General features: G+C 35.7%; 2 protein-coding genes across 2 annotated transcripts; both read right to left on the bottom strand.

Moving 5' to 3' along the window:
- Window positions 1-32,361: 32,361 nt before the first annotated feature.
- On the bottom strand, window positions 32,362-82,587 carry LOC145690980 (uncharacterized). The gene is made up of 2 exons (XM_081766456.1): window positions 81,574-82,587; window positions 32,362-34,588 (listed from the first exon to the last, which is right to left on the bottom strand). The coding sequence occupies exons 1-2, from the start codon at window positions 81,936-81,938 to the stop codon at window positions 33,076-33,078; spliced, it is 1,878 nt and encodes a 625-aa protein (XP_081622582.1). The 5' UTR covers window positions 81,939-82,587; the 3' UTR covers window positions 32,362-33,075.
- A 16,185-nt stretch (window positions 82,588-98,772) lies between these two features.
- LOC145689765 (uncharacterized) lies at window positions 98,773-100,332 on the bottom strand. Its single transcript, XM_081763969.1, has one exon. It carries the CDS (start codon window positions 100,330-100,332, stop codon window positions 98,773-98,775), a length of 1,560 nt encoding a protein of 519 aa, XP_081620095.1.
- Between the last annotated feature and the right edge of the window lie 43,847 nt (window positions 100,333-144,179).

Genomic DNA, 144,179 nt, shown 5'->3' with positions numbered 1-144,179 from the left:
TTGATAATTTTGTTTCCCGAACACACACACACACACACACACACACACGCGCGGATATGTTAAATATATAAAGGAGTTAGGGTAAACCAAAATAAATATAGAAAACTTAATACTAAATATTTTTAAGATCACGTATGTCTTTTCATTCTGAATACAGTAAGACGGTGCTACATAGACCAAGTCGCTAGCGCTTATGTTTCTACACTGTTCCTGTTTCGATTCTCGTGATAGTACTTGACTTAGATAGAATCTTGAGTAATGATTCGGATCCCTCGTTAGGTAGATCTTATCTGATGTAATCTCAGTATTGAAAAGGATCACGCTAAACTGTAATGAAACATAATAACAGCAATATGATGTTCTACGGCAGGTTCAAATAAAGCACCCGCGATGCATATATTAATGCAAGAAAAGGAAAATATGTTGATATTTCCAGTTTTCACCGAATTTTTAGTACATTCTTCTTGATTTATATATTAAGTATTCAGTATGTGGAGGAAATTCGCTTCTTGTGGTGGTTATGTATTTAAGGTCCCTAAATAGCCCTTGTGGAACCGCGTAAAACCAGAAAATAGAACTCGAGATCATTTACCGCAGAATTCAAACCAGAAACATCTTAATTGCAAATCTTTAACGCCTATAGTGCATCGAAGTTAGTTTGTTTTATGTGGTATTTAATATTTTAATATATAATAGCTCGATCTCACACAAACTAACGTATCACTAGCGGTAAATGAGTTTTGTGTGGAGACACACGAAGTAAAAGTATGAGTTATTAGACCTAAACATTAGAACGATACACTGCTGGTAAATGGACGTTGACATTGAAGTTTCTGAGTTGTGGAATACGGATATACTGGTGCGCAAAATCAATTGAAGTGCTTTGTTTTTTATATACTGAAACTTCTAATAAATTACATTATTACATAGGAGAAGCCGGAACTTTTTATTTGGGTGTCCGCAGAGTTAATTAAAGCAGAATTTTTATACGGGTCTACCAAAGGTAATTAAACCAGGATCTTTCTTATGAGTGTATCAAAGACAAAACATAACTTTTCATATGGGTATGCGCGTAAGAAATTAAAATAACTTTTTCAATGGATTTGTACAAAGGTAACTAAACCCGACCGTATCTTACCATAACATTTTCACGTGCTATTTCTATTGAATTTTAAATGTATTAGAAATAATAAAATAAAAAATAACGAATTGACGAATTACAAAAGCGTTTTAGTTTACATGACCTTTGAAGATAATAGGTTCAAACCATTTTATTTGTGTGTGTGTAAAGGCACATTCAGCACACCCCACAGCTACGCCTACGTTATTAGTTACACATATTAGCATACATTCTAGACGATATTTTACAATAATATTTTCCTACATTCCAACTGTTTTTAAAATAATAAGACTAGCGAGTAGGCGAAGGTAAATAGCCAGGGATGAAAACAAAACAAGACAAGTCAAAACAACAGCGGTTTTAGTCTCGTCTCGAGTCGAAAAGCGTCTCGTTCAGAATATTATTCTTGATCTTCTTTCGGTATCGTTTCGGTAATTTCGAAACAAATTCTAAGGGGAAAAAGCGTGGGAATAGTTACACACTGTCGTTTCGGCTTTTTATTTTTCACTTATTATTGTAGATTCTATTGTAGAAAATTAAATTCCTACTTTTCTGAACCATGATTACTGTATGCCCTGTAGAAGTTAAAAGAGATCGATAATCCATGATAGTGAATGGTTTTCAATGACATCGTGAAATAAGAATATAAAAGGAAATAGGAAAACTCAGAAAAAATACAAAAACGTAATGTTGATCATCGCAAATTCACATGGCGTGAAATCGAACCAGGGGCACTTACCCTTCCTGCGTACGTGCGTGCCTCACATGATTTCTGTTGAAGAAAAATTCAAACAATTTCAGTTTCCACAGAATCACCAAATTTACAATTAAACATTGAATGCAGGTTTCTTTAACAAAGTAGTTTCACAATAAAGTTTTTGTTTCTGAAAATGTTGCTTAGCTTCTTTGAAACGCAGGTGTATATTTTGTTTGCTCTGATTTCATGTTCATCATTGATAGATTTCATTCGAATAGCATAAAGAGATCTCCCTCTTTGCACTGCGTATTCAATGAATTTATCCTTAGAAATGTTTCTCCCATGAACACTTTCAGCTCGACGATCTGGTACATGTTACGGTACATCATTTCGGCTGCTATGAAATCCACTTCTTGAATCTGAAACACTAATGATTCGTCTTCCTATCGAATAGGTGTTTCTTTAATGACACATTCAACTATTCTAGTAACACATGTCAACAGAGTTTCCCATGAAACATCCTTTCTCTTTTTTCGTCATTACCATTTTAGCTCTAGTTCTGGCCAAATACGCACTGCTCCTCGTTAAACACGATCTCTGCTACATATTGCCGTATAGCAGTACTCTATAAATATGGTGAATTACGCACTAAGAGTGTACAACTTTTCGCTACACAGGATTCAGCAGACTGACTTAGCAATCGTGGTAATTTTGTGAAATTTTGGTAGTCCCAGGGATAGACCATGTTTGTTTGTGTCGTGTTCTGTAGGAATTTGGATGCAATTTGATGTTGAGCGATGCAGCTTTGCAGTGTCAGTCTCTTGCCGCAGTACTTTGACCTGAAAGTTCATACGGAAGGTTTTTTAATGAAATTTATCGTCCTCGTGTCAGTTTCGTTTTATGCGTAGTATATTACACAGGATTTTCAATTTTTCATTACAGTAATCATTTTTCTTGTTGAAATTGTCGTCTGTCTGACTGGCTTCTTTTTGTTTGTCATTCTTTTCCAGTATAACTGAGAACACGTGATTTCAGGGCGAATGTGCTACTATTATCAACTTACAGACAGACAAGAACACAAAGAATATAACAAATTATTTAATATTACGGCAGTTAAAAAACTACATATTGCATACTATATTAAGTGCGATTATATATGTGCACATGCAATAAGGATACATGCTCTAAGCAATACGTTCGAGAGCTGTTTAATAACTTCACATACCAGCAGGCATGTTTAGAAGTGTATTCATTGTAGAATAGCAGAACAACAAGTATTTTCAAAGGAACATAATGTAATCGAACAACAGTAAAATTATTGCTTTGAAATTGTTTTCTATTATACCACGGACCAACAAACCATAAAACCTTCCTGGGGGATTTCTCGGTACTGGGATATGTCGTAATATAACTAATGAGAAAATCGAATAAAATAATTTGTATCACTTGTTTTCTATAGAAAAATAAAACGGAACATTGACACAAAGTCATACTCATACCTAAATGGAAATCAATTATTACGAAAATTGTGAAGACTTTAAATTCATATTTCCTCTGCTGCTGTTTGATGAATCAAGACAAAAGTTTCAGTTTCAGTTGAACATAAAATAGAACACATAATTACATTTTATTATTCACGCAGTTTGCAGTGTTGTCACGTAATAACTGTACATTGACACAAAGTCATACTCATACTTCCATGAAAATCCATTATTATGAACCTTGTGAAGAATATAAAATACATATCTCCTCTGCTGCTATTTGATGGATCAAGACGAAATTTTCAGTTTAAGTTGAACATAAAACACAATACCTAAATACATTTTTTATTCCCCAATTTGCAATGTTGCCACGTAATAACTAAAAGAATCGCGAGAAGGGACTTTTTAAGGGAAATTTGCTTAAATATCCCTCCATTATTTTATCTTTGTAAGCAGAAATGTGTCGTTGATTACGTACACTGAGGGCCTACACTCTTCCAAATCGATCGAGGTATAACTTGTTCCAGTGTTGCACCGACGGTCAGAATATTGACACAAAGTAGTACTCGTACTTCCATGAATATTTATTATTATGAACTTTGTGAAAACAAAAAAAGAACAAACTTTTCTCTGCTGTTGTTTGTTGGATCAAAATGAAATTTTCAGTGTAAGTTAAGCATGAAATGGGATCCATAAATGCATTTTATTGTTCACGTAGTTTGCAGTGTTGCCACGTAGTAACTAAAAGAATGGCAAGAAGGGGCGTTTTTAGGGGAAATTTTGTTAAATATCCCTCCATTAGTTTTCCTTTGTACACAGAAATGTCAATTTTATTACGTAAACTGAAAGCCTACAGTCGTATAAATCGATTGAGGTATAACGGGTTCCAGTGTTGCCCTAACGGTCTGATCTACGGTTATTTAGAGAGGTCCCATCGATGTCTGTATAGATACACGGGTGCTAAAGGGTTAAGGACCTCAGGACCCAGGTGTTACAATTATATGTTGACTAACAACAATTTTTGTTTCTAGGGACACTAAGGAACATTCCTAATATAGTGGCAAAAGTTCCCTAGGGGGGAGAGTTATCACCCCCTTGGCCGTTTGTCTATATGTTTTGAACGCTAAATCGATCCTTGACAGCTTTTGCCGTTTTGCTGTTGACATACAGATGGACGTACTCCCATGCGAAATAAAAATTGCGCGTATACTGCAACTCACGTTTTTCGCATATATTCCATTTTATGGGTAAAATTCACTAATTACTATGTGGAGATAATAGAAACCAATCCATCTAAGGAGATATTTTCAAAAAGTATAATAAAATAATAAATATATAAGCAAAAAACAAAATTATGCTCGGTTTTGTGTATACTGGCAGCGATGCTTTCTAGGGATTTTTTCAGTAGCACAGCACATTTGCGGAGGGAATTCAGTAGGGAAGTCAAGGAGTTGGATCAAGGAACTGGATAGTGGAGTAAAATGTTGCATTTATTGGTTAAAACCTAGTGTGTAGATTGCCTACCAAATATAAATTAGATTCTGTAACTAGCATGTCGTACGAAAATATAGAATTAAACAGAAAAACTCTTATCTTACGGTTCGAAGCGATACGCACCATGGTTATGAAGATTATTTCTTAAGAAAAAAGAGCAAACACAGCGTTGCCTCCGTGGTTAGGTGGATAGAGTGGCGGACTCGTAGTTATTTTACCAACGAATCCCATCCTATCCCATTCCTTTTTTTCTTTTTTTTACAAAACATTATAATTTTCATGTTAATAAGAACCGAAGCAATATAATAAGGTCAACTTATTGATATTTTGCTGTAATGACGTATTTATCAAGGATTAGAGTACTATTGGTAATAGCTATTGTTTTCAGTTCATGCTGTTGATAGCTTCGCTCATCCTGTTTTCTTGGGAAGAGAACAATTTTGTCTCCAACAAAGTGTGAAGGATATATACAGACAGAAGAAGACATCTTAGTACCAATCCTGATTTATCGTGATGAAATGGACTAGTTTGCCATTATTAAAAAAAAAGAAAACTAAATTATTGAAGTTGGCTTCTCTTTAGCTTTTAGGTAAAAAAAAAAGTGTTTTTCTTTATAACACTATACTTTATGAGGCAAGGTGTGCGATCGTACCCACAAATTTAGCTAAAGAGTGAAAGATAATTGTTTATACAAACATTTTACAAGTTTAGGTGCGTTAAACACCAATACACCATGGTCTCGCTTATCCGACCATCCTTTGTTCCACATACTGTATGATCCAATATATCATTGCAGATAGCACCAATCGGCAAGAAGAACTGCTAGTTGTGGTCTTAATATAATTTTCATGCTCTGGAGTCTATCGCCAATCGCGTCAGTCTACACGTTGACTCATATGTCTATCATGCTGTGCAGACACGTATCCAGGTTTTCTATTCGGAGGGGGCCTAACACGAATCCTCGTAAGCACGTAATTCTAATGTTTTAAAAATATCAATAATAATAATAATAATAATAATAATAATAATAATAATAATAATAATAATAATAATAATAATAATAATAATAATAATAATAATAATATTGCATCAGTTCTGTACTTCTCTTAAACTTTTTCCTACTTTTCATTTATAAACCGGTTTACTTTGGAAACTGCATTAAGCACAAACAAAATGAAATATATTTTCGAGAGAAATGTAACTAAAGAAAACTGTCTATTACGTATATCATATAACAAAAATAGCAAGAAGACATTGAGTGTATCGTTCTAATATACTAAAGTTAAAAATAGAACGGAAACGAAATGTTAATCCTATTTGAAACTATTCTTTAACCCTAAAGTACTATTGACGAAAATAATCACGTAATCTGTCAGACCGCATTGTTGTTTTACATTTTCTGAATAGTAGTTTTATTGCATATTTTCTTATAATGCTATCCTACATATCTTAGTTGCTTATAGAAAAATAAAACATAGTAATTTCACGATGTAGAAAAAGTTTTATATTTTTAAAGTAATGAGAAAAAGAATATAGTTAAAATTTGCAACAATGTTTTCATTGTTATTCTAAAATTGTAATTGTTGAAATATTCAATTTTTCTTCCTTTCTATGTAGTAAAAATAACACTAATTTAAAATACGCTCTTCTTATAGATGCACTGAGAATAAAAAATACAGTAAAAACGGAGGAAAAACATGGAATATTAGCTTTTCAAAACTTACAAGAAAGCACTGTTACAGTTGTACTGTTATATTTTTTGTAGTGAAACGGTAATAAATTACACCTATCTTTAGTTTTTATATGATCGCGAGAGTAAAGAAAATTCGTTTTGCCGGTAAAGAAAGTACCGCACTAACTGTTCTGATTGCATGCACTTTCTTCAAGTAGGCACTTACATCTTTTTATTCTTCACTGCATGGAAATCGGTACCCTACACCGCTGACACGAATATCATTGCTTTGCGCTTACAACTTAGTGGAGAGCGGACTATGTTCTCCTCTTCAACTCCTTGTGCGCGATGGTGCGAAACTCACTTTCAAGTTATAGTATGCTCTTGATTGAAAAACTCAGCTCTCATGGCAGATGTCCAATGAATATTCTACGTTCTATGTGAGGCCTAACAAGTCCTTTTGCCAACCTTTTCATGAAATCAAGTCTTGTCATCACTGCGGACTTAGTGTAGACTTGAGGCAAGGCATACACATTGACCCCACACTCAACATCCACCAGAAAAAAGAAAATTGTCAATGGCTATCGTCTTGTTTGACGACTTGATGTGTAATCTGTATATTTTTTGTCTAGAGTATCCACTCCGCCTTTACTCATGTTATAAAATATGATTATTTCAGGTTTTCTAGTCTCTGGGTCATTATTTGATGTGTGGAGTAAGACGTGCCACACGGTAAGACTCAATACTGATAATAATCAGTAGATAACAAAAGACAACTGAACAGCAAAATACTCACGTAACTACTATAGTACGTCTGTGAGACCGTTCGACCCCTCCAGCGCCGCGCACAGGGGATCAATTATAACACGAACTTCACACTACGTAACCATATGCTAGACAGGAATGTAGACGAAAAGATCCACTTCTAGTAGTGAGACTGTAGAAAATGTAATGATACGAAAAGCAGCAGCGGTCTAAGAGACGGTCCATAGTACTTACGGGTTAATTCCACCTGGTATAATGGCATTATGATATGTTCTTAGAATTATAACAAGACAACAGCACATTGCCCAAAGTTTGAACACTGACTACTAGTAAACTGATATAAAAGAACCTCAAAAGGGTAAAAACAAGTTTATAAAAAAGTGCTTGAATTTCGGAGGAGGCAGCCCTCAGGCCCTCACGCTGGATACATCCCTGATTCAGTGCACTGCAGTTTTTTGTTATGAAACATTATTATTAGAGGCGTAATATGTAAAATTATATCATAAGTTTTATTTTTAATAGGTGTTTTCTTAACACATCCATATTATACAGCGTTCTGCCTGCCTGTTTATGTCGGATAAGCGATAGCCTACTGTATTTCTAAAGCTAGCATATAAATGAACTAGAATTGTATCGTCCTAGAACAGACAATAGTGGGAAATGCTTATATTAAAAGGCTGGAATAAAAAAGCATAAGTACTGCTTTGGTAGCGTGAGAACAAATTCAAAACAATTCAATATATTTCCTAGTCTCAGATTATCATCTTATTGTGTCGGTGTGTATTATTTTTTAAACATAGTTTTAAAAGTCATACCATTCGTAATATTCCTAAGGAAATCGAAAGAAAAAAATCCTATGTGCATCTTGTGGCAAAGCGGCATAAGTGCATGGTCCGAAACCGATTCCCACGTTAAGATATAGATAGAGTTCTCGTACTTCAGAAATGCAAATCCGGGACGATACTAAATTACGAGAATCTTTGAAATGCTTAAAATTGGAAGAAGTGTTGAATACTAATTTACTTTCCACCATTAGATAGAGTTATTCAAGTATTACGTTATAACATTTTTATTTATTTCACTAGACCTTTTTCCGAGAACTCCGTTTTCTCTGTAAATTTGGTGAGGGGCATTCAAATACAGAATATATATATGAGGATTTTAAGATAAATTGCACTCAAATTATGCCAAATATTGTATATTCATAAATACAAAGGGGGCCTACATGAGTTTTGGTGCGCCCGGCCCCCAGGATCGGCGCCCTTGCCTTCTTCCTAGTTAAGTAAAGCAAACGTAAGCAAATGATTTACTCCCTTCCCCTGATAAGCAAAATTGTTTTTTCCTCAAGATCTATTGTGTTTCGTGAAATAACAGCAGGAATTTCCTGATTACTTAACCATTTAAATGAATATTTTCACTTAGAGCCATCCCATTGATTCGCGTTGCGTAGGACTAAAATAGATTAAGGGTCAATAATGAAGATGAGACTTCCATATCAAACATGAAGAGATATGTGGATCGGAGATCTTTCTTTCTTCGAACTTTGGTTTTTCAAATCCATGATGGGAAATTATATTATGAGTACAATTTTCGAAATTAATAGTATACAATCGTATACATATCTTACAAAACGATGTTTTATGCAAAATACTTTGACTCCAAGAATAAATTACAATTTATAAACCTCCCTGGTTCGTTTCTAATCTTGGGGATGTTTTGAGTGAGCACAGAGAAGTTACCTTCCACTCACTATCTGAAATGAGTGGGAATATGATGTAGAACTAAGCGAGAGATAATATTTCGGTTCATGTTATTATGGGAATTTATGTAATTAAATAACAACTCCAGATTTCGATAATTGAATTACTGTTGTATTTTCATTACTTTATGTAAGTACGTGTAAGGTGTGGTGTATGCATTCGGGTAATTAGAAATTGCCATTTCTAACACTGCATACCAAACATTGAGCCTTCGACTAATGTTTAGAAAGTAACACATACCTCTTGGTGTTCTGTTCTTATGCTCCTGCAAATGCTGGTCCACCGAAAGCTCCTTCCGATCGTTAAACCACAGCCTGGATGGTATCTCGCTGGCGGTCACTCCAAAGGATGGAACGGAGGTTCGAACTAAGAACGGACTGCGATATGATTTGATTACGCCGAAGTTTTGCGAACGGTCAGCATAATAATATCTCCTCCGTAACGTATGATATACTTTCATAGTTCGTCTTAGCGAAACGTTAACTCGCTTAACTTAAATAAAGCTGTTTCTAGACATTCTACTAGTTATAACTTTTAACGTCGATCTCCGACTTGTAGTCGTTGTTCCGTTTCTCCAAATCTCCGTCTCCGACTGATCTCGACTGATCACTCCTGACTGATCTGATCTCGACTGTCCAACTGCTCCAGTGACCTCTGGTCCTCTCGTTTTTGTAGAACTTCCTGTGACCTGGAATCTGCCGCTTCTGCATGATGTCAGAGGCGTGTGCTCTTTCTTGTCTAGGAAACGCAATGGTTTCCTCATTGTGGTCGACTACTGGCAATGCTTGGAATGCTTCGACTCACAATTCCTGGCAATTCTAACATATCCGAGAAGAGTGTCTTGTGTTCACAAACATCTTACAAATTTACTTACAACGAATTCTGCCAATTCTTTTCAATCGGACATTAATTGAATTCTGATTTTAATTTCCTGTAATGAAACAATTTGCTAGAGAAAGCGTACATCATACCATCGTTGCATAAGTATTTCTACATTAAAAAGCAATGACTACAATGTTTATGTAATTTGTTTTTCGTGGATTATTATTTCCTGACCCTTTGCTGTTTTTATGAATCTAATACTCAAAATCAAAATCTTGAGTATTAGTTATAAAGTAATAAGCTTGTTACTTACCCTGAAGAGTCTAAGTCTTCAATAAGACGGAGGCTCAAGAGCGTAGTGCTTGGAACGATTGCCTCACTTGTTCTACCTTCCCGTGGCGCAGCCTTCATTCGAGTTGATCCTAAACGAATCATTCGGAAGTCGAAGTCGGAAGATGTTTCCCATTTTTCCAAAACAGTTTTGGTCGATTGCAATCTGTCTCACTTGTGAGGGGACAACCCCATGCCGTAAGCGTCGGTGGACCACCGATAAGCAACTAGCGACACGTCCGCAATAATTGGCGGTCCCGCAGCCAAAATTTGGTCCCACTTCCGTTTTGAAAATTATACCACTACCGGCAGAGAAGCGACGTAACGCCAACGAACCACAAAATTATTCCCCTAAAATACGTTAAATCGCCTATATGCGTAATTTCTTTGCATCAAGGTGAGTCTAAACACACTTTCAAAAAAGTAAAAGAAGTGCCCTGAGCTCGGCATGAAACACCAGCCTTAGGGTTACTAGTTGCGTGTTTTTCCGAATTCGCCACGGAGGCGATTACGAAGACAGCTTGTAGAGTGATAAATCGTTGAAGTCGTTTTAATATTTCTAATCAGAGTGCTTCTTTAACCGTGTGTATTTGACAATAACTGTTTGGAATCAGATGAAATGCACTCGTCATGTAATTTTATAACAAAATGACAAGCGTCTATTTACTTTTTTCATAGTTCTCCCATACGGTTCACTTGCTAGGGATCGGTGACAGTTGCCAACCAAATTCATACAATTATACGCACCCATCTCAAGATTTTTCACTTCATGATGCAAAAGCACGAGTTACTCTTGACCCCCGGAGCTCAAGTGTTGTCCTTATAATAACAATTCGTCAGGGAAAATATTGTATAATAATAACCGCATGCACGTGACTGGCGATAGTTCGTGTTTGTCCCTTTGACATTCTCCGTGATAAATCAAAGGAGCGCGGATCAAAATGAAGTTCTCGCTGTTATGTGGTGGTAACTTCAATACCCCCGATATTTCCTTCGACTCGACGAATCCCTGCCACTCTTGGCACACTAGCGGCAATCCTTCGACGCGTCGCTATATCGACGATCGCCGTTTACCGTCAAGTGAGTCACTAGGTATTGGCGACCTTTACGGCATGGGGAAGCTAATAAACAAACAAACCAATAAACAAAATCTAAAGCCTTATAAAAAGTTTTCCCAAAATTTACATCTAGCAAAATCATTTGTTGGTATTCCAAAACTAAATTCAACTTTATTCATAGTTTACTTCTATCGTACTTTTGATATGAGAATGATATGTCTGAAACTGTAACGAAGGTCATTAAGACTTTTTCTTTGGCTTTAGTCAGATTTAGCAGTTTTACTTAGCAGTCAGTCAATGTGGATCTGTGATTTCAGAGTTTTAGAGATTTAGAGTTTTAGAGAATATCCAACAACTCTGTGCATTTTCCCTTAAGTCTGCAAACTTTCTTCTAGGTTAAAACTGAGTACTTCCTATTTTCATCTTTTCTTGCTAAACGAAAGTGTTCTTTAGACAACCTGAAATGATGGCTCTATACTACATTATGTTGCATAGGGCATTTTATGTAGCATCTCATTTGACTGTTGGACAATTTCTTCGTATATTGAAAGCAACAGTGATCAAGTCCTTGTACATTTACATGAGAAGGAAACAAATTCTTTTTAATTGTTGGAATTGTGCCAATGCACTAGGTCCAGAGAATTTTCAATTTATTATTATTATTATTATTATTATTATTATTATTATTATTATTATTATTATTATTATTGACTTAGGTTTTCTTGAATATTAAGCAATATTTCACAAAAAGCTGGTATTTTAAAACAAATGTGTTCGATATCAAGTTTTGATGAAGTAGTCATCTCTCCTATAAATAATTTCAGAGGAGCCGCGGTGGCTCAGTGATAAAGCGTTCATCTTTGGTGCATTTGATCCTTGGTTCGACCCCAGCTCGCACCAAGTGAATTTTGTGGTGGAGAAACACCATGAACAAGGATTTTCTCGGGGTTCTCCCGTTTTCTCCCACTTTCTTCATTCCACCATTTCATTCATTTCTCATCATCACCGTGTCCTTTATCCTAGCCGGTATAACCGTAGATCGTAAAATTTAAAGATTTGATTTCAAATAATTCCAACCCAAACAGTTGCAGGAAGTATGTCATTTCGAATAAAACAAACTACTGTATAGAATTCTGAGTATTATTACTTTTATATATACAATTCTAGTGGACCTTACTTTCAAATCGAAGGATAGGAAGACTAAATTCACTCTCTTATTATTATAGATTCATTTCCATTGAAGCAGTTAAAATAGCTGGGAAAAATATAAAGCCATACCCTATATTCCAGTGTGCCACAACCGGATAACAAGGCACACTGGCGTGCCCAGCAAAATGAACAGTGTAACGCAAACTTTTACTTGTTATTTACAAGAATATTTGTCGAGTTTATTTTATTTATTATTATCAACGATTCTTCCACGGATTAGTTATCTGTATACAGTTATCACATTGAGGGAATGAGTGTAATTATTTACTTTAAAAGTATAAGAAAGGTATATTTTCTTGTATATTCTACCGTGAATAACTCATCCGGTCCAAAAAATTTGACTAACAACAAGATTAGCCGATGTAACAAACACACACCACCCTATAGTCGTGAGTGCCACAAGTCCTTTCCTACGTCTTGGTACCCTAAGGGTTGTTGCCTTCAAAGAGAGAGAGAGAGAGAGAGAGAGAGAGAGAGAAACTTAAGTACATTGCACTTACATACTTAAATAAATAAATTATGTAAATAACTGTTTCGTTTTCTGTTTATTAATATTATTATTATTATAAATTTCTTAGAAAGTCGACTGCCAAAAATATGCACACTGCTCTCCCGTGCAGCGCCTCGTGTATGATTTTCTGTACACAAACTATATATTCCAAGTTTATTGTGTTCATTCTATACGTGTGTTTGTAATTAGATGCATATGAAGTAGAAGTCAAAATCTAATGCCCACGCTACGTATATGCAAAATCATAGACAAAGAAATTTATGAACAAAAACATTTATGGCGCTAAAACAAAGGGCAAAACTGAAGAAGTACTAGCGGATTGTTGCCCGTAGTGCACAAGTGATAACGGTTAACAGTGTTAAATTTAAACAAATAGTTTTTAATTAAGCACGAATTTAAGTTATAGTTTACAGTGGGGAAGGCTCAGGAGTTCGCTAGGATCCTTACAATATCGAACTCCGTGAAATGCACTGCAAACCTGTCCACAAGCCTCCGTAATATTCAACAGATATTGTGTATTAATACTCATTTCAATGCAAACCTATATAGACCTACACACTTCAATACTCAACGAAGGTGCAGACTATTCATGAGTTAAACTCTCTCACCCAATGTATTCTCCTAACATGTCTCCCAGCAATTACAACATTTTTTGGTATCTCAATCACTTCCTAGTAGGATACCTTTAACTAGAGACCACTGATTAACCTGATATTGGATGTTTCACTTTCTCACCTTTGGAGTTGACTGTCATCAGTGGGACATTTCACACGCAAATATCTAATGTTAACAACGTTTCTTCTATAATTTCGTAATATTGTATTATTTCTTTGTATTATTCATTAGCTTGATTAGGCTTGTTTAAACACTTTTCTCTTTGCACCTATATCTTAACGTTCGATAAAAATACACTAGTTCTCACCGGGAATCAAATCCAGAACCAATGCAATTGAACCATTTGGCCACAACAAAGCACATTTAAAAAGAACCTTCGATTTTGTTAGGAAAATTGTGATTAGGTGTAACATTTAAAAATATATTTAAGAATGGGTACGGATGAAACGCACTGAATTTTCTCGAATTTCTTCGAATTTCTTAAACTGACTCGTGTTAGGCTGCAGCTATTACTGAAACATTTATTTGGGAAATGCGAAAAAAATAATGTGTCTTGGAAAACTTTGTTGGAAGCAACTTAGTCCAAAATTAAAGTACCGAGTGGTCATATTTCTCTTAGAAATAACTTATGCCATATATTAGAATTCTTAAGGAAATAATTGTATGTGAACTATGAGCAAAAGCGTCTGAGTACTTTCTGAGAAAATCGTCAAAAAAGTCGTTTCCAAGAATAAAATATCCCCTGTGTATCTTTTCTGGACAAACGAGTTGTATCATATTATTACGTTATTAATGATACATTTATTTATGAAATGTGATTGAGAAGATTGTTCGAAAAAACGCATCCCATACAGTAAATTAGACCTTACGTATTTTTTTCAGAGCAATGATTCATACTATATTTCTAGAAAATAAACAAAATCTTCACAACTGTTTTTGAGACAATTTAATTATTTTAAATTTTCATCCTTCAGTAAACTGCCCTTATTTTTAGGTAGATATAGAATTCGAAACGATAAAGTGTTATTGAAACTTCATGTCTATAACTCGCTCAAGATACGTCGAACAGTATGGCCTCTATTTGATTGCATGTAAAAACGTGACGAACAGATGGACATACATCAAAATCACTTTTTCGATATGTGGGGGCGTGAAACGTGAATTCATTGAAATCTCGAATTCGATTTTTATCACTATTACTACAATTTCTTTCGTCGCTCGAACGTGAAAACTAATAGGAATACAATGACACGTAAAGTGATAACTTGCAATTCCTAAAATTTAATGAGTTACGTTTAATGTGTTGCCATGCTAGAAAAAAAACTTATACCTGTTTGTTATTTAATTTTAATATCAGTTTTTCCCGCTACTATATAATGTTGAAATATGGTATGATTATCGTTCATTATCATTCTATCTTTTGGAAGTATTCGTGTTCAGCATACATAGATCTTTATAATTTAGTTTCGTTCAACAAAAACATTCCTTACACAGACTTTGATTGCATTTCTTGCACTTTTGGATATTAAAAAGGAAAGATAGAGAGAAAGTCAATACTCTAAAAAGAAAAAACACAAGCACACACACAAACGATAATTTGACATCAGCTTTTTTTCCTTTCAATCTTTTTTCATGACAACAAGCGTCATTCGATATAACGTCATGTCGATATAACAATGGGTAACACTGGAAAGACTGTCAAGGTCGCGTATGCTCTTTTTCCTGTTCCTGACACACAAATCCGAAGTGAGTTGTCTGCTGTTTAAGAACGGGTAGGGGAGGTGTAACATACAAGAACATAAAGTGAAAACAATAACTGTTTCCAATAGTACACGTATTCTAATACTGAATAAATACATCGATTAAAGGATATATCAATTATACACTTCCTATAATGTTTTGTAAAAAAATATATGGGATGGGATGGGATTCGTTGTGATGTCAAAATAATAAAATAACAACGAGTCCGCCACTCTATCCACCTAACTACGGAGGCAACGCTGTGTTTGCTCTTTTTTTCTTAAGAAATAATCTTAATAACCATGGTTCGTATCGCTTCGAACCTTAAGATAAGAGTTTTTCTGTTTAATTCTATATTTTCGAAAGACATCTTAGTTACAGAAGCTAATTTATATTTGGCAGCCAACCTACACACTAGGTTTTAACCAATGAATGCAACATTTTGCTACATTGTCCAGTTCCTTGATCCAACTCCTTGACTCCCCTACTGAATCCCCTCCGCAATCGTGCTCTTCTACTGAAAAATCCATAGAAATCATCGTAGCAAGTAAAGACAGAACCGAGCATAATTTTGCTTTTGCTCATATTTTTATTATTTTATTATATTTTTTTGAAAATATCTCCTTAGATAGATTGCTTTCTATTATTACCACATACTAATAACTAAATATTACCCATAAACGTACGGAAAATAAAATAAACGCGGAAAATTGTGAGTGGCAGTATACGCGCAATTTTTTGCACATGTGGATACATATCCGTTCTACAAATAAGATTTCAATTTGGCATTCATATAATTTGAAACCAAGCTAAAGCGATCTGCCATACCTTGATATTATAAATTGACAAACAAGTCTTATTTCATTAAAATTATTGGTTTGCCGATTTTTCTTTCTATACCCCCTTCTTTTTACTTCATGAACTAGAGTTGCTGAAGTTGTACTAGAGAAATACATGAGCCGAACTTTTCGCCCCAAGCCCAATCCATCGCTAACGTAGCTAACTCCAGTCCAACTCGGACCCGCAAAGATTAGGAGGTTTTTGGCTCGAAACCAACCTAGCCATTAAGTTTTAAAAGGTCTTGGCCCGAGCCTGGTCATACAGCTAAGGATCACTAACTGTACAAATTGCATTGTTTGCAATGTCTTTCAGTACACGTGCAGCCGTGCAAACAGACTTCAACGCTTAGCTATATTCCAGATATCATTTAATAAGAAACATTATTAAAGAACTGCAATTAATCGTCTGGAGCCCGTCCTGCCCTGAAGAGAGCAGTATCGAACCCGCCCGAGCCAGACCCGATCCAAAGAAGGAAATTAGCTGCTCCTCCCAAGTGCGACCTGTAGGCCGAAGCGGATTGCGGGTCTCAGACTGAGCCTGGTCCATGCAGATCACTAAGTGTAAATGACTTTCCTCCAAAGCTAAAGCGATTTCTAACTTGATGGAAATGGCAAATGTACAATATTTGATGAAAGTCTTTCGAATTGGTAGTTCGCATGTACCTATAATTCCCTAATACAATGGGAATGGTTTATTATCATCTTGTGAATGGATTTTCCTACATTGACATCTAGTGGCTGAATCGCTTTGTGACCAGCCACTCAGTAATTAACATCATTCAGTTCACAAGAACTATTTGTCTAAGAGTATAAAATGAAATATGTTTCGCTGTTTTCATTATTATGTTATATTGATTGATGGATGGAAATTTAACGCCCCTCTTTAACACCGATCCTATGTGGCACGATATCTACAATTGACTGATTAATTCATTAAGGTTTAATGTGATGTCAGCATCGAAGCTATTAATTCCCGTTACGATAAGGCCAATGCCCAAAACATGCATCTTGTTCAAAGCAAAGACTTCTAGAGAAAATTGATGTTTAGATATAAGCTCGACAAAATAATAGAGTAAAAATAGATATATATATATAGATTAAATTAGAAAATATAAAACGCTTAACAAAAAAGTAACTAAAAAATAAACTCCAACGAGGGAACCTATCTAAGTGTATCTCTGACTTCGAGTCGAGACTATGGCCGTTGGATACCTTCTTCCAAAAGAACATAACATGAAAAGGAATACATCCTCTATCGCAACCTTTGTGAAGATATAAGCGTGAAAATTTAGAAATTGAGCTCCATACTATACATAACAAAGTCGGATTCCGGGTCAGATTTTTCGGAAACGGTCTGCTAAGAACACTCCGCGAATACATATAAAATTAGTGTGGGGAGCCAAGCATATTTTGAATGAAAAATTTGTGTCCCCGGGGCCCTTGCAGGGTCCCAGGTGAAGTCCAACTCAAAATTTGAAAATAGATGCTGGGGTCAAGTAGCATACTGTATGAGAGCTAATTTTAATAAAATAAGATAGAACAAATCTCAACTCTCTAAGATAACCCTGTGTAAACGGGCAAGTGGTCAAAATGACAATACAACCTACATCAGAAAATCTATGGCCAAGCTTCTAAATCCGTTAAGTTGCGACAATAACAAAACAGAAAAACAAGTTTAAAAGTGCAAGGTATTGAAGTAAAGGAAATTTCTGCAGAGCCACTCTCTTAAAAGCATCCTCCGATATATTTTATTTCTCCACCATTATTCCAGTTTTCTCCAACCTTATAATAGAAATTCCACGGTGGAATCTGTGAATTTGGGGTCCCGATGTGCGACGCATATACCGTTGGCTTTTGACCTTCTCACCCTCCACGACGGTTGCGGTTAACAATGTAACCTTTCTCTTCTAGGACACGAAATCCAATGGCCATGGTCATTCTATGGTTCATTGGTCATTCGAAGTCACACTTATACCTGGATAAGGTCCGTTGTGCAACTCTGTGAGAGACTGCAGCAATTTGTTTGACTTCAATACCTTGCACTTTTAAACGTATTTTTCTGTTTTGTTATAGTCGCAACTTAACGGATTTAGAAGCTTGGCCACAGATTTTCTGATGTAGGTTGTATTGACATTTTGACCACTTGCCCGTTTGCACAGCGTTATCGTAGAGAGTTGAGATTTGTTCTATCTTATTTTATTTAACAATAGCTCTTATACAGTATGCTACTTGACCCCAGGTTCGATTTGCAAATTTTGAGTTGGACTTCGCCTGGGACCCTGCGAGTGCCCCGGGGACAGAAATTTTTCATTCAAAAGGTGCTGGGCTCCCCACACTAATTTGATATGTATAGGCTACGTTTCCTTACGGGACCGTTCCCGAAAAATTTGACCCGGAATCCGACTTTGTTATGTACAGTATGGAGCTCAATATCTAACTTTTCACGTTTTATCTCCGCAATGGTTGCGATCGAGGATATCCCTTTTCGTGTTATGTTATTTTGGGACAAGGTATCCAACGGCCATAGTCTCGACTCGAAGTCAGAGTTTCACTTGGATAGGTTCTCTCGTAAGAGGTAACACCGCAAAGAATTTTAACTAGTCTGATCTCGCGAATATAAACGAGAATTCGGACACTAAAGAGCACGTTATCCCTCACCAGGTAAGATTTTCAGTCACTTCGAAAAGCTAGTCGCTAATTATTATGAATCTACCATGGAGCTACGCGCTTTAGCCACCTGAAAATATTAAATTGGAGTTTTTCTATTAATAGAGTGAGATTAAATATGGCGATGAATCGCGAAATACAGAGAGTAGATAGTTAACTAAGCGTATCAAATATTGATTGATACTGTTTCTGTATATAACATAATCGAGTCGTTCATATTGAAGTATTATAATTACTAAGGGATGAAACTGAACAAGGACGGAAGTCCAACTATGTATATACAAACATCATGGATATCTAATATTCAGTCACGTGCGCAGGAACTTATTTCGGAAGGAATCCAAAGCTTTTGAGGGTCCAAACTAAACATACGAATAAGTTATTTTAACATTTGTAAAATCTATTCAAAAATTAGACTAAAGGCTAATTAAAACTTGGGATTTATTGAAGGATTAAGGTTCGTGATTTTGCTTTTTTGTTACATCACGCACTATACTTAGTGATACGCACGGAATTTTCGTTACAAGATTCGTGACGAGACAGATCTATTTCAATAGAATATACATACGGTTATCGAGACGAGAGAGAACTTTCGAAAAAAAAATTCGAGACGAGACACCCTCAAATCTTGTCTCGTGGGCATCACTAACTATATTTCAGCATTATTATAATATGTTGTGAGTGACTTAGTTTTTGCAGAGTTCTACTTGCGTTTTTCATTAATATTCAACGCTGTAAACATTAATATTGAACATTGTAACATGAATAGATAAACTATTCAAACCTCTTAATCACATTTGCTTCCAGATAGCCCGTAGTCATAGTACTTGTTCATATGTTTAGACACCGATACTATAATTGCGAGCCTGTTTTCTTTTCAGATGTTTAGATTGCTTTATACATTTTCTCTCAATGGGGCAGAAACACGGACTTAAGCAAAAGGGACGATAAAAGATTGCAGGCTTTTGAAATGTGGATGTGGAGAAGAATATGGATAATTAGAATGTACATTTGATTTCACATAATATGAAGTATGTGTACTTTCTTTAGGGTTTTTGATAACTCTCGGTGCTTTGGATGCAATTCGGGATAAGATATGGAGTAGAAAGAATTACGTTCATTTCCAACATGAATGTTACCGGTTCTCGAAGTGGCTCAGTAGTAGACCGATCAGTTCTGATATGTAGGATTCCTGTTTTGATCCTAGCTCTCGTTAAGTGGGCATTTAGGTAGATAAACATCCTATCCGCGTTACTTCTCAGGGTTGTCCCGAACCCGATTCATCTCACGTTCTTCAGTCTACTATGTCGTCCATCATCACCATCACCTACTCGCATAAACTCAGAGCAGAATTAGATACATCGAACTATAATGATAATAATAATCTCTATCAAACTAATAATGCTGTGCAGCGCAGAGTTGAGCTATTTCTTATTTTTTTATTAAGTTTACAATTACATCGCCTGACATATTAATAATTTCAACAATATACATAATAACTTCCACTTAATAATTATTTACATTTCAAGAAAACACACTACTCACTTCATGAAAAGAAATTCGGAAGTTACTCTGAAACATATTATTTAATTTGAAAAGAAGAAGTAACCATTACCATTGAGTGATCTAAACCATTAGTAATTGGCCTGGAAAACCTGGCAGAAACTGTACGCATTATTGATGTAAAATTTAAGAAGTATAATATTACTGTTTTCAACATTGACATTAGTGTTTTCCCATCCTATTTCGTTCATTGATAAACCTACATCACTAACAGAACTACTAAAGGATATATCAAAACACTGTTCTTGAGAGAAAATACTGTCTTCGATTGAGGACTCTGAGTTGATCAACCTTCCTCTTACTTGTTGTAAATGAATTCTAATACCGACATCTCTTTCGCTTTTGCTGTGCAAAGCCTTCTTCTTTGGTTTCATCTTTCCTAGAGTTGCTGTTAGTATTCTTGTTCGACCACTCCTCTTTTTCTTACGGTTGGTTTTATTAAGAGGGGTAGGCATCCTTCGGATAAGGACGGATATTCTGAGTGAATACTAACGCAGTGGAAGATATTGCTGCAAAATATAATATGTAGTTTCTTGGATAGCTAATATAAGCGAGCTTTGAGGCAGAAGCTCTGATGAACCATGGTCCATACCCTCAAATATGACAGCAACATTCTGCGTGGTAAGGTTGCCTATAGATTTTGCTGGTGAAACGGTGCCTTTCTGTTCAACGAGGGATTTGGACGGTCATTTACTAAAGATATCAGAAATTAGTCTTCTGTAAAAGAAGCACTGTTGAAAGGGTATATTACAGTCTTTTTAAATCGAGATATGATATTCTATTGTGTCATATTGTGGATACCCGTCCTATATACTCATCAATAGAATGAGGAGAAATAGTTTCTCCTTGGTTATTAATCAGCCAGTCATTGCACACACGATTGTAATAGGTCTTCAGAGGTCCATAAAGTGAAACATCCACCAGTTGCAGTTTGACTGCAATGCGGGTTAAAATGTTCATAACACGCCATTTTGGTAAGCATTCTCTACCACAATGATGTTTACGAGGTTTTCGTGGTGTTCGAGGAGCAATATGATTGGATTTTCTTTCGAATATTTTGAAATTCGGTTAATGTGTTCTAAACAAACACCAAATACCTCAGCAATATTCCATCCAGTGATCCTTGTTAATACCAAGCTATGAGGTGGTATTTTCTTCAGAAAGAAATTCTTGTACCCTACGCTCGAATATAGAAAAACTGGAGGAATGCTATTCCTAACTGCATTGAAGGTACATAGGACTGTCACTTGTTCAGCACGTTCCGCTCAAGTTACCTATCCGAATTGATTCTGTCCTCGTGAAGCTATCACAAGTGGCGTTGTGTTTATGGTACTAAATCCAGTTTGATCACAGTTGAAAGTACCTCAGCAATATTCCATCCAGTGATCCTTGTTAATACCAAGCTATGAGGTGGTATTTTCGTCAGAAAGAAATTCTTGTACCCTACGCTCGAATATAGAAAAACTGGAGGAATGCTATTCCTAACTGCATTGAAGGTACATAGGACTGTCACTTGTTCAGCACGTTCCGCTCAAGTTACCTGTCCGAATTGATTCTGTCCTCGTGAAGCTATCACAGGTGGCGTTGTGTGTATGGTACTAAATCCAGTTTGATCACAGTTGAAAGTAGACTTCAGAGTGAAGTTTCATTTCTCATATGCTGATTTCAAATTGTTGAAAAAGTCGTCCACGTTCTGCTTATTGAAGCTGGTACTTTTTGATAAACTTTTGATTCAAGGGATCGTAGAGATAACTGAGGGGGATGCTCCATAAAACCATTAAGCCAGCCATATCCCGCACTTAACACAAATCACCAGAGAGGTATATCACTGTCCCACATCTCCAACTGTCCTAAACCTCACACTTATTCCCTATATTTGTGTTGACTCCCTGATACGGAATTTTTAAAAAAAATGCATTATCTGAAAGTTCCAACGGGGTACATATTTGGACAAAATTTTACTGACGGTCTTACAGCGACTTCAGTCTTGTGATAAAGTTATAAACAAAGAACTTTACTTTGCTTCAAGACATAAATTACCTATAAGACACCCTTTAGAAATAACATAATAATTGAAATTATAATGTAAAGGTATGGCGCACGTTTGTTTTAGATAACCACCTGCTCAAGGGTTATGCCCTCCATGGGGGAAAGAGAAGTGAAGGGTATTTCGAGAAAGGAGTTAAAGATGTTCTAAGGGATTTTCAAAATTTTGTAATTTTATGTCATAAACAACGTGAGTAAATAGGACATTACGATCTTTACAATCGTAATTATAATGATGGTGGAGAAAGGAAATTGTACAGCGGGGGACACTTCTAAATGGTACACCTTAGCCGTAAATCTCCATATGGCTGTACCATTTAGAAGTGTCCCCCGCTGTACAATGAATTATGGACATCATGATGAACATATTTGGATTAACATTTCATCATATTACGTTGTTGAGTGAAATCTATGAGACGAGGTGCGTTTGGACGAGAGAAACTGATATATTGTAAAATGACGAATATAGGATATTCTTATCCCTCGGGGACTTCTTCAAGCATTATTCAAAGGGATGGGTAGCTCTGTTAGTGACAAAGGAATTATTGTGTAGAATATGATTGTATGATATTGTGCGGAGGGTGATAGAGAAGAAACTTTCTGATGAGGGGAAGATCTTGATGATTCGGTGGTAAGGAATAATGATACATTGTAAAGAGGAGGAAGAGGTAGAATGACTGATGCTGTGAACGATATAAAAATAAATATGAGCGTTGATGGTATCACAGAGGAGTGGACGATGAGGATGGAGCGTTCCGGAAGTATTTGAGGCAAAGCTTTTCTACATGGAAACATATGTATGGAAAAGTCACGCGAGCATAGAGCTCAGGAGATTGATGTATAGAATTATGAGTGTGCGATGTTCGAGAACCTTAAGTTTTTGATAAAAAAAAGGGGTAGCTGCCGAGACCTAACGGTATGGCCGTAACTAATCACAGGTCGAAGGAAGACTACATAAGTGTTTAAGAGTAGGTTTGTAGAACTACTCCAGATTGTGCCAGGAAGTCGTTTTAATAGATTGAGTCAAATGTATGCCTTTCTATTGATGTCCTGGACATAAATCTTCCATCTGAGGTGTCTATCTATGGTGAGTCTTACGTATTAACAGTTTTGGAGATTGTAAAACAGTTGTCATTAACAGTGATGAAAGTGAATTACTGTGAAATCTGGAGCGTTTCTTAGGGGCCAGAAATGCTGTAGTTTGGGTTTTAGCAGCTTTGGATTTTAGTAGCCATTTATTGCACCACAGACCAAACGTCTGTATTATTGGTTGTAAGGCGTTGTTTACTTAGTGTATAATACTGCAAATTGCAAAAAAAGCTGTATCATCAGCGTATGGAAATAACTGAATATTTTGTGGGAGTTATTTTACGATGATGAGGTGATATATATGCGGTTTGAGGGATGAAAACTCAATTGCGAGTTGAATGATTGGTGGTAGAGATTAAAGTGGATTAACCCTTAGAGAACCAAACCTAAAATGTTAGGTAAAGTACTAAGCGTGGGTTATTTTGACACATTCGTGCTTCTTACAGTAAATTTCATACGCTGTATACACTGTCAGTGGCGGCTTTTGATTCTTTCAAACAATACCTGAATTATAGTACTGTAACATTAGAGATTTATACATAGAAATACGCTTTGTTAGGAATAAATTCTGTCACACACTGTATTTTGATTACACCTGACAGTCCTTACAGAGCGGTTTGCTGGTGCAATGCGCTTTGCAGACAAGCTTGTGACAGATTACATACAAGGGATGGATAAAAAGTAATGACACAATTGTTATAATTTACAAATGACTGTATTAGAAGGGAAAATACGTTCTACATTCCTTCAATGTAATCACTCCCATGTCCACAACCTTCTGCCACACGTATGGAAGGCGCCGTACTCCGTCAGCACGTTGTACTCTGGCTATGTCTCGCAGCGACCGCCCTACGGCATTGAGGATGGCCTGTCTGGTGTTGTATCGTTGTCCGCGAAGTGGTTGCTTCGTCTTGGAAAACAGGTCATAGTCGCACGGACTCATATCCGGCGAATATGGTGGAAATTCCAGAATCTCCCAGTTCCAGGCACGTAAAAGGTCCGTCACGGCAGTAGCTGTGTGACAGCGTGCATTGTCGTGCAAAATGATTGATGTCCATGCCAAAAGACCAGGTCTCTTTTTCCGAAGTGTGGGACGCAGATGGTGTTGCAAGAACGTACAGTAATATGGCGCATTCACAGTCTGCCCTGCTGGTACAGCATGGTGCAGGATAACCCCTTGGACATCTTACGCCACTATCAACATCACCTTCACTAGTCCCTGACTAGGGCGCACAGTCTTTGGCCGAGGGGGACCGGGATGCTTCCATTCGTTGGATCGGCGCTTCAAATATGGTTCCTAGGATCGAACCCAGGTTTCATCAATGGTAACGATCCTGCCCAAGCAATTGTCACCCTCCCTCTGGTGGCGGTCGAGCAATTCTTGTGCCAGTGCATATCGGTACCATTTCTGCACCTCGGTAATGACATGTCGAACCCAATATGCTGCAAATTTGCGAAAACCCAGGATGTCGTTCAAAATGTGAAGCACAGTTTTATGGCACACCCCAACCTCTGCCGATAACTCACGCGCAGTCCACCGTCTATCCACGTCCAGCAAGGATGCAAGGAGCTGAATTGTCATGTTGTCCACTGGAGGTCGTCCAGAACATTGTCGGTCTTACACGTTCTGTCTGCCTTCGCGAAACACTTTAACCCATCGAGCTACGGTGAGGTATGTCAACGCTGTATCACCACAGGCTTTCCGCAGTCCCTGAAAACATTCTCGTGCACTACGACCACGTGCCACTTCAATTTTGATCCACGAACGCTGTTCACGTTTAGTGAACATTGTGTTTAAAGCGCTTCCACTCGCGATACCAATTTGACGCCACTGCTCTCGTTGACTGACTGACTCAACAGCGTTCCCACTCACCTAAGTTCCTCAACTGAGATTGTCTTCTCCGGTGCTGCCACCTCGTGGTTCTCCGTCACTAGACTGGCGCGTGCCGGCATGGTTGCCAGTACTTTTTATCCAACCTATGTACTTTTAAGGGGTGAAGAATCACGTGTCTTGCTAAAAATAAAACCAGATATTTTAGGGAACTGAACCAAAATATAACAATTGCTGAGAAGGAAATATGTAGTAACGTGTGGACGTGGGAAAGAGTGGGGAAAAAAGGAGTTTCATAAAATAATATTTACTATTACTCTTACCCGAATCAAAGCTCGGTAGAACGGAGAAGTGATTATTCCAGGTTTCATTTCAATTGGCAAAATAATAATAATAATCATAATAATAATAATAATAATAATAATAATAAAACGATATATTTTTGTGGGCCGTGCCGCGGGGTATCCAAAACTGGGTGAAAATGACCCAGCTACACTTTCTGCCATTTTTGGGGGTATTTTTTTATATATGAATTCTACTGAAATGATTTCCAAAAGTAAAAATGGTTGCTAATGGAAGAATACCAAAAATATTAGCCCACTATCTCTTTTTGATATTCTTTATAAAAGATCATCTGGGCCAAATTGACCCAGTTTTTGTATTCAAAGGGTTGAATTCACTTTAGTAAAAGGAGGATAGGTCGCTGACAGTGTATGAGTTTAGTAAGTTTAGTAGCGAAATATTAGCAGAGGACGTGCTCAGACGGAAGAAGAAGTAGTGGAAACTTTTTGAGTGAGTGTAATGGGCACATGTTAACTCTTCAGAGGATCTAGAATGTAGATGAAAATACTGTGGGCGAGAGACCATGTGATCACTATGTCAGGAGTAGTGTTAGATCAGGAACGGATTGGTTTTAGTAATGGGTGAATGAAGCATGTAGTGGAGGCAGGGATAAAATTGTTAAAAGCTGTTTTTTCTCGGTCTGAGCGGCTATGGATGTTAATATTGGAAGAGATCAGGTAATGTCGGAAATTATTTGAAATATATTGGAATGGGAGGGGAACAGGACGACCTGGTCGAACATAGATGACAGTCATTGTGACACATAAAGATCTGTAATAAATAGTTATGATTAGATGTTCTGTAATATTAGATGGAGAGTCAATACTATACCATGTGTAAGGATAAAATACTATTATCACGGCGCTGGTGGCGCGTCGAGTCGGAAGCTTCTTACCGTGTCGAATGAGTTGATAGCCGGTAAATTTGCAATTAAATTTGGAAGTGTGATGCGTTTTACTGATAAGCAATGTGTGAAATTTTTCCTCGTATAATAATTGTTCAAATATGAGTTTATGAAGTAAGTAGAAGAGAATGTTGAGAAATAGAAATAAAAGTCATAGTCAAATACCTAGGTATATATGATCACTATGAAGTTAAATATATATTTCGAGTGAAGATACATGAAATTGCACGTACGAACTATTGTAAGTGGCGTGAAAATCGAAGTGAAGAATGTTGCGAGCTGCGTGCTAACGTATAATATTCATGGTTGTGCAAAAGATGAACGTTTTGAAGAGTGTGGTTGCCAAATGCTAATAGTTTATGAATATAAAGAAATTGATTAGTTTCTCGTGACGTCTCGCCTTTTCGATACGGAATATAATGAGTTAACAGTGAACATAATGAGTTTACTTATGTGTAATACACCCCTATTAGGAGAAATCCTTGTTTACGTCTTTCTAGTTAATAAATATTTTATTTTGAGTGCTGGTATTTAAGCAATAAAATAGTCACATAGGTATCGAACTTAATTATAACAAGAAAGATATTGCTTCAATAAAGTGAATGTACAGTTTCGCTTAAAGCGTATCCACTATCTGGTGTTTGTATTTAATATTGTAAATATAATAGAAATTTAAATCCTAGTTCATATCTTATCAAGTAAAAATGGTCCTGGGTCCAGAAAGCAAAGTGTTACCATTCATGAAATTTTCTTTCACGTTACCACTGTAGGGTTAAGAACAATGAATGTCACGAGGGTAAAATGTACTAACAGGGCGTAAACATTAGGGACAAGAGGTATGCTGATAGCGATTTCGTCTAGGATCTAAAGTGAGGTAATAGATATTGTATGAATAAAGGGAGCTGAGTTTGGAAGCGTTTGCTGATATAGGTGAGATTTAGTTTTTCGATATCGTACTGTAATATGGGGAAAGTTATGCACTGGTATAGCTCCAGAGTAGGACTAGGTAATCGAAAAAGGAAAGGTCTTTGGAAAACTTTTGGTTAGAGGATCAAAAGATTTTGATAAATTATGGATCATGCGGCTATCCGCACCGTAAATCTGTGTATTAAATTTTGCAATACGAAATCTTTGTATGTACTTAGGATAGTCTATGCATAAAGTTAAAAAAAATGGCATCAAACCGTAGAAAAGTTAAAGTTCGTGCTCCTGCTTCGGGAAAAATATTTGTGCTATTTCTGTGCTTTTTCATTTCCATTGTGAACCCAGTAGTAAGGTTACGGCTAGAGTCTGCGTTTGACAATATCTCCAGCTGGCAATGCAGTGATATACCGTTTTCACTTATTGCTACAGGACACTGAAATAATATAATTTACAATGTTCAACCCAGATGGCAAGAAAAGAATGAGAGTGACTAGAACAACGTGATCCCACGCTAGAGAAGTGTGCCGTCAGGTGCTCCATATTCTGCGTTTAATGTGGTGATGTACAGAAGAATGCTGATCAAAAGTGCAGTGAACAAAACCACGTTTAAACTATACTATCTAAATGTACAATGCATTATAATCAATTTTACGGACTGGTATGAATATTAGTTAGTTGCTGGAATATGGCTGTCTAGTGGTAATTGAAACGTGTCTGAAAGTATTGGTAAGGAACAGTGGAATGCCTTTTCTCAACCAATTCTCTACATAGATAAACGACCGCAAGACCACAGGGGCGGATTGTTTGTAGTATTAAAATAAATAGGGCAACAGAGCACAGAATGATCTCGTACGTGAGTGTGAAATTATTTGAGCCCAAGTAAGTCTATCCAAAACAAACTCCGTCCGGTGTTTCTGCAGACAATATACGAACAGTCCTCAAGTTTAATTGAAACATGCCACGAATCATTTCCAAATGTTGTCACAAGGTGACAAAATTCTTCATTTTGGTGAATATATCTTGGGCTTACATATGGAACTACAGTAAACATGGGATAACATCACACAAATGACATTCCTTTGTCGAACATTCTACTCAAGCACTCGACTTGGGATTGTACGATTTTCATAACGCGCGTAAAAATAGCAGCTTAAATTATGTCATGTCTATTTTTCTGATATAATCTGTCATCTCATATAAAGAGTTCCTTCTCCGAGACCGCGAGTTGCCCGTTCCCTATCTTACCCCAATCCCGGAAGCCAGCAATCCAACTCAAAAAGAATGTTTGTACCTGATTGAAGGAAGGCCCCTTTGGGTGAAATTTGTAAAGTGCAATAGGTGATACAGTGGACACTTTTACTAAATTGAACTATAGACGAGGCACAGGATTCTTTCCCTCATGTTTTTAATGCAACAATAAATACTTTCTACTGTTCAAAAAAGTAAAAACAATGAAATTTCCAATGAGGCACGGCGAACAGAGTCGCTACACATTACCAAATAAAAAAAAAAAACTTTGGGAATTGTGGTGTGCATTTCCAAATGAATACATATCTTAAAATAATTTCTAATATACCACTTAATACAAAAAAGCTATTGAGATGCAGCAAACACCTAGATTATATCTTAAAAAAAAAGACACCAGCATCAGCAACACTAAACAACTTTGGTTTCTTATCAGACCTAGATCTAAAACTTCTAGCATAAGTCTTTTATAGTACAATGTTATATCAGGTGCACAAATTGAGGGAAGAACAGAAGATTTTAATAAACTCTCAACTGCATAATCGACGTACCTCCCTGTTCAATCCGTTTACTCGTCCACCTTATCACTCCCCCAGAGTATGAGTTACTCTTATTTTCACTCCGGCCTGAAAGCCTCTGGCCAGGACAATATAAGCTGGACCTTTCTGTATTCGAAAACATATATTATTTCTTTTCCACTTTCGCTCATTTTTAATAGATGTTTCAGGGAAACCTGTTTTCCCAGTTCTTGGAAAACAGCCCGATTCTCTTCCATTTGTAAATGTGGATTAGAAAGTAATGTGTCATGCAAATGCAATATCTCGCTACTCTAAACATATCAATCCCCTGCGAGAAAATTATCAAATGCATTACTTCCCGTTCAGTACAATCCCAAAGTTGGTAGTGGAGGGTGGACGGCCAATCTGCCGTCAGAGGGAGCCAAAACGTGATTCTTTGTTTCTCATTTACATAAAATTGTAATTAAAAGTTACATTATTTTTCATCCGCTGTTTCATTTTTAACTGCCCTAACCTAAAAAATATTACAAACCCATATCTATACGTGTTAGCATTAGAATTAATAAACGAAAACCTGAAAGCTCATCGTAAAATATCAACTTTGAAAAAAAAATTGCTGGTGTGCTTAGCATAATACAGAAAACTAACTACTGATGATGAAGCAGTGTAACCAATCCGAAGAGATATTTGCTACATCTGCAGGTCAAGGGAAAGCAACAGAACTCGCCTTGAATGTAATGATTGTGGAAAATACATGTTCAGATTGCAGTCAACAATTATCACTACTTGCAATACATGCAAGCAACCTCAGAAAGAGAGCAGTGAAGTGGATGTTGATTAACTTTGAACCCGCCTTGAGTCTACATATTGTGGAAAAACATATGCAAAAAGCATTCAATCATTACTGCTCTCTGCAATAAATATCAGCATTAGCACAACAAGCTCAGTGACATGGATATTGGTTAGGTTCGAATCTGTAATTTTGTGTTTTGTACAGTGTTTTCACTCATATTTAACAGTATTATAGTTTAATTAAACTTATACGTTTGGTCAACAATGATTTGTCTTCATTTACTAAACCTAAATGCTCCAAAACATACTTTTTGCATCATGCACAATGCTGAAAAATGTGAATAATCAATCACGGCCGAATTACCGTCGTCGCGAGCGGAAACCTGAATTGGCAGTACGTGAGATTGATACGTAATATTGAACGAATTTTATCGCACTTTTGATAACTAAGATGTTTCGCATTTGTATATTTTATCACGTGTGTAAATTGAATATACTTTTTATGTACAAACATGATGTTTTAGTAATTAGTTTCACATATCTTACAATGTCTTTCCACTAACAAAATATAAACTTCATGTAAACGCTTTTCACAATTATGCACAGACATCTTTGACCTGTATGAGATAGCATGTTTCCTCAAAATTGAACTTCGATTATACCGTTCTTCATAGTCTTGACTGAGCAGTTACTCCCCATCTGTATTAATAATCTGTTGGGAAATAGAAACTTTAATTAAGCCCTTTCTACACACGTAGAACGCTTTAGTTTTTTCCTTAGTATTTAATAGTATGTTTTCTCTTGTGCATTGTAAAACGTGAGCTCCATATAAATCTTCTTTTCGCCTGTGTGTTGTCATATGTGTGAGAGTTTCATCTGTGTATTAAAATATCCTTCCAGAACTTGAGTATAGACCAAGTAGTATTCCAAACTCTTCGTATGTGTGAAGTTTTCCACTTGCGTATATTAAAATTTGTCTTGCAAGCTTGAACGCGAACTATATGAAGCACTCAAGTCAGAAGTTGCTAACTCATTATTGCTTGATTTTACAGGATCACGCTTTAAAATTTATAGAAAAGTGTTGAAATACCGATATATTAATACAATGGTGTAAAACTTTCTATGCTGGTTCGTTTTGACAGGTGTGACGTTGTCTTACAGTACCAGATTTTTATAAGGTAAACTGAACGTTTTTGAATAAAATTTAAAACCTGATTAACAACTTTTCTTATAAAACGAGTGAAAAGTTGGTTAGTCAGTATACTCAAAAACTTCTAAGTATACAAGAGAATAAGTAAGGAATGCGAAACATAGCTTCGAACTTCATTTTTATCAACCCACATGCACATTCACCTTATATCATCATCCCGCGCTTGAGAAACGACTGTGGACGGAAAAGAGTAGAAGATATTTGCGTCGAAATTTTGGTACAGACCCTCTTTTCGCAAAACACCACGAATTCCGGTAAAGTCATTAACACTTTGGATAAAAATGCTATTAATCTCGCTTTGAAATCAAAGACGACAACAAATGGAATGTAATCGTTTTCAATATTATTAGTTAGTCATTTTTTGACACATACAACCTTAATACGATTTTAACGCAAAATTTAACCCCTGTAAAAGGGACAAAGACTTGAGTTTATGTTCGCTTCTTATCTTCAAATTGCATAAAACTTTCTGCCAAGTGCATGAAAGATTGTCGTAAAAGCGGGAACTGCGCAACCATGTATCGACAAGCAAGATGCAGCAAAATGCAGATGGTCCAGAAAGTCCTAGTGTTCAGAAGTAGTCCAGTAGTCCAGAAAGGATCTACACTTGTAGCTGATGAGGAAGGTGCGCCCACACTATGGATGTCGCTTAAACTTGTTGCCTTTAACTCCCTGACATACAAGAACTCTCATGGACTATATTTGGAATTCTTATCTCTACATGAATGTTCCTTTGCGAAATCGTCATTTGAATCTTCGTCCGCGTCAGGCACCTTTACACTATGCAGCAATCACTGTGGCGGCAAAGCAGAAGAGCTACTCGTGGAGTAGAGGCGGAACCAATTTCCTTTAACATCTGTCCCCAAAATACGGACTTAACAATTTGTCCTTCACAACTTACATTCCATTCCAAAGGGCAGGTACATTTGAAGGGCTTAATGTGGTCTGACTCCTTTAATATTTAATTCTGTTGTAGACCTCTTTAGCAGTGTATTTATCGTGCATATAATATTTCTGCCAAAACTTAACTTGTGAGAGCGGCAAATTTTTTTCTATATGCCATGTCTATTTACATGTCTTGCCAAAGCTGATTTAAACTAAATCATATTGAACTTCCTTCGCATATCTGTCGTTAGTGAACTATGTGTTTTAAGATACGATTAGCCAGTAAATGTATTTCTACACTCCGCGCGTGTGAGTCTCTTGTTTTTTGTAGATTAACAATTTCTTGCTCAATGTGAACCTTGAGTAAATAGGAGGCTACGTTCTATGCATCTCTTTGGTTTGTCACTTGTGTATTGAAATGCCTTGCAAGGATTGAGCGTAGACTAAATCATCTACAACATTTTCCATGTGTGAGATTTACGTCCTATTTGGCTTAACACGTATGAACGTTGAATAAATTCCATTCCAGGGTTTTGGCACGTGTGAGATTTTGGATCGGGTGTGGAATAACATGTGGGTAGCCAACTCTGAATTTTATTTAAATTCTTAACCACACTTTGGCAAGTGTGCGCTTTATATCTTTTGTGAATTAACGTGCGTAACAAAAGTTGCACGATGTTTAAATCCCTCACCACACTCTTGGTACGTGTGATGCTTTACTACTGTGTGAGGCCAAACTGGAACGTCGATTAAATAACTTACCACACTCGCTGCATGTGTAAGGTTTTTCTCATGTGTGGATTAACATGTGTCTAGCCAAATGTGAACGTACACAAAAGCCCCTAACACACTCTTGGCACGTGTGTGGTCTTTCTCCAGTGTGGATTAATATGTGTGAAGCCAAACTGGAACGTCGATTAAATGATTTACAACACTCGTTGCATGTCTAAGGTTTTTCTCCTGCGTGTATTAACATGTGTGTAGCCATATGTGAACGTACACTAAATCGCTTACCACACTCTCTGCACGTGTGAGGTCTTTCTCCTGTGTGGATTGACAGGTGTGTAGACAAACTGGAGCGTTGATTAAATGATTTACCACACTCGTTACATGTGTAAGGTTTTTCCCCAGTGTGGATTAACGTGTGTGTAGCCAAACGTGAACGTACACTAAATCCCTTACCACACTCTTGGCACGTGTATGGTCTTTCTCCTGTGTGGATTAACATGTGTCTAGCCAAACTGCAACGTCGAGTAAATGATTTACCACACTCGTTGCATGTGTAAGCTTTTTCTCCTGCGTGTATTAAGGTGTGTGTAGCCAAACGTGAACGTACACTAAATGCCTTACCACACTCTTGGCACGTGTATGGTCTTTCTCCTGTGTGGATTAACATGTGTATACCCAAAAGTGAACGTACACTAAATCCCTTACCACACTCTTGGCACGTGTATGGTATTTCTCCTGTGTGGATTAACATGTGTCTAGCCAAATGTGAACGTACACTAAATCCCTTACCACACTCGTAGCACGTGTGAGGTTTTTCTCCTGTGTGGATTGACAGGTGTGTAGCCAAATTTGAACGAATACTAAATCCCTTACCACACTCGTGGCACGTGTGAGGTTTTACTCCTGTGTGGGAGGACAGGTGTGTAGCCAAATGTGAACGTACAGTAAATCCCTTACCACACTCGTGGCACGTGTGAGGTTTTTCTCCTGTGTGGATTGACAGGTGTGAAGACAAATTGGAACGTCGATTAAATGCCTTACCACACTCTTGGCACGTGTGAGGTTTTTCTCCTGAGTGAATCAACAGGTGTGAAGACAAATTAGAACGTTGTTTAAATGATTTACCACACTTTTCGCACGTGTGAGGTTTTTCTCCTGTGTGGATTAACGTGTGTTTTGCCAAATCAGAACGTCGTTTAAATCCCTTACCACACTGTTGGCACGCGTGAGGAGTTTGTCCCGAGTGGATCAACAGGTGAGAAGACAAATTGGAACGTTGTTTAAATGCCTTACCACACTCTTCGCACGTGTGAGGTTTTTCTCCTGTGTGGATTAACATGTGTCTAGCCATATCTGAACGTCGAGTAAATGACTTACCACACTCTTGGCAAGTGTGTAACCTTACTCCTGTACGATTTAACATGTGCGTAGCCAAACATGAACATACACTAAATTCCATTCCACATACGCGGCAGATGTGGAATTTTTGACCTGTGTGCACTAAGTTATTGCTTGACAAAGTTGAAATTTCACTAAGGTGGTTTTCTCTCTTTCGGTAGGTATGACGCTTTTCACTCTCCTGTGCTAGAATATGCCTTGACAAAAGTGATGGATGAAACCCCTTGCCAAACTGCATCGAAGTATGAGATTCCTCATCTGAATGAGAAATGGTTTCCTTTATAGTAATACACGTATCGTCTTCTCCGTGGAATGGTAATACGTTATCGCGCCTGTAACAAATTCAACAAATAAGGAAATGTGAATCGAGATAATGATTAAGTAGCAACAAAAAAAATAATCATTCTCTTTATTTCATGATAAAATTACACTCAAATTTTTTTATTACATGAAATATTGTACAAATATGAAATGGAGTACCACTGAGTAGTTTCCATATCTTTCTATTCTTAAAATAAGAGGCTGTAGTTTGTTTCAATATATCAAATTGAGCCATCGTTTATACCGTGGCTGTCATAACTCCTTGACCGTGGCTGCTTTGAAACAAATACACAGTACGAGAATTAAATCTGTCTTATCTGTAGTTTCATGTGGAGAAAAAACAAACTTGCGTATCAAAGGTTTAAGAACAACTGAACTTATTAAAATAAATCCTACCGAAAATCATTCACTTATATCATCATAAGAGGAATACGAAAGACATTTTGAAACGAAGAAAAAAAATAATATACAACTTTCCAAGGTGAGGCAGAGAAACTTAAAGTAACCAGACTAAAGACGAATCATTTACAGCGTAGTGATTGTAGTTCAGTGGTCTAGGCGATTGGCCAGTAATCTGGAACTTTTTCGATCGAATACACGTCGAGCATTTTTTTTTTTTTTTTTTTTGTACTTTAGGAATGTTGATGCCGGTTGACCAGCGATAACACACGCATTATCACATTCAAATATTTGAATACTTCTATAATAATTCTTTAATAATAAATTTCTATGATAGACACGCCCCTGTAGTTAAGAAACGTGTTTCGCAACACCCATCACCATGCTAAACCGATGAATTACGTTCGTTAATGGTGCGGAGATAAAGCTTATAGAGCATACAGGAGATATGTTAAAAATAGTGATCCTTCCAGTGATAGCACCATAAATCCTAATACGAAATTCGAAAACAATAGGAGGTTAAGAAACCGTTGCACTCAAGAAGTAAGGAAGGCAAAACGGCGCTTTGCCTATTAAATACTTGAATTCCAAAATAATGGAGCAGTTCTTTGGAAATGGCTAAAATATTAGGTGTTGGGAGAAACATAGCCAAGAACGCTGTTAACTATACGCCAGATGAATTGAACACTTTTTTTCTGTCAAACCTGTATGGTACCAGCCTCCACGAAACTGCAAACAATGAATAATATTGTAGCTTCGGAAATTAACTCTCTGTTCTCGTCTTCTCATGTACAGTCTGCACATGTATTAAAAGCGATCCAAAGAATTAAATCTAAAGCCACTGGTATAGATATTTCAATAACCACGGTCAGGAAAATTCTACTGCATGTACTTAATCCTATCACTGACATTTTTAATTACTCTCTTGCAACAGTACTTTTCCCACAGTATGGAAACTTGCTAAGGTCCCCCCACTTCCAAAAAAGAACAACGCTGATAATATTGCAGACTATCGTCCAATCAGTGTCCTTCCCGAGCTTTCAACAGTTTTTGAATATATTGTAAATGATCAAATTCGGGAATACTTAAAACAAATAATTTATTGGATACAATTCAATCTGGTTTTCGAAGTAATCATAGCACATGCACTGTACTAGTAAACATAACGGAGGATATAAGATCGGCTATTCATAACAGAAAACTGACGCTCCTTACTCTACTTGACTATAGTAAGACATTTCAAACCTTTGATTTTGACATATTACTTAAGAAATTTTCATTATTGTTTAATTTTTCTGAATCAGTGCTTAAATGGTTTCATTCTTACCTTCACGAACGTAAACAAAGAGTAGTGATCAATCAGGATCACATATCGGCATGGCATTGTATCAACAGTAGAGTGTCGCAGGGTAGCGTACTATGTCCCCTTCTCTTTGCCCTTTACATTAATGATCTCCCTGAAATTCTCACCTATTGTAAATACCATATTTACGCTGATGATTTTCAGTTATATGCTTCTTTTCTCCAACAAGATATTAATAATGCGATTGAGAAAATAAATACTGAGCTAAACAAAATCAGCGACTGGTCTACGGCTCATGGGTTAAAATTAAATGCAACAAAATCGCAGTGCATCTTAATTGGCTCCCCAAGAATTCTTTCTTCTATTAATATCTATCAGCTCCCAAATATAATATTGTCCAATACTGCTATTCCATTCTCTACAGCTGCCAAAAATTTCGGAGTCATAATAAATCAAAATCTCTCCTGGTCAGATCAAATAAATGGAGTTTGTAAGAGAGCGTTTGGTGCCCTACATACGTTAAATCAACTAAGAATTTTCTTACCAATATCTTTGAAGATCAAACTTGTCAAGGTACTGGTGTTCCTACATCTTGACTATTGCGACTCAGTCTATTCTGATCTAACAGAAAATCAATCAAAGCGCTTGCAAAGAGTGCAAAATGCCTGCAATAGATTTATTTTCAATATAACTTACAGGGAACATCTCACATCTTTTTATAAAAAACTGTCATGGCTGACGTTAGTCGGAAGAAGAAATTTACATAATCTTACCCTATTGTACAAAATACTTACTACGCCAGAACGATCGTATCTAGCATGTAATTTTTATATTTATGAGATTTTCATACTAGAAGCACAAGATCACAAGATAATTTCTTGCTCTCCATCCCCAGTCACAATTCTGATTCATACTCAAAATCCTTCACAGTAAGTACTACACGCCTCTGGAACAGTTTACCTCAATTAATACACAAGGTTTCCACAGTCTCCAAATTAAAAAAAAAATCGGTATATTCCCTTCTCTTAAGTAAAGATAAGGACACTGGTAGCACATGAGGCATTACCAGATTATTAATAACACACATATGAACACACAACCAATAGGTAACCTATGTTAATTTGTACAGCTTATTCATACCTCTAGTACTGCTATATGCAATATGCAATTTTTGGTTTCTCCATGTTATTTTTGTTTCCCCTATTGAATATTATTTTTCAATTTTTGTTTTTTAGTTAGTTTATTGCAAGCTTTAGTGTTCAATTATATTCAGGTCTTTCTATTACAGTTATTTTCCTGGAAACGTAAAGTAGAATATTTTCTACACGAAATATTAGCAGAAAGCTTTCGTTTAAATTAGAGTAGGTTTACCCCTTCCTCGAAACCCCTACGTTTAAGTAAGTTTTGTCGAATTTTAGTGCAACTATAAACTTTTAATAGCATTATTATTATTATTATTATTGAAGTGTTGTAAATTTAATGGTACAACCTGTTCCACCTAGCTCCCGCCTAGTATGCATTGTGCTGAACAAACAACGTGTGTATAGGTTTCCTCCGTGTTCTGCTTCCTCGAACTTTCTTTATTTCAATATTTCTTTCATTCTCATCATCGACGTGTTCTGTAGCTTAGCCGGCATAACCATTACTTAAAAACAAATTTTCTTACGGCTCTTGTGAGTTCAGAATCCATACTTTCTAAACGAAATTTGCCTCGAAACTTTCCGTTATAACGTTTAACTAGTACTAGGGAAACTTTCCGTTATAACATTTAGCTAGTTGTAAGGACGTTTGAGAGGGTATGTCCTGTTGATCCTGACACTTCTCTCTAATCCCGACTATTTTGTAACTTCTGGCTAACGCTAAGGGCGATTTTACAGATTTTAATACAATGTGTCCTCATACGGAAATTGTTACCTATATTATTATTATTATTATTATTATTATTATTATTATTATTATTATTATTATTATTATTATTATTGAATATTTCAGACCTCAATATTACGTCCTACAGCAATGTAAATAAACATACTGAAGTTACGGAAATGAAAATAAATTCTTTTAACCCTATATAAGGACGAATTGAGTTATGAGATACTATGCAAAGAAGATAGGAAAAAGGTGTCAGCTACTGGATAATGTGAAAATCGAACAGAACCTAAGTAGAGTGTGTCTTTATCACAACACCCTTTCGAAGTTACACCCTTTCTTTGGGTAAAGAACAGTAGTGTAATAACCTAACTCCTGGGCCAAACTCTACGCCAACCCATTTTGGAAATATCTTTGACCAGCACAGATTCAGTAGGGTGAGATTGGGCAGGGTGCTTTGCGCATAGGCTTTAATGACATTTAAAATCATAAAATACTTACATCTAAAACTTACACCTAACATTAAAAGTAAAAAAGAAGTTTTTACGTCAAATTATACATCCTGGGTTGATTTTAAGAATAAATGATTGGTTAATGTATCTAATGCTATCGATAAACAAGATCTTGTAACATTAGAGCAGCTTGAATAAGCAAACGAAGAGTTTACACAAAAAGAAACTGTAGAATTACCATGTCGATTGGCAAAAGATGATGTTGAGAAACCAGTCATTTGTGTATATAATTTAGCTGCTGCCTACAAATTTCTTTATAGAAGTAGTTAATACATACAGAATCAAGTTTCAATTCATAACTTATAGACACATTTTTAAATGACATTCTATTTGAAATTTTTCCATTACACTTTAATATCAATGATCAGTTAACAATTAGACCATCCAAAAATTCTGATTTGAAACAAGGCAAATCATTAATGCTTATTATGTATGTAGAAAGAGAGGATGAAGATGAATACGAAAACGAATCAAGTGATAATGATAATGTTAGGAGGGTAGTATTAGGTAATGATGAATTTTAAATTTCTATATAATAAACAGGATGTATTGTGTTAAGTGTAAGAAATCAACAGATACGAAGAAAAACACTATTAGAATAGAAAAAAAACAGAATGGAAAATATAGTAAGAAAGGTATTGGTTCAGTATGTGGTGTTACTAAATCGTAATTCGTTAAAAAGAAAGATTGACTCGAACAAGGTAAAGGTATTAGAGAAGACATTATAGAAGAAATTCACAAACGTTCCGGAAAGAATTATCCTAGGTTAAATGTTATTGTTAAAGGTATAGATGATTTATGGCAAGCAGATCTTGTGGAAATGCATAGTGGCATGTGAAAAGGTATCTCCAAGTTAAACAAAGGGTATAAGTATTTGCTAACGATTATAGATGTGTTTACGAAATATGCTTTTGCTGTTCCTGTTAAAGATAAGAGCGGTAAAAATGTTACAGAAGCATTTGAATCCATATTAAGAACGGGAAAACCTAGTAACTTACAAACTGATCAAGGCAAAGAGTTTTACAATAAAGAATTTAAGAAGGTGATGGAGGAAAATAAGATTAATCATTACTCAACCTATTGGGGTAAGAAAGCTTCTGTTGTTGAGAGATTCAATAGAACTCTTAAACAAAACATGTGGAAAAATTTACAACACAAGGAGATTATAAATGGATAGAAATATTACCAACACTAGTTAACAAGTATAATAATCGTATGCATAGAACCATTGGTTTAAAGCCTATAGAAGTGAATAAAAAGAATAAGCAAATAAGTAAATCGTAAGGGTTATTTGAAAAAGGATATACACCTAATTGGTCAACAGAAGTATTTGTTATTAGCAGTGTTGGGCAAATTTCAATTGAATTAACAATTAACAATTAATCTGTAAATTTAATTGTTAATTGCAATTAACAATTGAAATAAGTAATGGTTAATTGTTAATTGCAGTTGGCCATTAAAAAAGGAGAATCAACTGCAATTGATCAATTGATTGAAAGTAATTGCAGTGGAAAGTAATTGCAATTGAATTCTGTAATTCAATTGCAATTGAAATTAATTGGCAATTGATTCAATTGCAATTGATTTCCACAGCAATTACTTTCAATTGATTGATCAATTGCAATTGATTTTTACTGATTAATTTTGAACACTGTAGTTCAGAGAGGGCGTGGGGCAATGAAAACTTTAGCCATGACCAATTGACTCACCACCCGTCGTGACCCACGACCCACCGTGACCCACTCTGACCCACCACCCACCATAAACCGCTCTTACCCACTGTGACCCACAGACCCACCAAAACCCATTGTCATCAACTCTGACCCATGATTCACGCCCTCTTCTCTACTGACTAAAAAGTTTAAACTTGTAATAAAACAAGCATATAAAATTATCACTCATCGGAGTTTGAATTTTTACGATCAATAGCTCAAGCACCGCACTAATACAATAACGGCAGATCTGACCTTTCTAATATAAATAGAGTTTGTTCGTGTGTCTATCTTTGTGCGACCTGTGGACGAGACGAGTGGACCGAAACTTTTCAAAATTTGGTCACGGGTAGATTGGTCTAGGCCCAAGACCAAGACGAAGAGTTTTTTTTAATTCCTTACTAGGGGGTCTCCAGGGGACGTTTACCGGGACCGGCCTGGGGACCAGACAAGTAGACCGAGAGTTACCAAATTTTGGTCAAAGATACTTTGGTCCAGGTCCCACACCAACGCAAAGCTTTTTCGAAAAAAATCGAACCAGGGGTCTCAGGGGGGCGTTTACCGGGACATGTAAAAGTAGAACGATATCAGTGTCGATTTCATAGTTTTCGCGGTCGCTGAGATCAATGGTGAAACTCCGATCGCATTAACTTCCAAATTCACCGTATTCGGCTACGGGCCGTGGGTCAACGGGGGAAGGGGGGGAATGCCGAAACGTACAAGTAATCCAAAATGCCGATATTAGTGTCAAATCCATAGTTTTCGCGGTTGCTGATATCAATGGTGACACTACCATTAGCAATGACTTTCAAATTCATCCACCGTTGTATGCGGGCCTTGGGTCACCAGAGGGGGGAATTCCGAGACATGTAAAAAAATAATCGAAAATGACCGATATTAATGTCAAATTCATAGTTTTCGGGGTAGCTGAGCTCATTGGTGAAACTCAAGATCGCGTTTACTTTCACATTTAGCCCCCATCAGATAAGAAACGGGGGCATTATAACGGGGATCATGAGACATGTAAAAATAATCCACAATGACCGATGTCAAATCCGTAGTTTTCGCGGAGGCTGAGATCAATGGTGATACTTTCGTTAGCGATGATTTTCAAATTTAGCTACCATTGTATGCGGGCCGGGAGTCACCGGGGCTGGGGAATTGCGAGACATGTAAAAATAATGGAAAGTTACCGATATTAGTGTCAAATCCATAGTTTTCGCTGTCGCTGAGATGAATGGTGATACTTCCACAGGCGTTGACTTCCAAATACAGCCCCAATCGGCTGCGGGCCAGAGGCATTGTTTTTTTTTCAAAATTGGAACCAGAGGATTATAGGGACTTTTACCGGCATATGTAAAAAATAGTAGAAAATGGCAGATGTTAGTGTCACATTCATAGTTTTCGCGGTATTAGTTGGGGGTTAGTGGGGGCCAGAGGAGATTTTTTCACAATACGAACCAAGGGGGTCTGAGGGGGCGTTCACCGGGACATGTAAAAGTACTAGAATTTTTGTCGAATCCATATTTATCGGGGTTGCTCAGACCTATAGTGAAACCCCCGATAGTGTTTACGTTCAAATTCAGCCCCCATCGGCCTTCCCAATGAAAACACATATACGTTGTTGGATATGTATTCACACAAAATATATCCAATGTTAGAAATGTTTCTTAATTGTTCTCCCGTTGTTCAGTTTGTTTATAAATACATTGATATTTTATCTGATCCGTTCGAAGAACGGGCATAACAGCTAGTACGAAATGGTAAAGTGTTTGTTATGGACCAAATTACAATGAATTCAATTATATAGATAATTATTATAATTATAACTAATAATTATTTCGTTGTTGAATTATAGAGCTCCTCCGTGGCTAGGCGGTTAGCGTACGCGCCTTTGGCGTGGAAGACCCGGGTTCGATTCCCGGCGGGAGCTCATGTGGTTCGGATTCCTAATCAGTAGGTCCATGTCTCATATAGCCTCGCTGCTGACCGGGACATTAAACCCCCAAATCAACTCAAAATCAAATCAACTTGTTGAATTATACATACTTTTCAGTGGAAAAATGAATAAAATTTAAAAGTCCCAAATCAACGTAAAGTAGACCAACATAAAGGAAAAATGTATAAAATTTTCCAAATAATTAGGCTTACAAACAAAATTTCCATATAATTAAGCTAAATTTCCATTTTTGTGTCGTTTTGTGCGCCTATTTCCTCGTTTTCTGCGTCACCGGAAATGGGTCAATGTTATCCTACAAATATGGCGGAACAAGTTAATGCTGTTCCGTCAGGAACGATTTCGAGGTCGTTTCCTTCACATAGTCTTGTGCGTATTTTCTACCGTTTTGTAAGCCTATTTCCACGTTTTCTGATTCAATGGTAGTGGGTCAAAATGGGCATTCAATGTGGGAAGAAAACTGATCCACTCTCCCACCAGTATCGAATTTCAATGCCGCTTTTTTCGCATTGTTTAGTGCATATTTATACCGTTTCTGCACATACTTTCACGTTTTGTAGGCCAATGAAAGTGGGTCAAAGGCGACCTACAAATATGGCAGAGAAAGACTTATTCATTCCACTTTCAAGGTCCATTTTGACCCTCTCCCACTGATGCACAAAGCGACACAAATCATGTATAAAAAATGTGAATGAAACGACCTCATTTGATGGTGACGGAACAGCATTAAGTTATTCCGCTATACTTGTAGGCCATTTTGACCCATTTTTGTTGTCGCACTAAAGTGGAAATAGGAGCACAAAACGGTACAAAGCAGGCACTGTACGATGCGAAAGAAACGACCCCCCAAATTCGATAGTGGCGGAACAATGGCTCTATTTTCTCACACATTGATGGACCATTTTGACGCATTTCTGGTGATGCTCAAAACGTGGAAGTAGGCGAACAGAACGGTACAAAATACACACTAAATGATGCGAAAGAACCAACTCCGAATAGTGGTGGCGGAATAGTGAGCCATTTAACTCCCACTTTAAAGGCCCGTTTAACTCATTTCCGGTGACGCACAAGACGAGGAAGTAGACACAGAAAACTTTTTAAAAAATAATCACTAAACGATGCGAAAGAAACGACCTAGAAATTCAACAGTGTCGGAACAATGGGTCATTTTGGTCACACTTTGGAGGTCCATTTTCACACACTTCTGGAGACGCGCAAAATGTGAAAATAAAGGGCACGAAACATTCACTAGTCGACGCGAAAGGAAGGACCACGAAATTCGGTAGGTATAGTGGCGGAGCAGTGGGTCATTTTCGTCCCACCTTCGAGGCCCATTTTGACCGTCTTCCAGTGACGCAGAAAACGTCGAAATACGCGCACAAAACGGTATGCAATGTGAAATTAACGACCTTGAAATTCGATAGTAGCGGAACTCTTGGTCATTTTCGTCCCATCTTGGAAGACCATTTTGACCCACTTCTGGTGACGCATAAAACGTGGAAATAAGGGCACGAAACGGCACGAAAATCAACTAGTCGATGCAAAAGGAAGGATATCGAAATTCAGTAGTGGCGGAACTCTTGGTCATTTTCATCCCACTTTCGAGGCCCATTTTGACCGTCTTCCAGTGACGCACAAAATGTCGAAATAGGCGCACAAAAGGGTACGCGATGTGAAATTAACGACCTCGAAATTCGATAGTGGCGGAACAGTGGGTCATTTTCGTCCTATCTTGGAAGCCCATTTTGACCCACTTCTGGTGACGCACGAAACGTGGAAATGGGGGCACGAAACAACACGAAAATTCAGTAGTCGATACGAAAGGAAGGACCTCGAAATTCGGTAGTGGCGGAGCAGTGGGTCATTTTCGTCCCACCTTCGAGGCCCATTTTGACCATCTTCCAGTGACGCACAAAACGTCGAAACAGACGTACAAAAGGGTACGCGATGTGAAATTAACGACCTCGAGATTTAATAGTGGCGGAACTCTTGATCGTTTTCGTCCCACCTTGGGGACTCATTTTAACCCACATCCCACGACGTACAAAACGGAAGTAGACGCACAAAACGGCACAAAACGATGTCAAGGAAACGATCTCGAAATTAATTGGTGGCGGAAGAGCAATAATGTGTTCCGCCATATTTGTAGGCCTATTTTGATCCACTTCCGGTGATGCACAAAATGTGGGAATAGGCACACAAAGCGACACAAAACACGCACAAAAGATGCAAAACAAAGTACCTCGAAATTCGTTGGTGGTGGAACAAGTTAATGATGCCATGAGCACCAATATAAGTATATACTGTAGTTCTTACCAGGGGGCGCGGTGGGTCAGTGGTACAGTGTTCACCTCCGGTGCTTGAGGTCCCTGGTTAGATCCCAGCTCGCGCAGTTTGGACTTTGTGGTGGACAAACACCGTGCTCGTGGATTTTCTCGGGGTTCTCTCGCTTCCTCCCAGTTTCTTCATTTCATTCATTTCCCATCATCACTGTCTCCTTTAGCCTAACCTGCATAAGCGTGGGACGTAAAACTAAAGACTTCATATCATTTTTTGCAGTTCTTACCATCAAGGCTGAGAACTGCACGGTCCAATTTTTTAGCCAAAGTAGAAGCCCAACCGAAATAGTGATGTCAACCGGCCTGGTTCGGTTCAACTGAGCGTACAGCTTGAGCTGGCTTGGTTGGGATTATCCATCGACTGGGCTCAATTGAGCCAATGGCTTGAACCGGCTCGGTAAAGACGAGTTACCGACTGGGCTCAATTGAGCCAATGGCTTCAACCGGCTCCGTTGAAACGAGTCCATAGGCTGGGTTCGAGTCAGCTTAACTGAGCCGATGGCTCGAACCGGCTCGGTTGGGGTAAGCAATCAGCTCGGTTCGGCTCGGCTCGTGTGAGCCATCGGCTCGAGCTGGCTCGGTTGGATGAGCTGTTGGTTCGGCTCACTTCTCGGTTCGGCTCGATAAGTGAATAAGCTGTGAGCGAGCCGCTTGAACTGTTGAGAACCCTAAACCCGGGTCGAGCAGTTTTGAACGTGTTTGGCTGGAGTCCCATAACTTTTAATAATTTTTGGCTTGAGCCCGAATACTTGCTCCTCCTGAACTCAAACTAAGAACTTCGTGACCGATGTCCTTGCCTCCTGAAGATTTCTTGACGACCGAGATCAACAGTCAACTAATTTTTAGTATTCCGATACAAACCGCCTATATTCCATGTTTATACAGGTACACGGTGTTATAATGATAATTAATTATAGTAGTAGTAGTAGTATCATTGATAATTATATTGTCTATATAGGATACTTGAGATAGTAGTACTTGGAACTACACAAAGAATTTAGCTCGAATTGGCTCGACTCGACTGGAAACTCGATCCGAATTCGAGTCGAGTTGGGGGAATTTTTTCGAGCCGAGATCTCAAGTCGAGCTCAAAGATGTCTTGTTCGAGTCGAGTCGAGTTTTAAAGAAAACTCGCTCGAACTCGTTGGTGTCCATTCCTATTGTATGCATGACGGGCATATAGAGTTCTTTCGAGGGGGATAGAACCATAAATATAATATATTTTAAAAAAATACTTAGTTTCCCGGCTTTCTTCCCATGGGGGGGGGGAAGGGATGGTAGGTATCCAGCATTTCTTATAAGTACCTTATTTGAAATATGTAAAACAGTAACAAGTGGACAACACAATACACACACGTCTTCTTATCTTCAGTTTTAATTGCTGATTTCAATTGCAATTAACAATTACAATTAACAATTACAAGTTTCAATTGTCAATTGCAATTAACAATTAAATGTTTCAATTGCACCATTTGCAATTGACAATTAACAATTAAAGGTTTCAATTGCCTGGTGACCAATTAACAATTAATAATTGACGAAAATTTAATTGCAAATTTTATGATTGAATTCAATTGCAATTGAAATTAATTGTCAATTACAAATTGAAATCAATTGCAATTGATTTTCAGAGCAATTACTTTCAATTGATTGATCAATTGCAATTGATTTCAATTGATTTTGCCCAACACTGGTTATTAGCGAAGTTATACCATCTAATGCACCTACGTATAGAATTAAAGCTATAGAAGAAGAGGATGTGCAAGGTAGATTTTACGAACCAGAACTATTAAAGACGAAACATAAAGATGAATACTTAGTGGAGGTGTTGAGAAAGAAAGGTGACAAAGCATACGTTAAATGGTTAGTATTTGATGATTCACATAATAGCTGGATAGATAAAAGTAATGTTGTAGTATAAATTTAAATATTATTTTTATGGAATAATAAACATAATAGGTTAGTATGGATCAAAGTTTGAATGAGATATGTTAGGAACAGACTAAAGATATTGGTATGGTATCTTTGGTGATTTTAAACTGATTATAGATAAGAACACAGGTTACTTCAATGCTACTAAATTGTGTGCAATGGGAGGTAGAAGATTTTTAAAAAGTTAGAAAATAAAGGTTCAAATGAAATATTAGAATATTACAATAACAAACTAAGTGGACCGAATTCGGGCCACTTCAAAAACTCACCTTATACAGTAAAACTAGCTAGTAACGAAATAATGTTAAAAAATATTTTCTAAACAATAAATACGAGTACTATGGATAGTTTAAACGTTATTTGTTACGAACAGATTAAAGACATTTATTGGTATGCTATTTTTGGAGATTTTAAATTGATTGTGGATAAGAGTACAAGATACTTCATTGCTACTAAGTAGTGTCAAGATGGGGGTAAGAGGTTTGATAATTGGTTAAAAAATAAAGTCACAAGAATTAATAAGATACTATGAGCTAGAATTAACCAACTCCTCTAATTATAGGAATTGCTCTTCCACATACCTAATAAAAGGAGGAGACAAAGAAGCAACCTTAATCATATGTGGAACTTATGCACACAAGAAATATTTCTAGCTGTTGCCTTTTTGTTATCTAAAGATTTTTACAATAAGTGTTATGATATTATCGAAGACTATTTCATCCAAGACTTTAAGCAATATAGCGTTAACAACGAATTACTCCAAACACGAATGCAAGATATAGAAATACAGACGGAAAAGTTAAGTCTTAAGAACAAGGGCTTAAAAAAATAGCAGCACCATATACAGACGATGATTCAAAAGATAATTGCCTAATCATATACAAGAAGAACAAACTTAATTATCCTTTCCCTTATTATGCTATCAGATGCCAAAAGAGAAGTCTATATAAGCCTCTTAATGAGGCACAAGAAAAATATCCAGATCATGAGATAATATACGAAAAGTTTCGAGATCTTAACAGTATTAAGATATTCAACGTAGTGCAAAAAGAATTAGATATTCGTAAAGGTAAGGGTAATGAGTTTTGGACGTCCCTATCAGATGAAAATTTGGTTAAAGAAATTAAAAAAATTGATTGTTTCTATTATCGGTTAACATCGAGTCCTATGTAAAAACTTTCGATATCACTTTTGTGATTATCATTTCATAAAAACTTGACATCAATATTCGATGTTATTATTTCCAATCTTCCACAGAAAAAAAAACGGATTATCAAAATCAGGATTTTCTACAGGATATTCATTGTTGTTGTTGTTAAGTATAATAACTGTTCTACAGAAAGGACAAATGTTTTTAATTCTTAACTAGGTAAGCATATATTCAACACAGAACACAAGCTTACACGTCATTTTACATAATTCAGTTTTTGTTTCTTTGCATATTGAGCATTCTTCTGAGTTCTCTATTAAATGTAAACCTGTTAAGAGTAGCATTAGTTTGTTTCTGAGGGACTCGTGACATGCTTATTTACTCTTAACAATTTAAACATATCGATCTTACCTGTGATTTTCATTAGAAAGTTTTCTGAGAACTTCCTATCGCAACAAGTGCGTATTATGCTGTTTTTACTCTAAATCTTTGCTTTCGAACTCGAGAACGAATTTTTCGCTTTTATCGTGTAAACAAACATTTGACCAGTAAACTTTATTTTGTTATTTCTCACATGTGCTTCATCTAGCAGTGGTGTAATATCGTGCAAATCGATAATAGAATCAAATTCTCTCAAGAAGGCTGTTAGTTCTTTTTCTGAGATGCGACAATTTTTAGAAACTATATACCAACAGAGTTTGTCTTTAAAGGTTTTTAGGAATGTAAGTTTAAGCAAATCTGTTTTGCAAGAGAGTATGCTCCAAAGTAAGTATTCTTGGAATTGTGTGCAAACCTCAATAGCTTGTTTTTGCGAATATTTCTCCAGTTATTTTCTTCACCAAACACGAGCCAATCAACTTTTTCTTTAAATTCATTAACATAATCTTCACTCATTTCCCAATGAATATGTCGTCTTGTGTGTTCTTTATGGTTTCGTACAAAATCTGGTTTTAAATTATGATAACAACATGAACCATACCTTCGTTCACACAATTTGTCTCAGAAAAGTTTATCACTATACTTATTAATAATGTTTTCGTATCTAACTCTTTCCTGTTTGATAATCTGACCCAATTGATGTGTTCTTCATAAGGTTCTATAAAAGAAAGTGACAGTTCATGGGTTGATGTAACTGAACACCAATGTATCTTGTTTTTGAAGATATGTAGAAAATTATCGGGTAAGTTCTTTATTTCTAAAATTTGTTTCCATTCTTTGAATTTTCGACTACTAAGTGCATTTATAACTATATTTCTACAAACCGGATTCTGAAAGTAGTTTATAATATGCTCACGGTTTAACCTTTGAATCGTGTCTTTTATAAGCTCATCTTTATTCATCATTGTTTTATCTTGTTCACTTGGTTGTTGTGAATTTGCAGCAGTTATTGCTAGAGACTTATTTCTGTGCTCGTTGATTAAGGCTATTATTTCTGCTTTTCTAAGTTTTGAATAACCATGTGCTCCGTTCTCTCTACATTATTGCTTAAGTTGGGGGATAGTTTTCCTTTCCATAACCTCCTTTTTTATAATAATGAGAAAGTAGGTATTCATTTTTTTTCATTTCTGTATTTAATAAATATGGGTAAGCAGTATGAATGGATACAGAATAAACTTAACCTTATTTATCAAGATCTTCAACTCATAACAGTACTACTAGAAAAACAAATATTAAAAGAACAAGAAATGCTATTAAAAGAAAAAGAGAATGGAGTATTAGAAAGATATACACCAGAATCAAATTGGGATAGCGACAAAAAACTTTAGCCCACAAATGATAGTGACAAAGAACTTGAGCCTACAAATGATAGTGATGAACATGATGAGGTAGATTTGAAAAAATAATAATAAAAATGAATTAGTTTTCATTAGATCATTAGTAACTTTCATGGGTTATTTCCATAAAAGCCATCTTCTAATACAATATGCTAATAGACATCGAGATTTCCTACGTCACATGAATATCAGCTGTTGTATTAGATAACGAAAATGATTAAAAATTATTTTTTATAACAAAAACAAGAGAGTAATTATGAATTTAATTAAGCGCACAGTAGTGAAATTAAAAAAAAACTTATGTAAAGGAAAGGGGATCAAAAGTTATTCCCGATTAAGGAAAAACAGAACTCATAGACCGTATTAAAGTATATGAAGATGAACAAAACAGATTAAATTTTAACAAAACTTTTCCATTTAAAAAAGGCATATTGGAAAAACAAAAACCTAAGAGATTAGGTACGAAGAGAGCTTTAAAACTGTTTCCATTTAAAAAAGAAGTATTTGAAGAACCAAAAATGAAATCTGAATCAATACCAATCGATGTAAATCGTCAAAATACTACATTTAAATCAAAATTAGAAACATGGAGATTCACAACACAATACAAACCAGAAGGTCCATTAGAACATAATATTAAAACAACATCTAAAGCTATATTAAACAGATTACAACTCAGCTTACAAAAACATGGCTCATTGGAAATTAATAATTCAACGCAGCTTACAAAAACATGGCTCATTGAAAATTAATCTATGTTTGTCCTAAATAAAAGAAAGGAAAAGAAATGCAAGACTATTATTTTAATACTGAGAACCGAGTAATATATCAAAAACCAATGTCAAGGAACCACTAACTAATATGAAACAAGCATTAAGAACAACAATGGATGAGTTTCAAGCTTGAAGTTCTGGCTGGGCTCTTATAAACATTAACTTTTTTGAACTAGCAATTGTTAAATATATACCATACAGAGGATCATCATACATAGAATTACCTAAACAGATTCAAACAAAAAGGCAGTAATTAATGTAAAACTGAAGACGAAAAATGCTTCTTATACTCATTATACAGTGCCTTATATCCTACAAATTCACATCCTGAACGAGTACCAAAAGATGATGTACTATTGTCAAACTTAGAATCCATACTAAAAAAATATTCATTTTCCTGTAAAACTAAGCGATATTCCAAAAGTCGAAAAATTACTTAATATTTCTATAAATGTATATGCGAATGATAAAGACTCTCTCTCTCTCTATGTATAGCCTATGGAACCCGGAGGTTCAATGCCGCGTTCACAAAAGCTCTCCACTGTCTTCTATCCTTAGCTAACTGCATCCAGTTTCTACTCTGTATTACAATCTCTGCGAGATCCATCCTAAAATTGTCCTCCCACCTGCGCCTAGCTTTTCCTAATGGTCGTTTTCCGATTGGTCTTCCAGTCAAGACTTTGAAAGCGTCTCTACTTTCTTCCATTCTAGCTGCATGACCCGCCCATCTAAGGCTCCTAGACTTGACAACCCTCACAATGTTGGGTGAACCATATAAATTATGTAGTTTCTCGTTATGAAGTTTCCGCCATTCCCATTCTCGTTCCCTTGGGTCCGAATATTCGTCTCAGGATCTTGTTCTCAAATACTTTCGGATTATGTTCTTCCCTCAGAGTAAGCGAACATGTTTAGCAGCCATACAGAACAACAGCCAATATTATCTTTTGTATATTTTAAGTTTCAAATTCCTCGACAGAATTCGCGACGACAAGAGATTTTGAACCGAATAGTAACACGAATTCCCTGCGTTTAGTCGACATTTAAATTCTCCGTGAATATGATTTTCCTCTGTTAATATTGATCCTAGATATTTGAAACTATCCACTTTATCAAAAGTATTATTTAATATTTTAACGCATCCATAATTTGCTGTATTTCGGTCCCGACGCACTTCCATGTATTAAGTTTTCTCTCAATTTACTTCTAAAGTATGATAAAGACTATTCAATCTATATAATACATCACACACAGACCAAAAAAGAAAAACATGTGAATTTGTCAGATATATAAAAACTTGTTGAAGAAAATGTTAAAACACATTATTGTTGGATTAAAGACCTAAGTAAATTAATTAGTACTCAAATAAGTAAATGGAGAGCTCGAAAATTTGTGTGATCGATGTTTGTTATACTTTTAATAACAAAGTGCATTAGATAAACATGAGCAAGATTGTTCGTCTAATAAACCAGTAAAAATAATAATGCCTGAAGAAAACACACATGCTAAATTTAAGAATTATCAGTATAAAATGAGAATGGCCTTTGTAATCTATGCCGATTTTGAATGCTTATTGCATAAGGTTTTGGGATGTGAAGAATGTTATCTAGAAAATAAACCATATACAAAAAATATCAACAACATAAACCTTCTGGATTTTGTATTACATTGTAAAAAGCGATGGAACTAAAACCGAACCTATTTGTTTAGAGGTAAAAATGCAGATAAAAGGTACATAAATAAATTACAGAAAGAAGCTAAAATGATATCTAACATTTATAAGCAAAATAATGAGTTACCTTTAAGAAAGAAACAGAGAAGAGAGTTTAATAGATCCGAATTTGGTTATTACTGTAAAGAAAAATACACTAAAAAGAATTATAAAGTTAAACATCATGATCATGTAACAGGAGAGTTTATAGCTCCTTTCTGTAATAATTGTAATTTAAAGTTATAATTCAAAAAGTTTGTGCCAATCATTATACATAACAGGATACGACTCACATTTATTCATTAAAGAACTTGGATGTAATAAAGAAACAATTGATTTATACCTGATAAAAGAGAACGCTACATTTCATTCAGAAAAAGGTTGGAACTATCAAATAAAAATTCATATATTCGTTTAGATTTATGAAGTGTTTAGACAAATTATCATCAAACCTAACAAGAGAACAAATGACTCACACACAACACTTCTACCCTAATGAAGAACAATTTAACCTTGTAACAAGAAAAGGTGTTTACCCGTACGATTATGTTAGTGACTGGAAAAAGTTTAAACAGAGACAATTAAGCCCAAAGAAAGCATTCTTAAACAAGCTTACCAACACACATATAAGTTATGAGAATTATACGCATGCGAAGAAAGTGTGGAAAACATTTAAAATTAATAATCTCGGACAGTACCATGACCTATATGGAAAACTGATGTGTTGTTATTAGCAGATGTGTTTGAGAACTTTAGAGAAACATGTCATAAAGCTTATGGTCTTGATACAGCTTGGTATATGACAGCACCAGGTTTAGCTTGGAATGCAATGTTAAAGATGACAAATACAGAATTAGAATTATTAACAGATAATGATATGGCGCTGATGATAGAGAAAGGTATAAGAGGAGGAATTTGACAATGTAGTAAAAGATATGTAAAAGCAAACAATAACTTTAATTATGAGTTATAGACGCAATGTACAGTATTTAGCTCTAAACTCAAAGCACTTTAGCATTCTAATTATTAAATACTTCACGCTATTCTTATATACTGATCAAAGCATTGCGATAACGGGTGTGCTGAAAGTTATAGAAACTCAAAAAATAGTCTAGAAGTTATAAACAATCAGGAGGACATTATGCGATAGAGTAAAAATGTAATTATGTATAGTGTAATGCAGTTTAAGATGTAAGTTTTTTATGATTTTAAATGGCATAAAAGCCTATGCGCAAAGCAACCTGCTCAATCTCACCCTACTCAATCTGTGCTGGTAAAAGATATTTCCAAAATGGGTTGGCCAGAGTTTTGGCCCAGAAGTTAGGTTATTACAATACTAAAGACATTGGATTATGTATGCTCAATATTGCTATATCATCAAAATATATAAAAAGGAATAATTATAATTTATCAATTTTTCTTGAAGGAATATACGAAACTTTTTGTAAATGCCGAACGAAAATATTATTATTATTTCTAGTAAAAGTACAAGAACACTTAGTAACAATTACACAATGACGTTCCAGGAAAATTTATGACTCAAACTAGGCCTGAAAAATGACCTGTTTCTATTCATGAATTGTTTGCGAAACAAGCGAAGTTTTCAGACAGTAGAAATCGAGATTGTAGGCTGTGACGTCATGTAATTACTTTTTCCTGTGAAGGAAGTCGTTTCAACTTTAATTTGTAAGAACGAGAGAAATCGACAATTCTGCATTTTATTACAAATCAGAAATATGATGATTCTAAATTATATTTTCTTTTCTGAATATCCACGGAGAATCGAACCGCGGATCCCTAATACACAAAACGAATACTCAAGCCACTACCATAATAATGCTCTTTTCAGTAAGAGTGAAGACTCACTCGTCTATGTAGGAAATGCAAACGTTTACAAATGCAATGTTTTATTAACCATGAGTCACTGATTTTGGTCATGATAAAATAGTGCAGTCCAGAGAATTCAAGATTAAATTTTAAAAAGACTGGAAGCATCTCTGAAATTTGTCTCTATTCTGTTCGGTTATTCTCCTTCTACAGGTAATTTCAATAACCTGGAAATGCAGGGATACACCAAGGGCATCGTATATTTCAAAGGTTTTTCCATCGAGAATCGAAAGTGAGACCCCGCCTACTAATCAATCAGATGGGTGGGGTGCCTGGTTCCTTTCCAAGGCAAGTAAGGTTGAGACGGACAAAATAGTGGTCGTGGGTTTTCTCGGGACACTCGCAATGCCTCATTCCACCAATTCATCCATCATCACCTGCTTCAATCATAGTTTTCCTTAGCCTAACAGGCATAAGCGTTGGACATTAAGTGATTTCATTTTCAAGCTGTTAACCCAAACCAATCCGAATCGAAAAACAGTTCTATTTTTTATTGCTCATTAAGGTTTTCTCACAAAATGAATATGTAGAAAAGTCATGGCGATTCGTAATTCCATTCAAAAATAAAACAGCAGACTAGCAATACCTTAAATTAAAATGTAACAATTACATATCCTTTAGAACTTTTCCAAAATCTGACGGATATTCTGGAAAGTGCCACAGCTAGAGTTGGTCATTGAGTAGGTGGGGCAGTCGATACTGGGTCAACAGCACGCGACCCTTAACAACTCACCACTCACCATGACCCACTGCGATAATGACCCAGAAGTATGTATCTTCTGCACACCAAACTACAGACATGGCAGATTTAATTCTCACGATCTGCATTTATTTCAAAGCAGTCGCCATTACCTGGTCAATGACTTATGAACGACACGACACATACGATATCAGAGTTAACTCAGGTACATACAAAATACTTATTTTGTGCTATATGGAATAAACATTTATTATAAGTGAAAATAGAGATCCGTTGTCACTAGCATTATTACTTTTTGTGTCAGAAAATTTAAAAATCGGAAGAGGTTTTTGCCATTGCCGCTACAAGAAACTGTCACTATGATTACAAAGAAACAAAGGGACGATATAACAACTTCTCAAATTTTTGCACAAGATACGTGATTTCATTAAGCATACCAATTTAAGGTTGCGCTTTATATAATCTGATACCTTGAGATAGTAAAATTTTGTTTATATTGATATGTAGCGACGTAGTTACATCTCATACATTCTAAATAAACAAATACATTTGAGAAGCATAGAGTTTGTAAATTATTGTTATTATTATGTACTTATTTGAAATACATGATATAATGATTCCAGAATCCAACGTTAAGGTAATATGGACACCCAACAGCTAATTCGTTACTCTTACATTATTACTAGTGCTTTTATGTTTGTGCTCTCAACATAGAATTTATCACAATCTGCTGCAATGCCATTAGCAAAAATCGAAATATATAATAGGTTTGAAATTCTGCTGTTACAGGACTTTTCCAAACAATGTTTTCGAGTGTTATTAGCATCGTGAAACACTCTAGTCATTATTGCTTTTTATGCTAAAAGTAAAAAGGGAGTGCCAAGATAAATGCTAGACTCTGAATACCGAAAAATTGAAGAAATATGTTATACATCACATTATAAAATACAGGGAGCTGAACTGTTTGAAATAAATATTTAATATGTTGACCGTGTTCATTTAAGTGGCATTTTAAGTTACGTTCATTCAAATGGGTATCATAAAGACGGGAACAGAATTAAAACTGTACGTCAAATATTATAATCTGAGTGGTTTCTCTTGTTAGAGAAAGGACAGATGGCACACTAGCTGTTTTACTTTTAAAAAAGTGTCACGTGCAGCAGTTTTCGGAAATAAATATTCAAGAGACAGAAGACGAACAATCTGCATACTACACCTAAGTACAAAAAATTTGACATCAACCTTATCTGCTATTAGCTACAGAAATAGCTGAACCGTTTGAAATTAAATTTTACATGTCTGCAGTTAGCCACACATGTAACTCATTTAGAATTTTTTTTATCTTTTCTTACGTTACTGTCACTAGAATGAAGATCCTACGAGTAAAACAACAGATTTAAATTTTACGCTAAAAATGGTGAGTGGATTATGCTTGAGAGGTGTCTTTATGCTATACCAGTGAGCAAGTGATCTAAGACTTACAAGAAGAAAACGGGCAATTTCCGCAGGTTTCATAATACATAAATTTACCATATCATATAACATTAATATGCAATGTACAGAACTTCATCACTCATTGGTTGATGCACTCAAGTGATCACAAATTTGCTAGCATAAAAAGAATTATAGAAGAACTACGTTTTCAAGAAGATATTGTGAAATTAAGCTGTAAACCTCAAATAAACTTATAGACTTCTTTAGATGTTTTAACAAGAGCAACGTCAAAAACAGCAAAAAGGCTTGTAGTATACGACTTAAAAATTGTTTACTAGGAAACAAAGTATTTTCGTCATTTCTCTTTCAAACTACGCATTTATTCCTTCCGAATGTGCTTCTTTACTTATGTGGAGCAATCTACTTATACGGGGAAGTATATCTACATACTTCTAGGGAAAAATATTGAACCTGGGACAATAAGCATAAGCATATCCTGAACCTGGGACAATAAGCATAAGCTTGGTCCTGGTTGTATTTACTGTAGTATGTGTGAAATTTAAAAGTTGAGATTAAGCATTGGTTTTCTGCACATTCTTTTGCAGAGGTAGCACCCTCGTGATCAGATGTTTGTTTCGCTGGTTACAAGAAAGTACAACGCACTCAGCATACGTTCGAGAAATTATGAATGAAGGCCGAAAAAGTCAATTGATTGCAACAAACATGACCTTCATTTGAAGTTTTCATAGTAATTTTCCTTGTGTAATTTTAGCAGTAAAAATTAAAATCTTAAAAATAAAATATTAACTTCACTTTAAAGTTTCGTATACATTCAAAAATATACGGAACTCATTCACTCAGTAATTAACCATAACCGAAGTCCCACATCTCATACATTTAACTTCTCAACTGGATATCATACTATACTAAACCATGCCAACTTTTATTATTATAGCCCATTCTTAGTTTATCGTATTGTATAATATTATCTTATCGTTTTTGATACACCAACCTTTCACGAAAGTTTTACAGTTCACATGCATATTACTGGCGCAAGCGACGCGACCCGTCTATAGTAGACATATCGGTTTCTACTGTAAGTGTTAACTATATATATATAACATGTAAACTTTCTTTCCTTCATCTCACGCTAAGTAAGTTATTGAAGATGTAACGTCTTTTTGCTGATTGCTAATAACCATTTCTACCCTTTCAGCCTGACCTACACAACTGTGCAGGTAGATAGAATCAGCAATATATACAATACCAGCCGAACATGCATCATTGTGCAGGTTAATTTTTTCCGAAAGTTAATAGTTTAAAAAAAAATCATGTTTAGGAGGATTAGTAGATCAAACTAGATTATCGAAACCACTATCCTTTCTTTCTATTTTTTGAGATAAAAAAAATGATCATCCATTTCTCAATCTGGTCTTTCTGTAGAATTGTTCACAGTTCAGATGAAATTTTGTAAAGCCGGTCAACAGATATTTTCTCCTTCCTGATCGATTGAAAGTGAAACTGTAGCTGCGTGATACGTTTATTCTAACAGCTAAATTTATTCCATTGATTAGAGCACTCTGAGGAACTGACGTAGAAGCGTTTCACTTCAGATCACGCCATCGCTATCCGATGAGTGAAATAATTATTTCCTACAATCTAGGAAAGGATAAGAATATCGTAGGTAAGAGCTATAAAAATATGCTCAATCGTTTTATTTGTAACATGTTTTGAATTTGGATCTATTAATGATGTGCGTTCAGCTTTTCAACATAGGAGTTATAATTTGAAATCACACCATTTAAAAGACAAGTGAAATGACCTAAAATTTTCGAGGATCTTACAAAACGAATGGGACTAGATATGAATCACACACAATTTCTTAGCTTTTTATTTATTTGAGACGTATTTCCAAACTGTAGTGATTATTAATTCCATTTTCGATTTCGAGTGGTGAATCTTTCAAAGATTGTTATAAATATTTTTACACATTATTGGAATCACTATGTATTGTCCTCGATTACTCAACAGGTACTGATTATTAATATATATTTTTCTGTTATATCTTTTGTATGCTATATTAAACAAATGATACACAATACGATTTTTTTGCGCAGTATTAGGTAAAAATTCTTATTATAATAATGGACAAACTTGTATTTTACCGGTGCCTGGCGAAATAGCACTAGCTTTAGGAAAAAAACGCATATAGAAAGAATTTTGAAATAAGAAACTGATGAGAATAAAAAAAACACATTCTTGCGATCTCAATGTCCATTACTGGTACATTTGCAATTCCTTATCGTAATTATAATAATAACTATTATTATAAAAATTAAGCAAAATAAATACCAAGGAGCAACATTTACTGCGCCAGAAGACTATGGATTCGATACTGATAGCGGCCCAATTTGATCATTTTCTCATCTCTACTCTTCATAATATTTTGTGGTCTTTCACATCTATAGTGCTCTTCTCCATAATGTTAGTTATAAATGTATATTAACTTGCTGTTATAAATTAGTATACGAGAATTCGAAAAGAGTTTCACAGTTTTCTGTCGGGAAAACCATGAGCAGTAAACCGGAAGTTTCAACTTCCACCGTAAGATAGAACATGTAACTGTATTTTGGCTGTAATGTTGGTGGTTAAATTCAGTTCTACTTACCGGCAAAGTTTATTTTTGTAGAGGTACTAAAAGCAGTCACTGTAAAGGCTGATAAAATTTGAAAGATATCATCTATAAGAATTTCCGTCAAGGTTACATTACTTTCGTAGACTACCATGTATAGTGGAACTTTGATGCAGTAGTTGAAATTGAAATGTCTAACGTATTAGTCATAAAAAACGTAAAACTGAGAGAAGGGGTTTCAGCCTATACTCGCGGTTATTTTGAACTGGTCCAAAATAATGCTTAGATAGAAAATTATTACCACTGGAGCCTCCTGTGTTTTAACGTTAGGTAAATTTCCTATTTAGGTAGATGCTTGAATGAATTTCTTGTTAAAAAAAATTATGAACAGCGGCGAATCCAGAAAACTAGTATGACAGGACCTTCATTCAAAAAGCATTTTTTTTTTATTTTAGAAATCACTAGATTTTTGTGAGGAGGTTTGTAGCTTATACATGTTGGAATCACTAATAATAGATTTTTCGGCAAATCTTCACTTTCGGTCAAACAGTGACTGCAAGCAATTCATCTGATCCGGTTACCAGAGCAGTTTAGGAATCATTCCTCAATTGCTCCCGGAACCAGATCAGATGAATCGGTTACAGTCACTTTCCGAGTCAAAGTAATGTACAATGTAAAGAATGTTGCTATAAGTACAAGGGCCAAAATGTTACTAAACACTATACCTAATCAATCCAGGTGAAGCGATGACTATCAATATTGATATCTAAATGGGGATTACCGCTCCTTAAACCCCCCACTCAAGTATCGTAAAAATATCCCAAAAACAATATTTATTCAAACCAGTACTATAAAGCTGACGTAAGAACGAAAAATTTAGAAAATAGAATCATCGCTAATTATAAGTTAGTGCAGCATGACGAGGAAAAATAAATTACATCTCACCAAGATAATGGAACCACCAGCAGCCAAACAAATACTTTGCTAAAAACTCAAATTCAAAGTAAATCAAGAATAAAATTAATATCAATTAATAACGAAAGCACTCACCGTTTCGACATACCAGAACATTCATGAATAATGAACTCACAAGTGATGATTCACGAAAAAATAAGATAGCAAGAACACATGCGCAATACTCAATTTCACATTACTGAAAAATGTTCCTTTCCGCACAGACGTCGATTTACTAAAGCGAGGACACTTGTTATTATTACAAACAAGACTAACCAATAAACGCCAACTTTTACCATACGTCGGAAATATCTTCAGCCTTCGACCACAACCATATTAGGATTTCTCTAACTCAATGAGACCACACAATTACTGCTGCTGCAAAGCGATGAGTTAATATCCGAATCTAATTCAAACTTATTTAAAAACGACAAGTTCAGATTCTTTGTATTAAATTCATGTTATGGTTTCTCATTCGCACTTGCTAACTCGATTGTCACTATGATACGAAAATTTAATTACCCACTCACCGCATTCCACACATACAAACAGAAAGAACATGTGACGTCACAGTAACAAACTACCATATGACTGTACAGATACATATAGTGAGAAAAATATGAACTACCACCAATCTTTCAAAAAGGACATCACTCAAAAGGCACGAACACTTCCAGCAAGTGACTCACGCAGAAACTGTTCCGAGAAGTGATTGAAACAATAAGGACCGTCTATAGTCACTGTTTGAGTATAATTATTTTCCCTCTTTTTTTTAAAAAAAAGAAGAAATCATGCAATTTTGGGTGGCCTTCAGCCTGAAAATTACAAACCCCATAAATCTTTCACTGATTACGGTTCGAATGATTCACGCAACAGTAATACTATGTAGCGGATTTTAAATTGAATTGGAGAATTCTGATATTAAAAAAAACGACATAAGAATTTTTTTTTTGATTCGTTGAGGAATCTAGTGATTGGTAGGTCCCGTTGTTCATGGTATGTTGAGGGAGTAATGCATGACCCAACTAAGCACGTGAAAATTGATAACGTTTGTCAAGCGAACAAAATGATTGCATATAAAGTGTTTTAGAGCTGTCCACGTTTGAGTTCAACTAAATGGCAATTGAGCATTATAAATGATTTAGGGCTATTTTCAAGATGCCAAAAGGCTGATTTAGAGTGGCATCCTTACATGAATTTAAAGTTATAATGAATGCGTATTTTAACGTGATGCCAATGGCCATTATAGGGCGGATCACTCCGTAGATAGTTACTCCTTCTTGCTTCCCGAATGCCTAGCTTGTGAATGATAGATGAGTAGGAACCGTTTGCTGTGCATGTGCTAGTAGAGTTTTACTTTGCCGTAGCCAATAAGATGTTTGTTGAAAATAAGATTAAGTAATGATTCTATCAGCTAAAAATCGCGTGCTCGCTAATGTTGTAAAGATCCGTGCATTAGTATTGATGCCTATGTACCTGTTATAGTTGATGATTTGGTAAAAATAGAAGTTTGTTTGCGAGTACTACTGATAATTAAAAAAAAAAATGTAAGTTTTCATATATATGTATTTAAATAACAGCAAGACAAGAGGGATTGTTTTGTGAGTTGACCTGCTATTCTAAATTTATTTGAAACATTTTAATGAGTCTTTCGTTTTGCCGTATGAGTAATATGATTATTGAAACTTGAGACTTTAAATGTTTTTGCATTCCTTTAGAATTTTTGTTATTTAGTAAGTTGTGATACAGTATTTTAAATAATCAATATACAAGTAATGTTATAAGTATTTTGCGAAATGCTTGTTTTGAAAATTGTCTTGTTTTATTAATGTTTTTTGTGTATGAATATATACATTAATTTATATTATAATTTTAATGCTACATTATGTGTTTATATTTAGTAGTTGAATATTACAAAATAGTTTTGAATAAAAAGGTTTGAGTATTGAACAAGTTTGTTGTAAAAAAAAAAAAAAAGGTGCATATACACACATTACACTACACTAAATACACATATTAGGAATTTCGCCTTTAGCGTTTGCACCGTTGTTAGGCAACACTTCCGAAATATACACATTTTCTATTATGGTTTAGTAATTAAGTATTTTTGTGTTAATGTCTACCAGTATATTCATTTAGTTTCAGGTGTTTACTATGATTTCAAATATATTATATGTTCAGTGAAAAAGATTGGAAAATCAATTGAAACATCCACTCATGGTAAGAAACCTACAGTTGAAAAAATAAATAGATAAATAAATAAGTGAATGAAAGAAAAGGACTTATAAACTGCAAATTTAAATGAATAATATGTACATTTTTATTAATGGTGGTATAATGGTGGCTTAAATGAGGGATTATAAATATAACAGGTGGCTTTAACAACAGGTGGCTTATCGTCTTATAGGTTGAATAACCTTATAGTTAACAAGCGAAAAGTGATCCATTATGTACAGTGATGTACCAACATACCGATTTCCATGGTGAACTTCCAGTGAATTGAACCTATATACAGGATGTTCCACAATATAGTAATTTCTTCAGTGATACTTAACAAAGACCATTAACCCTCTGGCGGCCGCGGTTCTCTACACAATTGAATCACTTACAGATTCATCTATTTTTGTCCTAGACGTCCAATATTCAATTCCATTTTCTGAGCAATGGTTTCTAATTGTTTCTATAATTCCTCTGTCAGCATTGCTTCAAATTGTTCTAAAACACTAGCCTCCATATTGATATGAGTTAAAAGCAACTATTTCAAAGTACAAAAATATAAATGTATCAGTTTGTGACGAAAATAAGAAACATGCACTTAAAACACGAAACACTAAGAATTTTGATATTACGACCATTAGCAACCAATCCTTGTTTTATTCACAGCTCAGATTACACTTTGCGAAGTGCTTCAATATAAAATAACCACAGATATAAACTAGTACCATATAGAAAACATTGTCTGTTATTCATAAATGCATAGTAAGGCGGAATCTGCGGAATTTGCCCGTTTTCATCTCGTAAGTCGTAGATCACTTGCTCACTGGTATAGCGTAAAGAAACCTCCTAAGCATAATCCACTCACCATTTTTAGCATAAAATTTAAATCTGTTCTTCTACTCGTAGGGTCTTCATTCTAGTGAGAGTAACGTAAGAAAAAATAAAAAGTTTTCTAAATGAGTTACATGTCTGGCTAACTGCTGACACGAAAAATTTAATATCAATCGATTCAGCCATTTCTCGAGCTAATACCAGATTAGGTTGATGTCAATTTTTTTTCCACTGAAGTATAGTATGCAGATTGTTCGTCTTCTCTCTCTTGAATGTTTATTTCCGAAAACACTGCTGCAGGCGACACTTTTTTAAAAGTAAAAAAGGCTAGTGTGCCAACTGTCCTTTCTCTAACAAGAGAGACCACTCACATTATAATATTTGACGTACAGTTTTAATCCTGTTCCCGTCTTTATGATACCCATTTGAATGAACGTAACGCAATAAAATGCCACTTAAATGAACACGCTCAACATATTAAATATTTATTTCAAACAGTTCAGCTCCCTGTATTTTAGAATGTGATGCATAACATATTTCTTCAATTTTTCGATACTCAGATTGTAGTATTTATCTTCGCATGCCCTTTTTACTTTTAGCGTAAAAAACAATAATGAAGAGTGTTTCACGATGCTAATAACACACGAGAGGCATTGTTTGCAAAAATTCTGTAAAAGCAAAATTCCAAACCTAGTAGGCTATATATTTCGATTTTTGCGATTAGCATTAGAGCAGGTTATGATAAGCTCTATGTTGAGAGCACAAACATAGGAGCACTAGCAATAATCAGAAAGTAACGAAGGTGCAAGTGGTTGACCATATTACCTTACCATATATTCTTATCCTTTAATGGATTGTAGAAAATAACTAATTATTTCACTCATCGAATAGCGATAACGTGATTTGAAGTGAAACACTTCCACGTCAGTTCCTTAGAGAGCGTAAATGAGGGGCCAAAATTTAGAGTACGTAAAGAATAGAAGAAACGGATAATTTTAGTTTGTTATCTACGGACATAGTTGTATATTTTATATTGTATCACATAGTAACAAATGTGTTTCCCTCACTTATTACGGATAAGACAAATTCAATTTATATCCTTTGTGTTGAGAAGCGGAAAAACAGTTATTACCAACCACAAGTTTGATAATATTTCAACAATAAGGATTGGAAATATTTTCCTAACTTGTATCGGATTTGTACCCTTTACTTGCAACTATTCTACAACATACACTACGGAATAAATAACGTATTTCTTTTCATTTTTAGTAGTTAAGTTTAACAAATAACGAGTTTGTGCTTTATACAATTTAGAAATTTGTAAGAATATCCCTAGCTTGAAACTACAAAGAAAGTTTCAATTCGTTCTATTTTAAGCCCTTTCGAATTCGAATATTTGTTTACGCTGCTCTGAGCCTATCGTAAGAGAATGCATATTTGACATCCTGCTATTCCTGGTAGAAGAGGCAAGTAACTCGTAAGTATTTTTTTTATGAAGAAGGAAGTATTAATGACCGTGCTGACAAACAATGAAAGAAATTTTGGTCGTAGTATTAAACTTGTTTCAAACTTCGTGATCAGAACATCTCCTACTCTGCGGATGGTATAATTTGAGACCGTTTCATTTCTTTTAGGCAAGTGAAATGAATTGAGATCATATTTGAGAATATAAAAGAATGAAAGAATATCCCGGGTACAAACCATGAAAATTTCCCAACCATTCTATTTGAAACATGTTTGGAACTTTAAGAGCTATTGCCAGTTACTTTGATTCTAGCTGGAGAGAATGTAATTTGAGATCACGTCTTTTTTATTAGGTGAGTGAAATAAATTTTGTTACTCTGCTTTTAGATTTTAGACATAAGTGAGAATGGACATAGATACAAGTCCCGCAGAATTTTTGTATTTTTTATTTAAGAACAGCTTTAGGATAGAAGATTAAGAATAGATTTATCAATACAAAATAACTATGCAAAGTATCTTTTTTGACAAAATAGAATCTTAATATATTTAAAAAAATGTGCCCGACGGTTTCTTCCTTTTGGGTTCCCTTTAAAGGGGGGTGGTTATTATGACTACAAATCGATTTCTAAGTAACGTTAGTTTCAGTTATTGTTATGGGGCAGCAGCATTTTAACAGATAATGTTCTCGTTGTACTTTTAGAAAGGGTTTTTTATAAGCGACTTTTCGTTCTTCTATATAGAACTCCTGTAGATCATCATTATTAATTAAGTTCATTTCAGAGCGATGTTAAGTAAAATTTCTTTGTGGGTTACTGAGATGTACGCATATAATGCCAGCCAAGTGTTATTTATTTATTTATAAATTAGCCCTGTAAAGTCAACATTAAGAATATTATCTTAAATACGAATTTATTAAGTACATCCCGATTTTCGAACAAAATTTCTTAGTAGGATAGAAAACTGCACCGTCTAAGCTGCATTTCATTCTTGAATGTAGGTTTACATTAGTAGAGCACGATGATGGGTGAATCCAAGTTTTTATGAGACAAAGATTTAAACTGCTTTAAAAAAAATTATATTCCACTTTTATTATATTTCTTACACGGGGGAATATATTCTATGATCCGATCGAAAGTGCAGGAACGTGAGAGTACAACGAACCAAGACAGACGAAAAGGTTATGGAACTAATGGTTTATAGTTTACTTGTGTATCAGTTTTCTGATATATTTTGTGTTCCCACGTATTTTTCCCTTTCTTTAATTTGCACTTTTCTCAATTTTTAAGACACTATGTTCGATTGAATTCCAACAAAATATGAGTTTTCTATCATTTTGCCAGTACTTGTGTGTGTTGATAGATTCTCAAATACTTCATACTGCCTTTTTGGACAGGTCCTTTTTTTTTTTTTTTTTTTTTTTTTTTTTTTTTTTTTGCATTTGAAGCTGTAAACGCGGAGTTATTTCATACAAAATCAGGAAGTCCACGAGAGAAGCCTTAAAAATTAAAGTTAGATTTTCATTTCAAGTGAAATTGACGTTTGAGTAGAACTGGCTGATGACTCAAAGCTTAGAGAATACAAGCTTGGGTGTCGTTTCCAAGCTTATGAATTACACTTCACAACAATTTCCATTATCAAACATAGATTTCTTTAATTTGTACTATTGTTTTCTTTTAAGATTATAGCCTGCATTCTCCGTTTTTTGTAGACTACTTACAGTCTTATCTAGGACACTTCTCTCATGCCTTTTTCTTCCTTGTAATTGTCTATTTTCGTTGCCTCTCTTTTCTCGTTGGTTGTAACTCAGTAGGTTACGATTATGCATTTTAAATATTGCATCGTCTCTGAAGTTTAAACTTAATCCTTTTCTCCTTCGTTTCGTTCTGCTTTTTAAAATATTTTCTGAATTTAAAAATTACTCTAATAGCATATACCTTACAAAAATAGAAATCCTAAAAGAGCAGGGAGTGAATCAAAAAGGTACTTTCTCTTCTTTGTATTCAGTTAAATATGATGTTACTATTTGGGTGAATCCTTCCCGATTAATTCTCATCAGTATTGTCATAAAATCAATAGGATAAAGCGCGAGTAAAATGGAATTGAAACAAGAAACTGCTGGCAATCAACAGGGATATCATCTAAAAGTTTGTTCTTGGCTTTCTTTTCATTCTTCCGAGTATCATTTTGTTATGGTTTGTTTACCTTTTCTATTTTGTCTATTGCCAAACAATATCTGGAATTACAAACATGTATTACAACGAACATTAACAAAACGGAAGTGATGTTCGCCTGTTTCAGGTTATTTCGAGAGAAATTAATTTTGTTTATAACAAGTTTTCGGCTTCGTTTGTAAATATTTATAATTTGTGCTAAAGTAACGTATGATTTTTCTCTTGTTTTCGTTGTTCTTTCTTCTCGCGATATTCTTTACTATATATTGAGCTAAGTTCTCAAATTAATTTTCTATTTTACCACTTGATGTTATCCCATGCCTCTGGATTAGTCTGGCCTCTGGATTTTTCTAATATCAATAGTGTTCTTATTTCTACCAGGGTCATATTGAGAAGCTGTGAGGGGTGTAGACTTAAAATCATTAACAAGGCGCACTGAATGTAAAATATGGACGTTATAACATATGCGTATTTTTTATTTAACTTGCTGATAAACAGTTGTATGTGGAGTATTATTACAAACTATCCTCGCACACCGTTTAAACGCCCAAAATTGTAAGTTTCAAAACCACATAATGTTATTCCTTTACACTCAATAATACATCTACATCAAACATAAGGTGAAGACCTTGGAGGGCCAGGGAAGTGACTTTTGAAGTAGATAAATTTATGTCTAGGAAATTGACTCCATAGTGAAATACAGATGGTGATCAGAAAAATGGAAACACAAGAACGAAATTGCAACTTACCAGATTAGTATGGTGTCGGGCCACCTTTCGCCTTCAGTACAGCCTTGATGCGACGTGGGATGGAGGCATAGAGGTCGTGAATGGTAGCAAGTGGAATTTTACACCACTCCTCGTGCAGGGCATCGGCCAGTTCTGTGAGAGAGGATGGAGGTGGAAATCGTCGCCGGAATCTTGTTTCCAAGACGGACCACAGATGTTCGATTATGTTGAAATCTGGTGATTGGGCAGGCCAGGGAAGGTGTTGAACGTCATCCCGATGTTCCTCAAACCACTCTGCAACAACTCCAGTTGTGTGAATGGGTGTATAATCAACCTGGAAGACGGCGTCACTGTCCGGGAACAACATCCGGAGCATAGGATGCAAGTGGTCTCCAAAATTGCGACATAATCGTTGGCAGTTATTCGTCCGCTAAGTTTGACCATAGGCCCACAACATCACCAAGCCGCCGAGATGTTTCACAGTTGGGCGGAGACACTGCAGATCATAAGCTTCTTTGGGTGTTCTCCACACATAAACACGGCCCGTGGTTGCGAGTAGGGTGAAGGATGACTCATTTGACCATATCACACGTTTCCAGTCCTCAACGGTCCAAGCTGCATGGTCGCGGCACCATTTGCGGCGTGTGAAAGCGTAATGGTCCCTGATGAGCGGCTTGGCACGTGCAACACGACCCTTTAAATTCAAGTCATGTATTTCGCAGCGGACTGTGATTGTCGAAACACGGTGGGGGGTGCTGGTTGAGTTCCTCCGCCACTTGCTCCGCAGTGGCACGACGGTTCTGGGTGACAATGCGCTTTAATACCCGGCGTGACCTGTCAATCATGATTTTATTCCGCTTCCCCGATGTGGTTTTCCCGTGTGTCGTGTAGGCCGTCATCACCTTCGACACTGTCCCACGGGGCACACCTAACATAGTGGCCACTGCCGTCACACTCACTCCAAATAACCGCGCACCAACAATTTGCCCTCTTTGAAAATCTGATAGGTGTCCCATTTTACACTACCTCCGTCTGAGGCAGCCACTGGACACTGCTGTTCCACTGCGCCTGACGTAGTATGGAGACCGACCTAACACACCACCACCATCGATCCGGCGCTGCACGTGCCACATCACTGCCAACCCATACATCTGACGTGTTGCCTACAACAGGATTTTTCATTTTTCTTATCACCATCTGTATATAAGCTGGGAGGATAACCACGACACAATTCACTCATTGGTATACCCTCGAGTGGAGTGCGATGAGGTTTTTAAAGTTTGCATATTGTGATCCGGAGAGTGGTTTTCCGATTATAAATAAAACTTATTGGAAACGTCATGTATAACTTGGTTCCCTTTTATGATGGGGACCTCAATTGAGCTGTCTGAAACAGTGAACACAGTGAAAACAGTGAACTAAATGCATTTTCAAACTATCAGCAACCAGGTTAAACTTTGTAGTTTTTCATAATTTGTGATAAATTATCACTTTTGGAAACAGTGGTAGATAAACTCACATGAAAAGGTGATGTAAAAATGTGGCAATGTACCTTTTTTGTGGTATTTGACATCCCGTGTTTCCAGTTTTACACATACTTGTTGACAGCTCGAAAATGGAGTTATGATAGTTCACTTTGGTTTCAGACAGTTTAATTACTATTGATGCACTGTCACTATATATATATATATAATATATATATATATATATATAGTGGCAGTGCATCATATACATATATAGCATTTAACTTTTATTACTTTGATCTGTTTACATGACAAGAAGGAAGGACATCCTTACCTTATATCAGAGATTTTTCAATTCTGCATTATCATGACATCATTTATTACTTAAGACATCTTTATTCACTTTATTTAGTATATCCCTTTCATACTGCATTAACATAAACGATTGAAGGTTGTCTTTCCGAGGTTCGCTCTTAATCCTTATTTTATAATATTGAGTTTCAAGAAAAGCTTATTTACAACTTCCTCTCTACATGTGTAAGAGGGATAGTAAGGAGGAACTTGTACATTTTAAAGAGGTATGTATAACATAAGGCACACATGTGATATTCATATATAATTTTGAACGCACAAGTAAGGCAGGACTTGCAAGTTTACTCTGATTTCCTACATCCCTGGTTCAATATCGCTTTAACATGCTTCCTCTTCATAATCACTACTTATATATTCAATATCATATTCACTCACAACATCTCCTTGTGATGTCTTGGACTAAATATCTGCATAAAATTTTAGTTCTTCGATAGTTTTCCCTTTATCTATGCCACAGATTTGGTCATTGCATTTGAGGGTAGTACGTGTTTTAAATCAGAAATCCGCCTTGGATCGAAACACACAAAGTCTTGGTAAATGTTTTCGTGTTTCGAAATCCGGTTAGTCACACTTTGAATGATTTTGTTAAGGACATCACTGAAAACGCACGGGCTGAAACTTTTCTCTTCTGTATTCTTTGATTTCATGACATGCCAATTCAGATCATGCAACGATATTATATATTTGTGAATTACTTCCATTTTTCTTGTAGCTATCTTGGGGAAAGGTACTACTTAAAAGTGCAGATTCTGTTGTTAAGAAGAAGAAGAAAAAACATATAGAATATATGTTGATTTTAGATAGATAATCTCTATTTGTGGTTACAGTAATAAAATAGAATTTTTGTTTCGGTTTGCTATGGCAACTGGTATTTATTAATGGAGATTACATAATAAAAAGTAGTTGTGGTGAATGTGATGTGTCTAATTTGAAAGTTATGCAATCACTAGTTATTGCAAATATACGTATAAATTAAAGGTGCCTGATAGTGGTGACTTATCTTAGTATTCGAACTGGGCTAATGTGACGAAAAATACGTTAAATTTAATTATAACGATACAATCGAACGAATACATTCTATGGTTTGTTATTATTTGATCACAGCAAAACGCATGCCTCCTGCTGGTTTCTTCGGAACCTACCCCTCTCCAACTCCCTACTACCCGTACAAACTCCCGCTTAAGCGACACCCAATCTGCTACGCTCCTTGTGGATTACAAGGACATTCTTTTTGTTAACCAGAGTTACCTTATTGCCAACACCTGGTGTGAAATGCCACGTAAATTCCGCGTGGTCAACAACTCAGTTTCAGAACCAGAGCGCACTAACGGATGCAACATACATATTTTGAGTTTTGTATCTAAGTACTATGAGAATCGTCAAAGTAATTTAAATGATATTTTTATTACTTGTTTATGGTAATGAACAATTTGTTAAACCATTAATTTTTATTTTAACAGAGTGTGACGTGAAAAGTCACGAAATATCAAAACTGTATGCGAGGTGGCAATAATACCATCACATGCCAGCACATGATTCGGGTTCTACTTTCCTAGTGTAATCATTAGCAAAAAGAATTCACACCTGCGGAACTATTTCCAAACAAGCAAACGGAGTGAAATGAATAGTATATACCCAATCAGGAAAGTCCAGAGGATTAGTAAAATGTATTCGCATTAATATTAATTGTATTTAAGCGCAGATCTCAACGTTAACAAACTTAAAAACAGAAACGTAATGAAACGACATAATGATCTTACTTTTTTCCAGACACTATTATGTTTTCACCTTGAATATACCATGAAACCATTGCCTTCAGCAATCTTACAAACACACAAATCTTAAAAGATATGGTTGGTAAATACTCTTTACATCTCTTATACGGTACAGCTTCTATACAGTATTCATACAGTATACGGCACAACTTCTACACAGTATTCATCTTAACTTCTTTCTCCATAACTAAACGCAGCGAAATGATAGCTATTCCACAATAAGTTACTAGGTTTGGACACACACCTGCTCGAATCACAGATAGCGTAGTGAGTTATCAAAATTGCCAGAAGGCCATTTTATAACTTTTACGTTTGTAAAGAAAAGTTTAATCGAATATTTCTGATTCAGGCCTACACATCTGGGATAACAATGCTACCAACTTGAAATGTACAAAATATAGCTAGAGGACCAAATATTTAAACATGTACAAATTTTGCCCTGAAATCCAAATTGAAAGGTTGAATATAATAAAAATTCAAAGATAGAGTAGTCACATAGATAGATTATTTGATCTCTGTGGGTTCAAACTTCAGAAAAACGATCATATGGCATTTCATATATTTGGCTTAAAAGCCGTTGCTTGTAGGAAGCGCAAACCGTTGGCCGCTAAGTTAGTCCGACGCTGATTTCTTCCGGCGTTTGGTCTACCATGCAGTGACATGTTTAATTATATTCGGTATTTAATCTTCTAGTATAAGAATTATAGGAACCATGACCTATAAACATTTCCATCGTTTCTTTGTTTAAATCTCTTTTCCCTTTCCTAATTTTAAGTTCGGTATATATTATGCCAATTTGTCCTTTTATAATTATTTTTTACCATCATATACATTTTCTTTTGATAATTGCGTTTAGCTACATAATAGGAATTGTTCCAAATATTTCTTAAACGTTCACTTATTTCTCTTTAATCCAATTTTTTATTACTTCTCTTAGTTAGCTAACCACTAACATTTAAGGAGACTGGCGTTCTAAGAATTAGTAGCTCCTTCCTTCAATTGAATCCTTTCAGTTTATGTCTGATAGCTGGACATCGTACATGGCAACACGCATGCCCCGAAATATGACATGCCAGTATATTTCTCCAATAGGAGCAAGAAAGAATGAATATTTCGCCATCACTTATAGACGCACTAGATAGATTTGATAAACTACATTCACGTTGAATTCTAAGAGAGAAAAATTAATACAAACAAAATTAATATAATAATATGCATCATGCTGAGACAGAGAAAGCATGGCGGGAATGACTTTTCTTAGTTTTGTTATGTAATGTTTTGACAGCGTAAATAAATCTTCGAAAATAATATTTACAAGCTCTCGCATGAACACGCGTTCAAGTATCGGCTGGTACAAGCTATATTTTGCTCTGAAAACACATTATTTTTTAAATAATAATTTGTTTTCTACTTTTCTTGTAGATATCTTAAATTTTATTGGCCAGTGCTTAGTGGAGGCTAGTGTTGGTCAAATATCATTAACTTCTATTTCTTTCTTTTAACTGCGTGGGTTATTCCTGTGGCAATAAAATCATGGTTTATGTCGTTGTTAGAACCTTGTAAATATAATCGTAACGTTCATAATGATTTTCGCTGTTTTTCCAAAAGTTTACACATCCTTTCTCTCTCTCATTTGTGTGTTGCGTTTATCCCAGCTTTGCTACGGCAAATCACGATTTCTTCCGTACATACGTTGTATCATAAACCGAAGCTGGGGAGAACGGTAGACAAAGCATAGATACCGTAAAAAGGGAAAAGTGAGCAAATGATCAAATTAACCTCAGATATTAACAAACTAAAATTATCTTCTGGTGCAAATCATAAAACCTGGTTAAACTGTGCAGAAAATGTGATAATACTGAATGTAATTTACACAATTTAAAAGAACATCGAAAAGTTACAAATGAAAAAGTAGCTTTTACTGTATATATTTTCGGCCGTGTTAACTTTTTTTATTTCCACTTTTATCTTATTTTATTTTCTTTTAATACTGTACTGTGTGGCACAATTGATAAATTAAGATTTCACTTAATCAGAATAATCTTCGACCGGTCAACTCCTTCAGAGGCGTTGCAGTTAATAGGATCTCAGGCGTTCCACGTCGGATTATCCCAAGGGTCCGCTGGAGTCTTCTGCAGACAGTAATAAGCGATCGTTCAAGCAGGCACAATTACTCCTTCCTTTTCAATGATATGGAGCCAGAATTTGTCACAAAACTGAGATTACAAACGAATGTTAGGGTGCTAAAACATATGTACTAGTCACTTCACTGCTGATTTCTGCACAATATTAGAAAAAATTATTTTACACGGAGGCGTATGAAAATATCGTACAACCACTGATGATAAACAAACAAAAAATTGGATCTCACGTATTCAAACGGTGATTTAGCTTTCGAAGCTCAATCCGTACAATTGGAGCTCTCGTAAGAGTATAACATGAGTTTACTTTAGAACAATGCACTCCACTGTTTAATCCTACCAATCGTTTCTAATCTCAGTTTTGTGTGACAAACCCGAAAAAAAATAACAAGATATTTCGATAATACCGAAAACAATAAAAGATAAAAGGGGAAATAAAACAAGTTAAAACGGCGGAAAATATATACCGTAAAAGCTACTTTATCATTTGTAACCTTTTGATGTTCTTTAATTTGTATGAATTATATTTGCTATTATCATATTTTCTGTAAAGTTTAACCAGGTTTTGTGATTTGCACATGATAATTTTAGTTTGTTAACACCTGAGCTTAATTTTATCATTTGTTCACTTTTCCATTTTTACGATATCTATGTTTTGTCTACCGTTCTTCCCAGCTTCGGTTTATGACACAATGTAGGTACGCAAGAAATCGTGATTTGCCGTAGCAAAGTTGGGATAAACGCAATAAACAAGTGACACAGAGAGAGAAGGATGTGTGAACTTTTGGGAAAAAAGCGAAAATCTATATGAACTTCCCGAATATATTTACAAAATTCTAACAACGACAGGAAACAGGATTTCATGGCCACAGGAATAATCCACGCAGTTAAAAGAAAGAAATAGAAGTGTGAAGATATTTCGCCAACACTAGCCTACACTAACCACTGGCCAATAAAATTTAAGATATCTACAAGAAACGCAAGCAGAAATATAGCTTGTACCAGCCGATATTTGAACGCGGTTTATTTCAAAAAATAACGTTCCGACGTATTCATGCGAGAGGTTGCGAATATTATTTTCGAAGTTTTATTTACGCTGCCCGAACATTACATAACAAAGCTAAGAAATGTCATTCCCGCATGGATTATTGGTGAGTACACCTCCTTCAAGAGGTACAACTGGCTTCGTAGATTTATGAAATCAACGTTCTAATTATCCTTAAAGAACTAGTGTGAATACAGTAAATTAGGGAAACCAATCTTTAAATCGTCGATTCCATCCTGTTCACCCCAACCATAGATAGGTGGGCAACATGGAAATTTTGAAATTCTTCTCTACCGTGAGAGATATGTTTTAAAACTTGATAACGTCTCTTCTTCGTAACTGTCTATATATTGTATCCTTGGTATTCTTCTTCCTGGTATTTCTATTGCATTTCCCGCTATCAGCATGGTGATCACATCGGAGTGCCGAATAAGATGGCAAAGCATAGTATTTCTTCATTTTCCTATTATTTTCATGATCTGTTGTCCTTCATTAGCAACCCTTAGTGCTTGTTCATTTCCTTTTCTTTCGGTCCATGATATACGCAACATTGTGCGCGAAGACCACATTCAAAGTGCTTCTAGCTTAGATATTTTAGCTTTTCTCAATGGAAATCCTCGATTGATCCTACATATATTTAGACTTAACAGTAACTTCTGAAGATAGTGGATTAAATTTGCCTGACCTTGATGTAGAAATACAATGTTTTTTTTTTCTGAGGCCAGATGTTAACCCATAAACATTTAAAGACCGTAAATAAACTAAAAATTGAAATGGAACCGGGGACAACTATATGGCAGTGTGGAGTTTTATGGCTGATTTGAGCATACGCCTTAGATTGTGCACCCAATTCGACAGCGTCTAAGACTCGTTCTAATTAATCTTCGTTCGAATGGCAGCCTGGAACTACAGTTTGCTTTTCAGGGAGTTAAGCATGGTAAGCTATGTTCGCTATTGAAACTAAAAGCGTTATATTCCTTAAAGGAAAGAGAAAAACCAAAAACAAAAAGATGGGAAATGCAGACTTTCTATTCTTAAAAGTTAAAATTTCGTTGTCCTGTCCATGCTTTCTGTCTTAGCATGATGCATATTGTTATATTCATTTTGTTTGCATTAATTTTCATACCTTAGAATTCAAAGTGAATGTAGTTTATCAAATCTATCTAGTGCGTCTCTAAGTGATGGCGAAATATTCACTCTTTCTTGCTCCAATTGGAGAAATATACTGGCATGTCATATTTCGGGGCATGCGTGTTGCCATGTACGATGTCCAGCTATCAGACATAAACTGAAAGAATTAAACTGGAGGAAGGAGCTAATATTTCTTAGAACGCCAGTCCCCTTAAATATTACTGGTTAGCTGACATGGAAAAGTGATAAAAAATTGGATTAAAGAGAAATAAGTGAACATTTAAGAAATATTTGGAACAATTCCTATTATGTAGCAAAAAGCAATCATCAACAGAAAATGCATATCACGGTAAAAATAAACCAAGAGATGACAAATTGAAAAAAAAATATACCGACTATTAAAACTAAAAAAAAGAAAAGGGAATTAAACAAAGAGACAATGAAAATGTTTACTGGTCAGGGTTTCTGTAATTCTTATTCTAGAAGATTAAATACCTAAAGTGATTAAACATGTTACTGCATGGTAGACAAAACGACGGAAGAAATCACCGTCGGACTAACCTAGCGGTCAACGGTTTGCGCTGCCTACAAGCAACGGCTTTTGGGTCAAATATAGTGAAATGTCATATGATTGTTTTTCTGAAGTTTGAATCCACAGAGATCAAATAATCAATCTATGTGACTACCATATCTTTGAGTTGTATTATATTCAATTTTTCAATTTGGATTTCAGGGCAAAATTTGTACATGTTTAAATATTTGGTCCTCTAACAATATTTTGTACATTTCAAGTTGGTAGCATTGTTATCCCGGATGTGTAGGCCTGAATCAGAAATATTCGATTAAACTTTTTTATACAAACGAGAAAGTTATAAAATGTTATAAAATGGCCTTCTGGCAATTTTGATGACTCACTACGGTACCTGTGTGTCGAGCAGGTGTTTCTAAACCTAGTAACTTATTATGAAATAGTTATCATTTCGCTGCGTTTTACTTATTTACAATTTTGACCGTTTAAACGGTCTGCGAGGCTAGTTTGTAATAATACTGAATATACAACTGTTGATAAGCCTGTTTAATAAAAAATACGCATATGAAATAACGTCCCTATGTTACAGTCAGTGCGCCTTATTTATGATTTTATGTCTACGCCCCTCACAGCTTCTCATTATGACCCTGGTAGAAACGAGAACAATATTGATATTAGAAAAAGCTAATGGAGATACATGGGTTAACATCAAATGGTAAGATAGAAAATTACTTTCAGAACTTAGCTCAATATATAGTAAAGAATATAAGGAGAAGAAAAAAAACAAGGAAAGCAAGAAAAAATCATACATTCCTTCAGCACAAATTATAACTCTTTATAAACGAAGACGAAAACTTGTTAAAAACAAAATTATCTTCTCTCGAAATAACGTGGAACAGGTGAACATCACTTCCGTTTTGTTAATGTTCGTTATAATACATGTTTGTAATTCCAGATGTTGTTTTGCAATAGACAAAATGGAAAAGAGGTATTCGGAAGAATGAAAAGAAAGCCATGAACAAACTTTAAGATTATATCCTTGTTGATTGCCAGCTGTTTCTTCTTGTTTTAATTCCATTTTACTTGCCCTTTATCTTATCGATTTTAGGAAAATACTGATTGGAATTAATCGCGAAGGATTCATCCAAATAGTAACATTATATTTCACTGAAGACAAAGAAGAGACAGTAGTTTTTTGATTCACTCCCAGCTCTTTTAGGATCTCCATTTTTGTAAAATGTATGCTATTAGAGTAATTTTTAAAGTCAGAAAATATCTTAACCCTTAATAGGGAACGTTATTTTTGTTCGCTTACAGGAAATGCGTGTCTCTGGGACACGGACATGTATAAAGTAATATCTTTTTTTAAAAACGTATGTGTAATGTAGAATAATGAAACTTTATATGTTGTACTTCGAGCAAAATATGATAAACAAGAATTACAAATATTAATTCGGTTTTATTGGAATATAAATTCGGAAAATATTTCAATATCTAAATAAAAATAGTACATAAATTTAAAAACTGAAAATTTTAAGTTAGTATAATTCTACATATTACTACCCTGCAAATATGCTATTTGTCCACATGTAGCTGCCCTGTTCAAATGTTCTATTAGTCCAAGAGCTTGGAAACGTTTAACGAACATGGTAGCTATAAATAGAGGTCGTCCGAAAGTGTCTTGAAAATGGTTAATACATGTCTTCGTTGCCTGATTTACAAATAGAACACAATATTAGGAGAGCAATAGGGGTTTTACTTTCAGATAGGTCAGTAGATCTGTAGTTTGACTTTGCTCTAATTTACTTCAAATTTGTTTCGATTTTCTTCCAACTTCATATTGAAATCTCCTGATTTATATCATCATCACATAAGTTAGACAGGATTTTTTTTCCCAGATTTCTTACATGGGTGACTATACCAGGCATCCCTCTATGTTTTGATGAAGAACCCTTCGGTTTCTTAGTGGTTCATATCAATTCCAAACAAACCTGTTCTTACCTCTGTATCTAAGGCCTTCGTTATCATATGAAACTTCACTAGGGCTGCTCACATTGACAGTTCTGTTATTACTTGAGCTGACACCTGGCACTGTATCAGAATTGGTATCGCCCTCACTGTCACTAGGTAATTCTTGACTTTGAGGAAAAAATTACGCGTCTCAGTCAGAATCTATTGAAGACAATAATATAAATTACTTCTGTACTTTCAACATTTTTGGAATTTTTACCGTGAAATAAGGATCTGCTGTACTTACGGTTTCATTCTTAAATTTCTTTCTCGAGGTACTAGGTCTATATTTTGCAAATACATAAAATCTCATACAAACAAAATAGTATGTTTCAAGAGCTCAATAGCTTTTATTTCATGGTAAATAAAAGTAAACCACAAAAATTTTTGAAAGCAAAACTCTCTTCAGGAAATATGGGTCAAATAATCACGCAAAAGTATAAACAATAATGGAAATGTGTGCCTCTTTCTAAAATCATCGATAAATGTTCACTCAGACATTACGCCAACAATGGACTACTGCGAAACACATACAACTAAATAATTGGAAGGTACTGAGAGAACCGATACATTGAGTGAATCAGTGTTGCCAATGTAAAACAAAGAAAAACCATATGTGTCTGACATACAAATATTTCCTCTTAAAGGTTAAAAAGCAGAAGGAAACGAAGGAGAAAAAGATTGAGTTTAAAATTCAGGGACGATGCAAAATTTAAAATGCATTTTCGTAAACTACTGAGTTATAACTAACCAGAAAAAAAAACAAAGGAAATAGACACTTACAAGGATGAAAAAGGATTACGCAAGTGCCCGAGATAAAGCTGTAAGTAGTCAACAAAAAACGGAGAATGCAGGCTAAAATCTCAAAAGAAAACAATAGTACAAATTAAAGAAATCCAGGTTTGTCAATGGAAATTCTTGTAAAGGGTGATGCACAAGCTTAGAAACGACACCCAAGCCTGTATCCTATGAGCTTTGAGCCATCAGCAAGTGCAAAACAAACAAACGTCAATTTCATTTGAATCATAAACTCTAACTTTAATTTTTAAGGCTTCACTCGTGAACTTCCTGATTTTATATGGAATAGCTCAGTGTTTACGACTTTAAGAGCAAAAATATAGACCTGTCCAAAAAGGCAGTATGAACTATGGGAAAAGCTATCAATACACACAAGTACTGACAAAATGATAGAAAACTCATATCTTGGTGGAATTTAGTCTAAAATGGTGTGAAAAAATCTTAAAAACTGAGAAAAGTGCAAATTAAAGAAAGGCAAAAATAAGTGGAAACACAAAATATATCAGAAAACTGATACACAAGTAAACTATAAACCATTAGCTCCATAACCTTTTCGTCTGTCTTGGTTAGTTTTACTCTCACGTTCCTGCACTTTCGATTGGATCATAGAATATATTCCCCCGTGTAAGAAATATAATAAAAGTGAAAAATAATTTTTCTTAAAGCAGTTTAAATCTTTGTCTCATAAAAACTTGGACTCAACCATCATCGTGCTTTACTAATGTAAACCTACATTCAAGAATGAAATGCAGCTTATACGATGTAGTTTTCTATCATACTAAGAAATTTTGTTCGAAAGACGGGATGTACTTAATAATATCGTATTAATGATATTCTTAATCTGGACTCTAAAAAGGCTAATTTATAAATAAATAAATAACGCTTCCCTGGTATTTTATGAGTATAACTCAGTAACCCACAATGAAATTTGCTTTAACATCGTTCTGAAATGAATTTAAATAATAATGATGATCTATAGAGAAGTTCTACATCTCTATGTAGAAGAACGAAAAGTTGTTTATAAAATACCCTTTTCAACAGTACAACGAGAACATTATCTGATAAAATGTTGCTGCCCCACAACAAAAATTCAAACTAACGTTACTTAGAATTCGACTTGTAGTCATAATGACCACCCCCCTTTAAAGGGAACCCAAAAAAAAGAAACCGACGTCGGGTACATTTTTAAAACATATTAAGATTCTATTTTGTCAAAATCGATACTTTGCATAGTTATTTTGTATTGATAAATCTATTCTTAATCTTCTATTCCAAAACTGTTCCTTAATAAAAAAAAACACAAAATCCTGAGGGACTTGTATCTATGGCCATTCTCACTCTATCTAAAATCTAAAAGCAGAGTAACAAAATTTATTTAACTCACCTAATAAGAAAGACGTTATCTCAAATTACATTCACTGCAGTTAGAAGCGAAATAACTGGCAATAGCTGTTAAAGTTTAAAAGATGTTAAAAATAGAATGGTTGGGACATTTTTCATGGTTTGTACTTGAGATATTCTTACTTTCCTTTATATATTCAAATAAGATCTCAATTTATTTCACTCGGCTAAAAGAAATGAAACGTTCTCAAATTATACCATCCGCAGAGTAGGAGCAGTTCTGATCACGAAGTTTGGAACAACTTTAAAGCTTGTTTTTCATTGTTTGTCAGTACAAACATTAATACTTCCTTATTCATTAAAATAAAAAAAAAACTCGCGAGCTACTTGCCTCTTCTACTAGGAATAGCTAGATGTCAAAGACATACTTCTACGATAGGCTCAGAGCAGCGCAAACAAAAAAAAATCGAATTGGAAAGCGCTTGAAATAGAATTCAAACTTTCTTTGTTGTCGCCACCTAGGGATGTTCTTATAAATTTCTAAATTGTAAAAAGCACAAATCGAAATTTGTTAAACTACTAAAAATGAAAAGAACTAGGTTATTTATTCAGTAAAGTTGGTTGTAGAATAGTTGCCACGATCATCGCCATGAAACCAAAATTCAAATACCCGCTCACCGCATTCCACACATACAAACAGACAGAATATGTGGCGCCACAGTAACATAGTACTATATGACTGTACAGAGACACCCAGTGAGAAAAATATGAACTACCACCAATCTGTTTACAGTTCAGGGTTTTACTAACAGATGACTGAATCAATTTTCATATTTAGTGGGAAGTAATGCCTAATGTGCAAAGTAACCCGGTGTTACAGTAGCTAGTTACCACTGTAAGCGAAATGAAATATCAAAATTCAATGTGGCAAATCATGACACAAAACTAGAAAAACGTTTGGGAAGGAAGGAATTCATATAACTAAGGAATTACGTCCCTAATATATTGTGTTAATTTGGAACACAAATATACGAGCAAAGAAAGCATTTCAGGATGATACCTATAAAATACTTAGGAACGTAAAGAACACATTCAACACGTAAGACATCTAAGTTTATCCTAAATACAGAATTTTGCGCTGTCCTCGTTTACCAACATTCTGCGTAATGAACTAATCTGCATAGCAATCTTATTTTTACCGGCCATCTACCACATGCTGGTTAGCGTTGTTTGTACAATAATTCACACACCATGTACGTTCACTAAGACACTAAAGTGATTATACATTGAGAAATTTAGGTCCATACTCTAGAAATGATTCCTGGGAATGTAAAAAGTCGACTTCCTTCAAAGAAATGAGTGCAGCTATGAAATGGTTTGATGTATGGACCTCTATAATTAATGAACATCCATTGATGGTTAAAATATTCTTTCTCTTGTATTTTACTGTCTATCGAAGCCCTCCGGAAAAATGAGGCTAGACACATTTGAGCTAAATTCTAAGTAAAAACACAAACGTCCATAGTTCTTGTTCCAATATAATACATTCCACGTTTAAATTTGCAAAATTTTAGGATATATACCATTCTCACGATTTCTTATTTTACATAAGTCTCTATATAAATAAAACAATATTGTCGAGCACCCATATATGTGCAACAATTAGTGAGAAGTGTGTGATCAATAATAAAGAAATAATTAGTTTATCAAGATCTACACTGCATAAGATTTGTATTAGTCGTATCGATCTTATTTTTATTTGGTATACAGCTTATCTATCTGTGCCTTGCAATTTCCTAATTGTAGGTTACTAACTTACGGTCGAGATATCTCCCATATCTAAATATTTCTCGTGAAGTATTGCTTTTAGCCAACAAACTTTCCGAACGCATGTAACCGTATTATCAATCTGAGCCAATTAGTATATGAAAAATTGAACATTACCTTTCTGGGCGAAGTGAATTTAAACTTTTTGTTGTTAATTGTTGGAAGTCATTAGAGTACGACGCGCAAGTCTCCTGAACCACTATTTTTCTAGGCGTTTCTATATTCCTTTCAAATTCAGGATCTTCTTCTACTGGTAATTCTGATTTCACCTTATCAACGTTTAGTTTCACATCCAAAGAACACATAGCTGTATCCTTGTCCATTGTTTCCTCTCCTTCCGTTGTGGATAATATTAACTCTTTCTTGTCAGTCATCAGTTCGTATGTCCACCCTTTCCCTTCGAGTGGATCTTTCTGAGGTAAATCAAAAGCAATTTCTTCTTTGCACATCAATTCCAGCTTAACAGACGCCTCACCAGCCATTGTGAATTGAAATATAATAAGAATATAAAGACTGTTCTTATACTTCCCTTATATTTTATGTTGCCAGTCTTAATGAAATGATTTACAAGAACGTTCACAAAAGCAACTTTATATTAAAAATCATCTTCTTCTGCAGATCCTTATTTCCTTAGCCACGATCGCTCTCTAGGCAATTGTTTGTTTGTTTTTAGCAGCCGGAGGAAAGTGAAAAGGAACCCGGATGTATACTTCTTTAGTTCATATTTCGTTCAAGTGAGACCTTTTGTCGCTAGTGAGGCTCACTCTTACATACCGCTATTCTCGTGTTTCAGAAGGTATCCATCTATCTTTATCGTTTTAGCGGGAATAGCAAATCCTGTATTTCTGTATGCCATTGCGGTTTGATTGACTGTCAATGTCCCGTTGCGTATACCGGTACTAATTTTATTTAATACACGTGCTATTATTGCTTCAAATGCTACTTTTGGTTGTGACTTGTGCCGCGACTTAAGATAGTTAGTGCGAACAATTTAATATTTTAACACAATTTTTTCATTTGAGAACAATAACTGGTTGTGGCTTTTGTGTGTATGTGTAAGCATCTCTTGGAATAAGACGTTGATTTTTCGGTGCCATTTGATAACAGTCACTACCATCACTCACGCACCTACTGTAACTATTGGAGATCTCTTGCCCCAAACACTACACATTTCCCCCCACACAACCCAGGGCTGATCTTAAGCAGCACATGCGCTGTCATTCTCTTCAATGTTGCCGTACTTCCGTAACCTTTCATAAACAACCAAATTCAGCATAAAAAAAAAGAAAAAAACAATGAATGGTAGATAAAAGAAAAGGACAATAGAGTTAAGTAGCAACGTTGATTTTCAGGTAACGGGGTCATAAATCTCTAACAAATATCTCAAAGAACAGAAGGGAAAGTTTTGAGGACTTTTCAGATTCCATGATAAAAGCATCTTTAACTGTGTATGCCAGTATTCCAGGTCAGACAAACACTGCCCTTGTAAGGTGACCATAAGATATGCCAGGTGATACGCCAGGTGGCAGCACCCAATCGAAAATGGGTGGGTATAAAACGAATAACCTTCTGTAATTTCTAGCAAGTACCCAAGAATATAGTACTACGCAAGGACGCCCATTTCTCTGTATATTTGGAGGGGGACACACACGCAGAAGGTATATATATATATATCACGTCACGACAAATTTCATTCAAATTATGCCAAATATTACATATTCATAAGTACACTAGGGGACCGTCGGATTCGAATCCTTCACTTTGATAATGTGAGCCGTGGTACTCATGATCGAACTGATTCTCTTTACGTGGTGACGTACGTGTATCAATATGCAATTGTCGCAATTTATCAATATGTTCCTGTCGTACTAATAATTCACGATCTACTCTCTCTAATCTTTGCATTTCCTGAGTAATATTTTGATCATGTTCGGATTTTACGATAACAGCGGGCAATTTCTCAAAATGCTCCATTATCATTTCAACAGTAGCTTTATGGTGTTCACTGAAACTTTCTTAGGTTTGTTCGGTTTCATCTGACCGTTCACTGTTAAGTTTTAGAAATTGCCGTTGCCCTTGTACTTCTTCACCTATCTCACCTGTCTTTTCCGCGAGTTCTTTTACATATCCGTTTAATTCGCGTACGGCACTTTTCTGTTTATTCAAACAAAAACTAAGAACCTCGCATTTTCTGTCTGTGGGCACCTGGTGTTCTTCTATTTTCTCTACTTGGCCTTTTACCCCTTGCACTTCCTCTTTCAAAGTATCAATATCACGCTGTTGGGCCTCGGTGGTCTCTTTACTCTCAATCTCTACTGCTTGTATGGATCCCTGTAATTGCCCAAACTTTTCCTATATTCTTCGCTAAGTGATTCAGCGCGTTTGGTTAGGCTAGCTAATTCCAAACGTATTTCAGTAATCGTATTATTGAATTCAGTAATCAGTAATCGTACTACTCAAGCCATCAAGTCTACTTTCTAATTCAACTCAATTCTACGTCCACTCTTTCGCTAATTTGGTTATGCACTGTTTACATTCATTTGCTGATTCTGTTATTGACTGTTTGCATTCGCCTATTAATTCATCTACTCATTCTCTATTGCTTTCAATTTTATATTCTAAACGTTCACAGTTATTTTCTAGTTTCTGTTCTAATTTAGCAGACTGTTTCTCTAACAATGCTTGAATTTGTTCTAATGTAATTCTACTCTCTATATTTATTTAAGTTACAAACAACTAATTCACAATATAAAAGTGAAAAATACGAACGCCTAACTTCAACAACAAAGTGTAAACAAACAACTTTCTGAAACTAATGTGTCATTATTTCAATTGCAAAAAACCTTCTCTTTTTTGACACTTCTCAAAACTTATTAATTTATTTTAACATATCTTAACACGTATCCTATAATTATTTTCTCACAATATTCTTAGCATAAGTATAAATAAAGGTGCAAACAGAAGGTTATGTCTATATTGGTGTGTGTTCGGCTGTGATCAGCTGATTGGTGTTTATTCATATGTGCGCAATATTGGAGTTGACGGTTAGAAAACTGCGAGCAAAGATAAAAATATTATATTTTAATGTCTTACGAAAAACTTATACTAGTAATATTTCTATAGTAATTAAATTTACTTTATGTTATTTAAAGCCTGCTTATTATTTTCTCTTTCCTTTTTCACAAGTTTGAACAATTTCCAAGGAAATTAAATATAACTAGTTTGCTACATATACAACGTGACTCAAACTCTGGATTCTATACGCAAACCCTACAATACCTGTTCTAAATACTGTCGTGTTTACCAAGTAAATCAGTAGTATCTTCGGGCACAATTACATCCGAAGATTGATGATTTTTTCCTCTCATGGTCACCATGTGTTTGTAATGGTGTTTTTTTTTTTTTTTTTTGCCGTTGTTAAAACTCTATAAACCTAAGCATTCACCCCAGCTTTACTACGGCAAATCACAATTACATTCGAACTTATATATCTTATCGAAAACCCGAAGCTGGGCACATACGGTTGAGCGTAAAATAGAAATATGTGAAAATGATTAATTTCAACACAAATATTAACGAATAATAAAGAAACCACTTTACGATAAAACTCAAAAAAACTAATTAAACTGTGCAAACAATGTGTTGCTGAATCTGAATTACACAAATTAAGAGAACATTAAGAGATTACAAGCTGTCAAGTAGATTTGTTCAATTTTATTTGATTGTTTCAACCTTTCATTTCATTTCTATTTGCTTTCCTTCAATAAAAAAAGAGGTTAGGTGGCTCGAATAATTAATGTTTCACTTACTCACGATAAATCTTCGACCGGTCAGTTGCTCCACTGCTGATACACTCTATAAACAGTACCCATGATTTTGCACAAGTACCCATGAAATAGAAGGTACTTCGCTGATGTACCAATGAGAATTCAATGTACCGAAGACTTTAGTGGGTACACACCGCATCTCAGCCTCTTACCCATGAATTAGTGGGTACATGGAAGATTTATGGGTACAGTAAATTCGTACCGAAGAATGTACCCATGACAATAAGGTAACATGAACATACGCCATATTGTGTGTTTTCGGTTCATGTGTTGTCTGTGCATTATTTGAATGAAGATTGAAAAGATTCCAGCAACCAATCAAACGAGTCACGTATAAGAGTAAATGGAATATTTTTTATTTATAATTGTATCTGGATATTTTAAATGAATTAACTTCTCTAAAATGTATATTATATTTCAGTAGTCAAACAGTAATTTAAGCCATAGTTCCTTTGAAACAATTTTTCATGGTTAAGCTGATTACAAAATGTACATTTTAAATCTAGTTTTTTTAAAAAAAAAAAAAAACATGCACAACATGCTAATTTTCGTGACTTTATCTGAATAATACTCCGACTGTTCCGTGGGTGCCATTAACGTATGTAGGAAAATCAAGAGTATGGAATTGAAAGTGCAAGGGTAAGTATTCCATACACATGGTTACGTGCACCTTGCGCTAAACTGGTTTGTATAGGTTGTGTTTATGGCTTCTGGTGCTTACGTTGAGGGTAACGTTTACTAAATCCCTGTACCTTGTGCTTGGGCAAGGACTTTACCATGTAAGTGTTGTATTGCCGGACCAATTTTTGGAAGTTTACAGGGTGAATTGGAGAATTTATTTTGGTTTGAGAGGAAGAGTAAGTGAGAGTTAGGTGAAGGAAATAGTGATTTCTGTAGGCTGTATTTGATATTGTAAGGGATATTGTATGTGGAGGCGGAAGTGACTGTTTGGCGGAGAAGTACACTTGCTATGATTTAATGGTGGAAAAGACAGTGTGGTAATAGCGCGTATATGTTAAGATTGTGACATACCTTGTTTGCGTTTTATAGAATTACACAAAAATAACGAATGTCAGTTGTTGAAATTCTGTAAAAGACACATTATACTGTTTACAAGTGGAGCTTTACTAATATGAAGTCCTATTGAAGCTAGTATCATTGCCAAAAACCATCTGTTTCACTACCAACTCGCATACCCACCATTGCTGACACGCTTGCTTCCTCCGGACGCACCCAGCACTGTAGCATACATCCGGACGCCGTGTTTGTACGCAATATCAATTTTTTATGCCATGTAAATTCTAAAAGTTTATATGGCTCTGTTTTGAAGGTAACTGAACCTAACCTAGCCTCAAGTAACGTAATGTAATCTAACCAAGTGTAGTACACTTTGGTACTTTTTTGTATTTTCATGTAGTCCTCGATATAACGCTAGAGATGGAAGGGCTCTGAAAAAACCGGCGTTTTTGGAAAAAACTCGGTTTTTTCTGCTTCTCTCTTTTTCTTTGAAAATTTTGGGCTTTTTCTCAAAAGTCTGCTTTAAATTGATAAAGGAGACTTCGTTTCGCTTCTCTATAACACAAAAAGTCATTTAATTAGTGGTTGGTGCTGATAATAATATAAAACCTCGAAAATAAACTATGAATTTCGAAAAGATATTTCAAACAATTTTTCTTCAACTTATTTACATTATGAATTCCATAGGATTAACCAATGTATATAATAAGAATTTTTTAACCTTCTATATACAAAAGTAAGCAGAGTTGACAAGAACCATGGTTGTTTTTGAAAATAACAAAAACCCGTTTTTGGGGGGATGTTTAAACCAGGCTTTTTTGGTTTAAACGAGTTTTTTATTTAGATTTTTTGCTTTATGTATTTATATTACATATTCACAGAAATAAGTTTGCTTCGCCTTTGTGTTATTATGCAACAGCGAGATTTTGCCGGAAGAACTCCCATACGCTTAAAGAAGCCTGGTCAGTAAATTTCTTAAATTGAGAATCTCCCGCCCTAGCCATCGGGAAAATCCCGCCATTACTTGATATGTACGACAATAACAGGAAATCCTTGTTATTGCTTTGCATGTAAAATTTAAAGTTCAACGTATCATAATCAGTACGCTAAAACTGAGGTATTAAATTATAAATTTAATACGTAGATATCATTGAAAGTGCAATCCAATCTAATGCTGGAAGCTACGTAGGCAATCGATAAATTTTGCCAATTTCTATCAATATATTTAACCTTCCTACTACCTGGGTCCTATATGACCCCAAGCTAAGTTTAACAATGTGTAACTCGCGTAATATATTGCATTAAAAAAATGAAAAACATTGGATTTTCATGTTTTCTTTGGAACTTCACTTTGGTACATTGTGATATTTTTTGTGTGTATGTGAGCGCAAGTTTCTCTACTTCCTGCAATTTTGCAGTTCAGAAAGAAGTCTTGTAGCACCTTTTACTTGATTTTGTAAATGAGAACGAGAGTTGACCGCAGTAGCCGTGCGCTTTTAAGTATCATTCCGCTTACTTCAATGTTCCAGGTTCCATTCTCACTGGGGCATGGTTGTTTGTGGATTTTAGGAACTTAACAGCTAATAGCATCGTACCCAGCCCAAGTCGAGAGCTACTAAAATCAGGGTTTAAAAAAACAACCCACCTGCGCCCGTATCGGTTTTCTCGGACTTAATTTATTTTTCAAAATATCTAAATGTAAGTGGGTAAAAGTGTTAAAATGTGATTTATATTTCAAGATTCTCATTGTCATAATTTGCAACAAGGGGGACGCGGTGGTTCAGTGGTAGAGAGTTCACCTCCGGTTCTTGGTGTCCCTGGTTCGATCCCAGCTCGCGCCATGTGGACTTTGTGGAGGACAATCACCGTACTCGTGAGTTTTCTCGTTGTTCTCCCTTTTTCTCCCACTTTCTTCATTTCACCATTTCGTTCATTTCTCTTCATCACAGCCTGCTTTAGCCCACAAACCATAACCATGGGACGTAAAACTCAAAGACTTCATTTATTTCAATTATAAGCATAATCTTTACATTAATTTGTATAATTATCTCAATTAATTCCATAATTATCTCAAGCTGAGTTTTTAAAAATTCATTCAGTACTTTACAAAGGTCCTAGAAAACACTTAATTAGTATATATTGAATGATGTAGTATGCCTAAAAGTCCAAATTTTGTAAAAATCACTTTCAATGTGATCCGCTTAGTTGTATGACTAATATACTCATCAAAAGCTCAATAACTAGGTGTTTTTTTTTCAGGCGTTTCCAACCCGAATAAAACAAACACCTTTTTTGGCTGAGCTGCGCCCACATGGACAAACTCTACGAAAATACAGAATTTTACCAAGAACAATCGAATTTCAAAGTAAAGTTATAAGTTTTTGTAGTATGTTACCACTAAAACAACGTACCAAAGTATAACATATTTCATTTTTAAAATTAATATTGTTAAACATTCTAAGGAGTACTTCTATTTTTTTGATGTCTTTATAGAGAATTAACGTGTCGTCTACATAATGATAGTGTGTAAACAACTTTTCAATTTAGATGTAGCTACACTTGATAAGATAATTATTGCATATTTTGCACAGCATTGTTATTTCGTGGTTTTATTTCTTTATTTAAATATGTACTGTGTTCTTTATATTTTATTAAACATATCTAAACTCATTCCTTTGGATATATATATTACAGGCATCGTTTCCAGAAACCTTGAAAGCCTCAAGGACCAACCCTATTCTATACTGCCGAGTCCAAAATGCTGTGGAAAGGAAATGGAGAAACAGCCGTGATATCGAAGAGACATCCCTGCTGCTCTTATGTATTTATTACTTTAAGAATTTATTATACCCAACATGGTTTGGACAATTTCTGGGACTTGCAAAAACATTTTGACATGTGAAAAAGAAATATTAAACGCAGCGTACTGCAGAAACCATATAAAATACTAAATATTATAACGAAAACAACGTAAACAATAGCAATAAACTTGTTTTGTATTACTTGAATTATGTTCCTGTATATCAAGTATTTTTAGCACTTCATTTTAAAATAAGAATGTTTATTTATTACTTAATAAGGTTATATAATGTAGCAGCAAAAATTGTGAACAATAAGGTTAAAACATCAAATTTGCATTATCAGCGCCCCCTCCCCTAATTCAACAAACCAGTCTGGTCCTTGGTTGTTCTTGAAATTTTTCGCCTAGCTTCCGGATCTGCTTTATTCAATTTGGGATGCTTTAATCGGTGTGAGTCCGCACGCGCAAACTGAAATATTCTTTCTTCATTTTTTCCTAATCCACAGCTTAAAGAAGAATATGTGGCATTTTGTTCCAAGTAAAATAAAATAACAGCTGAACAAAGAAAATAAGTTTTATCAAAAGCTAAAAGCTTAGCTTTTAATGGAAGGTATTTGCATTGCTCAGATGTTATGTTGTTTTATCTGGGTTGATAAAAACAGAGCTTTGATGTCGAAAATGTAATCGATGGTATTTTTAAGTATTTTCATTACTTTCATCAGAAAACTTGTAACTTAAACATCCTTGAGGAAGGACTGAACGTCCAAAAGGTACTACAATATTTTCCCACAGTTAAGAGGACTTTGACTTTGTGGCAGCGTAGAAAGCATCACTAAGGGAAAAAAGAAGTTTCAGTTCTGTATGGCACCCAATCTTAAAAAAAAAAATACGATTGTTCGTTCACTAAAGGTGAGATGCTTTCCGAAGGTGATGTTTGATGGATAATATCACACTGATATTCGTTCTTTTGCAGAATACCTCTTATAAGAGTTTTATATTCTTCCGGGAGGACAGATTCTCCATTTTTAAATCAGGAGGCGCGTCCTTCCAGTAGGGCGAATGGCCGTACTTTAGTATTAATATAAAATGTATTCAAACATTTCAAATCGAATAAATATTTGTGTTTATAATAAGGAACAAAGTACAAGGTATATTCATATATGATACGGTACAAAGTAAGTCAAAGTTAGAGCCACCTTGATTACTGTATATTCTGATGTAAAAGAGGAATAATTGTAAACTGGTTTACTTGGATGCGGAAAATTTCTAGCAGTATAATGTGTTCTGTAGGCCATTTTGGAGGCAGCCCTGTTGAATTTGTCTGAAAATAATCTTAAATGGAAAATGGAGCCCACTTCATTTTGTGATAGTATTTCATGAGAACTTTATTGAAAAAATCAGTTTTCATTATTACTGTTTATGTAACCAGTTTCATATTGTTCCTAATTTCAATATCATTAATAAAGTCATCTCTGAAAAGTAGCAGGGTACAAATACTGAAAATCTGACTTTGCCTTTGAATTTCTATTGAAATCTAGTCTTAAAGGTGATGCATCACATGACCCTTGTTTCCATTAATTTTTTTAAATAGATTAAACCAATATTTCTACTTGTGAAATGGGCAAGAGACTCACGTTACGAAAGTTTTCACGAGCCCACCTAAGTTTTATACAGAACCATCACATTTCTTTTTTAGCATGTTTATGTTAATCAGAGTGATTGCGACTTTTAATGTTGACTGAAAATGCTTAGATTACGACCTATAATAGCAAATGTTGTTAAGGGTTGTAATCTAGATATTGATTGAGTCAACTTATGTTTATCAATAAAACAAGTACAAAATGAAATGAAATCTTTGAGTTTTACGTTCCAGAGTTATGCTGGTTAGGCTAAAGAAGACGGCAATGATGATGAATGAATGAAATTGTAGAATAAAGAAAGTGAGAGGAAATGGTAGAACCCCGAGGAAACCTCAGCACACGGTGTTTGCCTACCACAAAGTTCACTTGGAGCGACCTGGAGTCGAACCAGGGACCCCAGAGGTGAACGCTCTACCACTGAGCCACTGCAGCTCCATGTAATAGGCACAGTCAGAAACAATATTAACTTAAGTATAGGTTGAAAGTATATGAATTTATAGCCCAACCTATACTTAATATTGTTTCTGACTGTACATGTACCCATGAAATTAGGAGCTTTAGTACCCATGAAAAATATTTGTACCTAAGAAATCAGACGTACACTGTACCTGCTACCTCTTGGGTACCATGTACCTGCTAAATTCATGGGTACAGAAAGTCCGTTTTGTACCTCTGAAATAGTGGGTACTGTATTTAGAGTGTACAACTCGGGTCCTGGCGTCGAATCCGCTAGATGTATACAAGATCCACAAAAGTTCCTGTACTAGAGCCGAAATAAGCTCGGATCTGCGTCAACTAGTCTTGAAGGTTCAATGTAATTCCCTACTGGCAGGAATAAAACGATTATCCGAGTTGAGGCCACAATCGAATGTTAAAGTGCTAACACGTATTACGAGTCACTTTATATGAGAATTCGACACACTGTTAGAATGACCTTTTTTGTACAGATGCGTAACATATCAATGTTGATAAACTCTGAAAATTAACTCTCACATATGCCAAGGGCGATTCAACGTGCGAAGCTCAACCCATACAAGGGGAGCGCGTATTATCTTTAGAACACGGCACCCCACACGACTTGGTGAGTGCTCTTCGAAGTAACAAACAGGCACGCGTACTAAACACAGAGTGAGAGTCCTATTTAGCAAACCAAAGCTTGTATATGGTCAACGGGAAAATCCCGATTTTCGCTCCTAGCGTCGGGATCAAAATTATTGTCCAATGAGCTTTTGGGTATAAAAGTGCGTAGGTTGAAAGTGATTGTCCCAAAATCAGACCCAAAAGGACATTTACCAAGCATGTAACTCTCACGTGAACAGTCCTTGTTCCTCGACCATATATGGCCATAAAAATCAAAATGAGACCTACCAACACAGATGCACGAAATACAAAACTGATGAAGAAAGCTTCGAGATTGTTCCTTTTATATACGAGGGTTGGTTAATAAAGTTTGATATTATGTCTGTCTTTTTTAAAATTTTCAAAATGAGCTTCGGGTCGGTGATAGTAGAAATACATGACGTACAAATTATGAATGTCTCGAACACAGAAAAGAACAGCTATTGGAACTATCTTGAGAATTCATGGAGAAACTTTTAGAAAATGAACTTTGTAACTTTTGGTTGCTTGTGCGCTGTGAGTATAAAGAGTTGTATGAAAAGGCATCACAACATTTGATGGCTTCCCCTACCACTTACTTAAGTGAGCATAAATTTTCTGCTCTTTGCAGTATTAAAACTTAGAAATGAAATCGTCTTGGTGTGGAATCGGACCTAAGATTGATGGTGACAAAACCTATTCCAGATTTCAACGTAATTATGAAAAAAAAATCATTCTTCACATTAGTGATCGCACATTTGAGAACACTGTTTATGAAGTGGTATCCTTTAAGAAAAAAGACTGATTTTTCAATTGAAATTTCGTTAACTAAGAAACAATCATGTATATTTAGAGTAAACTACTTATTGCATTATTTTTCTTGATCTTTTTCTTCTCAGTGGTAATTCCATCTATTCCAAATAGCGTTGCAAGGGAACCTACAGATCACTGTCCGAACGAACAAGGGGTACCCGTTATTGGAAAGTTTGATAACCACTGAATTAGAGAAAACTACTTCCAACGTTTCATATTGGCACTCCCATTAGGCAAAAGAAATTCTGAGTCCGTGCCCCTGAAAGGAGAACAACACAGGGGTATTATCCTATTGTTACTAAGACTCTCTTCTAAATAAACATTTTCTTTAAAAAATAATGACAAATTTCCCATTAACTATAAAAAATATTTAGCTCCTGCCAGTAAATCCTTGCGTAAGAACAATCATATTGAATTTATTATGCTCTTCGAAGGGGGCTGTAGTCCCATATTAGTCATTGGTACATAAAAGTAGTATGGATCATTAGTTCTGCGCATCTTGCTCATTGAAACTCATGAGCACTCCCAAAAAAATTTGGAATTTTTATTTCCCCTCCCCTTGTGATTCCCGAAGGTATCGCTACTAATTTACCCTGCGTACTCTGTGTCCCCTGTTACCAAAATAACATTCCAGATTTTTACTAACATAACGACAAATTTCATATTAATTGACAACCAATAGCTTCTTGCGCATATCCCTGCTTAGGATATTTATCATGAATTTTAATGTGATTTTAGAAGGGGGCTGTAGCCCAATATCAGTCACTGGCTCATGAAAGGAGCATCAGAAAGTTAATTTCGTAGCATTTGTGATCAACTTGACACTCACTGGATTTCCAAAATAAAATTTATTTTTTTTATATAAAGATCCAGTAACATACGCTTCGCCCCCAGTGTCCCCCTAAGGCGGTGCGTTACCGACATAACATTCAAGATTTGATAAGCACATCCTTTTTGTTACAATGACGCTAAATTTCACATCAATTGACAAGAAATACATTATTCTCGTATGTTCGTACTAAGGATAATTATGGTGACTCTTTTATTGCTGAAAGGGGGCTATAGCCCCCTATAAATCACTGGCACATGGAAGGAGCAATCAAATATTAATTATATGATATTTGTGGATAATCTGACGCTCACTTGCATTTCGGGAACAAAATTTTGAATTTTTATAAAGATCCATCTTCTGAGCTTCGCCCCCTAAGACGGTGTATTACCAAAATAACATTTCAGATTTGAAAAGCGCATAGTCTTTTGCTACAATTACGCCAAATTTCACATTAATTAACAGAACATAGTTCAATCTTGCATGTCCCTACTGAGGACACCGGCGTCTTTCCGCGCGATTTTCGAACGCGACGAGCAAATAGAGAGATTCGCTCACTAAAAGAAACAAAGAGAGTTAGAAGGTAATTTGTTGCTTTAAAATACGAATTAGGGCTTATATTTCCCTCGTATAAAGCTTTCTCGAAACAGTCGGCAGCCAGTATGACGACGATTGCAAAAAGACACTGCCGGCAATTTCTTTTAAAAAACGAAGTCGGAGAATGTTTCAATATCGCGTAACAGTGGCAACGAGTCGAATTTTGGAAAATGAATAGAGCCTGTATCTTCTTTAACGTCTACGATCCCCCAGTGCTCATTTGAGTACATTCATTTTAATATTACGTAAACGTATGTCGTTTCATGTCAATTGCATCGTTACAAGTTTTGCTACTCAAGTACTCATTCGAGAATACATTTAGTGCACTCTGCGTCCATCATATGGCAGCTTTGAGTATACAGTGTACTAACTAGAAAATATTCAGAAATAATTTTTTCGAGCATTGAAAAATGCTGGTCCGTAGATGTTAAAGATGAAGTAAAAATTGAAACTGTCCGAAGGTTTTTCCCTTGAGAGGGCACTAATTCCATAAAATATGAATTTTGAAAACGGAGTCGGCAGATAGTGGCATACAGCGGACGCAACGACCCCTATAAATGATGGTTGTAAAGACGTCGAAACGTTGACGGCGTGCCGACCATAAAAAAGGTAAATGTATGAAAAGAAATGTAGTAAAGGGACTGCACGTAAACGGTATATGAGAAGTAAATTTTTAAAATTAAATTACAAGTACGAGAGGATCGTTGACAAACATTTTGGAATAAGACGGCAAACATCGGACGGGCGACCTCGGCAAATGTTGTCGGAAAGGCGCCGAAACGCTGTCGGCGTGCCGACAAGTAAAGGAGTCGAAAGAAGGTCTGAAAAAAGCTGACGGACCGACCTTGGAAAGGTGCTTGGGCAGACGCCGAGCCGCCTTTGCCGATGAAAAGCCTCATTGGAGAAATCGTAGTCTGGTCTCGCTGCATGTATGTTCGGTTCGCGTCCTTCATTTGTCATATGGTGATGCAATGTGGAAGAATTTCGTTGATTCTTATAGTCAAGTGAAGGTGAGTTTACAAGTGCGGAAAAATGTTTGTGATAAAAATATTCATTAATTGGCAACTGTACCAAGTTGCTAGTACAGTTGCAATATCACGAAAACATGATTTGTAAGTGTCCATGGTGGGGAAGACGACGAATAAACTAATTATTAACCAGCTAATAGTATTCCATGTGCAACATGAAGAATTGTGGCCTTAGAAGTGGAAGAGCTATATACATGTGGTGGGTTAATATAATACTATTCATATACATTTCAAATTGTCATGAATTCTATATGTTGTGTTACATATGTTAATTGTTGCTGCGCATGAAAAAGATGCGGTTATAGTATATTCCGGCACTGGCGTCTCCGGCATGTAAAATTTGGAGGGGGGCATCAAAGAAAGTGATTTAAATGGTACTACCTAGCCCAACCTGTTTATTAACTTCGATTCTATTTGTAACCCTTCTCCTTACTTTCACCGACCCCTAATGTATATCAAGAACTCGATTACGATTGTAGGGAGCGCAGTGGCTTAGTGGTAGAGATCTCTGGTTCGATATACCTTCACTAAATAAAATGAAAATGCTAGAAACAATGTTCATAAATAGTGGATTCTATTAGGGTCTTAACTTTTGGAGGACAGGAGGGCAACTTCTCCCCAGGAGAAGGGGGATCGAGGGGGATCTAATTGAAGACAAATATTTTTAAACCATATACGATACGAACATAAAATTATAAATGAAATATCAAACAGGTTCACTATATTACATAAACAAAACAGCACAAACAAAAATGAGTCTTGGGCCAATTTCAGTTTTAAAAAAACTCCGTATTAGTAGTTGCCCTAGAAGTTATATTTATTCGTACGGCTTTGTCCCTTAATTAATGTCAATATTGTCCCTTAATTAATTTGCCATGTATGGAACAGGCCCAGAGGCATAACTATTGGACCCCACCTCTCGAGCTTGGGGTCCCTGGTTCGATCCCAGCCATCGCCATGTGAACTTTGTGATGGACAAGCCCTGATTATCTTTGCCCATTGTAATTTTTTAGGAACTGGGGGACGCCGTACATATTTTTTGGAGGTTGGGGACGGCGTCCTCCTGTGTTCCAGCACACTTTTATCGCTAATATGAGGGAAAACTGAACAATTTATATTCAATGAAAATGTGTTAACATATGAATGTCACAGAGGACTTTCTATTAGATATTGCTTGATTTATACCTCGAATTGGAATTTATTGTCTATACTATTTGATTTTCAATTATTGCACCAAATTCTCTGTTACGAAATTCGTCTGACTAGCATAGGGTGACCAGACGTACTAATTTTCGCAATACAGTGCTGTTTTTAAAGAGATGTCCTGTGTGTTGCGAAGACGCCCAGTGCTACGAAATGCTAAAAACGTGGCCAAAATTCAAAATCACTTTCAGAGTGTACAAAAATGGGCATGCTGTGGTTTTTGACCTCACTGATCACGAACTTGATATCCTAATTGAAATCTTCAAAATAGTGGATCCAATATGGCGGATCAAATTTTGCTAAACAGTAGAACTTATTTTCATGCTTTGAAACAAGTGCTTGTATTGAGGTCTCTAAAGAAAAATACAGTATTTTCAATCACTGCACGGACGTTTTCTTCTGCTCCAGGTTCAATTTCATTAGTCTCAATAGTATCTTGCACCTCCTCCTGCTTTGACCAGATGTTATTTAGATGTTTTAAGCGTGCACACATTTCTTCGATAGTGCCTTCATTTGGGAATCTTTGAGTTTTACGTCCTACGGTTATGCCGGTTAGGCTAAAGGAGACGATGATGATGAGAAATGAATGAAATGGTGGAATGAAGAAAGTGGAAGAACCCCGAGAAAAACATGCACACGGTGTTTGCCCACCACAAATTTCACATGGCGCGAGTTGGGATCGAACCAGGGACCCCGTTCACCAGAGGTGAACGCTCTATCTCTGAGCACCCGCGGCTTCTCCCTTCATTTGGATCAAAAGCCTGAACAAAGGTGTTTATTCTGGTTAACTGGCCTCTGTATGCAGAACTTGCCTTAAAAGACGCTGAAGTCTTTCAGTGATTCAGTCATGATTAAATGCTACGCAGAGATAGGAAAAACAAAAGAAAGAAACCTGTAGGTTTTGCTTTTCTTCCTTTTTATATAACTATGAAATGGAATTCAGAAGTTTGATTTTGTATACAACAGCCTGTCCGCCCACACAACAACGTGATTATTGTTCAACGTACGTGCTTGCGCCTCATATAAACCGACACAAACACCTTAAATGTAGTCTTCGCAGCAGCACAGAACATTTATCAGGAAACTTTTTTCACTCATGTGAAAAGCAAGAACAAATGTTTGAGTAATGTAGAAGAACAAAAATTGTAGTGTTAGTTATACCTTCACTCAATAAAATGAAAATGCTAGAAATAATGTTCATAAATAGTGGATTCTATTAGGGTCTTAACTTGTGGGGGCAGGAGAGCAATTTCTCCCCAGGGAAGCTCCCCGCCGTTCGAGGGGGATTCAATTGAAGACAAATATTTTTGAACCATATACTATACGAACATGAAATTATAAATGAAGTATCAAACCGGTTCACTATATTACATAAACAAAAATGAGTCGTAGGCCAATTTCAGTTTAAAAAAAACTCCCTATTAGTAGTAGCCCTAGAAGTTACATTTATTCGTACGTCTTTGAGATATGTCAATATTGTCCCTTAATTAATTAGTCATGTATGGAACAGGCCCAGGGGGATAACTATTGGCCCCGCAAACCTTGCCGTGCAGGAGGGTCCACAGGCTCCAGGAGGCCCACAAAGAGCAAGAGAAAGATGGAAAAAGGGGGTATTTTCGAATTTTGAGGGAGGGCCCATGGGATGTTTTTCTAGTGGGCACAAATATTAATGCTTACCACCCCCTCCCGAAAAAAATCTAAGTTACGGCGGTGGGCTGTATTGATGTTCAATTCACCATACGAATTGAGATCAGTCGTTTCTTCAGAAAAATATTCCGGGGTGCACTGCTAGTGGTATTCTATTTATTATTATGTTATAGACGTATTTCCGAATACCCTTCAGAGAAACACGTAACACATAGTATGATCTAGACTTTTAATAGTTCAACGTTCTCTGTTCTACCGGCTTCCTAAACTAATACAACGAGATGTCGCATACACCCATTGACTTATTTAGTTCTGAATCTACATATAACTCTGCACTACGACGTCATTTTAGTGGATAAAGTTTAGTCAGCTATTGCCTACCTTTCTTGTTATTATTAACAAGTTGTTATTTTTATTATTGTTGCTATTGTCATTATATTATTATTATTATTATTATTATTACTAATAGTAATAATGATAATAATAATAAACATATTGTATTTTTTGCATACACAAGATATTATCTAATATTTAAACAGTATTGTTTGAATATTAATTAAAAAATAAAGTCACAAAAGAATTATAGGAATTAAACAAATAGTTGAAAATAGACTGTCAATAATTATGACAATGAAATTTCACTTCCAAAAATAAAAATTATTATTAAACATAAGTTCAAAACTTATTTATATTCAAATCTTCTGCTTCCATCTTATTAAATATTAGTTAATGAAATCTATAGCCTATAAATAAAAATGAAAAGATTCTACTTTCTTCAGAATGTCTTCAAGTTCTCCTTATGCCAGTTTAAAGTGTTCTATCTAAGGTAAAAAATTTCTTCAAGCTTATGGGAAGAAGGGAAGGAACTCAAAATACTGACAGCATTGCCTTTTTGTATGGCTATGCTTACGCGTTGCTGTAAAAATTGATTCCTTCTAGGGTCTCCTGTTTTTGCTGTCAGACTTGCTCCTAGTTCTTTCAAAAAATCCATTGCTTCTTTGCTGAAGACACCTGTTGTTTCGGTAGCAAAGGCTATAAAATGATGGTCTTCTTTAAGTTTAGAGTATTTTGAGTGTTTGCGTGAACAAGCCGCTTCCGCTGCACTCCCTGCTTTTATACTTGTGGATTGTAGATAAGATGGAGCAAACGTATCCACACATGTGACATCCCAGACTAATCTTAGACCCTTTTTCCACGGAATTAATGTTATTCCGTCTGGCCGTTTACCATCGTTCCTGAACATTCCTGGAGGTTCTAATATACTCGGAAAGTCGATGCTTGCAAGAGTTCTTTTGATTATGTTGTTTAATTCGCTATGACGTGCAAATCTTCCTCCACTTTTGTTGCAGCTCAAGGCATGAAGACCTTTCTTGTCCATCTTGTTGCAGGTGCAAATAAATTCATGGCAATTATTCAGGCCTAAGCGCAATTCTATGCAGATTTTGAAAAAGTTGTCATTCAAGAATGTCCCTATGTTTATAGATGGTGTTGACTGTAGCCATGCCCCTGATTCCTTCTCTCTTAAAGCTTTGATGCGTGCACTTTCAATGTTGTTTTCAGCGACTATTTCGTGTTCGATTACCTCGTTTAGAATAATTTGATCCCATTGATTCTGTGACTCTTTTAAAACCGGGGTTTTTCCATCGTAAATGCCTTTCCAAATTTCCAAAGCCTCTGCCAAATGGCTTATTCCCACTTCGTCAACTGGATAATTTAAAATTTTGGAAACGAGTGGCAACGCTCCGTGGCAAGAGGAAATGAAGGCAGGAAGGCATAGGTCTGAAGCCTTTCTTATGCCTAAACCACCAACTCTGATGGGAAGGCTTGCTTGAGTCCATTGCGTTTCGTTGATATTGAAGTTTATTGTTGATTGTAACGCTTTCTTCAGTATGTGATCCATTTGTAGAAGTCTGGAGGAATTGACCCATGTTGGAACTGTTCGGAGAAAGTAGGTTTGTTTAGGAATGCTGAAGCAATTTTTGAGCAAAAAGAAAGCAATGTGGGCTGGTAAACTTTCTAATCGGAATGATATTCTTTTGAGGTCATTCAGGTGTTTCTCGAAATGGTATTCGATTCCTTCTTCGTGTAGTGGTGAACCCAGCAATGAGATCTCATTATTTTTCACTATTCGTATTCCGGGTAATATGTTTGAAAATTCAGATACAATTTTAGGGTCGGTTTTTTCCGAATTGAAGAAAAGTTCACATTTTTGTGGGTTTATTTGTAGACCTATTTTCTCTGAATTTGTAATTAACTTCTTTATATCTTCCAACACGGTTTGTGGTGATTCTCCAAGAGTTCCGTCATCAAGGTAGAAGACATTTAGCTCTGAAGAAAGAGAAAGGGCAATTGGATGTATTGCTAGACTAAATAACATCGGGCCTGCTGGATCGCCTTGCTGAACTCCTACACATGAGGATATTTTCCTTTCTTTGTAAAATAGCGTGGATGGATTTTCATAGCTTTGCCAAAAATATGAATAATATTGAGGAATGATTTGTTACTCTTCCTTTAAAATGATGTCTCGTTCAACTGAGTTAAAGGTATTTTTGTAATCGATTTTTAGAATGACCTTGTTCGAATTTTTATTTGCATGTATAAATGTTCGAGTGGCGTGAATGATAGCTTCACTGCCTTTTGGTGTTGCAAATCCCAGTTGATGAGGCTGTAGATACTGAGAACATTGATTGTAGACTGAGGACACTACAAACTTTGATGCCAAACGTCTGAAAACACTGCCGATGGCAATAGGTCTGATTCCCCCGTCCTTCTTCTTTAGGGCGCAGAGGTTAGCTCCAAACAGGTATGGACACACCTCTTGATTTACTCTTCCATTAAGGATGAGATTCATCAATTTCGTGATCTGACTCAAAAGAAAAGATCCTGCTTCGCCTGCAGATCTCGAGATTAAGTCTTTAAGATGTTGAGGGGAAATCCCATCTATCCCAGACGCTGAGGCGGACGCAAAATTATTTATGGCTTTCTGAACCATTTCTTCATTTACGTATACAGATGAATTTGATTAGATGGGGGGTCCGGAATTTCAAGGCCTTTAGATGGAGCCCGGTGCTTGTTCACCAGGCAGTGAAATGTTTCTTCATTGGAAGGTGCCAACGTATCATCACAAGTTAATAATCTTAAGGCGCCTCTTGTATCAAAGTCTGATATTTTAGACATTATCCTGTTAGCCAAATCAAACTTTGGTTTCGGCCTTTTGGCTGTAACAGGAGGTGTTTCGGGCGCATGTGAATCACTAAGGTTATTTTTGATAATGTTAGTGATTGAAGTTGCAGCACGCTTTTTAGGAATTTTAAGGTGGTAGAAGGCGAAAATAAAGAGTTTCTTCCAAGTGCTGAGAACGTTTTGGTCTACACAATCAAGGATGGTTGAGGCAAGTTTGTTTGCTACAGCGCTTCTGGCTCCTCTAGGTGTTCTCTTTATTATCCATGTATTAGATTTTAATAGTGTTAATTCTTCAGAGAAATCGTTCGAATTATTTAGATCCTCTGTAGAATGCTTCCTCGATTTGTGTATATTTAAACCCTTTCTTGTAGGAAATGTTTTGTTACAGTGAGAGCAATCAAAATATTCGTAATCATTGGGATCCAGGCCTTTCTGAGATTGTAGAAGGATTTTCGTTGAAATATTTTTCTCCATTTGTTTGTTGGAGACATTTGAATTATTCTTCATTGTTTCTTCATTCTTGGATTATTTAAACTAAGACTTGAAAGATATTGTTATTGTTGAAGAATTCGATATTTTTTAACTGACATGCAATTTAACGAATAATAATTGACATTCATTTTGCACTATGAAACAAAACACAAAATCATCACAAAATAAAAAAAATCCACTCTGTTCCCTCAATCACCCACACAGGGCAAAGCACTGCACAAAGAAGACTGTTTCAATTACACAAAAATGCAATGAACGACAAAAGGAAGATGACACCAAACAGCAGACTCACTCCCAGTGCCTATCAGTGCCTGCAAATCATGAGATGTCCTCAGAATCACCGGAACATGTTGAATGTTAAATCAAAACACTCACCAATAAACCACACTTTCCCACTCAAAATGAAGCAAATTCACGGAGCGGATCAAAAGCACGTCTATACCGTTTAACAATAACAATAACAATAATAATAATAAATGTTCGAACAAGTCGTTATTGTTATTTAAAATACTTTAATAATGTTATTTATTCTTTTAACCTAAATTGGTAAACTTATCTACAACATTCAATATCTACTGCACTTCGGTGCGGATGCTGCAGGGTTAGACTCCCGTGAGAGTACAGTCACCTTGTGTTTACCATATATTGAGGACCTCATTCACGAAAATAGCAGTATGAGATCTAAATTCAGAAATAATAACACCTGAGAACCGATGTGCTAACCAATCATTAGACTTACGAAGTTGAAGTTCTCCACTTGGCGAGCCATATATCCCCATGAGCTATAGAGCCGGAGTAAAGTTTTTATTACTTTTATTAAATTACTGTTTCTTCCCTAAGTATTTAGTGTTTCAGTTTGATCGTCCAGATATCCAGTCACCTATGCAAGTCTAAATAATTCTACGTATCTATATTGTATTATTAACAAGAATAGACTATATTATAAATAACAGATATGATTTCAATACAAGTACTTGAAAGCACAACGAAAAGCCGAGTTTCCTAAGAGGTATAGCGCTCACTTCAGTTGCGTGGGATACCTGGATGGGTCCTAGCTAGCGCCAGGCTCTGCTTGTGGTATACCAATACTGTGTGGGGGTTTCTCGGGGTCCTCCCGTTTCCTTCCACGTCCTTAACCCTCCTCATCGTGACCGTCTTCCTCAGCCTTGGTGGGTATTGTAGATCGTTAACTTATAAGATGAAAACACAAGCACAATAATATAATTGATTTGCTGATTTAAGTTTAACTTCCCTTTTCAAGAGCGACGCTATGAGATGTGGAATTCTAAACACCGTAATCGTTCAAGATATTGTAAGTTGCACGTGCTAGCCACTAGACCAGCGGGGAGAGCCACAATAATACGAGTATTGAATGATTGTGGTAATGTATTTATAAACGTAAAATATAGTTTGCAATAACGTATCTTACGCATTGGCGCAAAACTGTCTTCAACATCGGGGGGAACAAGTAAGAACCTTTCTTTTTCTTTTATGGTTAAGCGATGCTCAAAATATTTGTTAAGTTGAAAACCAGTCCTGTGGAAAATCAGGCAGCAGAGGTGTCTTCAAGATTTGAGGCTTATTCTGGAGAGACATCAATTTCATCTCACTTTCCTTTGTGGGAATCGGACACAAATCACACATTTTTCGCAAAAAAGACATTTCAAATCGGTTTATTGGGGGACAGTCACCCAGTTCCAACATTGGAGGGGACATGTCTCCCTTATCCCTCCGGGATTTGCGCCAGTGATCTTACGTTTGAGAATAATTAAACTTCTCTTCACTTTTTGTTTCCGTGTGTAACGTGAGTTGGACATTTGTTATCCAGGTCTAAGCCATGTATCAGTCACAATAACGCATCCCAGTATTTTAAAGGAGGTCCGTTAAGTTTAATTATTGTCAATAAAGATTGGAAGGTACTCGCCAACACACTGTTTCTTTCGGAATTTTTAATATTATCAGCATCATTGAATCCACATTCACAGGCAGCAGTTGATAATGGCACTGAGCGAACTTTGGCGTGCCATTATCGCTGGCCATTTGACTGGCAGAGTACAAGTCATTTACCAACGTAGAAATTGACTTGTACTCTTTCCATTCTGATACTGCAAAAATTCCAACAGTTGAGCTGCTTTATATACGTCTACGTTACCGTGTGAACAACTCATGCTATTACGATCTTTATTTTCAAACACTAAAAAATATTTAGTACATTATTTGAAGGAAATATGCTTTCCACTTTGTCTACTAAACCCTGGCCCCTTATTTGATCAAACCCACTATTATCACTCCCTATGTCAGATGGTTTCAGCAGTGCACTAAATGCTTTCCTTTACAAAGACTGAGGTAGACATAATCTTTAACATGCATTTCTCTCAGAGCTTGGATTGTGGATTGATTTTTTTTCTCTATTTCATTCTATGAAACTGACTCCTTTTGCATCCTTTTACTGATAATAGACAGAATGAACGCAATATCCAGAAGGATACCTAGCAATAGAATGTTTTTTTCCCGAAGCTTTTTTTCAAATACCACAAAGTTTAGAGCGGTCTTTAATGAAATGGTCAATATTTTCACGCTTCGAAAGTAGAAATTACATTGTACAAGAAAAATCTGTCAAGACTGTCAGTAATGCGTCCCTGTCATTTGAAATCCTGCGTATGTAAAACATATTTCTTTTTATTTATAGCAGTCTTGCAGCATCTGTGTCTAATGCGATACTTTTAAAGTTTTAGGACACTTCTAGTTCGAGCGGTAACCCTTCATTTCTCCCGGTGAACGTTGCAGCCCCTGCGAAGCAAATCCAACAAACGTTTCTTTAAGATTTAAAAAATCTATGCTACCTTCGGAAAATACTTGAATAATTTTCTTTTCAAGAATTTTGCATCGGCATTTTCAAATGGCACTAATTTATAAATAAATAAATAAAACAAGGATTATTTTCTTCACCCACATATGCCACATATAACAGCAAGTGCTTATCTGCAAACCTGTGTGTGGATTCGTTCACTGAAATCGAAAAACAATCTGTTTGTTTGAGAAGTTTTACCAATTCTGCACGCAACTGATCAGCAATAAACCTAGCCACAGTTGCCGCAGTTTTATGTGTATACCTTAATTGCAAGCAAGAAACCCCTTACAGCCTATAAGACAGTTAAATATGTTTCATAGATAAACTACAGATTTATTTTAGAAGCTGCGACCATGATAATATTTTTTTTTAATTTTTATTCATTTATGAAATTTGCTTTCCATCTCTCCTTCTAGTCTAATATTAAAGTGTCCCCCCTACAGATTTTGGTGGTGGGAAATGCAAGCGTAACAATTTTGGTAGGGGGAAATTCCCCCTGTCCCCTGGGATTTCGGACCCTGGTGTTGCCATAGCTGTACAAACTTCGAAAAAGTGTATTTTTTCCGAGTTTTACATTCTTCTTCATTTACGGGTTGGGCACGGGAGGCACAAAAGTTATCTCGTTAGAATTGTGTCCCATAAATTTTTCAACGTTGTATTCTTCTTATCTCTGTGACATTTAGGGACGTCGCTATGGCTGCCAAAGTCAGGGTAGACGACAATATATAAATATATACAGGATGATTCTCATAGGTACGTTGTTCCGATTTCTTTATCCCTTGCTATTGTATCTTCATCTTTTCATTTTTTATATGATTGTTCCGAATGTCTGGCGTACATGTGATATTATTCTTTGACGTATTGCAAATAATAGTGTTGGCAGCGTCCCACAATTTCCAGGTAATATGTTTTACTTTTATAAAAATATATACTGAAAAAAGGGTAAATTCAATATGCCTCTGATTCCCCCTCGCAAGCCCAATGGCGATACACATGGTATCACTAGTTAGTATGTTCATTTATCTTTCTTGATGTCACTTTTTATGCTTGTAGCCCCTTTGGGGAGAGAGTTTCTCTTCTAAATGCTGAGGGAGAGGGGAACAAAAGCATTCAATTTGCCCTCCTACCTTTTTGTAATGAGACCTTTATGTGAATGAAACGCACACCATTCGAAAGGTTTATCTTTCCTGAAGAGACAGACACATAAATAATCCTTCTACGTTAATGAGGAGCCGAACTACGGAGGTTTAAATTGCTGGCTCAGCATTCGAGCAATTGGTCCTGAAGAGGTCAACACTTTGGCCCTTGTACTTCAAAAAAATACGAAAATCTTGTATACCACTGTCATTATTGTCAAGCGAAAGTTCAAGTATTTCATCTTTTTTAAACTTACTCTGAGCCATATTTCATGAATAGAAATGTCAGAAATAAAGGAAAACAGGTGGAAGTAAAAAGCGAATAAAAGAAGGAAACGTTTACGCGCCGGTCACACTGGGGTGCGTTGGATCCCAAACACTCTTTACAAGCGTCTTGTATAGCACAAAGCTCGCAATAAACGCAGTTTACCAGCCATAACAAAAGGCAGTGTTACCAATTGAATTTACTTGGATGGAAAACTTTTCAAAAAAACAACAGAAAAAATCAGAATAAAAAATCAGACCCCAGAGTGACCACGGAAGGTTAATGTGCTTCCACTAATGTAGACGTAGGAACCGAAGGGAAATCATGCAACTTGCAGGAGGGACAACGCCAGAGGGGCAAGGAGGCGAGCGCACCTGGTGACTACTCCTGCCCCCTGATTGTCATCAAGGCTCCCTACTCAAACTCCTATAATCTTAAAGCATCCTGTATATGGAATTTTCTACGTCAGTATCATAACCAATCTCATGTTAAAAAATTGTATTACCCATACATTTGCTATGTGGCTCAAGCTTTCTTCTTTGAGCGTCTGGATATGCAAGTATATTCTGTTTTCCAATTTAGCGCTTTTCCCGCTAAATTTTAGTTATAGGCTAGTTCTTTGTTATGATTGTTAATTTTAAACAGTAAGAATAGGCAACGTTGTTTTTTGAAGAGTTAGCAACATTGTAGATCCAATTCAACTGAAAACAGAACTTTCATTGTGTCTAGCAAACAACAATAGTAGAGTTAGAAGACCTGTTTTCTTTGCATTGGATCAACTTTAGTTAGAAAAAGAGAAAGGTAAAACCTTATTTATTCGTTGTAATTTTTACTTGAAGTAAGTTTCATTTATATGAAAACAACAACAAAACACACACTGTACTGTAATATAAGTCAAACATAATAAAAGTATCATTTATTGTGTGAAAAACAGCCGACCCTCTAAAAATGTATGTGTCCTTTGTTTGTCCAATAGCTCATCGCAGGCAATAACATTACACGAAAATAAAACATCGAGGTCCTTATTTGTAATTTTTTATAATAGGTTGGCCAATTGTTTGAGATATATTGTGTGATTTTCTACTATGCTATGGTCCATCAAAAACTGCACTAGCTTCCACTTACTCACACTGTGCTCAACCAAAATTTCAGTATGTGTCGTGCAGAATGGTTGTACTAGATTGTAAGAGTTTTGTCAAGGAAGGAAGGGAGAGGTTCATGAAGTCAATTTCATTTCCTTTTAAGACAAGCGTAACTTAGGTATAATATCCAGAAATATTAACTTTTCCACAATTTCTTGCTCAAGGAAAGATTTAAATTCCGAACCTTGAGCTCAACACAATGCGTAAGTCATTAGACGGGACATTAAGTAGCTTTGTGCGATACACATAAGAGATAATGGTCACAGAAGGACACAAATGTTCGCTCCATTATCGCAAGTTGATCTCCAGTACTGCTGCAGATTTTTGCGCTTGATGGTACACCGGCTGTCATTGTTGAATGCAGGTAAGCGACAATCTGGCTCCAGCAAACGTGGCTGAATAATTCGATGTAGAATTATTTATCGGAGATATTTTTAAAAATTCGAAAATTTGGAATACAGCTACAGAAGAATACAGAGGCAAAACTGGGAAAACAGCAACATGGATCAAAATTAAGCCTATCATATTTTTCTCCAGAAGAATACGGGACATCTTTGACCCCTCTCCTCAATTTTTCAACACTACATTTTTTGGAAACATTTTGACTGCATTATTTGAAACAGATACAAGGAAGTAACGAATAATCTGTACTGTTCTTGGAAACTTTATACTTCTGCGGAACTCCTATGAATGTTTTGCATTTATGTGAGATTTCTTCATCTGGATATGCTATCCAAATAATATGTTATTGAAGAATTTAGCAGACGAAAGAAAAACATGCACCTTCAATGTCCCACATAGACATAATCATGTGCATTCTACAATGACGCAACAAAATTGTGTTGTTATTACAAAAATAAATAAGAAAAAGTAAAAATAGAGAATACACAGAAAGAAATTAAGGTCTAGTACATGGAATTATATTCATATATTGTACGAAATATAATTTTATTTTCTTAAACACTGAACGTGAGATCTTGTTGTATCAAATATTCATGACAACAATCAAGAAATATAAGAATATCAATTTTGATAACGTATCATTTTCCGAATGTAGAAAAAAATCATTTTACTAAGAAGAGTAAAAGTAACATGGAAGTTTCAATTGTATGTAAAATGATTTTTTTTAGCACATATTGCTTATATAACAAACAAAGAATCCTTCAACGTACTTGTATTTATCACTAGAATAGACCTCTTCATAGATTTTTATTGCAGAGCAATTGATCATATATTTTGGTACATGCAAAGTGCAAATTTTGCTTCAGAATTAAAACATTTGCTGTGGTGGATTCTAAAATATTTGTTTTCTCACTTGACGAGAACTGGTTCAGTTCAGAGAAAAATACTTTTGGTTTTAGTCTTGCATTTGACTTAGAATGCAGAGCAAAAACTCGACACTTTTAAGGGAATTGTTACATTTATAAATCTTACCTTGGGAATACTGAACACAGCCACCTATCAATCGTGTGCCTTGACATTTGAGCTAATCCACTTATTTAACTCTTTTGCTACAATACCTTTAATAGAAAACTTGTTAAAGAGTATCGTACTATCAATTTCCATACTATCTACGTTTTCTATTAATTATCAAGACTTGCTTCAATATTTGAGCTTGACCATTCAAACTCTGATTTCAAAATACATCAAGTTAATGTTCCAGGATCTGAAAACTGATTTCCCTATGAAATTAGATAATCATACGATACACTGTAGAAATGTGTTGACATAAGAATAAAAACTATCTTTAGGTGGTTCGTCAGATCCATATACGTCCTTCAATAGAGATTTAACTTTTAAACTCAATAAATTATGATGTTACTTATTTTTCACCTTTATTGTGGGAAGTTCAGAACATACTAAAGCTTCAGCAATATATGCGTGCTGTTTTTCAATTTATCGTATACTAGTTTTAAAACTATTCAGGTGGCTGTGTGGAAACCACAACCACAATCCTTACTCTTCATCACGGAAATACTGATTGAGAGCAGAAACTAAATAGCGGAATATTTGCCTGTCCTGACTAAATTTACGGTGAAGCGGGACACTAGGATCCAAACTCGGTACGTCTCGTTTCTACGGGAAGTATGGCAGACTTAATCAAAATTTGTCAGAGTTTCCACAAAAATAAAAATATCGTTTTTTAACTGCAATAACGTAACAAAAAAAAATACTTGAGATTTTCTTCTACGTCTGTATATTTGCCATGAAATAATCATACACACTACAAACTGTAAACTGTGCATTTTCCTCCTTATCAGATAACAAGATTCCTTTCTTTTTTGCTTTACACTGCATTCTAAACTGATAGTGGAGTTCCTTTTTATGCCACTGGAAGTGAAACAAACCAGTTATGTTTTCTGTCAGAAAAAAAACACACCCAAATCGAAATTGTCTGTCAAGTTTTGTAGAAGCGCGAGGTTTTGTGTGCTAGGTATATCTGAATTTAGAATAGTTCCTGTACGTTGTGAAGAGTAATATGGCATCTTAGTAATGTGTTACGGAGGGGGTAAATCAAGATGGTCCATACCCGAGCGTTACAAAGTGAAAGCGGGTTAGAGGCCCACAGGGCACGTTGATTTCTGTCTTTATTACAGATAAATGGAAAGAGGAACCTGGGTTCTAGAACCCTGCCTATTGGTGCTTTTTAGTGGCCACGTAGTACAGGCTGATTCATATTTTTTGCACTGTAGTTTTTACGTCATACATCTGGCAGCGTATACATATACGCAAATCATAAAAGAATAACTATACTTTTTCGACAATTACTTCTGACGCTCAGTTTGAATTTCATGTATGCCATGTGACGTATTTCAAATCACCTAGCGCAAATCATTTAGGAGGTAATCTAGCATCCCACATGCCTTACAGAAAAAAACTAAATTATTTTATGTAGTCATTATACTTACCGACTTTTCTTGTATGTTCATTTTATTTCATTTCGGCCTCCAATTGGACACCTTCTTCATAGGGACGACTGTTTAATTCCAGTTGCCTTCTTCCTAATTATGTAATAAGTATAACTGTGAAATGATAACATTCGAATTAGTGCTTCACATGAACTTCATGTATGTTGTTATGTCTTAATTCAACATAGCGCGCAAGGAATGCTGGTACTTCTGATATACAAATGACGGTTGATGTAGCAATGCTAATTTGCAATCTCACATAATGCCTATGCGATCTCAGACAGGATATCATAAATTTCAATTTTTTAACAAATATATTTCTTTGATGCTAATAGTATAATGATTGGTAATAATGCTACTACGATACTCTCATGAGAGAATTTATTCAACCTTCGATCAAATATTCTGGAAATAATTCTAAAATATTGCATGAAAATATTTCATTTAAGTTACAGGACAAGGTAACAAAAATATTTCCATACAAAATTAATAGGCGTTTTAAAAATATTTCTTATATTACGAACGAAATTATTTTTTAAATGTTCGAAATATTCTAAAAATTGTATTTTATGTTTTCTTGTAACAATAGAAAAGATTGTAAATGACATGTTGGAAAACATTTTATTCTGTTCATAGGCCTATTCTGTTTTCTTTATCATGCATGTAAGACATTTTTAGTGTTACTTCGAAAACATTTTCTCTCTCAACTAGTGGTAAAAGTGTGGGGGGACGCCGCCCCCACCTCGAGAAAATATATACGGCGTCTCCCCATTTCCTAAAAAACAAAAATACAATGGGCAAAGTTAGGCAGGGGGAACGGCGTGACGTCATCCGCTACCTACCGTCCCCCTAACTTTTCAGATCCACTTTTACCCCTGCTCTCAACATTGAAAACATATTACATTATATTCAAACAATATTTCCATTACAATTTGTGAAAATTGTCCTTACATTATTTTCCTATTAACGTTCTTAAAATGCACATCCTGTTAGTGGCGTATTTACGATTTTCTTTCGTGGAGGGAATCTTCTCGGATAGCACGAATACTTGCGGCAAATTTTTGCTTCGTTTAGTGGAGCAAACAATCTGAATGTTTGCGAAGGCAAAAATTTCTTAATATTTATTAAAAGCTTTTAATATGATCTGCAAATTTTCGCTGATTTGTAAAAATAAATTCACCACTGCAATTAACTTGCATCTTTTTTTGAAAATATAGCGTTGAAAGTTTGCCGTCGCAAACACTTTGCAAATTTGTCAAAAAAAACTTGTTTCGAAAAACTTGCTGAAAACAAATATGTGATATTACCGAGTGCGCGCGCATTGTACTCAGAATTCACTGCGCTACATCAACTGTGACAAAACAAGCGGGAAGTGAGTATCGAGAAAAACCAATACACCAGAGGACTCCAGAATAAACTCACTGGTCTCTTATCAGATGTTTTTATTAACCCAGGCAGCCTGACGTTATTTTGTGAATGTGTGTGAGAGTAAGTACAGGGATATGATCGCTGAGTAAGTACAGTAGATAAATTGCGATATCCTTTGTCTTGCGTTTATCGTTCGTAAGTTTCTTATCTTTGGCAAGTAGCTAAAGATAATTAATGCTTGCCACTAAGAAAAGACGGATCCACATTATAAAAATTTTGATGTTTCAAAAAGTTAGGTTTCACTTTATAAATTTGCAGCAAACATTACCTGATACATTTGCAGCAAACATGATCTTTCGATCGTGGAAACTCTTTCTGTAATGTTGCTGCAAACCTTTTTATATTTTCACCAAATTTGTCAGCTCATTTTCGAAAATTTTGTCAAAGAAAATTCGCACAAAATATTTGCAGCAAAGTTCTGGCAAACTTTCTTGCTGTGCAGTCGCAAACATTTCGTTTGTATTGGCAGATGTTTTCATTTTCTGAGGCAACTTTGCTGCAAACTCAGCCAGCGTCAACTTCGTTATTTGCACTGAACTTTCGGCAAATTTTCTCATTTGAAAAGGCAAGTTTTTTGCAAACTTTATAGTTTGCCTTTGAAAATTTAAAAAAAAAGATTAAAAATTTTTCTGTGCTATCTGGGTTTGCTAACTTTATTCCTGGAAATGTGAAAATTGTGCAGGATATTTCATTTACTTTAATATAGTAAAACGAATTTTGGGGGGCTTAAGTCTGGAAAGTTAAGTGGGAGCTTAACCCCACTGCTTCGTGTACTTCATTAAATGTTCTCCAAACACATTTTAAAAAATATTTCCGGCAAATATTTGGGATACTTCTCAGATATAACAACGAATATGTTTTCTCCAGTAACGGAAGAGTATATTCTGAAAACAATGTAAAAATGTTTCTATAATAGACCTATAACAGAAAATGTTGTTCACTAAAGACACAAAATATCTTCCAAAACTGACTGGAAAACATTTTCTATTCATTTTTAATTTTTTCTTTTACCTGTTTATAGTTTTATATTCAAAATTCGATAAAATATTCTGAAAATAATACTAAAATATCATACGAAAATATTTTATTTAAGTTATAGGAGATTACCAAAATACTTTTGTAAAATTAAGTAAACCTTTTTAAAACATTTCTGAAAAATATTTGTTATATTACGAAATAATTTATTTTTAAAATATTCTAAATGTTTTTAAAAATACATATTTAATACGTTTTCTCGCAAGAATAGAAAATATTACAAATAACGTATTAGAAAACATTTTTTAAATATGTGGAATATATTTCGTTTCATTGTTTTCCGTATCATATATGGAAAGCATTTTTAGTATCATTTCAAAAATATTTTCCTTCTCAACAGAGAAAAGATATTAAATTAGATCGAAGACAATATTTCTAATATATTTTGTGAATATTTTCCTGGTTTTACTTTCCGACATGCATTCTCAAAATGTACTCCCGGTAATTTCTAAAATCTTTTACAAACATTTTTGGGAAAATATTTTCGGAAAATATTCGGAATACATTGGGGAAATCAACATAGAAATCTTCAGAGAAGGAAAACCTTTTAGAAACCAAGGAAAATATTTTCTTTTGATTGAGAAAATTTTCCTTGCTGTGTGGGAACAAGTGGATGAAATATCTTGAAGATGTGTAACGTCGAGAATGTTCATTTTTTAGTACATCGATTGAGTACAAGATCTCAAATGCAGCTGACTGTCATTTTAGAGTACTGATGAATATCAGGTGAGAGTCATAGTTATTTTGTACATATAGGCTATAATATATTAATATTTACAATATTGTGCGTGCAGAAACTTACGTTCAATGTTAGACCAATATTACTGTTTTTCAATGAAAATAAGTTTGGAATCATATTATTTCTGATTCTTCTCTGGATTAAGCAGCTAAGTGTGTGAACACTTTAAGGAAAAGACATGTTTATAAAAATGACTATAGTAACATGTCGAATATAAAATATATCAATTAAGAGGTAAATCTATGCCAATAGAAAAAATCAAAGGTAAAAACAGAAATATCACTTCTAAAATCTGTAACCGAGCTAAATAAATTTAGGTAGAAATGAGGGCGCATTTAAGAATACGAAGCCAATTTTGAAAATGATAATTCACAAACGAAGAGTAACGTTTAGACGTAAATAGAGAACATGTAAGTCGTATGTAGAGATAGAAACAGCGTAAAAAATGTAGTTCAATACTATGGAGTCATAATACAAGGCTACCTATCCTGAACAAGTACCACAAGTTAGTCCTTAGATTTCATATTTGTTTTTCTTTATGAGCATATCCATCATCACTGATGTTCGTGTTCGATAAGGACGCTTGAGCAGGTCGTTTAAGCTCGCTTTGCTCTGATTCGGAATAGATGTAATGCTAGCTTGCTCTGGCCACGTAGCACAGGTTGGTACGGGCTTTTGCACTTGTCTCTTTTAATATATAACAAGTTTGCAAGTATACTATAAATCCGTGTGCAGTTAGTGGGTAGGCACCAAGTAAATAAAAGAGTACAAAGTATTAGGAAAAAAATAGTGAAAGACTTGTAATTAGTGGCGAACCTTGAGGGAAGTTACTATGGTAAAAATTAAATTTTTATCACTTCAAATTAAGATAAGAAAATTTACCCAATTTACCAACCACTATATAGTATACGTAATCAAAACATTAGCAAGTTTGTTAAGTTGAATTGAAACGATGGAACTAATTTTAACCGATGTGAATTCCTTCTAAAGGCTCCATTGCTTATAACTTTTGTTGACGCCTTTCCACATAACCTGTTCCTAGTAGGGCATTGGGATACGCCAAGAAAAGAGTTGTTTAGAACGCATGATGATAGTATTATCTTGAACGAATGTATTGTGTTGTATTTATTTCGTCCTTTTTTATACATTTAGCACTGTATTGCAATGCATATGAAGTGGACACGTCATTTATTTATAAACACAAAAGTAAAAACAATAATAATAATGAAAATTACACACACTAGGTTAATAATTAAACATTACACCTTACATCTTATCCATTACATTTTGCATGATATTATTAAAAATAAAGTAAGAGTAATTATTACTTCCAGTGTATGTAGAAATCCTTAACATATATCAAATGCTAAAAACAAGCAACGACACTGGTTACTGTAGATAATGTAGTTTTTTTTTCTGTTAGCAATTCATGTATTCCTCTATCGAGTAAAAGCAGTGTTTTAGTAAATATTTCTGTAGTTCTTCTTTAAATTTAGCAACAGATTTTTGAGTCTTTATATCTTTGGGAAGTTTATTGTATAACATGATACCCGAGTATTTACACCCTTTTTAATATAATACGGTTCTGTGTTCTACAATGGAAATTTTTTGTTTGTTTCTTGTATCATGATCATGTTTTTCTTCTACCCGCGTAAGAACATCTTCTAGGTGTCTCTTTACAAATATCAGTAGATCTAAAATGTACAAACAAGGCACTGGGAGTATACGAAATTTTTTAAATATTGGTTTGCAGTGATCTTTTGGTTTAGCAGCCGCCATCATTCTTATTATTTGTTTCTGTATTGTTAAAATTAGCTTGGCTTTGTGTGTATTTCCCCAAAATATAATGCCATATGTTAAATTTGACTGGAATAATCCAAAGTAAATCGTTTTTAAAGTAGACTCTTTTAAAACATTTTTAAGTACTTTAATTGCGAAATAAATTTGATTTAAATTTTTAGCAAGTTTAGATATTTGTACATCCCAGGAGAGATTTTTATCTATCCAGATTCCTAAGAACTTGGTTGAGTTCACATAGTCTATTTCGTTATTTTCAATTAAAATATTAACAGGCTGCGTATGTTTGTTGCGGATATGATGAAAATTGATTGCTTGTGTCTTTTCAATGTTTAATTTAAGCTTATTCTCTTTAAACCACTGAGATAGTTTATGAAGGATTTCATTTGCATTACCTTTAACATCCTCATTTGTGTTCCCTTTTACTGTGATATTAGCATCGTCTGCATAAAGGGATAGTTCTGCTGGAGCAATATTAAATGGTAGATCGTTAATGTATATCAAAAATAATAATGGACCTAATACGTCACTGTTATATAAATTTAACCCCATATTCTTAATCTGTACGAAAATAAATGATGTAATGTCACTGTCATATAATGTACTCAATGTGCTGCAAGCTCTTTACATACTCCAATATGTTTATGTGTACTTTAAAGTGTTGACATCAAAAAGCGCCCTCCTCTGTCCTTCTGCGTCCCCTAAGGATGTCTGAATACTTTTTTTAGCATCATCTACCCACTATGTTAGGTAATAGCCCATCATTCAGGCATACATAGTAAAGTTATAGACTACTAATAAAATAAGTCATTAGAATACAAACTTTAGGTAATGTACACTAAAGATTGATCGCACCACTTTCGTGATAAAGAAAATTGACATTTGGTCGATTGTTCGTTTTTGCAATTGGCAAAGAAGTGTTTTTCTTGAAAACTGTATATAGAACAATGTGTAAAAGATGTTTGAAGTTTTTATTCAATTTAATACATATCAAAGTATATATCAGTAATCGCGTAAGGAACTATTTTAAAAGCTAAGGAAAACTGTCCAAACCTAACGACAACTAACGTAATCCTAACTAACTCAAAACATGTTAGTAAGTATATAGATAAAGGAAGTTGCTTGCAAGTATCAGGTTGTCTAAAAATATCGAGCCTTTGTAGGGAAGAATTGAGAGTATGTTAGTTGTGATTAGAAAATATTATGAACCATATTTGCACCAGTTTAGTCAATTACTTTTTGTCATTTCTCCGGTAACACGATAATCCCGTTGCTAGAGAGCTTCTGTAGTCTCTGGCCAAAAATTGTGACACATGGTTTTAACAGATGTCTTTTTAAATCTAACACTGCTCAAGGAGTATTCCACATACCGAAACAAACAATAGTCTAACAGTGCCATGTCCGTGCTATACAGTGGATATATTCGTGCTATGCGGTAGCAAGAAAGCTTCCGGCCAGTTGGTGCGTGCTTGGCTTTAGGCTTTCTACGCTTGCTGTATTAACACGTGCTTTCATACAATTTGCTTTTGTTGTACTTGCATGAGATATTTTAGATCATTCGCAGAGCGTCATAGCATCTCTGGTCGTTCAATGCCTTATTGGCTTGCTGTCAGCCAAAAACTCTTGAGTTAAGCTTGAATGGAACACTGAATGCAAAGTTGCACCCATGTAACTTTGTTACTGGAATCCAGTTTGTGGTATGTTTACAGGCTTTCCAACCAAGCCGGGTGAAAGCTTACAGATTTCCAATGCAAGCTTACAGTAAGCAGTTTGCAAGTTGTCTCTGCTCTTACGGTCATTTATTGTGAACCGAGTTATCTCACTTTCTGACAGGTCAAGTATGTAAGCGCTCTAATGATGTTAGCCTGGTTTACCACACTCTTGCTGTTGATAAGTTCCGGCCGTTTAATTTGAATTCCTAGGCACACTCGCCAACAATTCAGGTCCGAGTCTGTCGTTCTGCCCGACATCAGCAGTTCGTGGTGCAAGATACTTTTTCAATTCCTCCAAACGCACAGCTTAATCTACCGTGATGAAGTGTAAGATTTGCCACAGATTGTAGAACTTCTGGTCTCTTTGACTTCAATCTTTCCCGTATATTCATATTGTATTTTATCTGCTTTTTATCACTTGTGATCAACTGTATCAGAAATGGCTCGAATTCGTTATGTTTCAGTAAGATTCTCAGATAAAATTTAATCGTGTATATCTCTTAGAGTCAGATCATATGCCAGTAAAGTGTCGAGCTCTTTTTTCTACCTAGCTTTATCCAAATGATTCAATACTATTTGATGATGGATATTAGGTCATTAATGATGTCATTAGTGCTTACATGCCGATTATATTTCTGGACTCTTTCCAGAATATCATCCACTTTTTCTGTGGTTAGTCGCTCACAGCGAGTGGCATTCTGGACATCAAAATTTCTGGAACGAAAGCTACTGAATTGTGTTTTTTTAACGTATCTTGTTCATAAACAACACTAATTTCTTTCCAGGACTGCGCAGCATTTACATCTTTATCGCAATAAAATCGTGAGATGTAATGCAGCTTTGCCGAAGGCACACATATTTTCACGACATATCTTACGTCTGAATGCGGGAATTTCGATACATTTTCCATATACTTGCTTCAACCGTCCGCTAACGAGTGATATTAAGCCTTACTCGCTGAGACTCATAAAATCTGACATTTTGGATGTTCACACCATCTTTTGTGCAAAGGGCTCACTACTTTTGAACTACCTGATAGTGAAAAATGCCTCTATTGCATCTTAGGACTTGATATTCATAACATCAAATTTTTTAGGTCTTCTCTTGGTCCTATATCAATGCATATTCTACTACTATACCGCTCCCTAAAACGTTTCTATAGGAGGAAATGGGAGTACCCCGAGCAAACCCACGGACACGATGTTCTCCACTACAAAGTTACTTGGTCGGGGATGAACCAAGGACCTTATGCACCAGAGGTAAGTGCTCTACCACTGTGTCTTCGTGCCCCTCATAGCCATGTTCTAGTGAGCAGTGTAGTAGTAGAATAAACATTGATAAATGGCTCCAGGAATGCCTGAAATACATTGCTGAATAAACCTCAAGTGATGTGATGCAAAGTAGAATCAATTTTCTAGTACTTAATTTTTTGAAAATATGAAATTGTATGTATCATATTACTTTTGTACCCAAAATATGAATTATATCTTTTTCATTCCTTTCAGGCAGTGAGGAATTTCGGAATGGATATCATGGACAGTCTTGCATGTATCTCAATAACATGCATGAGAGCAGTTTTCCAAAAGAGTACTTTAAAGTAAAGTTGGAAGAAGATTGGATGCAGTGTCCTCTACTCTGTGACTATGGGTATCCGTGTAGAACACTTACTCCCATCGTTAACTCCGAGAGAGAGAGGCTTAGTGGAGATATAAATAATTTAATCACAAGAGGACAACAAGTGTAGCTCTGTGATTATTTGGAATGTGAAAAGTAAATCTTCGTGTTTGAAAAAGGAATTGTCTGTATAAGTAGAAACAGTAATTGTAAAGTTTTACATTGTACTAACTTTGCACTTTATAGACTGAAATGGATTTAAACTAGTCGGAGAGTTAAACAATACGTTTATTGAAACAATAATAACGTGTAACAGTTTCGCACTCTTATCCAGTTTGGCTTCATAGCAAAATATATTATTGTACATTAATTACATCTTGGTAGTGGTGATGATAATGATGAGGCCATAGAAATTGAATGTCTTATGTGAAATATGTTTGGATTGTAAAATAAAAAAGAAAGAAAAAATAAATTAGTCTACCGAAATGTATGTACTACCATGAGCAAAATAAATGACGCGTCTCTTTATTTTGAAGTTTTTTTGAAAATATCTCCGTTTTCTTTATATGTTCAAAATTTCGGAAGGTTTCCCCAGCAGGACAGGTTAATAACAAACCCGTTTTTAATATTTGTGTTAGATATTAGCTTAAAATAAAGAAATTAGAAGCAAAAAACATTAAATCGTCAGAAATCTCGAGAATTACCAACTCTGCTAAAGTGGGAAATTTTCAAGAACACGAGGGAATTCTGCAGTTCAACACGAAGCAGCGACATCTATGTCATTGAGAGAAATGTGGATTAAATCTACAAACTAAACTTTTAACGAATATTTCTAGTATGTCTTATTATATGCATTATCTGCAAACTCCAAATATATGAATATATGCTAAGTATTAACATAAAGATAGAGCAAATAGTGGAAATTATCTATGGAAAAGGACGAATTGGTAGGACGATCGTAATGAAATATCATCTTTACTGGAACAGGCTCAGTTCACGTAAAAAAACAAATAGCTCAGTTAGTTAAAGCAACGAGTCTGTATGCTGAAGGTAGCGGGTTCGATCCCATGGAAGTGCCGTTGTCATTTTTATCTCTACACTACGGTTATTTTATTTATTTTTTTATGTGCGAAAGAATTAAATTGTAACGTATGTGTAAAACTCATGACGATACCAAAAAAGAAAAAATGCCGTTGTCGCACTTGCATTAGCGTCCCTAATTTTGTTTGCAAACACTTTCGTAATTATTTCCCCTGTGCTCACTGCTCGCCATATGCTCGCTGGCGCTTAACGAATGTTTCCAAGTAAATGTTAATTCTAATTTGGAGAATTTTATAAAGTTTCACAATATTTCTCACTAGATAGTCTTCTATCTACGTGTTTGGATATTTTGATAACAGATGTCCCTATTAAATGTTTAATTTTCCCTAGATGTTTAATTACGGAAAAGTTTTACAATGTATTTGTATTGAATTGAAATTGTTTTGAATTTACTACATAAGGTAAGTAGACCGAAGGAGGAGAACTCAAGTAATTGATATTCTACGTAAAAGCAACCTATTGTAGAATGATGATGCTTCTTACCTTCAGCACATAATCTTTACGTTAGAGAGTCAGACAGAGAAAAATCCTGGTTTTTCCTCCTCTATGGCCACCCATCTTAAACCTCTACATATCATTGTTCGTCTCACAAAATTTCGCTGCTCCAAAAACATTCAAATAATAATAATAATAATAATAATAATAATAATAATAATAATAATAATAATAATCCTGAATATGCCATCCTTATATAATGTAAGGATATCTTAGTTTCCTAGTTTAAATCTTAAATATCTTAGTTTAAAATGCTTTCTTTAGTACTTATTTGAGCAACCATGTAGGAGGGGGTACGACTTTTTATTTTGCCCATCTCATTTCAGTACCCTTCCAACAGAAAGTAATTTTTGATAAGCAGGACAGACAAAATGAATAAGAAATATATTTACAGCATCCTCTCCCCTTTCATGATTGGAATATCACGTAATATTTTTTATTCTACGAAAGATGGCCCTGTGCGGTTAGGGGTAGGTAACTAAAAAAATACCTAATATATAGCGCTCCTTGATTGTAATATTACCGCTTCTTTATTTGTACGAGGGAGCCCCTACACAATCAAGGGTGACAAAAAGAATAGGAAGAGTGTCTATTGATTCCAGTGGTGGATCCAGCACAAAATCTCCTGAGGGAGGGGAGTTGAAGTGAAACATTCTTTTGATGATGTGAAGCTGTCACAAATTACCACTTAACTAAACTAAACAATAGTGGGGGGAACCGGAACCCAGTCAGTTTAAATTGATGTAAAAGTTTAATTTTTGGCTTCATATTAAAGTTTTGGTTTCAAATGAGAATTTCAGTCCAAGTGGTCAATGATCAAATCTCGTGGGGCTCTTCAGTGTAGGCTAATACGGCCCCCTTATGAGAAAAGGCAAAATTATTAACATGTTTATAACTTTCGAATTTTTCGTCTATTTTAAAGAAATATTTTGCTTCGTATTAAAGTGTTGGTTCCAAATGACAAATTCAGTCCGAGTGGACAATGATCAAATCTGCGGGGGGGATTCAGTATAGGGGGCTACGTGGGGGATTCAGTATAGGGGGTCCGTGTGGACAATGATCAAATCTCGGAGGGCTCTTCGGTGTAGGGGTTTCGGCTTTTTATAGGACAAGATTCACGTAGTTGATATTGCAAAATTGTTTTGTATATATAAGTGGAAACTTGCACCATTTGGTTAATTTTATCTCTTATGTTTTGCAGATTCATATTCCAAGCAATAGTTACTTCGCAGAGCTAAAAGAATGCACTTACTAGTTTCATTAAAATGAAATGTCTTTTATGAGAAGTTCTCATGGAACCGACGAACGAATAGGCACCCAAACGTTGGTTGAGTCGTACGGTTGAAACTCGTTAAGCTCGCTTCAATTATTATTATTATTATTATTAATAATAATAATAATAACAATAATAATAATAATAATAATAATAATAATAATAATAATAAAGCATTGCAGGGACCTTTTGTGCAGGGGGTCCGTGGCTCGATTCCACTTCGTGTCAAGTGAAATTTGAGGTGGACAAATACCGTGTGCATGGGTATGTGTTTTCTTGAGATTTTCCATTTTCCTCCCACTTTCTTCATTTCACCATTTCATTCATAATCATTCTCCCTTAGCGTAGGTGCATAATCGTCCAACGTTAAACTAGATATTGCAATTTCAATAATAATAATAATAATAATAAAAATTAATTCAACTGAAAGGACTGTAATTTATGTGAACAGCAATTATCATAAATATGCAACCATTATAAAAACAATGCTTTGAGTAGAAAGATAATCCTTTCCAAGTGTTAACGAATGCGTACGAGATAAGACATGTCTCGAGAAAGAGACAAGACGCGCTTTGTGACATCCAAGATAATACGAGGCAAATGTTTTGGACACGAGATAGCTTGTAAAATGTCTCGTCTTGTCTGGAATGTCTCGAAAACAAAAGTCTAAGTTTTAAAATTATTTTTCAAGATCTATTCTCTCAGAAGTAGTTCTCTGCCTTAAAATTAATAACGACATTTGTGATTTAAAAAAAGATAAACAATGCCTAAAGTTAATTGTTAACTTTTCGAAAAGAAGCTTCATTAAGGGTGAACCTGAAAGATGTCCACAAACTTCGGGAGGTGATTCGTGACATCAAAAGGAGACAAATGGTCCTCTTGCAGTTTTCGAATTCAGCTTCGTGGTCGAGATACAGGGTTGCCAACTGGTCGTGTTTGAGAACTCACTGAGAATAAATTCAAGTCCAAAAATAAACTACTACTCATATATTTTTCAGGTCAATTGACTTATACCATGTTGTAAGGTCAAATATTTATTTATGAAGTGTGTACAAAATTCGCCAGGGTCTTTTCTGAGAAAATCGTCGAGAAAAAGTCACCTCAAAGAATAAACTACCCCTTGTAAATTTTTCTAAGAGAAATATCTGATACTGCAATATAGGGTTGTTAATTAAATATTGATTAATGAAAAATAAACAAAATTGTTAAAACCATTTTTGAGAAAATAGCTTTTTTCGATTTTCGGCTGTTTGTAAACCACACTTATTTTAGGTGGTAGGAAAAAATGGAAAAGCTCCTGTAAGAATACTAACAAGTAAACCTTACGTTTGGGTGAATCGAGTTGCTGACTGAGACACATATGAGAAAGTAGTACTAAATGTGGTCAGTATTTCAGTGAAGTTATAGGTGCGAAGCTCCAGGGGTTTAGGAGATACAGCTACCAGAACATCACATGGAAGTACAGAATAGTATTCATACAGTTGGAGGTAAAAGCTCTATAAGACCTCTTGTAACGACAAAAGGTGAATAAAAAAATATATGGGTACATATTAGGACTGGGTGGAAGTCATATAGTAAGGGTATCCTTGACGGCGGCCATCTTGAAATCCGCCATTTTGAATTAAGGTTAAGTTTTTAAAATAGGAATAGGGTCATGCGATACATGATTTAAGGCGCAAATTTAATCAGAAGAACAATGGTGACGTTTATTTTGATTTACGCGCAATTGGTAAAAAGTTACAGGGAAATTAAATATTGTTGCAACATATGTATTAGTCATTTACCCCACCTTGTAAATGTTATGTTAATGATAATAATTAAATAAAAAGCAGGTGGATAAATATTAGGTCTATGGTAAGAGATGGCAGCCATGTTCAAATCCGCCATTTTGAATCAGACAAAAGGTTTAAACAAAACGCATAACATTGACACCTTATTAATAGCAAATTTTACCATAACTCCAACGGTATAACCATTTTTGCTTTATCATTAACCAGCACAAAATTAAAGGGATCGCTCCTTACGACTACTGCTTTGACGGAAATGTCAACGACAAATGTGTCAAGTGTAACTCGATTGCCTTTGTCAGGTGTGCTCACTGTGAGCAGAGCATTTGTTCAAGTCATGCACTCTTTTCTGAACTACATATTGATTGTACTAATTGAGGATTTTTCTGGAAGAAAGACCCAAGTTCAATTATGACTCAATTCGACTTTGGTCATTTTTCCTTAAATTAGCAACTTGTTTATGCGATAACAAATGCTGGTTAATGATGAAGCAAAAATTATTATACCGTTGGATTTCTGGTAAAAGTTGCTATTAATAAGGTGTCAATGTTATGCGTTTTGTTTAAAACTTTGGTCTGATTCAAAATGGCGGATTTGAACATGGCTGCCATCTCTTACCATAGACCTAATATTTATCCACCTGCTTTTTATTTAATTATTATCATTAACATAAAATTTACAAGGTGGGGTAAAGGACTAATACATATGCTGCAACAATATTTAATTTCCCTGTAACTTTTTACCAATTGCGCGTAAATCAAAATTAACGTCACCATTGTTCTTCTGATTAAATTTGGGCCTTAAATCATGTATCACATGACCCTATTCCTATTTTAAAAACTTAACCTTAATTCAAAATGGCGGATTTCAAGATGGCCGCCGTCAAGGATACCCTTACTATATGACTTCCAGCCAGTCCTAATATGTACCCATATATTTTTTTATTCACCTTTTGTCGTTACAAGAGGTCTTATAGAGCTTTTACCTCCAACTGTATGAATACTATTCTGTACTTCCATGTGATGTTCTGGTAGCTGTATCTCCTAAACCCCTGGAGCTTCGCACCTATAACTTCACTGAAATACTTACCACATTTAGTACTACTTTCTCATATGTGTCTCAGTCAGCAACTCGATTCACCCAAACGTAAGGTTTACTTGTAAGTAAACCCTAAGTTTAAAATTTGGTGTAGATAAGTTGAACGGTATGGCCTCTAGGCGAGTGCATATAAAAGTGTGCCGAACGGACGGACCGGAAGGACGGGTGTCGAAAAGTCACATTTTCGGTATGTAGACGCCATGAAACATCCGTTGAAATCTGAATTTGATATTATTATTTAACGAATATATTGAAAATTGTCAGAGACACGTATGCAGTAATTTACTTCGGGAGGGGTCCGACTTCAATATTAGGATAAATTATAATAAAATTTTAAAAGATAATCCCCAAAATTAGGCTAAATTTACAGAAAAGTTGGGGTTTCGGAGGGGGTCTAGACCCCCTGGACCCACCCCTAAATGCGTTCTTGTTTGTCAGTAACATTTCCTCATTTTGAAACCCTCAAAAACTTCGGATAGACTATATAAAGGAAAACGAGTTATTTTCGGTGAAATATCACTTCAAGGAGACGCGTCAGTTTTATTGCACAGTGTGGTATCCCACGTTCACAATGGCAAGAATTTCTTTCCTCTGATTCTCTGTCATTGTGCTCTATCGAAAGGTTAGGTTTGTAACATATTACTCCTACGAACAAGCATGACTGGCAGACAGGAATACTGAACACAACTCCAGAGAAATGCATGCTGGAACTTACGTTTATAGCTACGCTTTGGTGATTTGCCCTCAAGGTCAATCGAGTGGTAATTCAGTTCCGTCTCTGTTCTTAAGCCATGTTCGTATTACTTCGAACAGTTTTGATAATGAAAAGCATGCCTCTTAATATAACAGACTTCTTTCGCGTAAGAAATCGAAACTCAGTTGGTCAGAGCAACTAGTCTGTAAGAATTAGGTTGTTAGTTAGTTAGGAGCCCAGTACGAGTAAGGGTTTTTATTACTATTGTTTTTATCTTTTTTATGAGAGGAAAAATCAAATTGTGACATCGCGATATCAAATGTATTTGATTAGGTAGCTTTGTCTTAGCTAAACTTTAAACATCAGTAACCGTCGAAATTATTTCACTAACCGATCACTTACTGAACATTTCAAACACGTCAAACCAGTGGCATAACATGAAGGTTAACCTCTCCTCCGCAATCCTTAGTTATGCGTCCGTACTTTCAAGGGCGGACTAAGGGCCGGGCGACTGCCCGGGGCGCCAGAGAAAGAGGGGCACCAAAACGAGCCTCAAAAAGTAAATTTTATAATGTGCTTTCTTCTGACGTTTTTGGTTTATATTCTTGTAAAGTAGTGGCAATTATATGATCTTTTTCTATTTCACTATGGAAGAAGAGAGTTTCATAGTACTAAGGGGGCTGTATCGAAAAATTGAGAGATGGCATGTAGAATAAAGAGTGCCGGGAATTAAGTATTGTTTGTTTGTTTGCTTGAGTTTAGCGTTCCACGGTTATGCCTTAATGGGCAAGGGCGATGTGGATACTAATTATAGTGGAATCCGAACCACTTTTATCGTTCAACAGTAATCCACCGGGAATTGGACCCGGTACCACAGAAGGCAGGCGTGCTAGCCACTAGACCTGGGGGAGTGGAGGTGGTATTGTTTATAGCGGGCCATATTCTTTGTGAAGTTTTCCTAGGTAATGGATTTCTTTTTAAAAATGGGTTTAAAACAGGGGCGTCATTTAGGGAGGGCAGGGAGGGGCATTTGACCCCCTGAGTTTGAGATGTATATAGATTTTATCATTAGAATAGTAGTAAATCAGTGAAAAACGCGAAATTTTACTTATATCAAGAGGTCTTGCCCCCCTCCCCCCTCAAAGCAAAATCTGAAATGACGCTCCTGGTTTAAACTATTAAAAACACTATGATAAAATGTAAAATATAGGGGAAGGTTGCCAAAAAGTCACTTTGCCCGTGTGAAAATTTGGCCTGCTCCGCCCCTGCGTACTTTCTGTATATTTTTTGGCCTTGCAGCTTGTGCGGTCCCCACGCCACATTGTTGCGGGGGCGCTATTTACGCCTACCCTTCGAACGTAATTCAATAACTGTTTAAGAAATTCTACCATCAGCGTGGAAACGGGAATATATTTTTCTAATAGTCCCATAGAACTTTCACTCAGAACGCCAGATGCAATTTTTCAGAGTGGGCTCTGGCTAAGTAGAAGGAAGATCTGTTTCCTAAGTAAGTTCCTTTCAGAAAGTTTGCTATTTCTTTAACGGTGATGTAAATAAGCATACTCATCGTTATTAGCTCGACACCAAATCATCCTGGACAAATCCCTCTAGAACAATGATCGGCAAAAGTTATTCTGCCTAATTTTATAAGCGACTCAAGGGTAAAACACTTGTTAACGAAAGCAATGTTGTGTATATACTGCTTTGTTTCTGACAAAATATAAAGTCTTTTGTAATCTTTAGACACTTTTCCTATTCTTTTTGTCACCCTTGGTTGTGTAGGGAAGCCTCGAACAAATAAAGAAGAGGTAATATTACAGTTAAGGGGCGCTATAAATATATTAGGTATTTCTTTTGTTACCTAACCATAACGGCCTAGGGTCGTCTTCAGTAGATTAAAAAATGCTACGTGATATTACATTCACGAAGGAGGAAAGGATGCTGTAAATATATTTCTTATTCATTTTGTCTGCCCTGCTTCTCAGAAGTTATATACCTTCTGTTGGAGGGTGCTGAAAAGAGAGGAGGGGAAATAAAACGTCGTGCCCCCTCATACATTTTAAATTTTGTGACGTGGTTGCTCAAATTAATCAGTAGGTCCACGTCTCATATAGCCTCGCTGCTGAACGGGACGTTAAACTCAAAATCAACTCAACTAAGATGTCTAAAGTTACAACATTATGTAAGGGTGGCATTTCAGGAATAATAATAATAATAATAATAATAATAATAATAATAATAATAATAATAATAATAATAATAATAATAATAATAATAATAATAATAAATATGAATGTCTTTGGAGAGCCGAAATTATGTGACACGAATCATTATAGGTAGAGCTTTAAGATGAGTGGTCATAGGGGAGGAAAAACAGGATTTTTCTCTCTCTGACTCTCTAACGTTAAGATTATGTGCTGAAGGTAAGAAGCATCATCATTCTACAATAGGTTGCTTTTACGTAGAATATCTATTACTTGAGCTCTCCTCCTTCGGGCAACTTTGCTTATGTAGTAAATTCAAAACAATTTCAATTTAAGACAAATATTTATAGAGAAAATTAAACATTTAATAGGGAAATCTGTTATCAAAATATCCAAACACGTAGATAGAAGACTATGTAGTGAGAAACATTGTGAAACTATAAAATTCTCCAAATTAGAATTAACATTTACTGGAAAACATTCGTTATGCATCAGTGAGCACAGGGGAAATAATTAAGAATCTGTTTGCAAACAAAAATTAGAGACATTAATGCAAATGCGACGATATTTTCTCTCTCTCTCTTTTTTTTTTTTTTTTTTTTTTTTGGTATCGTCATGAGTTTTACACATATGTTACAATTTGATTCTTTCCCAAATAAAAAATAAATAAAATAGCCTTAGTGATAAAAATGACAACAGTACTTTCACGGGATTCGAACCGTCTACCTTCAGTATACAAACTAGTTGCTTTATCTAACTGAGCTATTTGCTTTCTTACGTAAGCTGAACCTGTTCTACAGTAAAGACGATTTTTCATTACGATTGGGCTAACAATTCGTCTTTTTCCATAGTTAATTTCCACTATTTGCACTATCTATACGTTAATACTTAGCATAGATTCATATATTTGGAGTTCGCTGATAATGCATATAATAAGACATACTAGAAATATTTCGTTAAAATTTTCGTTTGTAGATCTAATCCACGCTTCTCTCAATGACAGATGGCGCTGCTTCGGGTTGAACTGCAGAATTCCCTCGCGTTCTTGAAAATTTCCCACTTTAGCAGAGTTGGTAATTACGAGATTTCTGTCGATTTAATGTTTTTTGCTTCTAATTTCTTTATTTTAAGCTAATATCTAACACAAATATTAAAAACGGGTTTGTTATTAACCTGTCCTGCTGGGGAAACCTTCCGAAATTTCGAACATATAAAGAAAACGGAGATATTTTCAAAAAACTTCAAAATAAAGAGATGCGTCATTTATTTTGCTCATAGTAGTACATGTTATTTTCAATCTTCGAAGTTTTACCTTTTAAATGGCATTATTTTATTTGATTGTATTGCATTTTTAGTGTTCTCCCTCTATGCTTCTATCTCGTCGGCTAAGTAAGACGATGAGAAGAAATATAATAATGAAGTAAATGATCAAAGGCATTACATGATATGCATATTCTATCCTGCAGTTGTTTTAGCTAGCTTAAACATGTTAGACGGTTTTATTTTATTCATACTACTCTTAGAAGAGTGAAATTCTAAATATATATCACAGGCTATCATTAACTACATACCCAACTCTCTAGAATTGTCCATATAGATATCCATATCCATATAACTTTTGAATAAAAAAGTTTTGGTTCTAACGATGTACGTAAAAGTACCTACAAACAGTATGTCTTACTTTCTCAGATTTCTGAAGACTTGATTCCGTTGTGCTCTGAAAGCCTCATAATATTCGTAAGAGATCAACAAAAAACAATAAATTTATTTGTTCACGAATTATTATCATAATGATTTGTTGTTGTTAGCGCATGCCCATAGCAATGGTTAAATGATAGCACAAGAAATTTCACTGATATGTTCTGCTCTCTTACTTTCTTGAGTATTGTGCATCTACTGTGTACAAATTTATAATATGCATGCATATATACTTAGCTATATAGCATGTAGACGTCAAGCCCGAAAATCACGCACAAGACTGCAAGATGTCCAGAAGGGCTTTTTATTATATCTCTTTTTATTATATCTAGATCAATTTAGAGCAAGGGGAATTTGAGGAACTGAGCTCGGGTGTAATCTTAGGAGCAGGCGAGATAACAATGGTAGGTTTATGTGGAAACTATCAAGAGTGTGAGAAAAACTCCCATACCCTGTGCTAGGTGGTCCCAACAAGTAGCTTTGAGTCACAATCGCGTGGGAATGGATCGCACTGCTGAAAACCGTTTTCACGATATCACATGGCACATGCTTAAAATGAGGAAGGGGTCCTGTATTTGGAAATTTCCAGGTGCAGTCTGTCATGTCACAACAAAAGAGTATGCGGAATAGTTACTTCACTCAGGCGACATAGCTGAAAAGTAATAGTGAAGAATTCACACAGTAAATATGAACACTATGTACAAAGTAATCTTCATAGAAGGAGCATTTGTGGACTGTTAAGGATGAAGTGCTTTTCATTCTTTTAGGAGGTGCTGTTACAGGCTTATAACCTGAAACGTGTCAAGCTAGAAAGGAACAGCAATATTAAGGGAAATTATATAGGTCACTTGTACTCATAGAAACGGTTCACTGCTTCCAATTGTAATCAAAACTAGTAGCTTTTAGTGGCCACCTTTAACAAATTAGTATTTTTCGACATCTTGCGCATGTATACCCACCACAGCTAACGTGCCTCTTCTCCATGGACAAACACGAGTTGGTGAATAGCACCCTAGTAATATATATATATATATATATATATATATATATATATATATATATATATATATATAACAGTTCTACGATATTTGCATAAAATTTTGCTAAGAAAATGTGTTTATAGCTATGGGTTAACTGTTGTATCGGCGGACCAATTTTAGAAAATTTACTAGATGAATTAAATAATTTATTTTGGTTTGTAAAGAAAAGTAAATGAAAGTCAGGTGAAGTGAATAGATGAAGTTAAGAAAATACTTGTTAGTTGTATTTGATGTTATAAGCGGTACTACATTTGAAGGCGGAAGGAAATATTTGGCGGAGAGGTACACTTGTTACAATTTACGGGAATTGTAGTGTGGGAGTGGTGCGTAAATGGCAAGATTGTCACACATCGTGTTTGCGTTTTATCGAGTTCTACAAAAATAAGGAGTGTCAGCTGTTGAAATTGTGTGAAAGGCATGGTCTAATAACAGGGCGGACAGTTTATCGTAAGTGTCGAAACGAATACTAAGCAAACCTAATGTGATCTAACCGAATTTATTACATTTTGGTATGTTTGGGATGGCGCTTAGTATCTCCCTCAAAGCTATGCGACACATGAACAATGCAGTTTATAACATATAAAATATTTTTCCACCATCCTCGTTTATACGTATACCACCGTCGCTAACGCGCCTGCTCCCTGCGAATTCTCACGAAAACTAGTAAAAAGTAGGATGATATACGTAAGAAATGAGTTGATAGTGGTGCTCAAGTAGTCAAGAAAGTATCGAACACATTTTTTTAGGTAGTAAGGAATTTGTATAAACCATAAAGGTAAGTGGAAGTGATTTATGTGAGAAAAGAAAGTTAATTGTTGGTAACGAATATAGAAAACAATGTGCCCTGCGGGGCTCTAATCGCTCTTCGCTCGCTAACACTTGCGCAGGAATGCTCTCTGAATTTAATGTTGGTAACGTAATTTAACGTGTGAAACCATAAAACAGCCGCATCAGAATAGAATATCGCAAAAAAGTAGGTGCAAAATTTGCCCCATCAACGCTAAACAATCGCCAAAAGTAGCAAAGTACTAATTTACAAATGATGGAAAGAAACCATTTTGTAAATTAATGTAGAATTATGTAGAAATAGAAATGAAGTACTATTAATAGTACTGTAAAGTAATGAAGTATAAAATAACATCGTTCAGAATATACACTCTAAAGACTTCTCTGGGGACACCAGTAATAATATACTGTGATATATAAATGAATTTAACTTTGAAATCAAAATATAGTAATAGAATACAATTTCCTTTGTGATTGTACATAAATTCCCGGAAAATTCCCATTTTGGGAAATCTTGTCGGAAATATTCCCGAAAAATATTTTCCCGGGTATTTAACCATCACTAAGCCCGACTGAAGTTACGGGGGGGGCGATGCAACCATATATTTCATCATCATATTTTAGTTCATTTGCCAGTCTACCGTGAACATTTTAGGGGGCAGCCAAAATTTAGGGCGCCCCCCAGATGCCCTTGAATACGGGTCTGGAGAAAGCTGTAATAATATAGCTACTGTGATAAAAAAGAAAAACCAATTTAACTTTGAAACCATAATATAGTAATAGAATGTAATTTTATTTAAAATTGTACATAAATTCCCGGAAAAATTCCCATTTTGGGAATATTCCCAGGGAATAATCCCGAAAAATATCTTCCCGGGAATTTACCCATCACTAGTTGAGGGATCCCAAAGGTACGGTTCGTCTAGGGGTCCCCTACGGGCTCGACTATGCATATGGCCTTAAGATAGAAATAATGACCTAGCAACCATTTTGGATCTACGTGAGAATTTCGGGGCATCATTACGTAGCGCTTTGCGTCAACACAATAGAAAATCTGTGTTTTACTTTGCGATTCTTGGTATTGTAATTATGCTTACTTATTGCGTGATTTACATTGAGTGGAATCCGCTGATTTTGTGCCAAAGAATACGAAATGAGGCCTGCAAACAGTATTGTAGATTGGAGAATGTGTTTACGAAGAAAATTATCAATTTTTATTTTTGTTACAAAGTAAATTGATTATAGAATGTTTTTTAAAAGTTAAAACAATACACTAATGCATTTGAGAACAAATAGCAAAATAATTATATTTCGTGATGCAAATTGAATAACGAAAAATATCGTATGAGTTAACCAGGACATTCCGTAACCATTTGCATTAACACAATGCGAAGTTTGCAACTTAGGTAGCGATAATTGCATAACAATTATAACGAATGTTTGCATTTTTGCATTACCTTGCCATAATCAAAATTTTTGAGAAAACTGATACGGAAGGACAATCAACCACAGTAACTAAGGGCCGTATGAATAGTTAATCTGCGGGCTACTTTGCGGCTTCGTACGGGACACGTGTTAATTTGCCAAGGGGAAGCCAAGGGGAATACTAGGGGTGCTTCAACGCAACCTTTGCTAGCACGTAGCACTTTCTGACGTCCGAGAAGTTTCCCCCCTCCCCATTGAAGCATTAATGATCTCTTCTAGTGCAATCGTTAGTGCTTCGTTAGTGCTTCCTAGAAAACTAACTCCCAATATTAGTGCTTCAATAGTTTGGACGCTAGAAGCAAAAAACTTTGGGGGGCAACTTCACGTTAGCCCCCACCAGAAAGCACTAACGACTAAACCTAGTGCAATCGTTAGTGCTTCAAGAAAACACTAATAGTTTCGTTAGTGCTTTAATATTCGTGTAGATATGGCCAATTACACGTCACGAAAAGCCCATAAGGAATACATGGGGAATTTTTCATTGAGTCAAATTCCCGCCAAATTCAAAAGCGCTAATGATATCTTCTACTGCAATCGTTAGTACTTCTTAGAACACCAACTTTCAACATTAGTGCTTCAAAAGTTTGGACGCAAGAAGCAAAAAACTTAGGGGGGGCATCTTCACGTTAGCCCCCCCAGAAAGCACTAACGATTAAACCTAGTGCAATCGTTAGTGCATCGTTAGTGCTTCCAGAAAACACGAATAGTTTCGTTAGTGCTTCACAACTAGTGTGGTTATGGCCAGTTATATGTCACGAAATTCCAATAAGGAATACATGGGAAATTTTTAATTGGCTCTAATTCCCGCCAAATTCAAAAGCGCTAATGACCTCTTCTAGTGCAATTGTTAGTGCTTCATTAGTGCTTTTTATAACACAAACTCCAACATTAGTGCTTCAAGAGTTTGGACGCTAGAAGCAAAATAAAAAAAAACTGTGGGGTTGGGCCAACTTCACGTTAGCCCCCCCAGAAAGCACTAACGATTAAACCTAGTGCAATCGTTAGTGGATCGTTAGTGCTTCCAGAAAACACTAATGTTTTCGTTAGTGCTTCACTATTAATTTGGCTTTGGCGAATTACATGTCACGAAACGCCTGTAAGGAATACATGCGGAATTTTTCATTGGGACAAATTCCCGCCAAATTCTAAAACGCTAATGATATCTTTTAGTGCAATCGTTAGTGCTTTGTTAGTGCTTCTTAGAACACCAAGTCGAAACATTAGTGCTGCAATAGTTTGGACGCTAGAAGGAAAAAACTTTTGGGGTGCAACTTCACGTTAGCCCCCCAGGAAACACTAACGATTAAACCTAGTGCCATCGTTAGTGCTTCCAGAAAACACTAAGGTTTTCGTTAGTGCTTCACTATTAATTTGGCTTTGGCGAATTACATGTCACGAAACGCCTGTAAGGAATACATGCGGAATTTTTCATTGGGACAAATTCCCGCCAAATTCTAAAACGCTAATGATATCTTTTAGTGCAGTCGTTAGTGCTTTGTTAGTGCTTCTTAGAACACCAAGTCGAAACATTAGTGCTGCAATAGTTTGGACGCTAGAAGGAAAAAACTTTTGGGGTGCAACTTCACGTTAGCGCTCAGGAAACACTAACGATTAAACCTAGTGCCATCGTTAGTGTTTCCAGAAAACACTAATGGTTTTGTTTTGCTTTACTATTAGTATAGATGTGCCCACTTATATGTTACAAATATGTCCAAACTCACGAGGTCGGCGCTCACGAGTTCGAAACTTACGCTAACTCGACCTCAACCTCAAGAAGTGAGCGTGAGATAAGGCTGGTGATGTGAGCGTGAGGTTGAGTGAGCTCTGGGTGAGACGGGTGAGGTGAGCGTGAGGTCAGACTAGTGATGTGAGCGTGAGGTCAGACTGATGATGCGAACGTGAGGTTGAGTGAGCGTGAGGTCAGGCTGGTGATGTGAGCGTGAGGTCGAAATGAGTTTGTGAGTTCAGGTCGAAATTAATTTTTTGAGCGTGAGCTTGAGTGAGGTTAGGTCAAAGTGGTCACCTCTTTTTACGAAACTCCCATAAACACATGGGGAATATTTAACTGGGACTAATTCCCGACAAACTCAAAAGAGCTAATGATATCTTTAATACAATCTGTAGTGCTTCGTTAGTGCTTCCTACAGTAGTGACTCTTAGCACTAGTGCTGCAATAGTTTGGTCTCTAAAAGCAAAAAAAAATTCAAGGACAAACGTGAAGTTAGTCCTTTTTATTTTTTTTGCTCCTAGCATCCAAACTAATGAAGCATTAATGTTCAGATTTCGTGCTCTAAGAAGTATTAACGATTGCACTGGAAGAGATCATTAGTGCTTTTGAATTTAGCGGAAGTTTAACTCAACGAAAAATTCCCAATGTTTTTCTTACGTGAGTTTCGTCACTAATAATGAAGCACTAACGAAACTATTAGTGTTTTCTAGTACCACCAACAATGTATTATCAATTGCACTAGGTTTGATTGTTAGTGCTTCCTGGGGGGCTAACTTCACGTTTGTCTATGAAACTTTTTTGCTTTTAGTGACCAACTATTGCAGCACTAGTGTTAAGTGTCACTCCTCTAGGAAACACTAACGAAGCATTAAAGATTGTATTAAAGATACCATTAGCTCTTTTGAGTTTGTCGGGAATAAGTCCCAGTGAAATATTCCCCATGTGTTTATGGGAGTTTCGTAAACAGAGGTGACCACTTTGACCTAACCTCACTCAAGCTCACGCTCAAAAAATTAATTTCGACCTGAACTCACAAACTCATTTCGACCTAACGCTCACACAACCTCACGCTCACATCACCAGCCTGACCTCACGCTCACTCAACCTCACGTTCGCATCATCAGTCTGACCTCACGCTCACCTCACCCGTCTCACCTAGAGCTCACTCAACCTCACGCTCACATCACCAGCCTTATCTCACGCCAGTGGCGTAGCACACTTTTGCGGGGCCCCCCGCAAAGTATAGAGAAGGGGCCCTAGTCGTAAAGCCGATAGAAGTAAGGTTGAAGTTCTACTTCTTTAAATCTTTATTCATCGCAAGATTTCGGGGCCCTCTATACTTCGGGGCCCCCCCGCACTGCGGGGGTTGCGGGGGCAGCTGCTACGCCACTGTCTCACGCTCACTTCGTGAGGTTGAGGTCGAGTTAGCGTAAGTTTCGAACTCGTGAGCGCCGACCTCGTGAGTTTGGACATCTTTGTGACATATAAGTGGGCACATCTAAACTAATAGTAAAGTAAAACAAAACCATTAGTGTTTTCTGGAAGCACTAACAATGCACTAACGATTGCACCAGGTTTAATCGTTAGTGTTACCTGGGGGGCTAACGTGAAGTTGCACTCCAAAAGTTTTTTCCTTCTTGCGTCCCAACTATTGCAGCACTAATGTTTCGACTTGGAGTTCTAAGAAGCACTAACAAAGCACTAACGATTGCACTAAAAGATATCATTAGCGTTTTAGAATTTGGCGGGAATTCGTCCCAATGAAAAATTCCGCATGTATTCCTTACAGGCGTTTCGTGACATGTAATTCGCCAAAGCCAAATTAATAGTGAAGCACTAACGGAAACATTAGTGTTTTCTGGAAGCACTAACGATCCACTAACGATTGCACTATGTTTAATCGTTAGTGCTTTCTGAGGGGGAGCTAAAGTGAAGTTGCCCCCTAAAGTTTTTTGCTTCCAGCGTCCAAACTATTGAAGCACTAATATTGGGAGTTGGTGTTCTAAGAAGCACTAACGATTGCACTAGAAGATATCGTCAGCGCATTTGAATTTGGTGGGAATTTGACCCAATAAAAAATTCCCAATGTTTATCTTACGTGACTTTCGTCACACACAATTTGCCATATCTACACTAATAATGAAGCACAAACGAAAACATTAGTGTTTTCTAGAAGCACTAATGATGCACTAACGATTGCACTAGGTTCAATCGTTAGTGCTTTCTGGGGGGGCTAACGTGAAGTCGGCCCCACCCCACAGTTTTTTGCTTCTAGCGTCCAAACTCTTGAAGCACTAATGTTGGGAGTTGGTTTTCTAAGAATCACTAACGAAGCACTAACGATTGCACTAGAAGAGGTCATTAGCGCTTTTGAATTTGTTGGGAATTTGAGCCAATTAAAAATTCCCCATGTATTCCTTATGGGAATTTCGTGACATATAACTGGCTATAGCCACACTAATTGTGAAGCACTAACGAAACTATTCGTGTTTTCTGGAAGCACTAACGATGCACTAACGATTCCACTAGGTTTAATCGTTAGTGCTTTCTGGGGGGGGGCTAACGTGAAGTTGGCCCCCCCAAAGTTTTTTGCTTCTAGCGTCCAAACTATTGAAGCACTAATGTTGGGAGTTGGTTTTCTAAGAATCACTAACGAAGCACTAACGATTGCACTAGAAGAGGTCATTAGCGCTTTTGAATTTGTTGGGAGTTTGAGCCAATTAAAAATTCCCCATGTATTCCTTATGGGAATTTCGTGACATATAACTGGCTATAGCCACACTAATTGTGAAGCACTAACGAAACTATTCGTGTTTTCTGGAAGCAGTAACGATGCACTAACGATTGCACTAGGTTTAATCGTTAGTGCTTTCTGGGGGGGGCTAACGTGAAGTTGCCCCCCCCCCCCCAAAGTTTTTTGCTTCTAGCGTCCAAACTATTGAAGCACTAATATTGGGAGTTGGTTTTCTAGGAAGCACTAACGAAGCACTAACGATTGCACTAGAAGAGATCATTAGTGCTTTAATGGGGGGGGGGCAACTTCTCGGACGTCACTTTCTGTTGTTGTAAAAATGCATATGCTCCGTGCTGAGAAAATACCTGAGTATGCTAATGAGTTTACCGAATTCGTTGAGGTGATTTAAGCTATTATAAATGACATATTTTGATAACATCCAAATTATAACATATATACTAATATCTGAAAGAAGATTGCAGGATATTTTGCTTGCGCTAGTACAAATATTGAATACAAGATCAAAGAGTGGACTATCAACTTCTACCTGAAATAAAATAAGCAAGTGATACTTGATGTCAGAATATAGGTAGTAGATTTTAGATTAGGTTGTAGATTAGCTTAAGAATTCATTTCGTTGGACCAGTGATGATTACAGGGATCAACCGAAGGCGATTTCTCAGCAATAACCATAATATTCCCTCGGAACCACAGAACCTATCGTGCTCAATGTAGATTCCCAGTATTTTCGTTACTAATACATTTCATCCCCCAGTATAATGAAATTCGCCGCCACCATAGAAAAAGCTTTCTGGAACCATGACTGATGGGGAAATTGATTCAACAGTTATACATATTTCATCGTGAAAATAGTATTCTAATGTCTTTTACATCCTTTTCCCTGTTGGTGATGGCTACATTTCCCAGTTAGCATAGGTAAATTTGAGGAGCGCTACCATCCATTTAATTCCGCTTATGATCTAACGTCTTCAGCCTTCTTCATTTTTTACCTGTCCACCAGCTGCGTACACATTTATAATATGCTTGCAAACTTATATGTTATGAATAGATAAGTTCCAAAAACCATGCACGAATGTGTGCTAAGTGACCAACACACGTTAAGTTTGCATTTATTCCGATTCCAATCTGGGTACAATTTGAGGGATCATACGTGATTTTGTCCGCGGAAGCAGACCCATTATCGAAGGTGGTGTGTGCATAAAAAAGGCAAGTGTGGAAATCGTTAACCTCCTGTTTTGCGCTATAATTGCTCAAAGAACGCATCAGTTCGCTGTGATTATGGAAACAGTTTTAAGAAGTATGGTTCATAATTATGTAATTATAATGCAAAACTAGGTTCTAGTGACCACCTACTACAGATTGATGCATATTTTTTGTACTAATTTGAGCATTATTCAAAGAGACAGTTGTACCAAATTTTGAAACATTTCTTTCATTTTGAGGTTATGTTAGAGCATTTTATTTCATTTAGCAGAGCATGCGTTAGACAAAGAGCTCCATTACTACTTGCAGATTGACTTCAGGATGGCTCAGTATAAATACAGTGTAGACGTATGTCATGAAAACTACAGTATATAAGACACGAATCAACTTGTGCTATGTGGCCAAAAGCACGAATACTATCTGAGTTAGTGTAGGAGTGCTTATGGGGAACCCCAGGGATAGCGAGCGTGTGCGTCCATAGGGAGCAGGCGCGTCAGCGATGGGGGTATAAGTATAGCCTATACGAAGAAACTAGAAAAGCACACTTACAAATACAATACATTGTATCTATTCAGTTGCTGCTTATGATGTTAATGCTTTATCATAGTAGAATTGAACTTCGGAGTTTTACCTTCAACATTTTTGACAAAATTTTAGCCTTGCTCGAGGTGTGGCTAGACCAATCAGCCCTCAGTGTTAATCGTACCTGAGGGATCACTTTGGAAGCTTTATGCATTGCACAGTCAAGGGGAAGTTTTAGGTATCCCACAGGTACGGTTTGTCCAGGGAACCCCTACGTGGTCGACTATGCATATAGTCCAGGCGACTCTTGAATAGTGATGGGTAAATTCCCGGGAAGATACTTTTCGGGAATATTCCCTGGAAGATTCCCAAAATGGAAATTTTTTCTAGAATATATGTACAATCACAAAGAAAATTGCATTCTATTACTATATTATGGTTTCAAAATTATTTTTTTAATCACCGTATATTATTATAGTTCTCTCCAGAGGGTTCTTTAAAAATATATATTCTGAACGGCTGTATGTTACTTTATTATTAATAACTTTTTATTACATTTATAGTGTACGCATTCATTTATATTTAGTTACAGTATGTTCTATAAAAGTAAATATGAGGAAATAATGGTATATTAAGTGCATATATTTTTTTTGCCGCTAAACTGTTTAAATTTATAAGTAAACTTAAGTGAATTTTCTAAACTTCACTCTACAACAGATATTATAAACATATTAAACTTTTTAAATGTTATAAAGAAATTATATTGAGTACCAATATATTGCCAGAAGATACATGTCTCAGCAATTCATTAACATTTGCGCATACATATTTATGTTCACAAAATTTGCAAGATACTGACTTATCTTTATAATATAGCACGTAACATTGCCACACACGACCTTCTTCCTACTCATTTCTCAAAACTTGATGCGTCAAATCACATGTAAAAGAAGCCGGAGTACCTCTTCAGAAATTCGAGTCAGTGACAGGAGACAGACCGATGTCTATTACTAACGGTGGATCTGTGAGTATGAATAGTACCTTATCTCTATTTCTACATAATGTCTACATTACTCTACAAACTGGTTCGTTTTCACCACTTGTAAATTAGTTCTTTGCTTCTTTTTATTGCAAATGGGAATGGAACTTTAAAAAATCATATGACTATTTATATGGAGTACAGTCAACGAATTTTAATTTTTTAAACTCCAAATTATTTAAAACCTAGAAGTATATCATAATAATTGAAAATATAGTATTTTGTCATACCTTTCCTATAATTTGAAAGATAAAATAAAGAAATGGAAATAAATTCCTTCCTGGAAATTGATATGCGAGTGAAAGACCAGGGAGTATTCCCGCTTTTAATTTTCCTTCCCATCGGAAATATTCCCACTGCCCATCAGTGCTCTTGAATGAGTTGACATTGGTAAAAGTTAACATTTTACGAATAAAATAAACGAAATAAATAACTGGTGGAATTTAACTTACGGTGGAAAACAATACTGATGTCAAAACAAAAGTACAAACAAAACAAACCAGCCACTTTTTGTTCATTATTACGTATATTATTATTATTATTATTATTATTATTATTATTATTATTATTAATGATAATAATATTAATATACAAGGTTAGTGGTAGCTCATGTTTTCAACAAGTATACACCAGTGGCTTTGAACATATTATAAATTTCCAATGGTCTTTGTTAGCTGGGGCTTTATACCTGTGAAGAAGAAGAAGAACTAATTTTTGTTTTTCAATAAGCAATTATTCTGTATCATATTAAGACCTGATCGTATATTTGATTGTAAGTAGCGTCTATAATTGCCGGGAGAGTATCCTTGAAATATCGAGTAGAGTGGCCATTATGGCGAGTGCATGGTTTTGTGTGGGCCCTGTGATGACAGTTGTGTGGAGTTTTCTTTATATATTTACTACACTTACTCTCTTATTTCCCTTTACACGTTCATATATTCCCTTCTTTTTTCTACACTTTTTCTCATTCATTTTACACTCCTCATTTTTCTCTACCTTTTGCCCTGTCCAACTTGGCAGTAGTGTGGGCCCCACCCAGCCTAACTCTCTATTATCCAATTTTGGGGCCACATGGACCATAGTGAATGAATCAGGGATGCTTTCGCCCGGGAATGCGTCACCTATTGCAATTTTGCTTATGCTCATTCACGGGCCGCAAGCTGGTATGAATGAGTCAGAGGTACCTTATGACGTCATTGAATTGGGAGGTTTGGATCAGAGGTAATGATCATTTTTTTTAAATTTACTAAAAATATGGTTTTGATGATTCATTACGTTATGAAATAGTACAGGTTTACGAATGCTTTTTATTTTTTTGTTCCCTTTTATGGCATAAGATTTGGAGATTGTTATATCTTTGATGAGATGAACTAACAATGAAATTTTAGTTTTACGTCCCACGATTATGCAGTTTAGGCTAAAGGAGACGGTGACGATGAGAAATGAATGAAAGTGTGGGAGAAAATTGGAGCATAATGTTGTCCACCACAAAACTATTTTGCGGGGTTTGAACCAGGGACTCCATACAGCAGAGATGAACGTTCTACCACTGAGCCACCGCACCTCTACTGGTATGAATGAATTAGAGGTAGTTGGTTCGAGCTAATATGTTCGTTTGACGTCACTGAACTGGGATTTTTAGCTTGGAGCTTAGGATGGCTTGTTTCGTTCCCTTTTATGGGTATAAAATTACCAAAACAAGGTTTGATCTCTTTCTTGATGACCTATTACATTATGAATTAGTAGACTACAGTAATAGTATAAATCAGTATTAGTATTAATATGAAAGTCGAAAACTTTGGAGTTCCTTTGTGGCTAACCGGTTAGCATATGCGCCTTTAACGTGGGAGACCAGAGTTCGATTCCCGGAAGGAGCTCATGCGGTTCGGATTTTACGTTAAATAGTAGGTTCTATTTTCGCTGCTGAACTTTGGGAGGAATACTTGATTTTTGGTTATTATCCCTTTGATGAGATGGACTAACACTGGTGCAAGTGAAATCTTTAGTTTTACGTCCCACGTATATGCCGGTTAGGCTAAAGGAGACGGTGACGATGAGAAATGAATGAAAGTATGGGAGAAAATTGGAGTATCCCGAGCATAATGTTGTCCACCACAAAACTATCTTCGCGGAATTTGAACCAGGGACTCCAGCGTTTGTTGATCAGTAAGCGCTTCATTGATGGAAGCAATGTTGCCAGATTTTGAAAATCTAAACTGCTCCGATTCTTTTTCGAAACGGTTCCGCTGAGTGCAAGAATTTTCAAAACAAAAAATTTTCGAACTAAAAATTTCAAATCAAAAAAATTTAAACAAAAAATTGTAAACAAAAATTTCAAACTAAGAGATTTCAAAAAAAATTTTGAAACAAATTTTGAAAATCTAAAAATTTTAAAACAAAAAATAAAATCAAACTTTCTGGAACGAATTTTTTTAAACTTAAAATTTTCCAACTTAAGATTTCAAACCGAATTTGAGAACTAAAAACTTTTCGAACCAAATTTTCAAACAAATTTTTTCCAACTCAGAAAGTTTCAAACTTAAAACTTGCAAATCAAAATTTCAAACTAAAAGTTTTCGATCTAAAATTTTGAACTAAAAAATTGGAACAAAGTTCTCACTAAAAATTTTGGAACTCAGAAAGTTTTAAAATCAAAATTTGAAACGTTTCGAATTAAAAATATTTTCGAACTACAATTATCAAACTCAAGCATTTCGAAAATATTAACAGAGATTGAAAGTGATCACCTAAGCACATTACATCGTAGATTGTGAATTGTTACTAAAGTTGAAAGTGCAGTCAGTTTATTGACTTTTATTTTACTGATTTGAATTTAAATTATCTTGGAGAAGTATTCAGGATTAAATTTGATATATGATGATGAACCGTTTGGCTAGTCATTGCTAGTCATTTATTTTGTAACGGAACATTGAAATGAAGTCTCAAGCTCATCTCATAAGACAAACTATCTAGTCAACCCTAACTCACAAATCGTTTCGCGAGCCAAAGACCGTTGGTAATTCGTAACTTTTAGTAACGTAACATAGTTTATGGTTTAAGATTTATATTGTCTTGAGAACGATTTAGTTCGTTTATGTAATGAACCCGTTGGCCAGCCATAGCCTGATTTCACATCGTAGCTCATGAAAGCAATCTTGTTGTAGCTGTTTTAGCCGTGACCATTTCTTCTGGACATAGTCTGTACGATCACCAGGAATGAAATACTACTTAGTTTAGCGACAATTAAGACGTGATTTAATAAATATTAGCCACATTAACACTTGAACTTGTATGAAACGAATAACAGCTTACTTATCAAAGCATAGAACGAACAAAATGCTAAGATGGACAGAATTTCATTCATGTGACGTCAAGCACGGAAGTATTTCCTTACCTCTCACTCCTTTCACTTGAAGGACAAGGTGCTAATCAGCATTTTCCAGGTTGAATGCATTACAATAAAAAAATCTTTCTTTAAGCCCATTTGAGATTTCAGTGGCTAAGTCCAGGTTCGATTTTTTGGCGTTATTATTACGGGTTTAAGAACACAACCCACAGAAGTACGTTGAAGTCTTATACAGCCTAAGGTCATAAAAGCTTTCCATCTTATACGTAAAATAGAAACAAATATTTGGTGTTTATAGCTACATTTATGATGATTCGAATTTCACTTTGAACTGTAGGTCCACGTCCTGTACAGCCTCGATATTGTTAACACAACATAAAACATTTATGGTGGTTCAGATTTTATCGTACACGTCTTATGCAGACTAGGAACACAAGATTTACGTCCTCGGTACTGTCAAGAGAACAAAAAACACTCGTGGTGGTTCAGAGAAATGAAATTAAATCTTTGAGTTTTACGTCTTACGCTTATGCTAACTAGGCTAAAGAAGACGATGATGATGAGAAATAAATGTAATGGTGGATTAAATATAGTGAAGAGAACCCTGAGAAAACTCACGCACACGGCTTTTTGTTCACTACAAAGCAACTTGGCGTTAGCTAAGATCGAACCAGCGACCCCACACACCTCTGTCATTGAGTCATCACGACGTAAAACAGATAATGATATACTTAACATGAAACAAGCAAGGTCACTGAGTTGAGGAAGATCATTTTGCAGGCCTCAGCTTTTCTCGGGAAGCAGATACCACAACAATAATTTAAAAACCATTCATAAAAAAGACTGTTGTTTAGACTAACATCACGCGCGCGCACACACACACACACGACACACACACATAAACACACAATGTTGTTTATTACAGTACATACTGATTACATTTTTTTTAAATACAAATGTATAACTTGTATAGATTTCAATGAATTAAGTTTTAGCAGTAGGCACAGACTGTTCGTGCAGTACTTTTATCGTATAAAACTTCACTTAAAATAGTGAACGTCAGCAGGATCAAACTAGAATAGTTTTCGCATTAGATGCACTTGTTCACTTTTATGAAATTGTTTTCCAGCCGGAATCGATCTTCTTATGAATATTATTTAATACAAATCACTCGTATTACAGCACCACGGTACAAAACAATATGAGATCAAAACGATAAATCGTTCATTACTTTTACACAAGGAAAGCCGAACCATGGTATCGTAACAGCTTTTTTTTTCTTTCTTCATTTACAATCTTATGAGGGAAGCTCTTCCACCATAGTAAATTGAATTCAATGTATAATCATTCACTACTGGCAAGATCTTTCATGAAATGAGTAACATGATTTCCCTGATAATCTTATGAGAACGACGGGAAGCACTCTAAAGGAATCGAACTGAAAACCTCTTGCACCAGAAAAAAATGTATTCAACGCAACATTATAGCATCACTAGGTAACACGGTAATCACTATTGCAGTAAATGACAAGTTCAATGTAAACAAACACAGGGCTGATATCTTAGTAACTAAGCACCAGTAACACAATTTAAAGAGGGAGAATGCAATACCGGTATGACAGAGCTGAATGATGTCATAAAGAAAACTGCAAATTCTGCATTCTTCA

This window comes from Thermobia domestica, chromosome 7, assembly GCF_964235325.1.
Source record: "Thermobia domestica chromosome 7, izTheDome1.hap1.1, whole genome shotgun sequence".
Lineage (NCBI taxonomy): Eukaryota > Metazoa > Arthropoda > Insecta > Zygentoma > Lepismatidae > Thermobia > Thermobia domestica.
This window is presented reverse-complemented; position numbering and strand designations above follow the sequence as displayed.

Bases quoted from the DNA above. Each gene is read 5' to 3' on its own strand.
- LOC145690980 (XM_081766456.1), bottom strand. From the start codon at position 81,938: ATGGCTGGTGAGGCGTCTGTTAAGCTGGAATTGATGTGCAAAGAAGAA. The intron at 34,589-81,573 runs GTAATGTTCAAT...AATTTGTTACAG, and splicing joins AATTCACTTCGCCCAGAAAG to GCGCGATAACGTATTACCAT.
- LOC145689765 (XM_081763969.1), bottom strand. From the start codon at position 100,332: ATGTTATTTAGTCTAGCAATACATCCAATTGCCCTTTCTCTTTCTTCA.